General features: G+C 49.3%; 2 protein-coding genes, 1 long non-coding RNA gene and 1 pseudogene across 7 annotated transcripts in view; 1 reads left to right on the top strand and 3 right to left on the bottom strand.

Moving 5' to 3' along the window:
• LOC138768028 (uncharacterized) overlaps window positions 1-6,516 on the bottom strand; it is a 31,744-nt gene extending 25,228 nt beyond the window's left edge. The window contains exon 1 of the long non-coding RNA XR_011358917.1: window positions 6,417-6,516. This is a non-coding gene — a long non-coding RNA (uncharacterized lncRNA). The remainder of the gene's footprint in view (window positions 1-6,416) is intronic.
• A 38,960-nt stretch (window positions 6,517-45,476) lies between these two features.
• Window positions 45,477-46,900, bottom strand: LOC138767452 (uncharacterized; annotated as a pseudogene).
• Window positions 46,901-63,884: 16,984 nt separating this feature from the next.
• On the top strand, window positions 63,885-100,741 carry PKNOX1 (PBX/knotted 1 homeobox 1). Of its 3 annotated transcripts, none has more exons than XM_069945313.1 (11): window positions 63,885-63,964; window positions 72,710-72,808; window positions 73,990-74,105; window positions 75,868-76,039; window positions 78,424-78,588; window positions 82,914-82,977; window positions 83,095-83,192; window positions 96,236-96,364; window positions 97,346-97,422; window positions 98,894-99,063; window positions 100,039-100,741. In XM_069945313.1, exons 2-11 carry the CDS (start codon window positions 72,758-72,760, stop codon window positions 100,248-100,250), a joined length of 1,254 nt encoding a protein of 417 aa, XP_069801414.1. In that variant the 5' UTR covers window positions 63,885-63,964; window positions 72,710-72,757; the 3' UTR covers window positions 100,251-100,741. The 3 variants fall into 3 exon arrangements, with proteins under 3 accessions (XP_069801414.1, XP_069801413.1, XP_069801412.1); XM_069945312.1 differs by having other exon boundaries at window positions 82,914-83,004; XM_069945311.1 differs by having other exon boundaries at window positions 82,914-83,004; window positions 83,092-83,192.
• A 32,239-nt stretch (window positions 100,742-132,980) lies between these two features.
• The window catches only part of NDUFV3 (NADH:ubiquinone oxidoreductase subunit V3), a 42,053-nt gene continuing 30,854 nt past the window's right edge, over window positions 132,981-144,179 (bottom strand). For all 3 annotated transcript variants that reach the window (XM_069944458.1, XM_069944459.1, XM_069944460.1), the window contains one exon: window positions 132,981-133,519. In XM_069944458.1, the coding sequence (XP_069800559.1) occupies window positions 133,350-133,519 (170 nt within the window). In that variant the 3' untranslated portion in view covers window positions 132,981-133,349. The remainder of the gene's footprint in view (window positions 133,520-144,179) is intronic.

The raw sequence follows: 144,179 nt of genomic DNA, 5'->3' as shown, positions 1-144,179 counted from the left end.
CAGATGATGATAGGAGGAGAAGGTCATCCGCATACAGAAGGAATTTCACCTCGGTGTCATGGAGGGTGAGACCTGGTGTTGGGGAGGACTCCAGGGCTACTGCTAGCTCATTGATATAAATGTTGAAGAGTGTTGGGCTGAGGCAGCAGCCCTGCCTGACTCCTCGGCTCTGCTGGAAATAAGCCGTTCTCTTCCCATTTACCTTCACGCAGCATTGGTTCCCAGTGTAGGAACTTTTGATAACATCATAGGTCTTTCCCCCTATTCCACTCTCCAGCAATTTTAGAAGCAATCCTGGGTGCCACACCGAATCGAAAGCCTTTTTGAAGTCCACAAAACAGGCGTATATTTTTCCTTTCTTTGTGTTGTGGACGTGGCTCTGGATGAGGCGGTGCAGGGTATAGACATGGTCCGTGGTGCGGTGGTTCGGCATGAACCCTGCTTGGCTTTTGCTGAGGATATTGTGCTGGGTGAGGAAGCTGAGGATTCTCTGGTTCAGGATGTTGTTGAAGAGTTTCCCCAGGTTGCTGCTGACACATACCCCCCGATAGTTGGCCGGGTCATACCTGTCCCCGCTCTTGTGTATTGGGGTTATGACACCTTGGTTCCAGGCACGAGGGAAGTAGCCAGAGCTCAGCACAATGTTGTACAGTTTTGCTATGGCCGCCTGTATTGCTGGTGGGCTGTACTTGATCATTTCGGGGGGGATGCCGTCAGTACCGCTGGCTTTCTTACACCTTATAGTTGATAGTCTCTCAGAAATCTCCTGCGGTGTTATAGGTAAATCCAGAGGGTTTTGGAAGTCCTTCAGTATCTCCTCCATGGTCTTCAGTTTTGATATAATTTGTTCTTGGTCCGGGTTCCGTTCCTCTTTCGGGATGTCTCCATAGAGGTTTTTGAAATATTGGAGCCAGATGTTGCCGCTCTGAATGTGGAGGGTGTTTTTCTTTCCCTTTGTGCCCAGGTGGTTCCATAGTTCCCAGAAGGAGTTTTCTTGGAGGGCGTCTTGGAGCTGGGTGAGCTTGGTTAAGGTGTACTCCTGTTTTTTCCTTCTGAGAAGGGTTTTGTATTGCCTTTGTATTGTGTCATAGGCCTCCCGCAGTTTAGTGTTGTTGGGGTCCCTGTGCTTTTTATTTGAGGCCGATCTTAGGGTCTTCCGTACACCTTTGCACTCCTTATCAAACCAAGCGCTAGGATTTTTTTCTTTTGTCTTCTTGTGGCTACTCTTTTGCAGGTCAGCCATTTCTGCCATGGTGTAGAATATATTATTAAGATCCCTTACCGCTTGGTCCACTCCTTCTGGGTTACTCTGGTACACCTTGTTGTTAAAGTTGTTGAGCATCCCTTGGATTTTTGGTCCAGTGTGTATCTCTTTATACTTGAGAGACGACATCTTGGACCACTTGTAGGATGGATGTAATGGGAAAAGTCCGGCCTGATGGGGTTTTTGTCCCGGTGGTTTGTTTGTGGACTTAATATAAAGGACTATCTGGTTATGGTCCGACAGGTGTGATTGTGGATTGACTATGAAGGCCCCAATGTCTGAATGGCCCATATCTGTGATGGCGTAGTCCACTACACTGCTGCCCACATGGGAGTTTAAGGTAGTCCTTCCTAGGGAGTCTCCCTTGGTGCGACCATTGAGGATGTGAAGCCCCAAACTTCGGCAGAGATTCAACAATTTTTTGCCGCTCTTGTTCACTGTGCTGTCATAGCTGTTCCTCTCCATGTGTACTGAGCTATCACATTCAGTCTCTGCCCCATATATATAGATGTTTCCGTCTGCGGTCAGGTAGTCTCTTTCCCTACCTGTTCTGGCATTGAGATCTCCAGTTATGAGGACTTTTCCGCGGGTTTGATAGTGGGCGGCTTCCCTTTGCAGGATTTCGAAGGTTTCAGGGTTGTGGTAAGGGGACTCTGGCGGTGGTATGTAGGCAGCGCATAGGTAGATGTCAGATTGGGCGGTGAGGATGGAGCGGTCTATTCTAATCCAGATGTGGCTGTCTCCTCGCTTCACCGGTCTGATCTGCTGATGGAACTCCGCTTTGTACCACACTAGTATTCCTCCTGAACAGCGGCCTAGTTTGGTGGTTTTGTTTTTCAGGGCCGGGACAAAGATTTCCCTGTATCCAGTGGGCACCAGGGACTCACTCTCTGCTTTAGTCCAGGTTTCTAGGAGGATTTGGATGTCACTATTTTCCAGACTCTGGGTGAAGTCCGGATCGTTTACTTTACATCCAAAGGCTGAAGCGTTCAGACCTTGGATGTTCCAACTGCTGATAATAAAGGATGTCATAGGGGGTCTGTATACCTTGTAATGAGCTGGATGTGTAGGACGGTCTGGGGGTCTGACTGGTTCTGGCATGGTAGACAAGGCTTGTGTTGTCCAGTCACATGAGTATCCTACTAAGGGTTCTGAGCAGGGTCTTTATCTCGTCTAGGTCTCTGCTCTTTATTTCTCGGTGTGAGGCAGGTGGTTTTCTCCATGGTTTTTGCCTTTGGTGGTCTGATTTGGGGTATGGGGCCATGTTTTCAGTTTGTGGTGTGGCACATGATGCTTGAGGTGTTTGGGTTGTTGGTGGCGTTTCCCTGTTGTCTCTGGTTTGGCCTGTGTGGGGTCTAGGACGGGGGGTTCTGTTTAGTACAATGTCCTTTATTTCTTTGGCCAGGAGGCTGACCCCTTGCTTGTTGAGGTGTTTGCTGTCGTATAGGTGGCGGTGGTTGATGTTGGGGTGTTGTGCCAGGGTGATGTTTGGCACTGAGCTGATCTTAGCTGCTAGGTCGTTGTTAATGGTCTGGATGGTATCGCTGGCCACATCCTTTCTAGGCAGCAGGGTGGACACTATTATTTTACTGGTCGGGAACTTCTTTTGTGCAGTTTTTGCCAGCTGGGTCAGCTGTTCAGCAATTTGTTGCTGCTGGTCTTGGAGATTGTTTGTACCTGTATGTATGACTAGATTGGTTGGGTTGGTAAAGTGTGGTTCATTGATAACTGCTGTGACTTGTTCAATGGTTGCACAATTAATTTTCTTAACCCTAATTTTGGGGAAAAGTCGCCTCATGTTAAGGTATTTCCCATTAGAGTCTATGATTAGTACGGTATCAGTGTCCCCGCGTTGGGGCTTACGGGCTGCTTGCTGTATGGTTTCCTGGGTGCCACTTGGTTGTGTTGCTGGGTCTTTGTGCTGGTCTGTGCTAGCGGCTCTGATAGTTGTTGGCTCTCTCTCCATCTGGATCAGTCCGCCGTTGGTTGGTATGGTCACATTTATTTCTGGTGTTGTTGGTCTGTTCCGGATCTCTGATATAAAGTCCTGGATGCTGGCTGCCATTGTGCCTGTGCTCCCCCCTGGGCCCCCGTCCTGGTTCTGGATTTGTCTCTTTAGATCTGTTATCTCATGTTGTAGCTTGATGTTTTCTTGTTGGAGGGCTTGTACTTTACATTGCATTTCTCCTAGAGCTGCTGTGAATTCACATTTCAGTTTGTTTATTTCATTAAGTGCTTTGTCGTTTGCATTTTTGTCACTTTGGTTTCTTTGAAGTTCCTCCTTGAACTGTACAAAGTCTCTCTCCAATTGAGATAAGCAGTCTCTGAGAATGTTGGGTGTTGGGTGGGAAGCATCCTCACCTACAGACACAGGGGGGTCCTTGGGGACTGTCTCTGGTTTTTGCTCTTGCTTGTGTTTTTGAGCTTCGTTTTTAATATCAGGAAATGTTCTTTCAAACTGAGTGAGGTTATCCTCAGTTCCTTGTACCATGATGGTGCCAGTGTTATAGATGTTTATGGTGAGTACTGTGTCCTCCTCATCCCCAGTTTCCTTTACCCTGATCTGCCGGCCCCGGTTGATGCCGCCCTTTGAGATGTTTTCATAATAGTTGCAGAAGGCTTTGTTCCAGGCATTGGGCTGCTCGGTGAAGAAGACCACATCCGTTTTCCTCCTAATTGGCTCTTTATAAGTAAAGTCGGCATAGAGGGTCTCTGGATTCTGTCTGATGGTGGCATCTTTTATGGCTTTCCTTGCCTGAATGCTCCGCAGCCCTTCTGAGTATGTTATCTCCAGGATGTCTGACCCCCTGCTGGCTGAGGCTGCCTGGCTCCTCTGCTCATCTATGTTGCTGGACTTTACGTGGTCTAAATTGTGATTTTGCATGTTTTAAATATTATCCTTATTTCTATGGAGTTTGGTCTCTAGCAGTTTCTGGTGAGGGTGTAGGGGTTGGTGTTGGAGCAGGAGCTCTTACCTGTGGCTGCTGAGGATCTTTGGACTCTTGAGGTTGATGGTCCTTGTAGCCTTGTGGTCTGTCTTGATGATTGTTGGCTGTCCTCAAAGCAAGATTCTTGTTTTGTCCTTTAAATCCAAAAAAAGTTTTTCCTTTTTATGAAGAGCTTTAGTGCTGCTCGCTTCTGTATCCCATGGAGTTTGTATTTCCCAGGTTTCGTCTTAGAATTTGCTCATTACAAGGTATAAAGTGATGAAAACTCAGGAGCTCATGTTCAGTGCTGCTTACTCCTGGACTGCTGGGCGGGATCTATCTATCTATCTCCTATCTATCTCCTATCTATCTATCTCCTACCTATCTCCTATCTATCTATCTATCTATCTATCTATCTATCTATCTATCTATCTATCCATCTATCCATCCATCTATCTATCTATCTCCTATCTATCTCCTATCTATCTATCTATCTATCTATCTATCTATCTATCTATCTATCTCCTATCTATCTATCTCCTATCTATCTATCTCCTATCTATCTATCTATCTATCTCCTATCTATCTATCTCCTATCTATCTATCTCCTATCTATCTATCTCCTATCTATCTATCTCCTATCTATCATCTATCTATCTATCTCCTATCTATCTATCTATCTATCTATCTATCTATCTATCTATCTATCTATCTATCTATCTCCTATCTATCTATCTATCTATCTATCTATCTATTATCTATCTATCTCCTATCTATCTATCTATCTCCTATCTATCTATCTATCTCCTATCTATCTCCTATCTATCTCCTATCTATCTCCTATCTATCTCCTATCTATCTATCTCCTATCTATCTCCTATCTATCTATCTCCTATCTATCTCCTATCTATCTATCTATCTCCTATCTATCTCCTATCTATCTATCTCCTATCTCCTATCTATCTATCTCCTATCTCCTATCTATCTATCTATCTATGTCCTATCTATCTCCTATATATCTCCTATCTATCTATCTATCTATCTATCTATCTCCTATCTATCTATCTATCTATCTATCTATCTCCTATCTATCTATCTATCTATCTATCTCCTATCTCCTATCTATCTATCTCCTATCTATCTCCTATCTATCTATCTCCTATCTATCTCCTATCTATCTCCTATCTATCTATCTATCTATCTATCTATCTATCTATCTATCTATCCATCTATCTATCCATCTATCTCCTATCTATCTCCTATCTATCTATCCATCTATCTATCTTAGCTGGCTGTGTAAGTGGGATTGGTTTGTATTTAGCTATGTGCATGGGAATAGGTAGATGTATTGTTATGCCAGCTGTTCGGCCATAAACCTCCCCAGTAGTGTCACCATTGGAGGACACAGTTGTTGTTATTGCCCAAATGCATGTAGCTGTAATTGTACAACCACATTGTGCTTGATAAACATGTACAAGGCCTGGGAAACTTCCATTCATGGTCATCAGTGGTCTACATAGACATAGAAGCCCATCACCCCCCACCCAAACTTACTATAAAGGTCGGGGGTATGTAGCTTCTAGTCAGCCTCAGCTGGGACCATGGATGGAAGGTGCCCAGCACCCTGGTGGTCATCGAGCGAGATGGGTGTATATTAGTCCATAATATACAAAGGGGCTCCCCATTTCATTGTGGAAGGAACAACCATGCATCTGTCCCATCTGTAACTGCAGCTAAGTATAATTCTATGTAATAAATCTCTTATTTTTCTATAAATCTGTGTGGTTATGGCCTTCTCAGACTATTATCAAAAGCAACCGGTTACAGTGAAAAACACCTATTTGGCCATTTGGAGGGTGAAACCGGAAGCTGGGGGATTTGAACGCATATCAAATATTTATCGAATATTCGGGGGATATTCGTACGAATATTGAATATTCGAATATCTCACTATTTGATCGAATGTCTATTCGATTGAACAGTATTCGCTCATCACTATTGGTTAGGGTTGCAGTCTGCTCAGAAGAAATACTCCGAGTTCCTTAAGAAAAAGGTACAACCTAAACAATTCTTCCAGGGTCAGAGGGGGTTAGTTGAAGGAGGCAAACCGAATAGAATACTAGCTAATATTCTCTAAGACCAAAGAAATAGGCAAGATATAACTAGTATAAGGGGGAGGTAACGGGTAAGGTAGAGATAGAAAAGGAGTTTTTGAATTTCTTTACCTCATTATATAGATGGGGCAGTTCGGCCGGAGAGAGATTAATGAGTTCTCTGGATCTTCCAGCTCTCCGGGACTCTCGTGATGTGTTAGTGACTCTCGTGATGTGTTAGGGACTCTCGTGAGGTGTTAGTGACTCTCGTGATGTGTTAGTGACTCTCGTGATGTGTTAGTGACTCTCGTGATGTGTTAGTGACTCTCGTGATGTGTTAGTGACTCTCGTGATGTGTTAGTGACTCTCGTGATGTGTTAGTGACTCTCGTGATATGTTAGTGACTCTCGTGATGTGTTAGTGACTCTCGTGATGTGTTAGTGACTCTCGTGATGTGTTAGTGACTCTCGTGAGGTGTTAGTGACTCTCGTGATGTGTTAGTGACTCTCGTGATGTGTTAGTGACTCTCGTGAGGTGTTAGATCGTGACATCTCTTCTAAGGAGCTATTTCTGGTAATTCCTCCCCGGCACTGATGGTCTTCCTTTCCAGATTTACAGACATTTTTCTAGCTCTCTCCTTCCCATGCTGCTTGAGGTTTTTAATGAATCCTGTAAGAGAGGGAAACGTCCGGGATCCATGAGGGAAGCACAGATAAAAAAAGGAAAAGATCTGAAATGGGGTCATATCGTCCCATTTCTCTACACAGATGTTAAATTATTTGCCAAAATTATAGCCAGGATATTGACTGGTGTGATTGGAACCTTAATTGGCCCTGAGCAAGGGGGTTTTATTCCAGGTCGCACTGTACATGACAATGAGTATTCGCCAATATCCAACATGGGGTCCCGGGTTCCCGCTCCATCCTGTCCTTAGATGCCACTAAGGCGTTTGACAGGGTGGAGCGACTTTAGATAAGATGGGGCTAGGCCCTCGGTTGGTGGGTTGGATTCGTACCCTATATGATTCCCCCCTTGCGAGATTGTCTATTAATGGTCGCATGTCCGAATCTTTTCCTTTGAGCAGAGGTACCCGTCAGGGGTGTCCCCTCTCTCCTTTATGATTTGCTATTTATATTGAACCTCTGGCAGCATGGGTCCGGCAGCGCTCTGAATTTAGAGGCTTTGGGATGGAAGGAGCGGAAAGTAAAATCCTTTTATATGCGGATGATCTGTTATTGTTTGTAGTGGATCCTGTTAATACTATTCCCGGTATAATTACTTCACTGGAAGGATTTGGAGCCTTTTCAGGATTTGAGGTGAATTGGAGTAAATCATGTCTTTTACCTATAGATGAGGACAGTGGCGGATTAAATGTACCCTGGGCCCCGGGCTGTCCACCCAACCTGGGCCCCCCCCCGGTCAATCTGCCCACATTATAATCCGCTACTGCCCCCCCCCACCACTGTCCCCAATAAACACTGCCTGCCTCCCCTCCCTGCTGGCCCCAATAAACATAATGTTTGGTCCCTTGCTGCTACCCCCAGTAAGCATTGCCCACCCCACCTCCACTGCCCCCAATAAACATATTGCCACCTCACCTGGTCCCCTGATGTTGCCCCCCCAAGGTCACAGCAGCACAGAGGATGTCAGGAGAGGAGGGTGCTGATCTTATAGGAGAGGTCACAGCAGCACAGAGGATGTCAGGAGAGGAGGGTGCTGATCTTATAGGAGAGGTCACAGCAGCACAGAGGATGTCAGGAGAGGAGGGGGCTGATCTTATAGGGGAGGACACAGCAGCACAGAGGATGTCAGGAGAGGAGGGTGCTGATCTTATAGGAGAGGTCCGAGCAGCACAGAGGATGTCAGGAGAAGAGGGTGCTGATCTTATAGGAGAGGTCCGAGCAGCACAGAGGATGTCAGGAGAGGAGGGTGCTAATCCTATAGGAGATAGTCCCCCTTTATAGATGGTCCCCCTCTTTCACCCCTTATAGATGGTCCCCCTCTTTCCCCCTTATAGATGGTCCCCCTCTTTCCCCCTCTATAGATGGTCCCTCTCTTTCCCCCCTTATAGATGGTCCCTCTCTTTCCCCCCTTATAGATGGTCCCTCTCTTTTCCCCCTCTATAGATGGTCCCCCTCTCCCCCCTCCCTTATAGATGATCCCCCTCTCCCCCCTCCCTTATAGATGGTCTCCCTCTTTCCCCCTCTATAGATGGTCCCCCTCTTTCCCCCCTTTATAGATGGTCCCCCTCTTCCCCCCTCTATAGATGGTCCCCCTCTTTCCCCCTCTATACATGGTCCCCCTCTTTCCCCCTCTATAGATGGTCCCCCTCTTTCCCCCTCTATAGATGGTCCCCCCTCTTCTCCCCTTTACAGATGGTCCCCCTCTTTCCCCCTTTATAGATGGTCCCCCTCTTTCCCCCTCTATAGATGGTCCCCCTCTTTCCCCCTTTATAGATTGTCCCCCTCTTTCACCCCTTATAGATGGTCCCCCTCTCCCCTCTCCCTTATAGATGGCCCCCCTCTCCACCCTCCCTTATAGATTGTCCCCCTCTTTCACCCCTTATAGATGGTCCCCCTCTTTCCCCCCTTATAGATGGTCCCCCTCTTTCCCCTTTATAGATGGTCCCCCTCTTCCCCCCTCTATACATGGTCCCCCTCTTCCCCCCTCTATAGATGGTCCCCCTCTTTCCCCCCTTTATAGATGGTCCCCCTCTTCCCCCCTCTATACATGGTCCCCCTCTTCCCCCCTCTATACATGGTCCCCCTCTTCCCCCCTCTATAGATGGTCCCCCTCTTCCCCCCTCTATAGATGGTCCCCCTCTTCCCCCCCTTATAGATGGTCCCCCTCTTTCCCCCTCTATACATGGTCCCCCTCTTCCCCCCTCTATAGATGGTCCCCCTCTTCCCCCCCTTATAGATGGTCCCCCTCTTTCCCCCTCTATACATGGTCCCCCTCTTCCCCCCTCTATAGATGGTCCCCCTCTTTCCCCCTTTATAGCTGGTCCCCCTCTTTCCCCCCTTATAGATGGTCCCCCTCTTCCCCCCTCTATAGATGGTCCCCCTCTTCCCCCCCTTATAGATGGTCCCCCTCTTCCCCCCTCTATAGATGGTCCCCCTCTTCCCCCCCTTATAGATGGTCCCCCTCTTTCCCCCTCTATACATGGTCCCCCTCTTCCCCCCTCTATAGATGGTCCCCCTCTTCCCCCCTCTATAGATGGTCCCCCCTCTTTCCCCCCTTATAGATGGTCCCCCTCTTCCCCCCTCTATAGATGGTCCCCCTCTTCCCCCCTCTATAGATGGTCCCCCTCTTTCCCCCTTTATAGATGGTCCCCCTCTTCCCCCCTCTATAGATGGTCCCCCCTCTTTCCCCCTTTATAGATGGTCCCCCTCTTCCCCCCTCTATAGATGGTCCCCCTCTTCCCTCTCCCCCCTTATAGCTGGTCCCCCTCTTTCCCCCCTTATAGATGGCCCCCCTCTTTCCCCCCTTATAGATGGTCCCCCTCTTCCCCCCTCTATAGATGGTCCCCCTCTTCCCCCCTCTATAGATGGTCCCCCTCTTTCCCCCTTTATAGCTGGTCCCCCTCTTTCCCCCCTTATAGATGGCCCCCCTCTTCCCCCCTCTATAGATGGTCCCCCTCTTCCCCCTCTATAGATGGTCCCCCTCTTTCCCCCTCTATAGATGGTCCCCCTCTTTCCCCCTCTATAGATGGTCCCCCTCTTTCCCCCTCTATAGATGGTCCCCCCTCTTCTCCCCTTTACAGATGGTCCCCCCTCTTCCCCCCTCTATAGATGGTCCCCCTCTTTCCCCCTCTATAGATGGTCCCCCCTCTTCTTCCCTTTACAGATGGTCCCCCTCTTTCCCCCTTTATAGATGGTCCCCCTCTTTCCCCCTCTATAGATGGTCCCCCTCTTTCCCCCTCTATAGATGGTCCCCCTCTTTCCCCCTCTATAGATGGTCCCCCTCTTCCCCCCTCTATAGATGGTCCCCCCCTCTCCCCCCCCCCCCTTATAGATGGTCCCCCTCTTTCCCCTTTATAGATTGTCCCCCTCTTTCCCCCCTTATAGATGGTCCCCCTCTTCCCCCCTTATAGATGGTCCCCCTCTTTCACCCCTTATAGATGGTGCCTCTCTTTCCCCCTTTACAGATGGTCCCCTCTCCCCCTCCCTTATAGATGGTCCCCCTCTCCCCCCTCCCTTATAGATGGTCCCCCTCTTCACCCTCCCTTATAGATGGTCCCCCCTCTTTCCCCCCTTATTGATGGTCCCCCTCTGCCCCCCCATATAGATGGTCCCCCTCTCCCTTATAGATGGTCCCTCTCTCCCCCTCCCTTTATAGATGGTCCCCCTCTTTCCCCCCTTTATAGATGGTCCCCCTCTTTCCCCCCTTTATAGATGGTCCCCCCTCTTTCCCCCCTTATTGATGGTCCCCCTCTTTCCCCCTCTATAGATGGTCCCCCTCTTTCCCCCCTTATAGATGGTCCCCCCTCTTTCCCCCTTATTGATGGTCCCCCTCTTTCCCCCTCTTTCCCCCTCTATAGATGGTCCCCCTCTCCCTTATAGATGCTCCCCCTCTTTCCCCTTTATAGATGGTCCCCCTCTTTCCCCCTTATTGATGGTCCCCCTCTGCCCCCCCATATAGATGGTCCCCCTCTTTCCCCCCTTTATAGATGGTCCCTCTTTCCCCCTCTCCCTTATAGATGGTCCCTCTCTCCCCCTCCCTTTATAGATGGTCCCCCTCTTTCCCCCTTTATAGATGGTCCCCCTCTTTCCCCCCTTTATAGATGGTCCCCCTCTTCTCCCCTTTATAGATGCCCCCCCCCAGTCAGTAAATAACACAAAAATAACAAAATACAATTCACCTACCCTGCGTTCCCCCGTTGATCCTCTCTCCTTCTGCAGTCTCCGGCTGATGCGCGGCTGCCGGGGGTGTCCGGTCCTCTCCCCGGCAGCGCGCGCATCACACAGCTCTGAGTGCCGCCTGGGCCCTGACTTCCGGTACGTGCGCTCCCAGTACCGGAAGTCAGGGCCCCAGGCGGCACTAGGAGCTGTGTGATGCGCGCGCTGCCGGGGAGAGGACGGGACACCCCCGGCAGCTGTGCATTAGCCGGAAACTCTTGTGACCGCAAGCGAAACAATGCTTGCGGTCACAGGAGTGCAGTGGCGAGGGGAAGGGGGCCTCCCGGGCGGCATTATAATGTGGGCGGCGTGGCATGGGCCCCCCCGGAGCCTCGGGCGGCCGCCCAAACCGCCCACATTATAATCCGCCACTGGATGAGGAGATTGGCGCCCCTATAGGAGAATTGCGTATTTTAAAAATGTCAGACCCCCTTGAGTACTTGAGTATCAAGCTTACCTCTAAAGGAGGCTCCTATATGACCGCCAATCTGATTCCTTTTATGAATGCATTGAATAATCGAATTGACATTTGGAAAAAGCTTCCATTGACCATGGCTGACTGGATTGCCATAATATGAATGGTTGTCCTCCCTCAGCTCTTATTTTATTTTGGCTCTTCTCCCATCTGGATTGGCGATAGGTGGATTAAAAAAATAGAAATATTGCTTGGTGGTCTTATTTGGGGAAGGAAACGGGTTCGCCTGAAATATTCGGTATTTAGCACTCACAAAGAGGAAGGAGGTTATTCTCTGCCCGATATTAGGAGGTACTTTTTGTCTTGTCACTTAGCACGGATCACACGGGGTGGAGAGGACACCTTTTTTCAATATTGGGTTAGACACTTTTAATTTGACGATCTTTTTGGATTATTGGAGTCAGGTAATCTGGGCTCAGTTCGAACTGACCTGACATTATGTCACTTGGCAAATAGGGTATGGGAGGAGACTAGAAGATTAGCACTAGATAAGGGGTATTTGAGTTGCACCCCAATCTGGGGGAATGTAAACCTCCCAGAATTTGGGAAAATTCACAACAATCAATTTTGGATTAATAGAAAACTTTTGTATTTGTCGCAGCTATTTTTGAATGGGGAAATTCGTCATTTTGATGATCTTAGGAAGGATTTCGCACTGGATGGGAAGCACAAGTTTTTTTATGTTCAGCTCTCTCACGCGGCTGGCTGGAATTTTTTAGGCCCACTAAGAGTAAGGTACTATTAGGGTTGCAAGGTATGGGATCCAATACCAAGAAAAGTTTATCTTTTATTTATAGGTAAATAACACTAAATTCACAATCTGAACATGGGCACAGATTTGCTTACTGATCCAGATGGGAAAAGGAGCTAGGCCGTCTGAGCGAGGACACCTGGAGCAATATAATGAGTAATGTACAAAAGGTTTCACTCTCAGAGGGTCACAGGTTGGTTCAATTTAGGATTTTGCATGCATCATACTATTCCCCATTACTGCTTTCTCGTATGGGAGGAAGAAATGATTCCTCTTGTCCGAGATGCCAGGAGGAACGTGCGGGCCGGGGTCATATGTTTTGGGGGTGCCGCGCTCTAGGCAAATACTGGGAGGGGATTTTTCATTTCTTGGAGACGAAGTTTAACTGTACTATATCTTTCGTTCCCCAGAGATAGCAGTATTAGGAGATTCACCTAATGATGATATTATAAGAGGGCTGATTATTAAATGTTTGTTTTACACTAGACTAGTTATTCTAAGGCACTGGAGAGCCCCAGGGCCCCAACGTCTACTGAATGGGAAAACCTGAGAAACCAACTTTATCAATATGAAAGGATTTGGTATTCTGGAAAGGGACCTAGAGGGAGGGGGGGGATCCAACGTCTTTGGAAAAATGGCAAGTGACACCTGATATATAAACATTGTTTAATTATTTTGAAGAAAAATAAAATGATGGGAAGGAGAATTTGTTTATTTTTTTCTCTCTCTCCTCTCGGAAGGGCAGCCACGCCTGGGGATGGGGGTAGGGGTGGGGAGGACGGGGTTGGGGATAAGAGAAGGTATACAATGTGTCCATTTTTTCTGTGAAAATGATTAGGGCGATTGCCCTTTAAGTTATAAATAGAGTATTTGTTTTTGCTATATAACTATGCTTGTGCCAAGGGATCTGGATACTGATACTGTTGTGGGTTTGATAAATTTTTGGGCCATAACAGTTATTGGTACTTGTATTTGGAATGTTCACGCTGTTCGAGTGTCAGGGCAGGTGGGCACAAACAGACAAGACAGTGGGCCCTGGATCTGAATCCCGCCCACTGACCCTACCTATTTGCCTCAGTCGACCCTAGGCGGTCGCGGACAACCACAAAGGCGTTCCCTTCACTATGTATGTGAACACACAGAACAATACAGACAGACAAAACACAATAAGAATAGTGGAACAAGCCAGGTCAAATCACACGGGCAACGCGGTACAAAATCAGTGAGACAAAGGATAGTCAAAAGGTCAGACAGAGGTCAGGAAAACGAGTAAGTCAGGCAGGAAGGAGTTAGGACGGTGTTCGCAGGAGTAGACAAGGGGGAGCTGGGACCAGAAGAGAACCTAGTAACCAGCACTGGAAGGTGATACTGACCAACGGCTGATTGGTCCGGCCTCCTCAATCCAAATACACTGCAGCTGGTGCACTGCAGGCTGAGCGGCAGGGAGATCTGTCACTCAGCTGCTTGGCCGGGTGGATCTGACTGACGCGAGACCCGCGGCTCCCTTGGTTGCTAGGGACGCCGTCGGTTCTCCGTGACGTCACCCGGCCTCGGCGAGGAGGGTGGCACTGCGCTCCGGCTGGGACAGACGCCGCTGGATCGCAGTCAGGTAAGTTGCTGACATAGAGTTTGTATTTGTACTTGAATTTCTTTTGTAAAATATTTTTGTTTCTTTTTTATAAAATTGTAAAAATAAAGATTTGAATTAAAAAAAAAAAAAAGCCCTCCCCCTTAACCTTCCAAGATATCGCAACTCCAAGCTAATTTTAAATAGAGATGGTCGCTCCCAACCCTTAAATATCTGGCCATTAAACTAACTCCCTCATATGACACCTTATATGCTGCCAATTTTCCCCATTTGTTTAAGGAAGTTAGAACCCTCCTGGGAAAATGGACTTCCCAATATATCTCTCTCCTGGGTCGCATTGCATCAGTGAAAATGACTATTCTCCCAAAACTCCTTTATTACTTTGAGACTCTCCCAGTCCGAGTATCCCTGAGTGAATTGCGAGCTCTCCAAGGTGCAATTTTCTGCTTCATATGAACTAAGAAGCGCCATAGGATCCCGAAATCGGTGATGATGTGCAGTAAGGCCCAGGGGGGGCCTATCGACCCCTAACATCCTCCACTATTACTAGGCTCAGTGGCGTAGCTACCATAGAGGCAGGGAAGGCGGTTGCTATGGGGCCCTGGAGGGAGGAGGCCCAGGGAAGATAAGAGCCTCCTTTTGCTTAACCCCCTATGTACTGCAGTGTGTAAGTGACCCAGTGTTCTCTTACATGCTGCAACACAAAGAAGGGTTAATATAAGCTCAAGACAATTAGCTCTCTGATAACCTCTGACCTCTGAGCTCCTGCAGAAGTCACGGGTTATCAGTGCAGGAGTAGCAGGAGAGAGCTAATTGTCTTCTGCATTAACCCTTTTTTGTGTTACAGCATGTAAGAGAAAATTGCGTCACATACACACTGCAGCAAATAAAGGGTTAAGCCAAAGGTAGTCTGCACCTATGTATATAACCATAAGGCTCCTAATAGGCTGTTATAGTTAAATACAGTGGATGGACAGAACAATCAGACATTTGCTTTCTCCTCTGCCAGTCACTGTTGTGGCTGCACGCGGGATTCTGCCTCTGGCCAGAAGAGGATTATTTTTTGCCACATCACCAAGTATGTATATATATATATATATATATATATATATATGGGAGGGGGGCCCCATACAGTTTTTTGCTACGGGGCCCCATGAATCCTAGCTACGCCCCTGACTGGGCTACCCACCTACACCAAATCTCGGGCTGGGCCACATCCTCTACATTTAAGCAGTGGGCGCTGATAGAAAAATTGTGGCTAGCTCCTATTCACCCGAACTCCTTTCTGTGGACCGCTACGCCTTTCCCTGCCCCTCCTCCCCCATGCTTGGACCGATCCTTTTTACTAGGCACATTTGGTCCATGTGCGCGTAAAAATTTAGTCTCCACTCCCGTGACTCTCCCCTAGTGTGCTTTGTACTAACGCCCTCTCTTACAATAGGCATGTCCCCTTTGATGGTGAGGCACTGGATTGGTAGGAAGCTATTCCAATTTGCTGATATAGTTGACCCTCTCACGTGGACCCTTTTGCTCTTTGAGAGATTAAGGGACAATTATGATCTACCTGGGTCGGAATACCTTTCTTATCTAGGTATCAGACATTTCATGCAGCCATCCTTTGGTTCCCTTACAGTTTCGAAACCAACGTCTTTTGAGCAGCTGATCCGGGCGGGTGGATCCACTAGAGGCCTAATTTCAGCTATCTATCAAATTCTGAACTCGCCTGTGGGGGACTCACTGGTTTGGCATAAATACATGGACAGATGGGAGGCCTCTCTGGGCAGGGAGATCCCTTCTGAGTTGTGGCAGGCGATATGGAGCAGGGCGGCTACTTCTTCTATTGTACAAATTACAAAGAGTCTCACTACAAGTTCATGATGTGTTGATCTCACACTCCCGAACTACTCCATAAACTAAATAGCTCTATCCCACAAGCTCTGTGGGCACCCTGTTCCATATTTTCTGGGAATGCCCCCTTATTACGGGTTATTGGTCGCGGGTGGCCACGTTATTCACTACTGTCCTGGATGTTCCGGTCCCTGTGGAGCCCCTGACCTTGCTGTTTAACCTTACACCTAAACGGTTAGGGGAGAAGTCCACCAAATTAATTAAGTCGCTCATTCCTCGAAACTGGAAGCGAACCTCCCCTCCGTCCTTCGAGGACTTGCTGGCTAGGGTGAAAGATGTTAGAGGACCAGAGTGACTTACTGCCTCACTAAACAATTGACTGGATCTGGGCCCCCCGGGAGGCGCTCTGGTCTACCTGTTTGACCGTCTAATCGTTGATCTGTTCTATCTATCCCTTTCCCCACTCTACCCTTTTGTTCCTTTCGTCCTGTGTGTCCTTGTGTTTTGTCTTTCTTTATGTTCTGCAACACTCATCCCTTCACATTTGTTGATATAAGCTGTTGGCAGTGTATATTTTGGTGATATCATACATTTGATTGCACTAATACTCTTGCCGCCGACTGACCTTGCTACGTAATGGTGCTTTATCTTTGCTCTTTTCATGAAGCTCTTTACCCCTTGTCTGTATTGTTTATACACAAAACTGTTAATAAAAATTACATTGATAAAAAAAAAAAAATTGGAATGCTTTTACTGATCCTTGCAATTCCAAGATTGTATTTTTGTGACATATTCTACTTTATGTTAGGGGTAAATTTGGGTCGATACCTTTAGCATTTTTTTGTGAAAAATTCCAAAATGTTGGGAAAAATGAAAATAAATTGCATTTCTCTATATTTGAAAGCATCTGCTCATAGGGAAGCAAGTTGTACCACATAAATTATGAATTTATTCGTATATAACATGTTTATTTATGTTCTCAGCATTTGGTGAACATGCTTTTACTTTTTTAGGATGTTAGAGGCTGTAAATGGTTAGTAGCAATTGTCAAAACTTTTGTGAAAATTTCAAACTCAGAATTTTTTAGTGACCAGTTAATTTTTGGAGAATATTTTAGAGGCCTTTATACTAAAAACCCTCAATTCACCCCATTTTGAAATCTTCACCCTTTCAAGTGTTCAAATTCACATTCATACAGTTTTTTAACCCTTTAGGCACTTCAGAGAAATAACTGCAAAGTAAGTGTAAAAATTAAAGTTTTCTATTTTTTTGCTGAGATTTCAATTCAGTCCTACTTCTTTCATACCACTCAGCTATAAACCATAAGATGCAAAAAACCCAATGTATTCCCGATTCTGCATTTTATACAAATACCTCATTGGTGCACATAAAGTGTTGTGCGGGTGCACAACAGGGCTCAGAAGAGAAGGGGCACCTCTTGGCTTTTGGAGAGTGAATTTAGCTGCAATGAATAATGGAGGCCATGCTGCAATTACATAGTCCCCCTAGTGCCTAGATAGTGGAAACCCCACAAGAGACCCCATTTTGAATACTACACCCCTTAAGGAATGTAACAAAGGGTACAGTGAGCATTTGGACCACACAGGTTTTTTACAGTGTTTGGCAAAAATGGGGCATAACAATGAAAAATTTAATTTTTCACACTTATGCATTGTTGAACCCCAACATTTTTTTATTTAAAATAGCTTTAAAGGGGTAGTGCGGCGCTAAACAATTATTCACTAAATAACACACATTACAAAGTTATACAACTTTGTAATGTATGTTATGTTAGTGAATGGCCCCCTTTCCCGTGTTTCCCCCCACCCACACCAGACCCGGAAGTGTAGTGCTCTATACATACCTGCCTCTTGTCGACCCCCGTCCGCCATCTTGTGCCAATGATGTCATCTTTGGACGGCCGAACCGCTCTGACCTTCCCTAGTGCCGGCCGCACTCTGCCGTGTCATCAGCTGCTCAGACGCGATTGGCTGAGCATAACTGTGCTCAGCCAATCGCGGCTGAGCAGCTGATGACACGGCAGAGTGCGGCCGGCACTAGGGACGGTCAGAGCGGTTCGGCCGTCCGAAGATGACATCATGGCACAAGATGGCGGACGGGGGTCGGCTAGAGGCAGGTATGTATAGAGCACTACACTTCGGGGTCTAGCGTGGGTGGGGGGAAACACGGGAAAGGGGGCCATTCACTAACATAACATACATTACAAAGTTGTATAACTTTGTAATGTGTGTTATTTAGTGAATAATTGTTTAGCGCCGCACTACCCCTTTAAGGCGAAAAGGCCCCCCAATATTTTTAATGCAATTTCTCCTGAATCCAGAAATAACCTATATGTGGACATAAAGGGCCACATGTATCATCCGGCGGACGGATGATTTTTGGCGGAAAGTGCCGATTTGCGTATTATTTTATACGCAAATGGCCGATTTGCGAATAAAATAATCGCAAATCGGCACTTTCCGCCGAGTACGCCAGGGGGCGGAAAGGGGGCGGAAAGTAGGCGGGAAGTGGGCGGAACGGAGGGCGCGGACTCAGAGTCCGCGCGATTTATCATCCGTTCCGCCCAATTCTACGCCGAAAACCTACTCCAGTACTCAGCTGGCGTAGGTTTTCGGCGGTGCGCACCGGCGCGCACAGGATTTATGTACAGGCAGTCCGCCTCTACATAAATCTCCGTACCGCCGGAGCTGCGGGGGCATTTTTAAGTCCGGCGTAAAAAACGCCGGACTTAATAAATGCCTCCCAAAGTGTTGTGCAGGCGCACAACAGGGCTCAAAAGAGAAGGAGCATTTGGTAATGTATTATGTATTCATCTAGGGATATAATGAGATTTTTAGTTTTGTTTCAGAGTTATTTTTTAAATGTCCAATTTTAAATAGGGATAAAAGCCCAGAATGATTAAGGGATGAGTGTGAGGCCACACTGTGGATGGATGTGGGCTCGCTGGGGGGGGTTCTAATCCAGGGATGTATGAAAGATGCGAAAGCACTGAGCCCAGGTTTAGATGGGCACGTGTCGCATTGGTATATGGTATCCCTGCGGATACCCTTTTTGAAGCAGACACAGCACCTTTTTTGTTCCCTGTGAAAGTGCTGCCCAGGAATTATTTGGCCATATGTTCCATGGTAGCCAGCCTTCCTGTAGAGTACAAAGGAATTATACAGTGCCATCTGGACAAGGTTCCCGGACAATTTCTTGTACCAGATTCTGCTCTGATGCATGGCACTATATGGTTTCTAAATTTGATTATTCAGATCAACCCCACCCCTAATTTAATTGTATGCCGATATGCATACAGGGGTCATCTTGGCTGAGGTGAAGCCAGGTCTGGGGACAGGGGTGCTGGCATCGTGAATAGATGTGAGCATGCACACATCTTTCTTCTCCCTGTATTTGAGACACAAGACCCCATCATGAAGCAATGCCCTGCTCGCTCCAATTGTCAGGTGTTGGTTGATGAGGGTCTTTGGGAGATGCTTTTGATTTTTTAGCACTTTCCTACATGCCACTGTTTTTTGTTTTTTTTCTAAGAGACATTTGAACAGGGGTACACTTGTGTATCAATTGTCTAAATACAAGTGGTACCCCTGATCAAACAATGGATGCAGGAGGTTCCAGCCAATCTTCCCACTGGTGGAAATAAAGAAAGGACAGCCAGGGGGTTTAATGTGACTGTCCTTCCCCCTCATACACCCGAAAAGCGTACACATAGGCGGTATTGGACTCACATAGCTTGTACAGCTTGAGTCCGTACCGAATACGCTTATTGGGCAAGTATTGGCCCAACTTTACCCTGCCCTTAAAGCTCACCAACGACCAATCTCCTTTTTTGGGGTGTATAAACTGGAGAAATTCAGGGCCAAAATATTAATGACCCGCCTGATTTTTTTTAGCCAATCAAATCTGGGGTCTTCCTGGGGGGGAATAGGAGTTGTCCGAAAAATGTAAAAATTACTGAAGGGCCTCAAATCTGGGTCTGGTCATATTGTTTCGATATAATAGACAGTGATATAAAACATCTGTCGACCAGTATGATCTCACTTCTGTTTTTTTGTTGAGACCCATAATGAGGACCAACCCCCAGTATTTTAGAAATTCGGCACAATTGGTGGGGTGTCATCTGTTGAGCTGGGCCAGGAAGGAATTATGGTGGGCCGCAATAAATTGTTTGGCGTATAAATTTGTTTGCTCCACCATTAACTGGAGCAAATCTGCCGAAAAAATAATTGGAAAAAATCTAATTCAGACCCTCTGTCTGAGCGTGCACTCCTGCTGTAGCAGTAAATGCAGGGATTTGGGGGTGTAGTTTGTGGGGGTGACCAGTCTGTAATTGGTTTAAGGTGAGGATCCCGGGCCACAAGTCTCCTTCGTTGGCGAGGAGGTTCCTCATTGTCACTAAGAGAGGAGGAGGAGGAGAGAAGATAATCCAAATCTTCTTAGCGTTTCTGAATCAGACGCGATCATGGCATACGCCTCCTCAGCACTATAAACTCTCACTGCCATAGCTGTATGTACAGGTGTCTCAAACCACAAAAAAAGAAGTACATTTTTTTTTTTTTTAACTTTTTTAACAGAACAAGTTCTGACGCACAGACACTAAAAGCGTGAGGCTGACACTGATACACTAACGGACGCTGAGTGACACTAACGGACGCTGAGTGAAACTTACTAGCTGACACTGCCGCTCACTAGTGGACACTGACACCACAGATTGATAGAAAGCCGTCACTGAGAGATAACAAGGGAGATGGTATTTAGGATTAGATTTTGTGTAAAATGTGTTTTTTCACTTTTTTTTGCCTCAAATTCACAAAAAAAAATTTGCACTAAAACACACAAAAGTGTTAGACTGACGTTAACACTGATACACTAAAACTGATATACCGGACGCTGACTACTGCTTACTAACGGACGCTAGAAAGACAGAGAGCACCGGCGTTATACTGTATTGAAACTGTATAATAAAAAGGCACATAAGATGCCGTTCACCTATGGCGGACGAGCTCCGAGCCCGACACCGCCTTGCGCAGATTAGTAGAAGCCGTCTGCAGCCCGTTCTGGAGCTCCGGATAACCGGTAGAAGAATGCAGATTGGAGATTGCTGCCGGAGGTCCCGACAAGCAGAGTGACCAGGAATATCAGGACGCTGACTTACGCTTACTAACGGACGCTGACTGACGCTTACTAACGGACACTGACTGACGCTTACTAACGGACACTGACTGACGCTTACTAACGGACACTGACTGACGCTTACTAACGGACACTGACTGACGCTTACTAACGGACACTGAATGACGCTTACTAACAGACGCTGAGCAACACTAAAGGAAGCTGACTGAAACTTACTAGCTGACACTGACGCTCACTAATGGACGCTAACAACACCGCAGATTGACAGAAAGCTATCTAAGATCTCCCTTATCACTGAGAGATCACAAGGGAGAGGATATTTAGGATGAGATTTTGTGCAAAATGTGGGGTGGGGGTGTCACAAATTAACACAAATTTTACACTAAAACACACAATTGACTGTTACAGATTTACAACCGACACAAAGAGACGCTAAAAGCGTTAGACTGACGCTAACACTGATACACTAAAACTGACACTGACTGACACTTGGTAACAGAACCTGAATGACACTAACGGATGCTCACTGGCGCTTACTAACGGACGCTGATTGATGCTTATAACGGACGCTGACTCTTATCAATGGACACTGACTGACTCTTAGTAACAGAAGCTGACTGACAGTTTGGGACGCAGATTAACTAAAGGACACTGACACTTAGTCAGCGTCCATTACTAAGTGTCAGTCAGCGTCCATTACTAAGTGTCAGTCAGCGTCCATTACTAAGTGTCAGTCAGCGTCCATTACTAAGTGTCAGTCAGCGTCCGTTACTAAGTGTCAGTCAGCGTCCGTTACTAAGTGTCAGTCAGCGTCCGTTACTAAGTGTCAGTCAGCGTCCGTTACTAAGTGTCAGTCAGCGTCCGTTACTAAGTGTCAGTCAGCGTCCCTTACTAAGTGTCAGTCAGCGTCCGTTACTAAGTGTCAGTCAGCGTCCGTTACTAAGTGTCAGTCAGCGTCCGTTACTAAGTGTCAGTCAGCGTCCATTACTAAGTGTCAGTCAGCGTCCATTACTAAGTGTCAGTCAGCGTCCGTTACTAAGTGTCAGTCAGCGTCCATTACTAAGTGTCAGTCAGCGTCCGTTACTAAGTGTCAGTCAGCGTCCGTTACTAAGTGTCAGTCAGCGTCCGTTACTAAGTGTCAGTCAGCGTCCGTTACTAAGTGTCAGTCAGCGTCCGTTACTAAGTGTCAGTCAGCGTCCATTACTAAGTGTCAGTCAGCGTCCGTTACTAAGTGTCAGTCAGCGTCCGTTACTAAGTGTCAGTCAGCGTCCGTTACTAAGTGTCAGTCAGAATCCGTTACTAAGTGTCAGTCAGCGTCCGTTACTAAGTGTCAGTCAGCGTCCGTTACTAAGTGTCAGTCAGCGTCCGTTACGAAGTGTCAGTCAGCGTCCGTTACGAAGTGTCAGTCAGCGTCCGTTACTAAGTGTCAGTCAGCGTCCGTTACTAAGTGTCAGTCAGCGTCCGTTACTAAGTGTCAGTCAGCGTCCGTTACTAAGTGTCAGTCAGAATCCGTTACTAAGTGTCAGTCAGCGTCCATTACTAAGTGTCAGTCAGCGTCCGTTACTAAGTGTCAGTCAGCGTCCGTTACGAAGTGTAAGTCAGCGTCCGTTACTAAGTGTCAGTCAGCGTCCGTTACTAAGTGTCAGTCAGCGTCCGTTACTAAGTGTCAGTCAGCGTCCATTACTAAGTGTCAGTCAGCGTCCGTTACTAAGTGTCAGTCAGCGTCCGTTACTAAGTGTCAGTCAGCGTCCGTTACGAAGTGTAAGTCAGCGTCCGTTACTAAGTGTCAGTCAGCGTCCGTTACTAAGTGTCAGTCAGCGTCCGTTACTAAGTGTCAGTCAGCGTCCGTTACTAAGTGTCAGTCAGCGTCCATTACTAAGTGTCAGTCAGCGTCCGTTACTAAGTGTCAGTCAGCGTCCGTTACTAAGTGTCAGTCAGAATCCGTTACTAAGTGTCAGTCAGCGTCCATTACTAAGTGTCAGTCAGCGTCCGTTACTAAGTGTCAGTCAGCGTCCGTTACTAAGTGTCAGTCAGAATCCGTTACTAAGTGTCAGTCAGCGTCCGTTACTAAGTGTCAGTCAGAATCCGTTACTAAGTGTCAGTCAGCGTCCATTACTAAGTGTCAGTCAGCGTCCGTTACTAAGTGTCAGTCAGCGTCCGTTACTAAGTGTCAGTCAGAATCCGTTACTAAGTGTCAGTCAGCGTCCGTTACAAAGTGTCAGCGTCCGTTACTAAGTGTCAGTCAGCGTCCGTTAGCGTCAGTCAGCATCATTTACTGACACTTAGTAACGGACGCTGACTAAAAGGACGGATTCACAGAAAGCTAACTTAGATCTCTCTTATCACTGGGAGATCACAGGGGAGGGGGTAACTTAGATCTCTCTTATCACTGGGAGATCACAGGGGAGGGGGTAACTTAGATCTCCCTTATCACTGGGAGATCACAGGGGAGGGGGTAACTTAGATCTCCCTTATCACTGGGAGATCACAGGGGAGGGGGTAACTTAGATCTCCCTTATCACTGGGAGATCACTGGGGAGGGGGTATTTGGGAATATAGTGAGTGTTTTTTATTTTACTTTTTATACTACAGGATGCAGGCTCTAATCTAATCACAAAGATTTTACCTACTGCATCCAGGCATTTGCCCTCCCCCTGTTACCATGAGACACTGTGATTGGCAGCTCTGATCACAGAGCTGCCAATCACAGTGCAGATAAGCATGGACCAGCGTCATTGGACAGACACTGGTCACATGCTGATAATGGAGGGGACCATCTCCAGATCCCAGAGCTCACAGTGAGGACCGGGACCGGGGGTGTTGTGCAGCACTGAACACATGCTGGCAGCAGTGGATCTGTATAGTTCCACAGTTGCCAGCTGTCTAACACTGCTGCAGGAGGGCTTGGGGAGGGGCAGAGTTCTCTGTGTCACCTGCCCTCAAAGTGAGTACCGGGAACGGGGATCTGGAAAACCATTTATACAGGCTGGCAGCGGTGGATCGGCAGGATGGCAGGGGAGGGACCTCTGACCCGTCATCCCCCTGTATCCCGGAAGGCAGCGGATACTGGGACCGGGGGTTTACAATGGTATCTGTGGATCGTTACCGATCCACAGATGTCGGAAATCACGGTGCTGGACCCCTAAAGGGCGTCAAGCACCAGTTACACTAAACTGTCAGCTATCAGCTGACAGTTTAGCGGCGGCTCCCGGTCACTGTTTGTAACCTCCTGCCAGGACATACAATAACTGCTTGGTGCGGCTAGGGGTTAATTAAACATAAATAAAAACAATGTGTTCTTCAACCTAAAGGAATAAGGAAAGAAAATTAGCACTCCCAACTCGGAGCAGCAGTGCCAAAAAATAAGATTAGAATGGAGTTTAAGGCCCTTGAGGTGAGCCCTCCAAAAATCGATTTTAATTTTTTTAAAATTTTGATTTGATTTAAAATTTTATTTGAATTTGATTTAACTTGAAATTGAAGATTAAAAAAACAGCCAATAGAGAGGCCTCCAACGGCTTCTGCCTTCTGGAACAGCTACAAAATACAACAAAGGCAGAAGACACAAATCAAGTGTGTATCCAGAAATAAAATGAGATGGACAACACAAGGATCCTCCTAATATAGCAAGATTCTGATTCAAAGGTGAAATGCCAAGTTTTTGCCCCACACTTTGATGCAGTTGTGCATGATCACACTTTTTGTTAAATTAATGTGTATTTAATTTTTTAGTAAACACATATAGGGTACAGACACTGGGAACAACCCTGCTGATTTTCTCAACTTTGAGCATCCTCTCATGTTCCTCTGCCGTCAGTGATTTCATCTGGTAGAGGAAATCCATTTCGGCCACCCACTCGGAAACAGAGGGAGGGGTCACCGACTTCCAGTGTCTATGAATCACGACGCGTGCAGCTGTTAAGAAATAGCACAGCAGGGGGGCATGCCCGGAAGCGGATGAGAGCGGTCGCATAGGCACAGAGCTCAGCTAAGCGGTTTACACGCTACATAACGGCAACCCAATTACCCAGAATGCGCACTAGGGGACCCTTGAAGGCTATGGAGGAGCACTCAGCCCCTAACACCCGTCCACCGGGCACTCTGGACTCTTTTCTTGCATCTGCACCACAGGCTGCCACATCCAAGATGGCACTGACCCCCGGGAGGAGAGCGCGGAGAGCCTCTGATCCTGGCTCCCCGCTCCTGCTGCAGCATGCGACACCTGCAGTGAAGAAGAGACAGATGACTGGATCTCTGCATCACCAGGTACAGGTCACATGACCCAGGACCTGCCACTGGGCCCCCACACAGACCAGCAGGCCCCTACTCATACTATGCCCCAGGGAGTAGCACAGACACCACCTACCGCCCCTAAACCACAGTGGCAGCCTCAGAAGGCCACATTCCCTGCAACTACCGCGCCAGGGTCCATCCAGGCCCCTCCAGCACAGAATGATTAAGGGTCAGATTTCCACATGACCTAGTCGCCCCAACGCGACAATATGGACTGGTGGTCCTCACAATCCTCTGTATCAGACAGAGATGAACATGTGGGCCCTTCAGATATGAACTGGTCCCGCTTCCTACAGAACATTCCGACTAAGAAGGACTTTTGCTCACTAATCACAGAGGTCAGGGAGGCCTATTAGTCTGAAATAGCTATGGTAAGAGAAGACCTCCACTCCATGACACAGCGCATAGAGACTTACAGTCCATTTTCAGTGCACAACATCAGGCCCTGTGTGAATGCCAACGACACCTAGAGGATCTCGACAATAGAGGGCATAGGCATAACATTAGAGTCCATGATCTGCGTGAACAGTATTGTGATTCAGACCTGAAGTTGATCTTAGAGACACTCTAACAAAATCCTGAGGGCACCTTGTGACCATAAAGTTCAGCTGGACCAGACCCATAGGGCCCTGAGAACGAAAGACGCTTTTCCCCTCCCACGAGACGTGATCTGCTGTGTAACATAGTAAATAAGGTTGAAAGACGACAAGAGTCCATCAGGTTCAACCTAGGGAAACCCTACTGTGTTGATCCAGGGAAGGCAAAAACCCCTATGAGGCAGACGACAATTGCCCCACCACAGGGAGAAAACTCCCCCCCCACCCCGACTCCAATGGCGACCAGAATAATCCCTGGATCAACGTATCACCGGAAATCTTGTTCAAGAAAAGCATCCGGGCCTCCCTTGAACTTATTTACTGAATCAGCCATGACAACATCATGTGGCAGAGAGTTCCACAGTCTTACCGCTCGTACAGTAAAGAACCCGCGTCGATGCTGATGATAAAATCTTCTTTCCTCTAGACGTAGAGGACGCCCCCTTGTCATGGTTACAGACCTAGGAGTAAGGAGACCCCTACAAAGATCTCTGTACTGTCCAGTCATATATTTGTACATAGTGATCAGATCGCCCCTAAGACGTCTTTTTTCTAGCGTAAATAACCCCAAGCGTGACAACCTGTCCTGGTACTGTAACCCACCCATTCCCTTAATGACCTTTGTTGCCCTCCTCTGCACCCGCTCCAGGTCAGCTGTGTCCTTCTTATATACCGGTGCCCAGTGCTGTATACAGTATTCCATGTGTGGTCTGACCAGTGGTTTATATAGAGGTGACACTATGTTCTCATCTTTAGCATCTATACCTCTTTTGATGCACCCCATTATTTTATTAGCCTTGGCAGCTGCTGCCTGGCACTGATCACTAAAGTTGAGTTTACTGTCCACCAATACCCCCAGGTCCTTTTCGGAAGTAGTTTTACCCAGTGTTTTACTATTTAGCACATAACTGTACTTATTATTTCTATGGCCCAAGTGCATAACCTTACATTTATCCACATTAAACTTCATTTGCCATTTCACTGCCCAAGCCTCCAGCTTCTCCAAATCCCTCTGTAATATAATATTATCCTCCTCTGTACTGATTACTTTACCCAGTTTAGTATCATCTGCAAAAATGGAGATTCTGCTCTGTAGCCCCTCTACAAGATCATTAATAAAAATATTAAAAAGAAGTGGACCCAACACTGACCCCTGTGGTACCCCACTAGTAACTAAAACCCAATCTGAATATGTTCCATCAATGACCACCGTCTGTTTTCTATCACACAACCAGTTACTTACCCATTTGCATACGTTTTCCCCGAGTCCCAGCATCCTCATTTTGTAGACCGACATTTCATGCGGCACAGTATCAAATGCCTTTGAAAAGTCCAGATACACAACGTCCACAGCCTCCCCCAGATACACAACGTCCACAGCCTCCCCCAGGTCTAGTCTATAACTTACCTCTTCATAGAAGCCGAGCAGATTAGTCTGACAGGATCGATCCCTCATAAATCCATGCTGGTGCTGCGTCATAAGATTATTTTCATTAAGATACCCCAGTATAGCATCTCATATATATATACTCCAGTATAGCATCTCTTACAAACCCCTCAAATACTTTACATACTATAGATGTTAGACTTACAGGCCTGTAGTTTCCAGGATCACTCTTTGACCCCTTCTTAAATATTGGTACCACATTAGCTATGCGCCAGTCCTGTGGAACAATCCCTGTCGTAATAGAATCTTTAAATATTAGGAATATCTGTCTGTCTAACACAGTACATAATTCCTGCACTACTCTAGGATGGATACCTTCTGGGCCCGGTGACTTATGGATTTTAATGTTTTTAAGGCGTTTCCCCACTTCTTGTTGCGTTAGGCAGGTGAGATTTATGGGAGGACTTACATTATCCCTAGTCATGTCCTCTGTTATGGGATTCTCCTCTGTGAATACAGTAGAGAAGAATGTATTTAGTAGATTGGCCTTTTCCTCTTCCCCCTCCACCATTACACCCAGATTATTTTTGAGGGGACCAACATTTTCAGTTTTAAGTCTTTTGTTATTTATATAGGTGAAGAACATTTTGGGAATCGTTTTACTTTCTGTGGCTATCCTTCTTTCTGTTGCTATTTTTGCTTCTTTTATTTGCTTTTTACACATCCTATTCTTCTGTCTATAATTGCTCAATGCTTCCCCACCACCTTCTTGTTTTAGTTGTCTGAATGCTTGTTTGTTATCACTTATTGCACCCCTTACAGCTAAAGTTACCACATTGGATTTCTCTTATTTCTACTACTTTTATTCCCATATGGTACAGTATGTGTCCTTCACACCATTTACCCAGGATGCTCTTAAATATGTCCCATTTCTCTTGAGTACTTTTATTTCTGAAGGCAGTGTCCCAGTCTATGTTCCCAAGGTCCTCTCTTAGTTTTTGGAAATTAGCCTTCCTGAAATTTAATGTTTTTTTGTAGCCCCTCTACTAATCAGTTTATTGAAGGATAATTGAAAACTTACTATGTTATGGTCACTATTACCTAGGTGACCCCCCACCTCTATTTTTGATATTCTGTCTGGTCTATTGGTTAAGATCAGGTCCAGGAGTGCCCCCCCTCTTGTTGGTTCCTGTACTAGTTGGGAAAGGTAATTATCTTTTACTATTTCCAGTATCCGCTTCCCTTCCTGGAGCTGCAGGTTTCTGCTTTCCAGTATATTATGGGGGACTTTAACTACCCAAATATAATTATGCAAAAAAGGGGTCCGTGGAGCCTCAGTTACGAGTCTCAAAACACGGGAATAGCCAGATATCCCTCTCTCCAGAGAAGGAAGTCCATTGCCCCAGTAGCCAGAATCCTGCTCCACACTGATGAGGGGCAAATACCCCGAAACTGCAGTCTGTGGATGGATGCCTAGCCTTGGTAATCCTTGTCTTATGTCGTTATACTCGCCACAGAGTTAGACGTTGACTTACAGGGGCCACTCTGGGGTTTCCCTATTTAGGTCCCAAAGCTCGCAACAGAGTGAGGACCTGAGGGACTACGTATCAGGGTGGTTTGGTGCTCTCCCCACTAGGAGGCACCCCTTGGCAGTGGGCTTCCTTCTCTGGAGAGAGGGAGATCTGGCTATTCCCGTGTTTTGAGACTCGTAACTGAGGCTCCACGGACCCCTTTTTTGCATATTTAAATTTTGTATGGGACAATCAATGGAGACTCGTAAATGAGCACTCCATTGGAATTTTTCACTGTTCTCCCTGAGTTCAGTGATTGTTGTGTTTTGTTACCCAAATATAATGACTTCCCCCTGCTTCGCTGCCGTATCTATTTGTCTTATAAGAAGATTTTCTGACTCTTCCACTATACTTGGAGGTTTATAACTCACTCCTTTAAGAATTTTATTATTCTTCGTCCCTCCCCTTATTTCTACCCAAAGAGATTCCACATTATCATCACTTATATCCTCCCGCAGAATGGGCTTAAGGCAGGATATAACATATAGACAGACCCCTCCACCTTTCTTATTTTTACGGTCATTTCTGAATAGACTATAACCCTGGATATTAACCGCCCAGTCATAGGTCTCGTCCAGCCAGGTCTCGCTTATCCCCACTATATCATATTTCTCTTCAACCATTATGAGTTCTAATTCCTCAGCTTTATTAGTGAGGCTTCGAGCATTAGTATACATACATTTAATATGTTTGTCCATATTCCCTTTCCTCTTGTCACTAGTGACTGTTCTAACCCCTCCCGCCGCTCCACCCCCAGTTCCATAATCTAGGCCCAGCTCTCCGTCTACTCTGTTCTCACTTACTATATTGTAGTTGCCCTCCCCCCTGGTCCCTAGTTTAAACACTCCTCCAACCTCTTAGCCATCTTCTCCCCCAGCACGGCTGCCCCCTCCCTATTGAGATGCAGCCCGTCCCTACCGTAGAGCCTGTAACCGACCGAGAAGTCGGCCCAGTTCTCCACGAACCCAAACCCCTCTATCCTACACCAGCTCTTGAGCCACTTATTTACCTCCCTAATCTCCCGCTGTCTCTCAGGTGTGGCTCGTGGTACAGGTAATATTTCGGAGGATATCACCTTGGAGGTCCTAGTTTTAAGCTTCCTGCCCAAGTCCCTGAAATCGTTTTTAAGGACCCGCCCCCTGCCTCTAACTTTATCATTGGTGCCAATGTGCACCATGACTGCTGGGTCATCGCCAGCCCCTCCCAGTAATCTGTCAGCCCGATCCATGATGTGACGAACTCGAGCGCCAGGAAGGCAACACACCGATCGACGATCCCGTTCTTTGTGACAGATTGCCCTGTCTGTCCCCCTAATAATTGAGTCCCCCACTACCAGTACCTGCCTGGCCTGCCCTGAACTCCTGTTTCCCACCTTACTGGAGCAGACACCCCCCTGGCTGTCAGTGTCCTGCTGCAGCAATGCCCCCCTGAATCAACATCCCCCTCATCTGCCAATTTGGCAAACTTGTTGGGGTATGCCAGATCAGGACTGGCCTCCCTCACACTCTTCCCTCAACCCTGTTTTCTAACTGTGACCCAACTAGCTGCCTCTTCCTCCTGTACCTCCATACTATCACCCCTCCCCCATCTACTCCTTGGAGCGCTTGCTCAGTGAGCACCAGACCCCTTTCCAGTTTGCCAATGTATCTCAATTGTCGCAGCTGCTCATTTAGATCCAGGATCTGGGCTTCAAACCTGCAGCATGCACACATCTCCCACAATGGTATATACCCTCCCCCCCCCCCATACATCTCCCACAATGGTATATACCCTCCCCCCCCCCCATACATCTCCCACAATGGTATATACCCTCCCCCCCCCCCCATACATCTCCCACAATGGTATGCACCCTCGATCGGTTGATCAAGGATTGCATACATCGCACAAGATGTACATTGGGCCGCATTGTCAAACATGGCGCTCATTTTTATGAGGATATTATGTATAACTAAACAAAACAAAAACAACAAAAGCAAACAATGTGTTCAAAAGCAAGTAAACAATGTTTTCCTCTAAAACTCCCCGAATCTAAAGTCCCAGAATATTAAAGTCCCACACTTGAGACAAAAACACACTTCAGATCTAAAACTCACACGCTCCAAAACTCGCTCACAAATACAATATAAAAGCACTTAGCTGGGGGCGTGGCGAGCCGCTGAGGAGAATGGACGTGCAGTGAGGGAGCTCCTCAGCCACACAGCTGCAATACAGGGACCCAGACCCGCTATACCCGACCCAGCACCCCCAGCATATGTGGAGGGGCAAGAGGGGGACCCCCAGACATCGGCCGCCTCCAGCGGGACTGGATTCCGGGGCTCCGTCGGCGTCCCCGTACCTTACACGGGGCGCCGCTGCTAACACGCCGCGACCGCGGCCATCTTTTCCCGCCGCTCCGGAGGCCCGAGAATCACCTGGGAACCGGGGGCCTGGAGATCCGCTCCCATCCGCCGGCCTCTCCGCTGAGCTGCAGCCGCAGGTCGTTGTCTGCCCGGATCCTGGAGCCGAGCTGCCCTGCAGAGTCCTCTGTGCAGCCTGAGGAGGCCGCAGCGCCATCTTGTTTTCCGGAGCGCGCCTCTGGCCTCGTGGGTGAGTTAACCCCTTCCCTGGAGCCTGCCAGCAGCCAGAGGTTATCCCTGCCTCATCCCATCCCTGGCACTCTCCATCCCAGTGCCTTAGACCCCCATCATCCTCCATCTCCTCCCAGTGACCTTACAGCCAAATCTCACGGGCTCTTAAAGGGCCAGCAGCACATTTCTGCTTACATGATGGCGACCTCAAAACCGCCAAAAAAAGACAAAACTAAGGCTAGCAATAATAACCAAGAGGCCACCCTGCCCAGAACCTCTCAATCTGTTGCCCGATCTGGGGTCCCGCGTAATCCGGGGGGACGGCACTCTGACTCGGACTCTGAAGCTTCCCTACTGGGGCCTGCGTCCCCCAGGATGTTCGGGATATGCTTTCACAATTGCCTACGAAGAGTGACCTGCTCACCCTAATCACTGAAGTGAAAGATGCGTTCAGGGTTGAGATCGCTGCTGTCCGGAAGGACATTCAACACATTGCACTAAGGGTTGAAACCTTGGAGGATGACCACGACTCTACTCGGGCATACATTTCTAGCCTACACTCCACTGCCTCCTCACAAGCCTCTGCTTTGGATGATATGCAGCGCCACATTGAAGATCTCGACAACAGAGGCAGACGCAATAACATCAGGGTCAGGGGTCTCCCAGAGGCGACACAGGACAATGACCTCGAATCTACCCTGGAAGGCCTCTTCAATATGCTTCTGGGCGAGCCATCTACCCACAAAATTAAGTTCGATAGAGCTCACCGGGCCCTACGACCCAGGAACTCTTCCGGTCCACCCAGAGATGTCATCTGCTGCTTGCATGATTATACCTTGAAGGAAAGCATCATGGCCAAGGCCCGTTCCCTCCGTGAGCTGGATTTCTATGGTGCCCAAATACAGCTCTTTCCGGATCTCTCCTGGATTACCCTCCAAAAGCGACGACTTCTGCGGCCTCTGCTGATTACCCTCAAGGACCATGACGCTTCCTACAGATGGAACTTTCCGTTTGGCCTTACGGCAAGACGGGATGGACGCTCTGCTGTTCTCCGAAGTCTGGCTGATTTGCCTGTGTTTTGCGACACCTTGGACCTTCCAGTCCCCAAAATCTCTGACTGGACGGTGGCTCCCCCACCCCCTCCCCCACCATCCATCTGGCACTCGGCTAGCCAGAAGAGGCGACGTCCCAGATCTGAGAGCTCCCGCTCCCCACCTGGTCCTACTGGTTGAGGGAGACCCCCCCCCCCTCCCTCCCTCCCCTCCATGATCTGTTATAGTGATTTACATTATTGCTGATATTCTGGGTCCCTTTTTTCCGTTACTCATGTGTTATATGTAGCTGTGTGGTCACATTTGGCCCTCCTCTTCGGAGTATTCTCGCGTTCTTTGTTCCCCTCAGGTGGCGCCCTCTTCCCCCGTGGGGCTGCCAGTTGACAGCCATGGTGCTGTTTTGGCATTTTTTCCTGCCTCGTTGCAGGCCGCTTAGGCTTGTTTTTTGGGCCATGCGCCCTTCCTTTTCTTGGTTTCTCGTTTCTGTTTTTTGTTGTGTCTATGTGTTTATGTGTTTTCCCTCTTGTTCCCTCCCCCCCTTTTTTCTCCCTTACCCCCTAGGATTCCATGTTGGCCGATGCTGCTCTGGAAACTGCTCCCTTCCACCCACTGGGACAGAGTGAGTATCCCCATCTTCGTTAGTATTCTCTTATCCCTTCCTAATGGCTAAGTGTATATCTCTCAATGTCAAGGGCCTAAACTCTAACACCAAAAGACGCCTTCTCCTGAGGGAACTCCGCAACCTGCATGCAGATGTTGCCTTCCTTCAGGAGACGCACTTTGATCTGGAGGCAACTTTTAGGTTCGCACGCCATTCTTATCCCACTGTTGCTTCGGCCTCTAGAGGCAATAAGACGGCGGGAGTGGCTATCCTATTCTCTCCCAGGTGCCCCATACAGATCTCCTCCTCATATTCGGACCCAGGGGGGAGATACGTTATTGTAGACGGCACCCTACAGGGCCGCCAATTTATTTTCTGCAACGTTTATGCCCCTAACCGCTCCCAGATACCCTTCCTCCGTAGGGTCCTCAACCGATTGGCGAAATATCCTCCGGCTCCACGGATCCTTGGGGGAGATTTCAATTTACCGTTCTCTCAGATCATGGATAGGCACTCAGTAGACGGCCGGCCTGCCCCTACGGAGCAGGCCAAACTATCTACAGAATTCCGCAAGCTCATACGTGCTCATAAGCTCTATGACCTTTGGCGACTTGACCACCCTACGGAGCGGGGGTATACTTTCTTTTCCCATCCCCACAAACTCCACTCTCGCATTGACTACCTCTTTGGCAACATTCCTACTGTTCGACTGCTCCAGAGTGCGACCATTGACCCCATTTCATGGTCTGATCATGGCCCCGTGACAGTTCACCTCAAGGCCATTCTCTCCCCTACACGACACTGTCACTGGCGTATGAATGACACCCTTTTAAAAAATCAGATCACCAGAGACTCTATCAAGACTAGTATCTCTAATTACTTCTCGGAAAACGAGGGGTCTGTTACCTCTGAAGGGGTTCTATGGGAGGCCCACAAAGCAGTTGTACGGGGTCATTGCATAGCACTAGGTTCCCGACAGAAAAAAGACTCCATGATAGCCATTCAGAATGCTAAATCCGCCATAGCTTCCCTGGAGCAGCGTCTGGCCCGTCGCCCCTCCTTGGGGGTCCTGCGGAGGCTTGTGGCGGCTCGTGAAAAACTCAAAGACCTTTTGCTGCTAAAAGTGGAGAAGCTTCTCCTTTACTCTAGGCAACGCTTCTATGAAAAGGGCAATAAAGCTCATACCCTCCTGGCAAGGATGCTCAACGACCGGGCCGCTGCACGGTCTCCGCAGGCCCTCAGGGATGAAACGGGGACTCTACATTATCATCCTAAAGACATCTCCTCCATTTTCCATCAATTCTATTCTAAACTGTATTCCCTCCCCTCAACCTTACCATCGGACCCGGAGGCCCGAACCCGATGCCTTTCTGATTTCCTTAGCGAATGTAATCTGCCTTCCCTGACCGCTAGTGCGCTCGAGGAACTGAATGCGCCGATTACCGTGGAGGAACTTGCTGAGGTTATTAAGGCCCTTCCATCGGGGCGGGCACCCGGGCCGGATGGCTTTTCCTACCTCTACTACAAAACCTTTTCTTCTGAACTGTCCCCTAAACTACTTTCTCTCTACAACTCCTTCCTCCAGGGTTCTCCTATCCCTACTTCTATGTCTCACTCTTTCATCACTCTTATCCCCAAACCTGGCAAGGACCCTCTGGATTGCTCCAACTACCGGCCGATTGCCCTCCTAAACTCGGACTTCAAAATATTCACCAAATTGCTGGCTACTCGATTGGGGTATTGGCTCCCTTCCCTTGTCAATGCAGACCAGGTGGGGTTTGTGCCGGGGAGACAGGGTGGGGACAACACGAGGAGGGCTATTGACCTCATTGATGTTGTTAATCAACAAGAAGAGAGTGCCCTTGTGCTGAGTTTGGATGCTGAAAAGGCCTTTGACCGCCTTGGGTGGCCTTTTATGTTTGAGGCATTGCAATGCTATGGCTTCTCTGGGCCTTTCCTAACAGCGGTCAGGGCCTTATACTCCAATCCCACAGCGGCCCTTAAATTTCCTCATATGTTGTCTGGGACTTTTTCCCTTTCGAATGGCACCCGCCAGGGCTGCCCTTTGTCACCCTTGCTTTTTGTTCTCTGCATTGAGCCCCTGGCGGCGGCGATTCGAAACTGCCCAGACATCAGAGGTGTGTCGGTTAGAGGTAAGGAGTTTAAAATCATGTTATTCGCAGATGATGTCCTCCTCACCCTGTCAGACCCGCTCGTCTCCCTCCCGAACCTACATTCCCTCTTGGGTACGTATGGTCGTCTATCAGGGTACAAAGTCAATACCTCTAAATCTGAAGCTATGCCCCTAAATCTCCCGGCCTCCTTGATTGCCCAGCTTAGCTCAAATTTTAAATTTAAATGGACCTCTGCCTTCATTAAATATTTGGGTATCCGTCTTACTCCCTCCTATCCGTCCCTATACTCAGCTAACTACCCAGCCCTCTTCCGAGATATACGGAACCTCCTGACTAAATGGTCCCCCCACTACATCTCGCTCCTAGGCCGTGTGGCGGCGGTAAAAATGACCATTTTGCCTAAACTTCTATACTACTTTGAGACGCTCCCAGTTCGTATCCCCCTTTCAGAGCTGCGAAGTGTTCAAAGAGCAGCATTCAAGTTTATCTGGGCGTCCAAGGGGCACCGCATCCCCAACTCGGTTATGATGAGTAGCAGATCTCGAGGAGGGCTGGGGGTCCCTAACTTTCTCCACTACTACTGGGCGGCGCACCTCCGCCAAATTACGGCGTGGTCCAAATATCTGGCGTACAAGAAGTGGGCGGAGATTGAAAAAATATGGCTAGCTCCCTTCCATCCTAACTCCTTCCTGTGGCACTCTTCACCGCCTAGCTTCTCACATCTCTCACTCCTGGGACCTATCCGTTTTACCTTCCACATATGGTCCTCGTGCTCTGCCAGGTTTGGGCTCACCTCTTCTGCCTCCCCCCTGAACTCTTTCCTGCTCTTCCCAAATTTCCCTCCTGGTCTTCAGTCCCATACTGTCAAGCTCTGGGGATCTAAGGCACTCTTTCAGTTTGCAGACATTGTTGACCCCATATCTCGTACACTCCTTCCATATGATAAATTGACTGACAAATATGCTCTCCCTCCCTCGGCGCACTTTATGTACCTCCAACTCCGACATTTTATGATGTCGCGCCTGGGAGCCCTCACAGTCTCTAAGCCTTCAGCTTTCGAGCAACTAGTCAGGATGGGGACCTCCACTTCGGGCCTTATCTCTGACATTTATCGCATCCTTGGCTCCCCTGCTGAGGGAACCCAGGTGCAGCACGCCTATATGATTAAATGGGAAACGCTATTAGGGAGGACTCTGCCTCCGGAGTGCTGGGCCACTATATGGGACAGGGCTGCCACCTCCTCCATATGTACTACCTATAAGGAATCCCATTATAAAGTCCTGATGTTCTGGTACCGCACTCCGGAGGTGCTACATAAGTTCAATGCCTCAATATCCCCTCTATGTTGGAGATGTACTAGGGAATTAGGCTCCCAGTTCCATATCTTCTGGGAATGTGAGCTTATTCGACCCTTCTGGAGGGAGGTGTGCGAGATATCCTCAGCTATCCTCAGTGTCACAATCCATAGGGACCCAGGCCTCTGCCTCCTCAACCTTTTCCCTAAAACTATCAGGAAAAAACAAGCCAAACTGTTATTGGTCCTCCTAACTGCAGCCAAGTCCCTAATTGCCAAATGTTGGAGGCAATCGTCCTCCCCTTCCATCCCGCATTTTAAGGCCAGAATCAGGGAGTTACGCTCCCTCGAGCGCCTTACGGCATCCCTGAACAACCGGCTGGAGGCATTTGACTCTATCTGGGCTCCTTGGGACTTGTATTCCTCCCCGGCAGCACTTGCCTCTGGTCCATCCTAGGTTCCCCTCCTTGTCCGTCTCTTACCGTCGTCGTCTTCCCCTGTCCTTGTCTTCCCCCCCCCCCCCCCCCCCCCCATCATTTCTTGCTCCCTTCTTGTTCCACGTCTCTGTCTTGTCCTGTGTTGTTTTGTTACTGGCTTAGTATGGTCTCCGGACCCCACCCATACAGACGTTGTTCTCTCTCAACCCTGACCGGGACCTGGTAACTGCTGTTCTGTTACGGTATATTATTTTGAATTTCCTGCCTGCTCCTGTTGAGGGGTTAATAACAATGTTCTGCTGCCTTTACATATACCTCACCCAGTTTGTACAATTTTTTGTCTTTCTTTTTTTGAAAAATAATAAAAATTACAATTGGAAAAAAAAAAAAAAGCACTTAGCTTGCAGAGATTGCTGTTACTGACTCCAGTGTTGGAAGAGACTGGCAGGCTTCACACAGATGTAATTTATCAACTCTTAATTATCAATCAACCCCCCTGACCATCCACCTGTGTTACATCCAGAAAGCTTGTGTGTATACAGGCTATAGTAATGTGTCCCAAGTAAACCAGATACAATGTTACTATCTATCTATGTGCTGTCGCAATGCACACCACACAATTGCACAAAAACAACAGTATATCAGTCACTCCAAACCCACTGAATCACCGGCAACTCCTCTTTAAACTCCACTTAAATCAACCACTTGTCAGCAACCACAGCAGTGAGCAAGCGTGTGTGACGGACTACACATTGAAAGAGACCATAATGAATAAGGCTAGACATCTATGGGATATTGACTTTGAAGGTTCACCTATCCAACTCCTTCCTGATCTCTCCTGGGTGACGCTTCAAAAAAGGAAACGGCTTTGCCCCCTACTACAAACACTTTGTGATTCTAACAAACCCTATACAGTCATTGTAAAAATTTATATTTGTATCATATTGTAAATTTTGACCAAGTCTACTGCTTCAGTTTTTAAAATGGCACCTTGCATCCTCTCCAGAATGTTATACAGAGGGATCAGCTTATCAGCAATTACTTACACAGTCAATATTTGCCAAGAAAATGAACTTTATCCCCCAAAACACATTTCACCATCATTGCAGCCCGGCCTTACAAGGAGCAGCTAACATTGTTTCAGTGATCGCTCCATTATCACAGGTGTGGGTGTTGGTGAGGACAGGGCTGGAGTAAGAATGACACCACTGGACACTTTAAAAGGAGGCTGGTGCTTGGCATCATTGTTTCTCTTCTGTTACCATGGTTATCTCTAAAGAAACACGTTCAGCCATCATTGCACTGCACAAAAATGGCCGAACAGGGAAGAGTATCGCAGCTAGAAAGGTTGCACCTCAGTCAACAATCTATCACATCATCAAGAATTTCAAGGAGAGAGCTTCCATTGTTGCCAAAAAGGCTCCAGGGCCCCCAAGAAAGACCAGCAAGCGCCAGGACCGTCTCTTAAAAGTGTTTCAGCTGCAGGATGGGGCTACCAGCAGTGCAGAGCTTGGTCAGGAATGGCAGCAGGCAGGTGTGAGGGCATCTGCACTGTGCACTGTGAGACTGCGGAGACTCTTGGAGCAAGGCCTGGTCTCAAGGAAGGCAGCAAAGAAGCCACTTCTCTCCAGAAAAACATCAGGGACAGACGGATATTCTGCAAAAGGTCCAGGGAGTGGGCTGCTGAGGACTGGGGGAAAGGTCCAGGGAGTGGACTGCTGAGGACTGGGGGAAAGGTCCAGGGAGTGGACTGCTGAGAACTGGGGGAAAGGTGCAGGGAGTGGACTGCTGGGGACTGGGGGAAAGGTGCAGGGAGTGGACTGCTGAGGACTGGGGGAAAGGTCCAGGGAGTGGACTGCTGAGGACTGGGGGAAAGGTCCAGGGAGGGGACTGCTGAGAACTGGGGGAAAGGTGCAGGGAGTGGACTGCTGGGGACTGGGGGAAAGGTGCAGGGAGTGGACTGCTGAGGACTGGGGGAAAGGTGCAGGGAGAGGACTGCTGAGGACTGGGGGAAAGGTCCAGGGAGAGGACTGGGGGAAAGGTCCAGGGAGGGGACTGCTGAGAACTGGGGGAAAGGTGCAGGGAGTGGACTGCTGGGGACTGGGGGAAAGGTGCAGGGAGTGGACTGCTGAGGACTGGGGGGAAGGTCCAGGGAGAGGACTGGGGGAAAGGTCCAGGGAGCGGACTGCTGAGGACTGGGGGAAAGGTGCAGGGAGTGGACTGCTGAGGACTGGGGGAAAGGTCCAGGGAGCGGACTGCTGAGGACTGGGGGAAAGGTCCAGGGAGAGGACTGGGGGAAAGGTCCAGGGAGCGGACTGCTGAGGACTGGGGGAAAGGTGCAGGGAGTGGACTGCTGAGGACTGGGGGAAAGGTCCAGGGAGCGGACTGCTGAGGACTGGGGGAAAGGTGCAGGGAGTGGACTGCTGAGGACTGGGGGAAAGTCATTGTCTCTGATGAATCCCCTTTCCGATTGTTTGGGACATCTGGAAAACAGCCTATTGGGAAAAGACGAGGTGAGCGCTACCACCAGTCTTGTCTCATGCCGACTGTAACCGGCATCCTGAAACCATTCATGTGTGGGGTTGCTTCTCAGCCAAGGGAATCGGCCTTCTCACAGTCTTGTCTAAAAACATGGCCATGAATAAAGAATGGGACCAGAATGTCCTACGAGAGTAACTTCTCCCAACCGTCCAAGAGCAGTTTGGCCATCAACAATGGCTTTTCCAGCACGATGGAGCAAAACATAGAGATCTTGGGTCCATGGCCTGGAAACTCCCCAGATCTTAATCCCATTGAGATCTTGTGGACAATCAAGAGACGGGTGGACAAACAAAAAACAACAAATTCTGACAAAATGCAAGCATTGATTGTGCAAGAATGGACGTCTATCAGTCAGGATTTGGTCCAGAAGGTGATTGAGAGCAGCCGTGGAGAATTGCAGAGGTCCTGAAGAAGAAGCCGCAACACTGCAAATATTGACTTGCTGCAGTAACCCATTTTGTCAGTATAATCCTCTGTTACTCAGAATATGATTGGTGTGCTTGCGTGATGACGTGACTGACGCTGTCACGCTGAGCTGAGCTAGCTCCATGTGAGAGGCATGCTGTTACCAGGAGCCTGCCGGGGAAGCCCTGAGGACGTGACTGCTAGGACGGAGTTGTGAGCAGCTGCTGAGTGTGACAGCCTGGAGAGCGGACAGAGGGATCACAACGCTGCAGGGCAAGATAAGGAAGAGAGCCTGAGGTCAGCGTGAGGGCAGGAGACTGGGAGCTGGAGTGTGCAGTGGGCTGGAGGCACACGTGCTGTGAAGGAGTGATGTGGACGTCTTCTCTCTGGGTGAGACCTGTCTAATGTGAACTGGTGCCAATAGGGCTGAGTTGTCTTGTGCACCTGAGCGCCCCTGAATGCATATGGAAACTTGCATAATGGACAGATATCTGTAGAGAGCACGCTGTTCCTTTGCAGGATACTTAAGGAAGTTTTACTGCCTCATATGCACTGTGTTCACTAAACTGACTACTGTGATGCACTTAAAGGAGCCTGCTCAGATCTGTCCCTACAAGTAACAGACATACTGCTGCTGAGTGCACTTACTGGCCCTGCTGTTTAAAGAGACTGGGATAAAGCAGATATACTAGCAGCTGGTTAATACTGTTAGAAATACATACTCTTGTTTGAGTGATAGTGGGCTACGTTCTAAAATGGACTCTTAGGGAGTTACCTTTTATACCAGGGAGTTGCAGTGGTAAGGTAGTGCGAGTGATGAATTAAGGGACTCATATTGATGTTAAAAGTATAGACACTGCACAACCGTTATTATAAAAGTTATTGTGAAAGTATAGCTGCTGATAATAAAATCCATCCCTGGACTATAACCATTGTTTATAAATTCTACTACTGAGGTATAGCCGCTGATTATAGAGTCTACGACTGAAATATACTCGCTGTTTGTATACCTTGGGTAGAAGCGTAGCCGCTGTCTGTAAAACCTATTACTGAGGTATAGCCGCTGTCTGTAAAACCTATTACTGAGGTATAGCCGCTGTCTGTAAAACCTATTACTGAGGTATAGCCGCTGTCTGTAAAACCTATTACTGAGGTATAGCCGCTATCTGTAAAACCTATTACTGAGGTATAGCCGCTGTCTGTAAAACCTATTACTGAGGTATAGCCGCTGTCTGTAAAACCTATTACTGAGGTATAGCCGCTATCTGTAAAACCTATTACTGAGGTATAGCCGCTATCTGTAAAACCTATTACTGAGGTATAGCCGCTGTCTGTAAAACCTATTACTGAGGTATAGCCGCTGTCTGTAAAATCTATTACTGAGGTATAGCCGCTATCTGTAAAACCCACTACTGAGGTATAGCCGCTGTCTGTAAAACCTACTACTGAGGTATAGCCGCTGTCTGTAAAACCTATTACTGAGGTATAGCCGCTGTCTGTAAAACCTATTTGTCACGATCCTCGTGACTTAGGTTCTGGCTAGTAGGCAACCGGGCTCACCTCGGACCGTCTTGGATCAGCTACCAACCAGAACCTAACACCCAGGTACACGTTTTCTGCTGCCACCACACGTCACAATAAGGCTGACGTGACACCTTACCCTTATGCACACCTAAGGCAACTACAAATTACTACAACTACAAATCTATCACAATCTTATGGTAATCACTTACCCCTGGTAATGTTTTACTTCAGAGACATAGGGGTGACAGGGACTATGCTAATGAGCTAATGGTCCATCTTTTATGACCGGAGACGCTTGCCTGAAGATTTTCAAATCCTCATAACTTGGCAGGCGCGTTTCTGATCAGCATTCCAGGGGCATCAAACTACGGGGCATCACCTGCCGGTCACGGGCATACCAACCATGGGTCTGGTGTGCACCCGATTAGGGGAGTTACAGGTTTCCCTGGGTTCCCCTAGAGCCACTTTCTTGCTTTTACAATGGTGGGTCCCTCTCCCTACCCTGCTGACCTGTAGCGAATCTCACCTCTGGAATATGACAGCTTGTCATCTTTCTGAAGGGGTCAAATTTCTCCATAGACGTCTACAGTGACCTCTGTTTGTCTCCTGCGTGAACTCTGGATGCATATTGCAGCCAGACCCCTTGTCATAAAGCCATTACGCCATGAGGACGTTTTATTGCGCCCCCAGTCTGGTAAGAGATAAGCGAACCTGTTAATATCCAGGACTCTCACTATATGGCCCCAATCCATCTAGCCATGACATCTAGTGCCCAAAGGAAAACAGGACACTAGCTTCAAAAAGAAACAAAAAAGGTGTGTGTGTGTGTGTGGGGGGGGGGGGGGTGAGGAGCTTTGCCAAATATGAGTGATCAGGGATATTTTATTCAAGATCGTGAATATATATTGATCATCCTCACACCTCCCCCTTTGAGATATGGCACGGGACTATTGATCCATCCATCAATATCCCACGCCATCCTCAACCACTTCGCCCTGCCGGGACAATCCATCGGCATTACCATGATTACTTCCCTTCTTGTGTTGGATGGTGAACTCATACTGCTGCAGCGCCAAACTCCACCTCAGCAACTTCCCGTTGTCACCAGCTACCCGGTGTAACCAACTCAGAGGGTTGTGATCAGTAATGACCGTAAATCGGCGCCCATACAGGTACGACTGCAACTTCTGCAGGGCCCACACGATGGCTAAGCACTCTTTCTCCACCGTGGCGTATGCTACTTCCCTAGATAGCAGTTTCCTACTCAGGTAAAGTATGGGATGTTCTTCCTCTGCTGCATTGACCTGACTGAGCACAGCGCCTAGGCCATATGCGCTGGCATCAGTCTGGACGATGAATTGGCGGTTAAAGTCGGGGCTTTGCAAGACTGGTGCGCTTGTCAGGGCCTGCTTTAGCGCCGTTAGAGCTTGCTCACAATCTGGGGTCCAACTAATCACTTGTGGCAATCTCTTTTTTGTGAGGTCCGTTAAGGGTTTTGCAAGAGTGCTATAGTTGGGAATGAACTTCCTATAGTACCCTGCAGTCCCTAGAAAGGACATCACCTGCTTTTTGGTCTTGGGGGTGGGCCAGGCTACAACAGCCTCCACCTTACCTTGTTCGGGTCTCAAGGTCCCTCCCCCTACTCTGTGTCCAAGGTACTGGACCTCTGTCATGGCCATCTGACACTTTCCAGGCTTGATTGTCAGCCCGGCTGTTTGGATCCGCTGTAGCACCTGTGACAGGTGGGACAGGTGATCCTCCCAGGTCTGACTAAACACAGCGATGTCATCCAGGTAAGCTACTGCAAACCCTTCAAACTCCTCGAGCAGCTGGTTAACCAAGCGCTGAAATGTGGCAGGGGCATTCTTCATGCCAAAGGGCATGACGACATACTCGTACAGCCCAAATGGCGTGATGAAGGCTGACCTCTCCTGGGCTTCTTTGGACATGGGAATCTGCCAGTATCCCCTACTTAAGTCCATAATCGTGATGTATTGGGCACCGGCGAGCTGATTCAGTAACTCTTCAATGTGGGGCATCGGATACGCATCGAACACCGTGATGGCATTCAGTTTCCGATAGTCCCCACAAAAACGAGTTGTCCGGTCTTTCTTAGGGATAAGAACAACCGGTGAGGCCCATGAGCTATGGGATCTCTGGATCACGCCCATGCCCAACATCTCCTCTATCTCCCTCTTCATGTCCGCCCGCACCTCTAAGGAGACCCGGTAGGCTGACTGTCGGATAGGGAGGTGCGCACCCGTGTCTACATGGTGCACCGCAAGGCTAGTCCTCCCTGGTTTCCCCGTGAACGTGGACAGGAAAGGGTTCAGCACCGCCCACAGCTGGGACTTCTGGGTCTCTGTTAGCTGTGGGTTCAGCTGGGCCTCGGCTAGGGTCCCCTCGGTCTTTGCATCAGCTACGACGTCAACTAGACTGTCACTCTCCCCTTCCTCTGGCAGACTGCACACTGGCATGACGCACGTGTCACGCTCCACATGGGCCTTGATCATGTTAACATGAAACACTTTGTGCTTCTTGCGAATATGATCAATAGTGACAACATAGTTCACATCATTCACCCGCTGGTGAATGGTGTAAGGACCTTCCCATGCGGCCTGCAGCTTGTTTTGAGGCATGGGTACTAGTACCCACACCTTTTGTCCGACGGCGTAAATGCGCTCTCGGGCATTTCGGTCGTACCACCTTTTCTGACTATCCTGCGCCTGGGCCATGTTCTCCTGAACCAGGTCGGTCAGGGTTTCCATCCTCTCCCTGAATCTTAGTACATAGTCTACGACCGAGACGTCAGGGTGACCCACTTCTCCCTCCCAGGATTCCTTGATGAGATCTAGGGGACCCCGTACTCGTCTTCCATAGAGGAGCTCAAACGGAGAGAACCCAGTGGATGCCTGAGGTACTTCTCTGTAAGCAAATAGCAGGTGCGGGAGGTACCGCTCCCAGTCCCGTCCGTGGGACTCCACAAGCATCTTGAGCATCTGCTTGAGGACGCCATTGAACCGCTCACACAGACCATTAGTCTGTGGGTGATAGGCACTGGCGACCAGATGCTGCACCTGTATTTTCTTGCAGAGGCACTCCATCAAGTTAGACATAAACTGTGTTCCCTGATCCGTCAGCATCTCCTTAGGAAATCCTACTCGGGAAAAGATGGTGAGAAGTGCATCCGCAACTTTATCGGCCCTGATGGAGGATAGGGCAACTGCTTCTGGGTACCTAGTAGCATAATCTACCACGGTCAGAATGTAGCTTTTGCCAGAACTACTGGGTACTGCTAACGGTCCTACAATATCTACGGCCACCCGCTGGAACGGCGATCTATGATCGGTAAAGGGATGAGGGGAGCCTTGGGAACATGCCCAGGCTTTCCCATCCTTTGACAGACCAGACATGACCGGCAGAAGTTAGCCACTTCTTTTCCCATACCCGGCCAATAGAAACGCTGTTTCAACCGGTCCTGGGTCTTGCGGATACCCAAGTGGCCTGCGAGGGGTATCTCATGGGCCACTTGCAGTAGTCGCTCCCGGAATGGACGAGGCACTACCAGCTGCCTACTCTGCACCCATTCCGGTTGATCCTCGGTGGGAATCATCTGCTTATAGAGACGGCCCTGATCCCAGGTTATCCGCTCGGTATCCGATTCAGCCGGGGTGCTATCAGCCAGCTCTCTCAGTTTCTGTAACGTCCCATCAGTCAGCAAAGCTGCCTGAAATTGGGCCCAGTCACTTTGAGAGTTGCCAGACATCACCTCGTCTGCTCTGATGCCTTGATTCAGCTGTGAGCTGTCAGCTGACCCATTCAAAATAATAAAAATCTTGGTGCCTAATCGCACTGTGTGTGAACAGTCCTGTACCCAGTCGCCAACCTGGGTCTAAACAGCATGAGGTTAATAAAAAGCCAGGACAAAAGATTCTTTTAGAAAAATTCTTGTTTGTAAATATTTTCCTTTTGCAATATAACTTTGTTACACATGAATAAACAAAAAATATCACCACAGTGCTCAAAGGTTGGAGGATCCGGTGTTCACGCCATTGCGCTGGTTGACTCCATTCCTTTACTGAAGACTCTCACTCTCCACAGGACACGAGATGACGACAGCACGTCTTGCTACGTTTCGGGGGTCCGCCCCCTTTCTCAAGCATGCTTGAGAAAGGGGGCGGACCCCCGAAACGTAGCAAGACGTGCTGTCGTCATCTCGTGTCCTGTCCTGGTTATATACATCAGATTCATTACCTATGTAATTGGCATCAGGATTAGTACTCATGTTTATCACATTTAAAGGGTTAGTACAAACAGTGAGGTCATCTTTATAGACCTCCGCACTAGCACCAACCAATGAGGGGGATTCACACGAAATGCCAGGAACCTGTGAATCCTCCCTGACATCAGCAGGTACATAGTGGGAGACTAAGGAACCAAGATCAGTGGCTAATAAGACATCCGTGGGAATATGATCCGTCACTCCCACCTCCCTTATTCCACTCCCAGCCCCCCAGTCAAGTAATACCCTCGCCATGGGCAAAGCAGGGCTCACTCCTCCAATCCCAGTCACAGTTCGTGTTTTCCCAGGGATTAAGTCCTCTTCGTTCACCAGTTCAGGGCGAACAAGGGTGATCTCCGCCCCAGTGTCCCTCAAGCCCATCGTGATTTTGTTACCCACGGTAACGGCCTGCATGTTATCACTGAGCTTCCCTCCCCGTCCACCCACAAACAAAACAGTAGATGGGGAAACTGGTGATTTGGGCACAGGGGTTGGTTTCTTTCTCTCGGGACAGTCTCGACTAATATGTCCCCCTTTGCGACACATAAAACAGATGCGGGTATCAGCAACAGGTTTGGTGGGGACCACAGGGGTAGAACCCCCAGAGGGTCGAGTAGCAGGGACAGAGTTGGTAGAAGTCTGCTTACCCCCTTTCCAGCTGGTCACTGCCGGCTTCCAGCTGGTCACTGCGGGGCCCGATTGGCGGTGTACGTGTCGGCCAGCTTGGCTGCTTGCGCTGCGTCTCTGGGTTCTCGGTCCAAGATGAACTGACGAACTTCTGCGGGACACAGGTGCAAAAACTGATCCTTGACCATCAGGTCTTTGAGATCCTCAAAGGTGTGGATAGACAGTCCTTCGATCCACTGGTGAAAGTTGGTGTTCAATCTATCAACGACATCTGAGTAACTGTCATGAGGTCCACGCTGCATAGCCCGGAATCGTTTCCGATACATCTCTGGCGAGAGATTGTATTTCTGGATGAGGGCTTGCTTAATGGCCTCATAGTCACCGTCCTTGTCTCTGGGCAAGGAGACAAAAACCTCCAGGGCTTTACCTCTCAGTCCTGGGGTCAAGTACCGCGCCCACTGCTCACAAGGCAACTGGTACTGTCTGCAAATTTTCTCAAAGCCTCTGAGAAACGTGTCCAGGTCCCCATCCTTCTCCATCACCGGGAAGTGATCTAAACGGGGTTTAAGGTGTCCCGTCTCACTGGACTCACGGTTGGGTTGGAAATTACTGGACCTCTGGGCACGTGCTAGCTCCAGCTGATGCTGCCTCTCGGCCTCTGCCTGTCGTGCGGTGAATTCTCGTTCAGCTTGGCGTTCGCGTGCTGCGAATTCTCGATCAGCCTCCTGCTGTTGTGCTGCTGCTGCTGCAAATTCCCGTATAAGCTCCAACCGCAAAGCTTGGTCGCAGTCGGTCATCTGTTGGAGAATCAAAGGTAAAGGAGAGTCCGTACCATTCTGCGGACTGGCGCTACCAGTACGTTGGTGCCCCATTGATTCCAGAACCGGACCCTCTGCTGCCTCCGATGATGGTGTGGAGACCACAGGCTGCTCTGGCCGGGCATCATCTTCCATCAATGCTTGGATCAGCTGGTCTTTACTGCGATTCCCTCCTTCCAGACCTCTTTGCTCACAAAGGCTGCGTAGCCCATCTCTCGTGTAATTTCGATATGCCTCCGCCATTTTAGCAGGGATTTGCCAAATAAAAGATAGGATAGAAGAACAGAGAACGGGAGGGGAAAAACTGTTTCACATATATATATATATATGTCTGTTATAACCAAGTGTATGCACTGAGAGCCTTCCTGTAGACTGAGAAAGTCTGCTACAGATAACTCAGCCCTTAAGTGTACGGAGCAATTTATTACTCCACAGACTTAATGTTCTAAGATATCCCACCGCTGCCACCAATTTGTCACGATCCTCGTGACTTAGGTTCTGGCTAGTAGGCAACCGGGCTCACCTCGGACCGTCTTGGATCAGCTACCAACCAGAACCTAACACCAAGCTACACTTTTTCTGCTGCCACCACACGTCACAATAAGGCTGACGTGACACCTTACCCTTATGCACACCTAAGGCAACTACAAATTACATCTATCACAATCTTATGGTAATCACTTACCCCTGGTAACGTTTTACTTCAGAGACATAGGGCCTTTTTAGAACACAGGAAAGCTCTTATTAAAGTGAAATTTAATATCAAATAAAAAAGGACAGTGCATACAGTACAGGTCACAATAAAAAAAGAGATGGTACAAAATATACAGACACATACACACACAGTAAAAACAGTTCTTAAAATAAAAAGGAGAAAACCAGAACCTACTTTGCTATCGGGCTGTTTGGAACTGGAACGCTATGGGGATTAGCAGGAACGGCGGGCCAACACACTCATAACAAGTTCCCCAAGTGTTGAACACTCTCCCATCATCCTCCCTGCCTTATCAAGCATGGTGAGAGCAGTTGTCTCCCTCCCTCCTCTGACCTCACAGGGGGGGTGACAGGGACTATGCTAATGAGCTAATGGTCCATCTTTTATGACCGGAGACGCTTGCCTGAAGATTTTCAAATCCTCATAACTTGGCAGGCGCGTTTCCGATCAGCATTCCAGGGGCATCAAACTACGGGGCATCACCTGCCGGTCACGGGCATACCAACCATGGGTCTGGTGTGTACCCGATTAGGGGAGTTACAGGTTTCCCTGGGTTCCCCTAGAGCAGGCATGTCCAAACTTTTTTCGAAGAGTGCCAAATTTGATGAAGTGAACATGTGCGAGGGCCGACCATTTTACATGCTACATGTTATATGCTTTATAACACAGGCAGATAATAGCAAGCTGGATACCTGGGGGGCCGTAAAAGTTCGGAACACGGGCCGCAAATGGCCCTCCGGCCGGACTTTGGACATGCCTGCCCTAGAGCCACTTTCTTGCTTTTACAATGGTGGGTCCCTCTCCCTACCCTGCTGACCTGTAGCGAATCTCACCTCTGGAATATGACAGCTTGTCATCTTTCTGAAGGGGTCAAATTTCTCCATAGACGTCTACAGTGACCTCTGTTTGTCTCCTGCGTGAACTCTGGATGCATATTGCAGCCAGACCCCTTGTCATAAAGCCATTACGCCATGAAGACGTTTTATTGCGCCCCCAGTCTGGTAAGAGATAAGCGAACCTGTTAATATCCAGGACTCTCACTATATGGCCCCAATCCATCTAGCCATGACATCTAGTGCCCAAAGGAAAACAGGACACCAGCTTCAAAAAGAAACAAAAAAGGTGTGTGTGTGTGTGTGTGGGGGGGGGGGGTGAGGAGCTTTGCCAAATATGAGTGATCAGGGATATTTTATTCAAGATCGTGAATATATATTCATCATCCTCACACTATTACTGAGGTATAGCCGCTGTCTGTAAAACCTACTACTGAGGTATAGCCGCTGTCTGTAAAACCTACTACTGAGGTATAGCCGCTGTCTGTAAAACCTATTACTGAGGTATAGCCGCTGTCTGTAAAACCTACTGTGGAAGTATAGCTGCTGATGATAGAACTTAGTGTGGAAGCACAGTCGCTGATTATAAAATCTACTGTGGAAGTATAGCGGGCAGAGAAGATAATAGTGTATAACTATAGGGGATAATGTCCCGTACTGGAGGAAAGAAGAAGAACGATAAATTGGATCGCTTTTTAAGTCCAACAATGCAGGCAAAAAAGGCAGCCCCACGACTGAGCGAAGGAGTTAAAGACAAAATGGGTCTTTCATATAATAGTGAAGATGGTTTGGTAGATCTGGGAGGAGCTCAGGAGGCAGGTGCCTCGCCCCAAGAGCCCTCGTTAACTGAAATATTGGCAGCAATTAACAAATCTAATGAGACCTAAATGGGATTACTGCACAGATTGGGGAAATGAAGCTTGACATATCAATTATTCGTAATGACATGAATACAATGCGAGATAGGATCTCTGTAAGTGAACAAAGAATCGGAGCAATGGAGAAGCAAGTGGCTCATCTAACGTCTGAGTTGAAGGAAGTTAAACATGTTAATAAGGATTTGCAGACCAAGGTTGTCAGCTTGGAGGATAGAAGTAGACGTTTAAACTTGCGGATTGTAGGGGTTCCGGAAGGAGTAGAGGGAAAGGAATGTACTAAATATGTCCAAGACTTAGTGGTGGATACAGTAGGGAGCAGTGAGCTCTCAGAGCATTTTTGTGTTGAAAGGGCACATAGGGTCTCATATAAACAAAGATCTCCGGGGACACCCCAAGACCGATATTAGCAAAAATACATTGTGCTAAGGATAAAGATCGTATTTTAAGGAAAGTTAGGGAATTACCCCAGACAGTGATAAATGGGTCAAACATTTATTTTTATTCAGATTATTCTGCAGCAACCCAAAAATCTAGAGAAAAATTTTATGAGGTTAAACGTAGACTCAGGGCTAATAATCTTAAGTATGCAGTTCTTTTTCCAGCCAGACTCCGGCTGATATATTTGCAAAACACACATTTTTTTGAGGACCCAGTGGAAGTCTCAAACTGGTTAGATAATCATGGTATGCAGTAGGAAGAGAAGGAATGGAGGGGGAATTCCTCCTCTCCTTACTTGTGTTTGTTTTTGTTTTGTTTTTTCTTCAAAGAGGACGCGGTGCGGTGTGGCAGCTCAGGGGCACAGAGTTAAGCGGCATCTGAACTAGATTGGCTTGGATGCCGGTGTGGGGGTTGGGGATTGGGGGAAGGGGCGGGCACCAGTGGCGGGAAGTGTTCTTTTTTTTTTTTTTTTTTTTGAATGGTGAAAATTATAGCTTGGAACGCTAGGGGAATAAATGAGAAATTAAAGAGGTATGCTGTTCTTAGAGAACTAGCCAGACACCTACCTGCTATTATTTGTATTTTAGAGACGCATTTGGAAAAAGAGAGAGTTAATGTGTTACAGCGGCGTTGGTGTTCTGAGCAATATCATTCTGTATTTACATCTCATTCCAGAGGAGTTAGTGTGCTAATCCATCATAGTATTAAGTTTACCCCTAAAAAGGTTGAAATTGATGAGGAAGGAAGGTATGTTTTTATGGCGGGGGAAGTGGATGGTAGTCTGATTGTAATGGCATTTGTTTATATACCACCCCCTTTCTCGATGGAAGTAGTGTTAAAATTTTTTGGGTTCTCAGCAAAATTCGATGACTATCCAATCCTTATGATAGGCGACTTCAATTGTGTGATTGATGAGGCAAGGGATAGAAAGAGAGAGGAGCATAGGGTACAGTCGCAGGGTAAAACTCCCTTGGCGAAGGTATTAGAAGAAACAGGTTGGATAGATGTGTGGCGACATCTGAATCCTGAACTCTCCGAATTTACCTGTTATAATGCAACACATAAGGTCTTTTCAAGATTGGATTTGGTCATAGCTAACGATAAAGCATTGTTGAGAATCAGAGAAATTAAACACGAACCTCGTAGCCTTTCAGACCATGTCCCAATAAAAATAGAGATTGATATAGGGAAGGATGAGAAGTTAGTGAGAAAGGGCTTTAGATGTAACCCTCATTGGTTAGGGCTAATTGAAACTAAGCAGAATATGGTGAAAGAAATGGAAGTATTTTTTGAAGAAAACAAGGGGTCAGCTGAAGGTAGATATATATGGGATGCCTCAAAGGCATACCTTAGAGGTTTATTAACAAGGGATGTGGCTAGAGCAAGAAGGAAGTTTCAAGAGCAAGAGGAAGCCTTGAGAAGTGAGGTGAGGGGGACAGAGAAGAGATACCTGGAGTTACAAACAACAGAGAGAAAGAAAGAATGGAGCACAGCAGTGGAGGCCCTTAAGGAATACAGTCAGATTAAGGTATTGAACCAGAGTAGGTTTAGAGGGGCACAGTGGTACTCTCAGGGGGGAAGACCAGGTAGACTGTTGGCTAATTTAGTTAAAGGGAAAGGCCCACGTAGGGTAATATCTGAGATCAGGGCAGAAAATGGAGAGGTGGTTAGAGAGACAAAAAAAATATTGGAGGTGTTTGCTAGCTTTTATGAGAATCTATATGATACTAAATTAGATCGGGAGAAATGTGATTCTGAAAAATACTTGCAGAACTTGGAGCTCCCCAGACTGCTGGATACACAAAGGGAGTGGTTAGATCGCCCAATAGAGAGAGAGGAGTTGTTGAATACTCTTAACCCCTTAACGACATCGGGCGTAAACTTACGCCCTCGCGCCCTGGTACTTGGCGCATCAGGGCGTAAATTTACGCCCGATGTTTCCCCGATCGCTGCGTGTTCACACACAGCGGTCGGGGAAGATGGCCTGCTATAAATCATAGCAGGCCATCTTAGCTTCACGGCACGGGGGGTGGTTAACACCCCCCGTGCTTACGATCGCCGCTATAGGCTGATCAATTCAGATCAGCCAATAGCGGCGATCGGAACCTTTCCGGGTCATCGGCGACCCGATGACCCGGAAAAAAATGGCGGTCGGTGCTGTCCGAGGACGGCACCGACCGCCATTACTGTAAAAAGTAATGGTGATCGCCGTGCCACCGGCCCGATCGCCGTGAACGGCCGGCCGGTACCGGCCGGCCATTCACGGCGATCGGGCCGGTGGCACGGCGATCAGAGTCCCACAATATAGTAAATACCTGCCCTGGACCCCTCAGCTAGGCAGCCGAGGGGTCCAGAGCAGGTATTTGTACATTACTCACCTGTCCCGGGCTCCTGATCGGCGTCTTCCGGGTTCGCGGCATCCTCGTCTTCGTTCGGGTCTTCGGCTTCTTCCGTGACGTCACGTTCGGCTTCTCTCGGCTATTTTCGGCTCCAGCGTCGGCTCTTTCCGTATTTTGCGCTCTGCTGCCCTCTAGCGGCTGATATGTGTAATACACTTATCAGCAGCTACAGGGATGTTCAGAATTTTTTTTTTTTTTTTTTTCAAATTTTTTTTTTTCTATTTTCCGCACCCTATCGCCGCTGAGTGTTGATCAGCATCGCACGAAAGTGCGCTGCTAATCAGCAACTCCTCCTTTTTGGCGTAGGGTGTTTTTTTTCTATATTCTACTGCCACGGTCTGCTTATAAGTGCCGCACATAAGTGCGGCATTTATCAGCAACTCCTTTGTTGGCGTAGGTTTTTTTTTTTATACTTACTGTAAAAAAACACGTAAAAAACACTACATTACACCACACCACACTACATTGAATAAAGTTTGACACTACACCACTACATACCCCATATACTAGTCCCCGTATAAAGATGGCCCCCTGGGTGTTTTCGGCGTCAGAGGGATACGTTATTATTACCTCCGACACCGAAACAGCCAGTGAGGATGAATGGGGGGTCCTTCGTTCCTCCATTCATCCTCATCATCCTCATCCTCCAGTGACGTGTCTGGGGGTAGTGTAGCGTACGCTGCCCCCCAGACACATCTTTTCCGCCAGTACCGTCCCAATAAGAGATGACGGTATGGAGTGAAATTCTACAAACTCTGTGAGCGTGCCTTAGGGTACACTTACAGATTTCGGGTACGTGCACACTGCGGAATGGCGAAGGATAACCCTTTGTGCATTCCGCAGCTGGCACCCGCCGGCGGACTGATGCGGGCGCGTGTCTCCGCCCGTGTCATAGAATCCATTCTATGCACGGGCGGATTCCATCGTCCATCCAAAGAATGAACACGTTGGACGGAGAGCGGAATCTGCCCGTGCATAGAATGGAGTCTATGACACGTGTGGAGACGCGCGCCTGCATCAGTCCGCCGGTGGGTGCCAGCTGTGGAATGCACGAAGGGTTATCTGTCGCGATTCCGCAGTGTGCACGTACCCTTAGAGTGTATGTAGGAAGGGACACCCGAATCCAGCCCCCAGATGCCCCCCCATCCTCGGAGTTAGTGGGAAGATCGTCCGGGAACTGATCTTCCCACTGCTGGATAAAGGTCACCATCTGTACGGGGATAACTTTTATACCAGCGCCCCCTCCTCTGGTCTCTCGCTGCCCTGTAGCTTGCGGCACGATCTGAACATATCAGAAGTAGTAATAGCGCCCTAATATTTAGCAGCCATGGAGCGGACCCAGCGCTTCTGGATATGAAGGACCCCGTATCGCACCAGGGCAACATTTTCCAGGTGACGTCCCCCACACTGGAGAAAGGGAGACCCCAGAAGAAGTGCAGAGTGTGGTGTAACAGGGGGATCAGGAAGGACAATATTTTCCAGTGTGACGCCTGTCCTGATCACCCCGGCCTCTGCATACTGGATCGCTCCAAGGCGCACCACACGTCACTGGGGTTCTACATTATCTAAATTCTGTCCCTTATTCCTATTTCAGGGGTCACGTTGATCCAGGGATTATTCTGATTGCCATTATGGAGTCGGGAAGGAATTTTTCCCCTGTGATGAGGCTACTGTCGTCTGCCTTACGAGGGTTTTTTTTTGCCTTCCTCTGGATCAACACAGGTTGAATTTGATGGACACCTGTCATTTCCAACCTTATAAACTAATAATTGGCCTAATACCCCCAAATAAATTAGAATTGTCCCTTTTCCCCAGCTAAGTAGGTATGGCCAGCATTCCCATTAGAGGATGCCATGATGCAATTACAAAGCCTCTGTGCGGCCAGGACAGTAGAAACCCCCCACAAGTGACCCCATTCTGGAAACTACACCCCATAAGGAATCTAAGAAGGGGGGCAGCGGGGATATGGCCCCCTGGTGACGGCCACATTTGGGACGTGAAAATGAAAAAAATTGTATTTTTTATTTTCTCGGCACCTGTTCTACGTAAGTGCCCGTCACCAGTGGGGTCCATATGCTCACTGCACCCCTTGTTGGATTCCTTATGGGGTGTAGTTTCCAGAATGGGGTCACTTGTCGGGGGTTTCTACTGTCCTGGCAGCACAGGAGCTTTGTAATTGCGACATGGCCTCCATCCTCCATTCCAGCCTCTAAATGGCGCTCTGTCCCTTTGGTGACTTGCCCTGTGCCCATATGGCACATTATGTCCACATGTGGGGTATTTTCATACTCAGGGGAAATTACCCTACACGTTTTGTGTTCATTTTCTTTTTAACCCCTTGTGGAAATGGAAAAAAATCAAGGCTAGACCAACATTTAGTGTAATTTTTGTAAAATTTTTACTCTAAATCATTAATCTTGTCATGTTTTTTCATTTTCACAAGGGGTTAAAAGATAAAAAAAACATTTAATGTGTAGAGCAATTTCCCCTGAGTACGGAAATACCCCACATGTGGACATAAAGCGCCATGCGGGTGCAGGGTAAGCCTCCGAAGGGAAGAAGCGCCATTTGGTTTTTGAAGGCTGGATTTGGATGGAATGGATTTCGAGGGGCCATGTTGCATTCAAAAGTCCCCTGTGTTGCCAAGACAGTTGAAACCCCCCACAAGTGACCCCATTATGGAAACTGCACCCCTCAAGGAATGTAACAAGGGGTGTAGTGAGCATATGGACCCCACGGGTGACGGACACAAATGTGGAACAATGTGGCGTGAAAATGAAGTATTACATTTTTTACACTATAATGTTGGTTTAGCCTTGAATATATCATTTTCACAAGGGGTTAAAAGAGGAGAAAAAAAACTAAATGTGTAGCGCAATTTCCCCCGAGTCCGTAAATACCCCACATGTGGACATAAAGCGCCATGCGGGTGCAGGGTAAGCCTCCGAAGGGAAGAAGCGCCATTTGGTTTTTGAAGGCTGGATTTGGATGGAATGGATTTCGAGGGGCCATGTTGCATTCAAAAGTCCCCTGTGTTGCCAAGACAGTTGAAACCCCCCACAAGTGACCCCATTATGGAAACTGCACCCCTCAAGGAATGTAACAAGGGGTGTAGTGAGCATATGGACCCCACGGGTGACGGACACAAATGTGGAACAATGTGGCGTGAAAATGAAGTATTACATTTTTTACACTATAATGTTGGTTTAGCCTTGAATATATCATTTTCACAAGGGGTTAAAAGAGGAGAAAAAAAACTAAATGTGTAGCGCAATTTCCCCCGAGTCCGTAAATACCCCACATGTGGACATAAAGCGCCATGCGGGTGCAGGGCAAGCCTCCGAAGGGAACGAGCACCATTTCGTTTTTGAAGGCTGGATTTGGATGGAATGGATTTTGAGGGGCCATGTTGCATTCAAAAGGCCTCTGTGTTGCCAAGACAGTTGAAACCCCCCACAAGTGACCCCATTATGGAAACTACACCCCTCAGGGAATGTAACAAGGGGTGTAGTGAGCATATTGACCCCACTGGTGACGGGCACAAATGTGGAACAATGTGGCGTGAAAATGAAATATTACATTTTTTACACTATAATGTTGGTTTAGCCTTGAATTTATCATTTTCACAAGGGGTTAAAAGAGAAAAAAACACACAATATGTGTAGAGCAATTTCCCCCGAGTCCGTAAATACCCCACATGTGGACATAAAGCGCCATGTGGGCGCAGAGCAAGCCTCCGAAGGGAAGGAGCGCCATTTGGATTTTGGAGGTTGGATTTGGCTAGAATGGATGATGAACGCCATGTCACATTTACAGAGCCCTCCTGCTGCCAAAACACTGGAAACCCCCCACAAGTGACCCCATTCTGGAAACTGCACCCCTCAAGGAATCTAACAAGGGGTGCAGTGAGGATATGGACCCCTTGATGACGGGCACATTTGTGCCATGAAAGTGAAAAAATGAAATTTTTCCCTTTCACGTCACATTGTTCCACATTTGTGCCCGTCACCAGTGGGGTCCATATGCTCACTGCACCCCTTGTTAGATTCCTTGAGGGGTGTAGTTTCCAGAATGGGGTCACTTGTGGGGGGTTTCCAGTGTTTTGGCAGCACGAGGGCTCTGTAAATGCGACATGGCCCTTGAAATCCTTTTCAGTGAAATTCAGCTTCCAAAAGCCAATTGGCGCTCCTTCCCTTTGGAGGCTCGTCCTGCGCCCCCTTGGCACTCTATCGCCACATGTGGGGTATTTCTGTACTCGGGAGAAACTGCGCTACACATTTTTTGTCTTTTTTTGCCTCTTATCCCTTTAAGAAAATGAAAAATTGAAGGCTAGAACAACGTTTTAGTGTAAAAAATAAATTTTTCTTTTTTCACGCCATATTGTTCGGAAAATCTGTGAAGCACCTGTGGGGTCCAGATGCTCACCGCACCCCTTGTTACATTCCTTGAGGGGTGTAGTTTTCTAAATGGTGTCCCTTTAGGGGTGTTTTTTAGGTTTTGACACCCCAGAGCCTCTGCCAACCTGAAGTGGTACAGTCAAAAATGACCAAATATAACGGAGGCGTTGAAATTCACTAGGCGCTCCCTTATATCTGAGGCTTGTGGTTGCGTCAAATAGCGCAATAGGGCCACATATGGGGTATTTCTATAAACTGCAGAAACGGGGCAATAATTATTGGGTTGCATTTCTCTGGTAATAGGTTTATAATTATGAAAAATATTGGATTACAATAAAATCTCTGCACAGAAAATTAAAATTTTCAAATTCCTTACACACTTGGCTTTTATTTCTGTGACTCCCCTAAAGGGTTTAAACACTTTCTGGATGTGCTTTTGCAGAGTTTGGGGGGTGCAGTTTCTGAAATGGGGTGCTTTGTGGGGCTTTCTAACATACAGGCCCCTCAAATACACTTTAAACCTGAACAGGTCCCTAAAAATATCTGATTTTGAAATTTTACTGAAAATTTGGAAATTTGCTGCTAATGTTTTAAGCTTCCTATCGTCTAAAAAAAATGAAAGATAGTTTAATAAATGCCGCCAACATAAAGTAGACATGTTGCTAATGCTATTTAATATATAATTTATGTGGTATAACCACTTTCTGTATACGCAAAGAAGTTTCAAAGTTGGAAAAATGCATTTTTTCACATTTTTTCACCTTATTTGGGTTTTTTTCATAAAGATTTGTTATGAGTATCGACTCCAATTTACCAGAAATGTAAAGTACAATATGTCACGAGAAAACAATCTCAGAATCAGCCGGATAGGTAAAAGCATCCCGAAGTTATTAATGACTAAAGTGACACTGGTCATATTCATAAAATTTGTCTCTGTCATTAAGGCCATTTCAGGCTCTGTCCTTAAGGGGTTAAAGGTATGCCTAAGGAGAAGACACCAGGGCCAGACGGTCTGCCATCAGAAGTATATAACATGTTAGGCCAGGTGTTGGTGGGACAGCTTCAAGAAGTATTGATAGATTCACATATAAAGGGATATTTGCCAGACTCAATGTATGAAGCAGAAATTGTGTTGATTCCTAAGGAAGGGAAAGACCTGAGGGACCCAGAATCATTTAGACCTATTTCTTTGATTAATTTAGATATGAAATTGTTGTCCAAAGTGCTAGCAATAGGTTGGCTAAAGTGATGCAGACTTTGATTGGTAAAGATCAATGTGGGTTTATTTCGGGTCGATCAACCCATGATAATGTAAGACGAGTACAGGCTAACATTCTGATAGGTAAAGAGGATGGGGGCCATTCCATACTGTCATTAGACGCAGCAAAAGCATTTGACAGTGTGGAGTGGCCCTATCTATGGAGTGTGCTCAGGAATTTTGGTTTTGGGGAGGTTTTTTTAAGGTGGATGGAACTGATCTATTTGAGGCCGAGGGCTAAAGTGTCAATTAATGGTGCCTCCCCCGAGTACTTTGGGTTAAGGAGGGGCACTAGACAAGGTTGTCCTCTCTCCCCCCTGCTCTTTGCCCTGGCTATTGAGCCACTTGCTAGAGCTTTAAATAAGAACAAGAAGATCGAGGGCTTTGGAGCCGGGGGGACAGAGGACAAGGTGGCATTGTATGCCGATGATTTGCTCCTGTTTCTGGGAAATACCGGGGTGGGTCTAGAGGAAGCAATGAGGGAGGTCAGCAGGTTTGGGGAATACTCTGGGTTGGGTATTAATTGGAACAAATCAGTGCTGCTGCTGTTGGATCCAGAGATTGAGGTTGAGCCAGGCCTTGAGTTACAGGTACTAAAACCGGAGGGCTCCTTCAAATACCTGGGAATTATGATTACTGCAGACATACGGAGATTTGAAGAACTGAATATTTCCCCTAGATTAACCCTTTAAGGACATGGCCCATTTTCGTTTTTACGTTTTCGGTTTTTCCTCCTTGTGTTTAAAAGGTCATAGCACTTGCATTTTTCCACCTAGAAACCCCCATGACCCCTTATTTCTTGCGTCACTAATTGTACTTTGCAATTACAGGCTGAATTTTTGCATAAAGTACACTGCGAAACCAGAAAAAAATTCAAAGTGTGGTGAAATTGAAAACAAAAAAGGCATTTCTTTTATTTGGGGGAAATGTGTTTTTACGCCATTCACCCTGGGGTAAAACTGACTTGTTATGCATGTTCCTCAAGTCGTTACGATTAAAACGATATATAACATGTATAACTTATATTGTATCTGATGGCCTGTAAAAAATTCAAACCGTTGTTAACCAATATACGTTCCTTAAAATCGCTCCATTCCCAGGCTTATAGCGCTTTTATCCTTTGGTCTATGGGGCTGTGCGAGGTGTCATTTTTGCGCCATGATTTGATCTTTCTATCGGTACCTTGATTGCCCATATACGTCTTTTTGATCGCTTTTTATTACATTTTTTCTGGATTTGATGCGACCAAAAATGCGCAATTTTGCACTTTGGGATTTTTTTGCACTGACGCCGTTTACCGTGTGAGATCAGGAATGTGATTAATTAATAGTTCAGGCGATTACGCACGCGGCGATAGCAAACATGTTTATTTATTTATTTATTTGTTTACTTTTATTTAAAACCTGGGAAAAGGGGGGTGATTCAGACTTTTATTAGGGGAGGGGGATTTTTACTATTAACAACACTTTTTTTTTTTTTTTTACACATATACTAGAAGCCCCCCTAGGGGACTTCTAGTATATACACTGTGATCTCTCATTGAGATCTCTGCAGCATAGATATGCTGCAGAGATCCATGAGATCGGCACTCGTTTGCTTTCGGCTGCTGCAGCCGGAAGTAAACGAGTGCCGAGCCGAGGACGGCGCCATCTTGGACGCGTCCCCGGCCGGCATCAGTAACGGAGATCGCTCCTCCGGGACAAGGTCCCGGAGGAGCGATCTCCCCCACTAGACACCAGGGAAACGTTGCCTCCGGTAATCGGAGGCAGCTGTCAACTTTGACAGCTGCCTCCGATTAGCTAATTAGCGGGCACGGCGATCAGACCGTGCCCGCTAATAGCGGCGGTCCCGGGCTACACGCGGCACCCGGGATCGCGGCACTTCAAAGCGGGGCCGCCGCGCGGCCCCGCTTTGAAGTGCAAGTGAGGACATAGGACGTACCGGTACGTCCTATGTCCTTAAGAGGTTAAATAAAATGAAACAACAAGCCCAGATATGGAATAAATTACCCTTATCGAGCGCGGACAGAATGGGGTTAATTAGAATGATATGGTTACCCCAGTTGCTGTATGTATTGGCAGGAGCACCAGTATGGCTGGGTAAACGGGTGTTTCGGAGGATAGAAGCGGTATTTAACATGCTTATTTGGAGAGGTAGAAGAACGCGTATTAGAATGAAATACTTAACTCAACCTGAAGAAAAGGGAGGGCTAGCTATGCCTGATGTGTTTAGATATTATGTACCAATGGTATTGACATGGCTGACTAAATGGAAAGAGGTGCAGGTACTGGCAAATTGGGTGGAAGAACAGAAGGGAGCAGCTGGTAACATATTTGAGGTGCTGGAAATGAAAAGTCAATCAGGGTACCCTAAATACTCCATACAGAGGATGCTGTTAAGCGCATGGTATCTTGTGAAAAAAGGGGAGGGGGTTGTGGGGGCTCTTAATTTTACACCTTTGTTTCGAAACAATCACTATCCAGAATTGGAGGGGTTAGCAGACCCAGAATATTGGTTACAAAGTGGTTTGAGGTACGTGGAACAGTTTTTTACAGATGGAGTCTTGAATAAATATGAAGACCTATGCAAGTCCTCTGATAAGAAGCTGTGTAAATTAAGATACCTCCAGTTATATATGTCAGTAAGAACAGTAACAGATGTAAATAAATGGCGGGTGATGAGCTCCAAAGTGTTTACACAAGTCATCCAGATAGACGGTAAGGCTAGAGGGGGAGTCACAAAATTGTATAAAATATTGGGCACACTAGAAGATGGGAAACTTACAATGAAATCACAAGAAAAATGGGAAAAAACACTAGGGGTTAAAGAGCTGGAATTTTGGGAGGAAGTGTATAAATCTGCAAGGGATCATATCACAAATAGTTCAAATAAGGTGACACAGTTTTTTGTAAATCATAGATTATATTATTCAATAAAAGATATGGTGAAGTGGAAAAGAAATAAAAGTCAAAAGTGTATAAGATGTGAAGACATGAACACAGATTTAGATCACCACTGGTGGTTTTGTCGAAAGGTGGTAACTTATTGGCACGATATTTTTTTAGTTATGACAAAGATTTTTGCGGTATAGTTAATATAGAATTGTGTACACCATACTATACCTGATAATAAGTAAAAGATTCATGTCTAGGGCTAGGAAAGGAGTAAATGTTATTGAACTAAGATAATGGATGATTATATGTTATATTTGTAACCGGAGAAGGAAGAACCAGGGTGGCTTGTTAACCTTATGTTGATAATGGGTGAAAGGATGGGTTGTAGGTGGGGCCGTGGATCTGGACACAATCGGGAGAGAGGTAAAGGTAAACGACTGATTATAAGATTTGAGCGATTGCCTCGGTTGTTTTTAAGGCCAGCTCTGCTCTTCTTTAAGTCTCAGTAGTTAAATTATAAATATTTATTTAATTAATTCTTATTTATTATATATTTTTTATTCATTTAGTTTTTTTTTTTCTTTCTCAGTATTCTTTACGATTATTATTATTATTTAAGTTTTAATTTTTTATTTGATTTCACTTATTTATTTATTTTTATAACACCTGAGGTGTGGAGGGATGATTTGGAATGGAAGCTGACGGGGGGGACCATAATTTATCATGATAAATGGTGGATGAGGCCCTTCCGGGAGTTTAGTTGAGTGTATGGAGCACTGGTGGTCTACCTGAGTGGGCTTTCCTGTGCTCCAGGAAGGAAAGGTTGGTGGGAAGGGCTCTGCTGGGCAGAACGGCTCCGGAGATGGGGCGGTTCGGCCAGAGAAGGTACCCTGAATGGATGGAATTACCAGGTGGATAAAGAACAGAAGTATATCTCTGTATTTTAGTAGTCTCATTTATTTTTAGTTTAATTATTTATTTATTTATTTTGCTGTCTGTTTTCTTTTCCTTCTGTGTTTATTTTATTTATTTATTTTTTCCCCTTTTTCTTTCCTCTTCTTTGGGGGGTGAAATGTAGGCAAGGGGAGCGGAGCTCTGTTGAGGGACAACCGAGTCTGTTGGCTAAGTGTTGACTTTATAATTTTTCAATTAAGTTAGTTTGTTGTGCTCTCCCGACAGTGTCTGGATTCTGCGGTTAGTATAGTGGTAAGATACAATGGTGGTGTTAGTAAACTGGGATATATTGTTGGTAAGGGGAAGATTTTAGATAGTTCCTGGTAAAGGGATGGATTGAGCCCCCTGGTGAAATCCCCTCTGGATTATATTGCTGTTTGGTTATGGTTTATCATGGATGGTAATGAACTAGACCGGGTATATTTTGCGGATGGAGATAATATGGGGTAGGATGTGGATTATTGAGGTTTTAACATGATTTTGTACCATGAAAATTTAATAAAGTTTATAAAAAAAAAAAATCATAATATGATTGCAATTATATTTCTGTATGTGATAAAAAAATCTGACAAACACACCATAAAAACAGACATAAAAACCAGAGGGCAGAGGATCATGGGAAAATATAAGATTTGTGTCATTCTCAAAACTTTTGGCCATGACCGTAGATGGGGCTTCCCGTTCAGCCTGAATGCCCGGAGAGATGGTAAATCGGCTATTCTTGATGAACTAGAGAAGTTCTGCGAAACCTTGGACATTCAGCCTCCTCACCTGCACGACTGGTAGTTACTACCTCCACCTCCTGCTGTGTGGACGCCGATGCAGAACAGGAAGAAATGACCTGCCCTGAATTCTTCACCCAAACGATCAGGAACGGGGGTCTCTTCCCGTCCTATATGAAGCACCTCCTGAGCTTAGGGACTTCCTCTTCAGACCCTGTGTGTGACTTCTTAGTATGCTGTTACATGACCTTGGTTGCTGTATATCTGTTGTCATCATACCGCATACTCTATTTTTCCTATTGTCGAACTAAGCAGTTGCCGAATGGTGACAGAAAGATGTTCTCATCACGTTTGTTGCCCTTCTTCTTTTTCTACCTCCAAGCCTTTCTCTTTTTCTCCCCTTCTTTCCACATTTCTCATCTTCTTCTGACCCGACCCCCCTGTCAACTGCTGAGCGAGTTACCGTTCACCCCTATGGCTCAGCTGTGTGGGTGAGAAGGCTCCTACACCATTCCACTATGATTATATATCTCACACACTATACACATATATATATCATACACTATAGATTATATATTTCATACACTATATATATCATACACTATAGATTATATGTCATACCCTATACATTATATATGTCATACCCTATACATTATATATTTTATACCCTATACATTATATATATGATACACTATAGATTATATGTCATACCCTATACATTATATATTTTATACCCTATACATTATATATTTTATACCCTATACATTATATATCATACACTATATATATCTATCATACACTATAGATTATATGTCATACCCTATACATTATATATTTTATACCCTATACATTATATATATGATACACTATAGATTATATGTCATACCCTATACATTATATATTTTATACCCTATACATTATATATTTTATACCCTATACATTATATATATATCATACACTATAGATTATATTTTTCATACTCTATATCTATACACTACAGAGTATATATTTATGGTGGCCTAAAGACTACAAATTACAGAGCTCTCTCCATATCGTAACCATGACAACACCAGTCAGCTCCACAGGGTCGCTGACACTGCGCATGCGCACTCACACGGCCCTGTAAAGTCTGGGGGCTGGAACCTTCAACACTATAGATCAGCTCGTGCACACAGCCAATAAGCAAACAGACGTGAAAAAGACCAGGATCATGGGACCGCCCCTACGTGGTGACGTAATTCTGAGGGCGGTCTCATGCTAATGTGCGGCGTGCAGCGTGATGACGTAGGCGCCCCTGCGGGTCCCGATTGCTGCAGCCGCTTGTCAGTGTGACGAAGATTGGCACCGGGTAAGCTGTCACTCACAGCGCCCGCCCGCCGGCCCGCACCGCTTCCCCGGTCTTCCCGCAGCGCCCACGCCCCGCCACCCACACACATATGCCGCCACAGGGGCCCCGGTCCACACGTCCCCATTCTGCGCGCCCCCGGCCTCCCACGGCGCTGTCCATGCGCGTTCCCGGGTCCTCCCCCTCCCCGAGCGCGGCTCTGGCCCCGCCCACCGCCGGTGTGGACGCACCTCCCACTCGTGAGCGCGCCTTCTCTATCTGTCCAATAGCAGCGGCGCATGCGGCACTCCCAGCCAATCACAGCGGGCGCGCGGCTGTTGCCGAGGCTGTAGGGCTTGTGCCCTAAGGGAGGGGCGGGTCAGCTGGGCGGAGCTTAGTGGGTGGGGTCTGACTAGAATGCAAAAACCGTGTTGTGTGTCTGAACGGGCACAGGAAGCGGCAGTGTGCGCCGTGTAAATGCCTCCCCCTTATGTGTCACTATGTGCACCCTCACAATGCTTCCCCCTAGTGTGTCCCTGTATATGGTGTCCCCTATGTGCACCCTCACAATGCTTCCCCCTAGTGTCCCTGTATATGGTGTCCCCTATGTGCACTCTCACAATGCTTCCCCCTAGTGTCACTGTATATGGTGTCCCCTATGTGCACCCTCACAATGCTTCCCCCTAGTGTGTCCCTGTATATGGTGTCCCCTATGTGCACCCTCACAATGCTTCCCCCTAGTGTCACTGTATATGGTGTCCCCTATGTGCACCCTCACAATGCTTCCCCCTAGTGTCACTGTATATGGTGTCCCCTATGTGCACCCTCACAATGCTTCCCCCTAGTGTGTCACTGTATATGGTGTCCCCTATGTGCACCCTCACAATACTTCCCCCTAGTGTCACTGTATATGGTGTCCCCTATGTGCACCCTCACAATGCTTCCCCCTAGTGTCACTGTATATGGTGTCCCCTATGTGCACCCTCACAATACTTCCCCCTAGTGTCACTGTATATGGTGTCCCCTATGTGCACCCTCACAATACTTCCCCCTAGTGTCACTGTATATGGTGTCCCCTATGTGCACCCTCACAATACTTCCCCCTAGTGTCACTGTATATGGTGTCCCCTATGTGCACCCTCACAATGCTTCCCCCTAGTGTGTCACTGTATATGGTGTCCCCTATGTGCACCCTCACAATGCTTCCCCCTAGTGTGTCCCTGTATATGGTGTCCCCTATGTGCACCCTCACAATGCTTCCCCCTAGTGTGTCACTGTATATGGTGTCCCCTATGTGCACCCTCACAATGCTTCCCCCTAGTGTCACTGTATATGGTGTCCCCTATGTGCACCCTCACAATGCTTCCCCCTAGTGTCACTGTATATGGTGTCCCCTATGTGCACCCTCACAATGCTTCCCCCTAGTGTGTCCCTGTATATGGTGTCCCCTATGTGCACCCTCACAATACTTCCCCCTAGTGTGTCCCTGTATATGGTGTCCCCTATGTGCACCCTCACAATGCTTCCCCCTAGTGTCACTGTATATGGTGTCCCCTATGTGCACCCTCACAATACTTCCCCCTAGTGTGTCACTGTATATGGTGTCCCCTATGTGCACCCTCACAATGCTTCCCCCTAGTGTCACTGTATATGGTGTCCCCTATGTGCACCCTCACAATGCTTCCCCCTAGTGTGTCCCTGTATATGGTGTCCCCTATGTGCACCCTCACAATGCTTCCCCCTAGTGTGTCACTGTATATGGTGTCCCCTATGTGCACCCTCACAATACTTCCCCCTAGTGTCACTGTATATGGTGTCCCCTATGTGCACCCTCACAATGCTTCCCCCTAGTGTGTCCCTGTATATGGTGTCCCCTATGTGCACCCTCACAATGCTTCCCCCTAGTGTGTCCCTGTATATGGTGTCCCCTATGTGCACCCTCACAATACTTCCCCCTAGTGTGTCCCTGTATATGGTGTCCCCTATGTGCACCCTCACAATGCTTCCCCCTAGTGTCACTGTATATGGTGTCCCCTATGTGCACCCTCACAATACTTCCCCTAGTGTGTCACTGTATATGGTGTCCCCTATGTGCACCCTCACAATGCTTCCCCCTAGTGTCACTGTATATGGTGTCCCCTATGTGCACCCTCACAATGCTTCCCCCTAGTGTCACTGTATATGGTGTCCCCTATGTGCACCCTCACAATGCTTCCCCCTAGTGTCACTGTATATGGTGTCCCCTATGTGCACCCTCACAATGCTTCCCCCTAGTGTCACTGTATATGGTGTCCCCTATGTGCACCCTCACAATGCTTCCCCCTAGTGTGTCACTGTATATGGTGTCCCCTATGTGCACCCTCACAATACTTCCCCCTAGTGTCACTGTATATGGTGTCCCCTATGTGCACCCTCACAATGCTTCCCCCTAGTGTGTCCCTGTATATGGTGTCCCCTATGTGCACCCTCACAATGCTTCCCCCTAGTGTGTCCCTGTATATGGTGTCCCCTATGTGCACCCTCACAATACTTCCCCCTAGTGTGTCCCTGTATATGGTGTCCCCTATGTGCACCCTCACAATGCTTCCCCCTAGTGTCACTGTATATGGTGTCCCCTATGTGCACCCTCACAATACTTCCCCCTAGTGTGTCACTGTATATGGTGTCCCCTATGTGCACCCTCACAATGCTTCCCCCTAGTGTCACTGTATATGGTGTCCCCTATGTGCACCCTCACAATGCTTCCCCCTAGTGTCACTGTATATGGTGTCCCCTATGTGCACCCTCACAATACTTCCCCTAGTGTGTCCTGTATATGGTGTCCCCTATGTGCACCCTCACAATGCTTCCCCCTAGTGTCACTGTATATGGTGTCCCCTATGTGCACCCTCACAATGCTTCCCCCCTAGTGTCACTGTATATGGTGTCCCCTATGTGCACCCTCACAATGCTTCCCCCCTAGTGTCACTATATATGGTGTCCCCTATGTGCACCCTCACAATACTTCCCCCTAGTGTGTCCCTGTATATGGTGTCCCCTATGTGCACCCTCACAATGCTTCCCCCTAGTGTGTCCCTGTATATGGTGTCCCCTATGTGCACCCTCACAATGCTTCCCCCTAGTGTGTCCCTGTATATGGTGTCCCCTATGTGCACCCTCACAATGCTTCCCCCTAGTGTGTCCCTGTATATGGTGTCCCCTATGTGCACCCTCACAATGCTTCCCCCTAGTGTGTCCCTGTATATGGTGTCCCCTATGTGCACCCTCACAATACTTCCCCCTAGTGTGTCCCTGTATATGGTGTCCCCTATGTGCACCCTCACAATGCTTCCCCCTAGTGTCACTGTATATGGTGTCCCCTATGTGCACCCTCACAATACTTCCCCCTAGTGTGTCACTGTATATGGTGTCCCCTATGTGCACCCTCACAATACTTCCCCCTAGTGTGTCCCTGTATATGGTGTCCCCTATGTGCACCCTCACAATGCTTCCCCCTAGTGTCACTGTATATGGTGTCCCCTATGTGCACCCTCACAATGCTTCCCCCTAGTGTGTCACTATATATGGTGTCCCCTATGTGCACCCTCACAATGCTTCCCCCTAGTGTGTCACTATATATGGTGTCCCCTATGTGCACCCTCACAATGCTTCCCCCTAGTGTCACTGTATATGGTGTCCCCTATGTGCACCCTCACAATGCTTCCCCCTAGTGTGTCCCTGTATATGGTGTCCCCTATGTGCACCCTCACAATACTTCCCCCTAGTGTCACTGTATATGGTGTCCCCTATGTGCACCCTCACAATGCTTCCCCCTAGTGTCACTGTATATGGTGTCCCCTATGTGCACCCTCACAATGCTTCCCCCTAGTGTCACTGTATATGGTGTCCCCTATGTGCACCCTCACAATGCTTCCCCCTAGTGTGTCACTGTATATGGTGTCCCCTATGTGCACCCTCACAATACTTCCCCCTAGTGTCACTGTATATGGTGTCCCCTATGTGCACCCTCACAATACTTCCCCCTAGTGTCACTGTATATGGTGTCCCCTATGTGCACCCTCACAATGCTTCCCCCTAGTGTCACTGTATATGGTGTCCCCTATGTGCACCCTCACAATGCTTCCCCCTAGTGTCACTGTATATGGTGTCCCCTATGTGCACCCTCACAATGCTTCCCCCTAGTGTCACTGTATATGGTGTCCCCTATGTGCACCCTCACAATGCTTCCCCCCTAGTGTCACTGTATATGGTGTCCCCTATGTGCACCCTCACAATGCTTCCCCCTAGTGTGTCCCTGTATATGGTGTCCCCTATGTGCACCCTCACAATGCTTCCCCCTAGTGTGTCCCTGTATATGGTGTCCCCTATGTGCACCCTCACAATGCTTCCCCCTAGTGTCCCTGTATATGGTGTCCCCTATGTGCACCCTCACAATGCTTCCCCCTAGTGTCACTGTATATGGTGTCCCCTATGTGCACTCTCACAATGCTTCCCCCTAGTGTCACTGTATATGGTGTCCCCTATGTGCACCCTTACAATACTTCCCCCTAGTGTGTCCCTGTATATGGTGTCCCCTATGTGCACCCTCACAATGCTTCCCCCTAGTGTGTCCCTGTATATGGTGTCCCCTATGTGCACCCTCACAATGCTTCTCCCCCCATACCCCACAGTACAGGGCGCCCTCCCCCCATACCCCACAGTACAGGGTGCCCTCCCCCCATACCCCACAGTACAGGGTGTCCTCCCCCCATACCCCACAGTACAGGGCATCCTCCCCCCATACCCCACAGTACAGGGTGCCCTCCCCCCATACCCCACAGTACAGGGTGCCCTACCCTCATACCCCACAGTACAGGGCGTCCTCCCCCCCATACCCCACAGTACAGGGTGTCCTCCCCCCATATCCCACAGTACAGGGCGTCCTCCCCCCATACCCCACAGTACAGGGTGTCCTCCCCCCATATCCCACAGTACAGGGTGTCCTCCCCCCATATCCCACAGTACAGGGTGCCCTCCCCCCATACCCCACAGTACAGGGCGCCCTCCCCCCATACCCCACAGTACAGGGTGTCCTCCCCCCATATCCCACAGTACAGGGTGCCCTCTCTCTATACCCCACAGTACAGGGTGTCCTCCCCCCATACCCCACAGTACAGGGCGCCCTCCCCCCATACCCCACAGTACAGGGTGTCCTCCCCCCATACCCCACAGTACAGGGCATCCTCCCCCCATATCCCACAGTACAGGGTGCCCTCTCTCTATACCCCACAGTACAGGGTGTCCTCCCCCCATACCCCACAGTACAGGGCGCCCTCCCCCCATACCCCACAGTACAGGGTGTCCTCCCCCCATACCCCAGAGTACAGGGTGTCCTCCCCCATACCCCACAGTACAGGGCGCCCTCCCCCCATACCCCACAGTACAGGGTGTCCTTCCCCCCATACCCCACAGTACAGGGTGTCCTCCCCCCATATCCCACAGTACAGGGTGCCCTCTCTCTATAACCCACAGTACAGGGTGCCCTCCCCCCATACCCCACAGTACAGGGCGTCCTCCCCCCATACCCCACAGTACAGGGTGTCCTCCCCCCATACCCCACAGTACAGGGTGCCCTCTCTCTATACCTCACAGTACAGGGCGCCCTCCCCCCATACCCCACAGTACAGGGTGTCCTCCCCCCATACCCCACAGTACAGGGTGCCCTCCCCCCATACCCCACAGTACAGGGCGCCCTCCCCCCATACCCCACAGTACAGGGTGTCCTCCCCCCATACCCCACAGTACATGGTGCCCTCCCCCCATACCCCACAGTACAGGGTGTCCTCCCCCCATACCCCACAGTACATGGTGCCCTCCCCCCATATCCCACAATACAGGGTGCCCTCTCTCTATACCCCACAGTACAGGGTGCCCTCCCCCCATACCCCACAGTACAGGGCGTCTTCCCCCCATATCCCACAGTACAGGGCGTCTTCCCCCCATACCCCACAGTACAGGGCGTCCTCCCCCCATACCCCACAGTACAGGGCTTCCTCCCCCCATACCCCACAGTACAGGGCGTCCTCTCCCCATACCCCACAGTACAGGGTGCCCTCCCCCCATACCCCACAGTACAGGGCGTCCTCCCCCCATACCCCACAGTACATGGTGCCCTCCCCCCATACCCCACATTACAGGTTGCCCTCTCTCTATACCCAACAGTACAGGGCACCCTCCCCCCATACCCCACAGTACAGGGCGCCCTCCCCCCATACCCCACAGAACATGGTGCCCTCCCCTCATACCCCACAGTACAGGGTGCCCTCTCTCTATACCCCACAGTACAGGGTGCCCTACCCCCATACCCCACAGTACAGGGTGCCCTCCCCCCATACCCCACAGTACAGGGTGTCCTCTCTCTATATCCCACAGTACAGGGCACCCTCGCCCCATACCCCACAGTACAGGGCGTCCTCCCCCCATACCCCACATTACAGGTTAACCTCTCTCTATACCCCACAGTACAGGGTGCCCTACCCCCATACCCTACAGTACATGGTGCCCTCCCCCCATATCCCACAGTACAGGGTGCCCTCTCTCTATACCCCACAGTACAGGGTGCCCTCTCTCTATACCCCACAGTACAGGGTGCCCTCCCCCCATACCCCACAGTACAGGGCGTCTTCCCCCCATACCCCACAGTACAGGGCGTCCTCCCCCCATACCCCACAGTACAGGGCTTCCTCCCCCCATACCCCACAGTACAGGGCGTCCTCTCCCCATACCCTACAGTACATGGTGCCCTCTCTACATACCCCACAGTACAGGGCATCCTCCCCCATACCCCACAGTACAGGGCGTCCTCCCCCCATACCCCACAGTACAGGGTGCCCTCTCTCTATACCCCACAGTACAGAGTGGCCTCCCCCCATACCCCACAGTACAGGGCATCCTCTCCCCATACCCCACAGTACAGGATGCCCTCCCCCCATACCCCACAGTACAGGGTGCCCTCTCTATACCCCACAGTACAGTGTGCCCTACCCCCATACCCCACAGTACATGGTGCCCTCCCCCCATACCCCACATTACAGGTTGCCCTCTCTCTATACCCCACAGTACAGGGCACCCTCCCCCCATACCCCACAGTACAGGGTGTCCTCCCCCCATACCCCACAGTACATGGTGCCCTCCCCTCATACCCCACAGTACAGGGTGCCCTCTCTCTATACCCCACAGTACAGGGTGCCCTACCCCCATACCCCACAGTACATGGTGCCCTCCCCCCATACCCCACAGTACAGGGTGCATTCTCTTTATATCCCACAGTACAGGGCGCCCTCCCCCCATACCCCACAGTACAGGGCGTCCTCCCCCCATACCCCACATTACAGGTTAACCTCTCTCTATACCCCACAGTACAGGGTGCCCTACCCCCATACCCCACACTACATGGTGCCCTCCCCCCATACCCCACAGTACAGGGTGCCCTCCCCCCATACCCCACAGTACAGGGCGTCCTTCCCCCATACCCCACAGTACAGGGTGCCCTTTCTCTATACCCCACAGTACAGGGTGTCCTCCCCCCATACCCCACAGTACAGGGCGCCCTACCCCCATACCCCACAGTACAGGGTGCCCTCTCTCTATACCCCACAGTACAGGGTGTCCTCCCCCCATACCCCACAGTAGTACAGGGTGCCCTCCCCCCATATCCCACAGTACAGGGCGCCCTCCCCCCATACCCCACAGTACAGGGCGTCCTCCCCCCATACCCCACAGTACAGGGCGCCCTCCCCCCATACCCCACAGTACAGGGCGCCCTCCCCCCATAACCCACAGTACAGGGTGCCCTCTCTCCATACCCCACAGTACAGGGCGCCCTCCCCCCATACCCCACAGTACAGGGTGCCCTCTCTCCATACCCCACAGTACAGGGCGCCCTCCCCCCATACCCCACAGTACAGGGCGCCCTCCCCCCATACCCCACAGTACAGGGTGTCCTCCCCCCATATCCCACAGTACAGGGTGCCCTCCCCCCATACCCCACAGTACAGGGCGTTCTCCCCCCATACCCCACAGTACAGGGCGTCCTCCCCCCATACCCCACAGTACATGGTGCCCTCTCTCCATACCCCACAGTACAGGGCGTCCTCCCCCCATACCCCACAGTACAGGGCATCCTCCCCCCATACCCCACAGTACAGGGTGCCCTCTCTCTATACCCCAGAGTACAGGGTGCCCTCTCTCTATACCCCACAGTAGAGGGTGCTTTCTCTCTATACCCCACAGTACAGGGTGTCCTCCCCCCATACCCCACAGTACAGGGCATCCTCCCCCCATACCCCACAGTACAGGGTGTCCTCCCCCCATACCCCACAGTACAGGTTGCCCTCTCTCTATATCCCACAGTACAGGGCGCCCTCCCCCCATACCCCACAGTACAAGGTGTCCTCCCCCCATACCCCACAGTACAGGTTGCCCTCTCTCTATACCCCACAGTACAGGGTGTCCTCCCCCCATACCCCACAGTACAGGGCATCCTCCCCCCATACCCCACAGTACAGGGAGTCCTCCCCCCATACCCCACAGTACAGGTTGCCCTCTCTCTATATCCCACAGTACAGGGCGCCCTCCCCCCATACCCCACAGTACAGGGTGTCCTCCCCCCATACCCCACAGTACAGGTTGCCCTCTCTCTATATCCCACAGTACAGGGAGTCCTCCCCCCATACCCTACAGTACCCATCTCTGATACCCCGCAGTGAATGTTTCTATCTGCCCCTATAGGTGCTCAGGGATTTGGAGCTGTGAGATGAAGTCTTTTGTTGGTGCAGTATGATGTCCACAGAGCAAATGGGCATGGAGGACTACCCGGAGGAGCCGCAGGTAACAGGGCTGGAGGGACTATGTCATGTGTCAGCCATTCATCCTGGCAGACAGCTGTAATCCCTGTGCGATCAGTAATGCACCATCAGGATTCTCTGCAGGCCTCTGGGGGGGGGGGGGGGGGGATTCTCTGCAGGCCTCAGGGGGGGGATGCTCTGCATGCCTCAGGGGGTGGGGGGGGAATGCTCTGCATGCCTCAGGGGGGGTGGGGGGATTCTCTGGGGGGGTGGGGGGATTCTCTGCAGGCCTCCGGGGGGGTGGGGGGGATTGGGGGGGATTCTCTGCAGGCCTCCGGGGGGGGGGGGGGGGGGGATTGGGGGGGATTCTCTGCAGGCCTCCGGGGGGGGGGGGATTGGGGGGGATTCTCTGCAGGCCTCTGGGGGGGTGGGGGGGATTCTCTGCAGGCCTCTGGGGGGGTGGGTGGGGGATTCTCTGCAGGCCTCAGGGGGGGGATGCTCTGCATGCCTCAGGGGGTGGGGGGGGGAATGCTCTGCATGCCTCAGGGGGGGGGGATTCTCTGCAGGCCTCCGGGGGGGTGGGGGGGATTCTCTGCAGGCCTCTGGGGGGGTGGGGGATTCTCTGCAGGCCTCGGGGGGGTGGGGGGGGGGGATTCTCTGCATGCCTGGGGGGGGTGGGGGGGATTCTCTGCATGCCTCGGGGGGGGGGGGGGATTCTCTACAGGCCTCGGGGGGGGGAATGCTCTGCATGCCTCAAGGGGGGGGGATTCTCTGCATGCCTCGGGGGGGGATTCTCTACAGGCCTCGGGGGGGGGGGGGAATGCTCTGCATGCCTCAGGGGGGGGGGGGATTCTCTGCAGGCCTCTGGGGGGGATGCTCTGCATGCCTCGGGGGGGGGGGGGGATTCTCTACAGGCCTCTGGGGGGGGGGATTCTCTGCATGCCTCGGGGGGGGGGGGGATTCTCTACAGGCCTCGGGGGGGGGGGGAATGCTCTGCATGCCTCAGGGGGGGGGGGGGATTCTCTGCAGGCCGCGGGGGGGGATGCTCTGCATGCCTCGGGGGGGGGGGGGGATTCTCTACAGGCCTCTGGGGGGGGGATTCTCTACAGGCCTCGGGTGGGGGGGGATGCTCTGCATGCCTCTGGGGGAGATGCTCTGTTGGGGTGGTGTAACCCTTTAGGTCCCCCCTTCTCACTGCCCCCTTCCGCTTCTCCTCGGATACAGGTTGTCACTCAGTTCAAGACGGAGCAGGATGCGGTGAGCGGGGAGGTGTCCACCCAGAGCCCGGCAGCAGCAGCAGCGGACAGCCCCATGGAAACAGACAAACAGGCCATATATAGGTACTGAGGGGGCGGGGTAAGGGAGGGAGGGGTCACCTATAGACAGGGCAGGATGCAGTGGGGGCGGGGCACTGTATATGTATCATGTGTAGGGGAGGAGTCACCTATAGACAGGGCAGGATGCAGTGGGGGCGGGGCACTGTATATATAATGTGTAGGGGAGGGGTCACCTATAGACAGGGCAGGATGCAGTGGGGGCGGGGCGCTGTATATTTATCATGGGTAGGGGCGGGGTCACCTATAGACAGGGCAGGTTGCAGTGGGGGCGGGGCACTGTATATGTATCATGTGTAGGGGAGGAGTCACCTATAGACAGGGCAGGATGCAGTTGGGGCGGGGCACTGTATATATAATGTGTAGGGGAGGGGTCACCTATAGACAGGGCAGGATGCAGTGGGGGCGGGGCACTGTATATATAATGTGTAGGGGAGGGGTCACCTATAGACAGGGCAGGATGCAGTGGGGGCGGGGCACTGTATATGTATCATGTGTAGGGGAGGGGTCACCTATAGACAGGGCAGGATGCAGTGGGGGCGGGGCACTGTATATGTATCATGTGTAGGGGAGGGGTCACCTATAGACAGGGCAGGATGCAGTGGGGGCGGGGCACTGTATATGTATCATGTGTAGGGGAGGGGTCACCTATAGACAGGGCAGGATGCAGTGGGGGCGGGGCACTGTATATGTATCATGTGTAGGGGAGGGGTCACCTATAGACAGGGCAGGATGCAGTGGGGGCGGGGCACTGTATATGTATCATGTGTAGGGGAGGGGTCACCTATAGACAGGGCAGGATGCAGTGGGGGCGGGGCACTGTATATGTATCATGTGTAGGGGAGGGGTCACCTATAGACAGGGCAGGGATGCAGTGGGGGCGGGGCACTGTATATGTATCATGTGTAGGGGAGGGGTCACCTATAGACAGGGCAGGATGCAGTGGGGGCGGGGCACTGTATATGTATCATGTGTAGGGGAGGGGTCACCTATAGACAGGGCAGGATGCAGTGGGGGCGGGGCACTGTATATGTATCATGTGTAGGGGAGGGGTCACCTATAGACAGGGCAGGATGCAGTGGGGGCGGGGCACTGTATATGTATCATGTGTAGGGGAGGGGGTCACCTATAGACAGGGCAGGATGCAGTGGGGGCGGGGCACTGTATATGTATCATGTGTAGGGGAGGGGTCACCTATAGACAGGGCAGGATGCAGTGGGGGCGGGGCACTGTATATGTATCATGTGTAGGGGAGGGGTCACCTATAGACAGGGCAGGATGCAGTGGGGGCGGGGCACTGTATATGTATCATGTGTAGGGGAGGGGTCACCTATAGACAGGGCAGGATGCAGTGGGGGCGGGGCACTGTATATGTATCATGTGTAGGGGAGGGGTCACCTATAGACAGGGCAGGATGCAGTGGGGGCGGGGCACTGTATATGTATCATGTGTAGGGGAGGGGTCACCTATAGACAGGGCAGGATGCAGTGGGGGCGGGGCACTGTATATGTATCATGTGTAGGGGAGGGGTCACCTATAGACAGGGCAGGATGCAGTGGGGGCGGGGCACTGTATATGTATCATGTGTAGGGGAGGGGTCACCTATAGACAGGGCAGGATGCAGTGGGGGCGGGGCACTGTATATGTATCATGTGTAGGGGAGGGGTCACCTATAGACAGGGCAGGATGCAGTGGGGGCGGGGCACTGTATACGTATCATGTGTAGGGGAGGGGTCACCTATAGACGCCCTCTCTTCCTTCCCCCCAGACACCCCCTCTTCCCTCTCCTCGCCCTGCTCTTTGAGAAGTGTGAGGGCTGCACCCAGGGCTCGGAGACCACCACCTCCGCCAGCTTTGACCTGGACATCGAGACCTTTGTGAGGCGACAGCACAAGGAGGGCAAAGACTTCTTCTCAGAGGACCCCGAGACGGACAGCTTGGTGAGTACCCATGTCCTACCACAACAGTGCCCCCTGCTGGTCAGCCAATAGGCACGGAGCACTTACTAGTCACATAGAAGAGGTGTCACCCCGCCACCTAGAAACATAGAGACCACCTGCTCCACCTACTCCGCCCTTCTATCTATCCTGAGCTACTTAGGAAGGAAATCATATAGGTGACCTTCACTTCTTATAGATTTACCAACCACCCCTGCTGGAAGTTTCCTCCAAGCATCTACTACTCTTTCAGTGAAGTAACATTTTATCACGTTGCTTCTGATCTTTCCCCCAGTAACTTCTCTCTGTGTCCTGTATTCCTGGGCTCCTGACATATATAAAGGTTTCCACTATATCCCCCTTTCCCTTCTTCCCTCCTGTAACATATATATATATAAAGGTTTCCATCATGTCCCCCTTTCCCTTCTTCCTCCTGTAACATATATAAAGGTTTCCACTATATCCCCCTTTCCCTTCTTCCTCCTGTAACATATATAAAGGTTTCCATCATGTTCCCTCCTTTCCCTTCTTCCTCCTGTAACATATATAAAGGTTTCCATCATGTTCCCACCTTTCCCTTCTTCCTCCTGTAACATATATAAAGGTTTCCATCATGTTTCCTTTCCCTTCTTCCTCCTGTAACATATATAAAGGTTTCCATCATGTCCTCCCTTTCCCTTCTTCCTCCTGTAACATATATAAAGGTTTCCATCATGTCCTCCCTTTCCCTTCTTCCTCCTGTAACATATATAAAGGTTTCCATCATGTCCTCCCTTTCCCTTCTTCCTCCTGTAACATATATAAAGGTTTCCATCATGTCTCTCCTTTCCCTTCTTCCTCCTGTAACATATATAAAGGTTTCCATCATGTCCTCCCTTTCCCTTCTTCCTCCTATAACATATATAAAGGTTTCCATCATGTCCTCCCTTTCCCTTCTTCCTCCTGTAACATATATAGAGGTTTCCATCATGTCCTCCCTTTCCCTTCTTCCTCCTGTAACATATATAAAGGTTTCCATCATGTCCCCCTTTCCCTTCTTCCTCCTGTAACATATATAAAGGTTTCCATCATGTCCCCCTTTCCCTTCTTCCTCCTGTAACATATATAAAGGTTTCCATCATGTTCCCACCTTTCCCTTCTTCCTCCTGTAACATATATAAAGGTTTCCATCATGTCCCCCCTTTCCCTTCTTCCTCCTGTAACATATATAAAGGTTTCCATCATGTCCCCCCCCCCTTCCCTTCTTTCACCTGTAACATATATAAAGGTTTCCATCATGTCCCCCCTTTCCCTTCTTCCTCCTGTAACATATATAAAGGTTTCCATCATGTCCCCCCCTTCCCTTCTTCCTCCTGTAACATATATAAAGGTTTCCATCATGTCCTCCCTTTCCCTTCTTCCCCCTGTAACATATATAAAGGTTTCCATCATGTCCTCCCTTTCCCTTCTTCCTCCTGTAACATATATAAAGGTTTCCATCATGTCCCCTCCTTTCCCTTCTTCCCCCTGTAACATATATAAAGGTTTCCATCATGTCCCCTCCTTTCCCTTCTTCCTCCTGTAACATATATAAAGGTTTCCATCATGTCCCCCCTTTCCCTTCTTCCTCCTGTAACATATATAAAGGTTTCCATCATGTCCTCCCTTTCCCTTCTTCCTCCTGTAATATATATAAAGGTTTCCATCATGTCCTCCCTTTCCCTTCTTCCCCCTGTAACATATATAAAGGTTTCCATCATGTCCTCCCTTTCCCTTCTTCCTCCTGTAACATATATAAAGGTTTCCATCATGTCCCCTCCTTTCCCTTCTTCCCCCTGTAACATATATAAAGGTTTCCATCATGTCCCCTCCTTCCCTTCTTCCTCCTGTAACATATATAAAGGTTTCCATCATGTCCCCCCTTTCCCTTCTTCCTCCTGTAACATATATAAAGGTTTCCATCATGTCCTCCCTTTCCCTTCTTCCTCCTGTAACATATATAAAGGTTTCCATCATGTCCCCTCCTTTCCCTTCTTCCTCCTGTAATATATATAAAGGTTTCCATCATGTCCTCCTTTCCCTTCTTCCTCCTGTAACATATATAAAGGTTTCCATCATGTCCTCCCTTTCCCTTCTTCCTCCTGTAATATATATAAAGGTTTCCATCATGTCCCCCCTTTCCCTTCTTCCTCCTGTAACATATATAAAGGTTTCCATCATGTCCTCCCTTTCCCTTCTTCCTCCTGTAATATATATAAAGGTTTCCATCATGTCCTCCTTTCCCTTCTTCCTCCTGTAATATATATAAAGGTTTCCATCATGTCCTCCTTTCCCTTCTTCCTCCTGTAATATATCTCCATGCATTACACTGTTGGATATAACCTAGGGTCTCATTGTCCTTTGTGTAGATGGTGAAGGCCATTCAGGTGCTGAGGATCCACCTGCTGGAGCTGGAGAAGGTGAATGAGCTGTGTAAGGACTTCTGCAGCCGCTACATCTCCTGCCTGAAGACCAAGATGAACAGTGAGACCTTGCTGAGCGGGGACCCGGGGGGTCCCTACTCCCCCATACAGGTAAGACGGTGTATAACCCCCCCCCCCTCCCCCGTACAGGTAAGACTGTGTATAACCCCCCCTCCCCCGTACAGGTAAGACTGTGTATAACCCCCCCCCCCTCCCCCGTACAGGTAAGACTGTGTATAACCCACCCCCCCCCCCCCCGTACAGGTATGACTGTGTATAACCCCCCCCCTCCCCCGTACAGGTAAGACTGTGTATAACCCCTACTCCCCCCCGTACAGGTAAGACTGTGTATAACCCCTACTCCCCCGTACAGGTAAGACTGTGTATAACCCCTACTCCCCCATACAGGTAAGACGGTGTATAACCCCCCCCCCCCTCCCCCGTACAGGTAAGACTGTGTATAACCCCCCCTCCCCCGTACAGGTAAGACTGTGTATAACCCCCCCCTCCCCCGTACAGGTAAGACTGTGTATAACCCCCCCCCTCCCCCGTACAGGTAAGACTGTGTATAACCCCCTACTCCCCCCCGTACAGGTATGACTGTGTATAACCCCCTACTCCCCCCCCGTACAGGTATGACTGTGTATAACCCCCTACTCCCCCCCGTACAGGTATGACTGTGTATAACCCCTACTCCCCCGTACAGGTAAGACTGTGTATAACCCCCTACTCCCCCGTACAGGTAAGACTGTGTATAACCCCCTACTCCCCCATACAGGTAAGACGGTGTATAACCCCCCCCCCCTCCCCCGTACAGGTAAGACTGTGTATAACCCCCCCTCCCCCGTACAGGTAAGACTGTGTATAACCCCCCCCCCTCCCCCGTACAGGTAAGACTGTGTATAACCCCCCCCTCCCCCGTACAGGTAAGACTGTGTATAACCCCCCCCCCCCCCCCTCCGTACAGGTATGACTGTATATAACCCCTACTCCCCCCCGTACAGGTATGACTGTGTATAACCCCTACTCCCCCCCGTACAGGTATGACTGTATATAACCCCCCCCCTCCCCCGTACAGGTATGACTGTGTATAACCCCCTACTCCCCCCCGTACAGGTATGACTGTGTATAACCCCCTACTCCCCCCCGTACAGGTATGACTGTGTATAACCCCTACTCCCCCCTGTACAGGTAAGACTGTGTATAACCCCCCCCCCTCCCCCGTACAGGTAAGACGGTGTATAACCCCCCCCCTCCCCCGTACAGGTAAGACTGTGTATAACCCCTACTCCCCCTGTACAGGTAAGACTGTGTATAACCCCTACTCCCCCCGTACAGGTAAGAGTGTGTATAACCCCTACTCCCCCTGTACAGGTAAGACTGTGTATAACCCCTACTCCCCCCCGTACAGGTAAGACTGTGTATAACCCCTACTCCCCCCGTACAGGTAAGACTGTGTATAACCCCTACTCCCCCCCGTACAGGTTTGACTGTGTATAACCCCTACTCCCCCCGTACAGGTATGACTGTGTATAACCCCTACTCCCCCGTACAGGTATGACTGTGTATAACCCCTACTCCCCCCCGTACAGGTATGACTGTATATAACCCCCTACTCCCCCCCGTACAGGTATGACTGTATATAACCCCCCCCCCCTCCCCCGTACAGGTATGACTGTGTATAACCCCTACTCCCCCGTACAGGTAAGACTGTGTATAACCCCCCCCTCCCCCGTACAGGTATGACTGTGTATAACCCCTACTCCCCCCCGTACAGGTAAGACTGTGTATAACCCCTACTCCCCCCCGTACAGGTATGACTGTGTATAACCCCTACTCCCCCCCGTACAGGTATGACTGTGTATAACCCCCTACTCCCCCCCGTACAGGTATGACTGTGTATAACCCCTACTCCCCCCTGTACAGGTATGACTGTGTATAACCCCTACTCCCCCCCGTACAGGTATGACTGTGTATAACCCCCCCCCCTCCCCCGTACAGGTATGACTGTGTATAACCCCTACTCCCCCCCGTACAGGTATGACTGTGTATAACCCCTACTCCCCCTGTACAGGTATGACTGCGTATAACCCCTACTCCCCCCCCGTACAGGTATGACTGTGTATAACCCCCTACTCCCCCCTGTACAGGTATGACTGTGTATAACCCCCTACTCCCCCCTGTACAGGTATGACTGTGTATAACCCCCTACTCCCCCCCGTACAGGTATGACTGTGTATATAACCCCCTACTCCCCCCCCGTACAGGTATGACTGTGTATAACCCCTAATCCCCCCGTACAGGTATGACTGTGTATAACCCCTAATCCCCCCGTACAGGTATGACTGTGTATAACCTCTACTCCCCCCCGTACAGGTATGACTGTGTTTAACCCCCCCCCCCCCCCCCCCGTACAGGTATGACTGTGTATAACCCCTAATCCCCCCGTACAGGTATGACTGTGTATAACCCCTACTCCCCCCCGTACAGGTAAGACTGTATATAACCCCCCCCCCTCCCCCTACAGGTATGACTGTGTATAACCCCTACTCCCCCCGTACAGGTATGACTGTATATAACCCCTACTCCCCCCCGTACAGGTATGACTGTGTATAACCCCTACTCCCCCCCGTACAGGTATGACTGTGTATAACCCCTACTCCCCCCGTACAGGTATGACTGTGTATAACCCCTACTCCCCCCCGTACAGGTATGACTGTGTATAACCCCTACTCCCCCCGTACAGGTATGACTGTGTATAACCCCCTACTCCCCCCCGTACAGGTATGACTGTGTATAACCCCTACTCCCCCCCGTACAGGTATGACTGTGTATAACCCCTACTCCCCCCGTACAGGTAAGACTGTGTATAACCCCTACTCCCCCGTACAGGTATGACTGTGTATAACCCCTACTCCCCCCCGTACAGGTATGACTGTATATAACCCCTACTCCCCCCCGTACAGGTATGACTGTATATAACCCCTACTCCCCCCCGTACAGGTATGACTGTGTATAACCCCTACTCCCCCCCGTACAGGTTTGACTGTGTATAACCCCTACTCCCCCCCGTACAGGTATGACTGTGTATAACCCCTACTCCCCCCCGTACAGGTATGACTGTGTATAACCCCTACTCCCCCCCGTACAGGTAAGACTGTATATAACCCCCCCCCCCCTCCCCCGTACAGGTATGACTGTGTATAACCCCCTACTCCCCCCCGTACAGGTATGACTGTATATAACCCCTACTCCCCCCCGTACAGGTATGACTGTGTATAACCCCTACTCCCCCCCGTACAGGTATGACTGTGTATAACCCCTACTCCCCCCCGTACAGGTATGACTGTGTATAACCCCTACTCCCCCCGTACAGGTAAGACTGTGTATAACCCCTACTCCCCCGTACAGGTATGACTGTATATAACCCCTACTCCCCCCCGTACAGGTATGACTGTGTATAACCCCTACTCCCCCCGTACAGGTAAGACTGTGTATAACCCCTACTCCCCCGTACAGGTATGACTGTATATAACCCCTACTCCCCCCCGTACAGGTATGACTGTATATAACCCCTACTCCCCCCCGTACAGGTATGACTGTATATAACCCCTACTCCCCCCCGTACAGGTATGACTGTGTATAACCCCTACTCCCCCCCTTACAGGTATGACTGTGTATAACCCCTACTCCCCCCCGTACAGGTATGACTGTGTATAACCCCTACTCCCCCCCGTACAGGTATGACTGTGTATAACCCCTACTCCCCCCCGTACAGGTAAGACTGTATATAACCCCCCCCCCCTCCCCCGTACAGGTATGACTGTGTATAACCCCCTACTCCCCCCCGTACAGGTATGACTGTGTATAACCCCTACTCCCCCCGTACAGGTATGACTGTGTATAACCCCCTACTCCCCCGTACAGGTATGACTGTGTATAACCCCCTACTCCCCCTGTACAGGTATGACTGTGTATAACCCCCTACTCCCCCCCGTACAGGTATGACTGTGTATAACCCCTACTCCCCCCCGTACAGGTATGACTGTGTATAACCCCTACTCCCCCCGTACAGGTATGACTGTATATAACCCCTACTCCCCCCCGTACAGGTATGACTGTATATAACCCCTACTCCCCCCCGTACAGGTATAACTGTGTATAACCCCTACTCCCCCCCGTACAGGTATGACTGTGTATAACCCCTACTCCCCCCGTACAGGTATGACTGTATATAACCCCCCCCCCCCCCCCCGTACAGGTATGACTGTGTATAACCCCTACTCCCCCCCGTACAGGTATGACTGTATATAACCCCCCCCCCCTCCCCCGTACAGGTATGACTGTGTATAACCCCTACTCCCCCCGTACAGGTATGACTGTATATAACCCCCTACTCACCAGCCTCACTGCCCCCTATGTGTTGGTTATTACAGAGCGGGATCAGCGGCGCCCTCAGCCCTCAGGGAATCGTAGTTCCGGCCTCGGCTCTCCAGCAGGGTAATGTAGCAGTGGCCACTGTGTCAGGTACCGCGTACAGATCCCTCTCATCTCCACCTCGCGTTCTGTTACTCCCTGTTATTTTCTTACCATGTCATTAATGTGTCTCTCCAGCAGGTGGCACTGTCTACCAGCCTGTGACTGTAGTCACCCCGCAGGGTCAGGTTGTAGCTCAAGCCCTGTCTCCTGGTACCATCCGAATCCAGAACTCACAGGTGGGGTAAAAATCAGACACACAGACCACCTGTTATCTGCCCCACCCCCATTATCCCCCATACCTCTGATATCTGCCCCTTTGCTATCTGCTTTCTAGATTATAAACCTAATCTTGCCTATAGCAGCTGCATTTTGTCCAATCATTGCAGAATAGGATGACCAGAGAGTCACAGAGAAACTCCCAAACACTACACTCCCTACACCTACCCCTTACTACCCTTCTTTCCCTGTCCCTCATACTCTCTGACCTAACTGACATGGACACTAAGCTGCCCCTGTACACTCCCTACACCTACCCCTTACTACCCTTCCCTCGCTGTCCCTCATACTCTCTGACCTAACTGACATGGACACTAAGCTGCCCCTGTACTCTCCCTACACCTACCCCTTACTACCCTTCCCTCCCTGTCCCTCATACTCTCTGACCTAACTGACATGGAGACTAAGCTGCCCCTGTACACTCCCTACACCTACCCCTAACTTCCCTTCCCTCCCTGTCCCTCATACTCTCTGACCTAACTGACATGGACACTAAGCTGCCCCTGTACACTCCCTACACCTACCCCTTACTACCCTTCCCTCCCTGTCCCTCATACTCTCTGACCTAACTGACATGGACACTAAGCTGCCCCTGTACTCTCCCTACACCTACCCCTTACTACCCTTCCCTCCCTGTCCCTCATACTCTCTGACCTAACTGACATGGAGACTAAGCTGCCCCTGTACACTCCCTACACCTACCCCTAACTTCCCTTCCCTCCCTGTCCCTCATACTCTCTGACCTAACTGACATGGACACTAAGCTGCCCCTGTACACTCCCTACACCTACCCCTTACTACCCTTCCCTCCCTGTCCCTCATACTCTCTGACCTAACTGACATGGACACTAAGCTGCCCCTGTACTCTCCCTACACCTACCCCTTACTACCCTTCCCTCCCTGTCCCTCATACTCTCTGACCTAACTGACATGGACACTAAGCTGCCCCTGTACACTCCCTACACCTTACCCCCTTACTTCACTTAAATCCCTGTCCCTCATACTCTCTGACCTAACTGACATGGACACTAAGCTGCCCCTGTACTCTCCCTACACCTACCCCTTACTACCCTTCCCTCCCTGTCCCTCATACTCTCTGACCTAACTGACATGGACACTAAGCTGCCCCTGTACTCTCCCTACACCTACCCCTTACTACCCTTCCCTCCCTGTCCCTCATACTCTCTGACCTAACTGACACAGACACTAGGCTGCCCCTGTACTCTCCCTACACCTACCCCTTACTACCCTTCCCTGCCTGTCCCTCATACTCTCTGACCTAACTGACATAGACACTAAGCTGCCCCTGTACTCTCCCTACACCTACCCCTTTCTACCCTTCCCTCCCTGTCCCTCATACTCTCTGACCTAACTGACATGGACACTAAGCTGCCCCTGTACTCTCCCTACACCTACCCCTTACTACCCTTCCCTCCCTGTCCCTCATACTCTCTGACCTAACTGACATGGACACTAAGCTGCCCCTGTACTCTCCCTACACCTACCCCTTACTACCCTTCCCTCCCTGTCCCTCATACTCTCTGACATGGACACTAAGCTGCCCCTGTACACTCCCTACACCTACCCCTTTCTACCCTTCCCTCCCTGTCCCTCATACTCTCTGACCTAACTGACATGGACACTAAGCTGCCCCTGTACTCTCCCTACACCTACCCCTTACTACCCTTCCCTCCCTGTCCCTCATACTCTCTGACCTAACTGACATGGACACTAGGCTGCCCCTGTACTCTCCCTACTCCTACCCCTTACTACCCATCCCTCCCTGTCCCTCATACTCTCTGACCTAACTGACATGGACACTAAGCTGCCCCTGTACTCTCCCTACACCTACCCCTTACTACCCTTCCCTCCCTGTCCCTCATACTCTCTGACCTAACTGACATGGACACTAAGCTGCCCCTGTACTCTCCCTACACCTACCCCTTACTACCCTTCCCTCCCTGTCCCTCATACTCTCTGACCTAACTGACATGGACACTAAGCTGCCCCTGTACTCTCCCTACACCTACCCCTTACTACCCTTCTCTCCCTGTCCCTCATACTCTCTGAGCTAACTGACATGGACACTAAGCTGCCCCTGTTCTCTCCCTACACCTACCCCTTACTACCCTTCCCTCCCTGTCCCTCATACTCTCTGACCTAACTGACATGGACACTAAGCTGCCCCTGTACTCTCCCTACACCTACCCCTTACTACCCTTCCCTCCCTGTCCCTCATACTCTCTGACCTAACTGACATGGACACTAAGCTGCCCCTGTACTCTCCCTACACCTACCCCTTACTACCCTTCTCTCCCTGTCCCTCATACTCTCTGACCTAACTGACATGGACACTAAGCTGCCCCTGTTCTCTCCCTACACCTACCCCTTACTACCCTTCCCTCCCTGTCCCTCATACTCTCTGACCTAACTGACATGGACACTAAGCTGCCCCTGTTCTCTCCCTACACCTACCCCTTACTACCCTTCTCTCCCTGTCCCTCATACTCTCTGACCTAACTGACATGGACACTAAGCTGCCCCTGTACTCTCCCTACACCTACCCCTTACTACCCTTCTTTCCCTGTCCCTCATACTCTCTGACCTAACTGACATGGACACTAAGCTGCCCCTGTACTCTCCCTACACCTACCCCTAACTTCCCTTCCCTTACTGTCTCTCATACTCTCTGACCTTACTGACATGGACACTAAGCTGCCCCTGTACTCTCCCTACACCTACCCCTTACTACCCTTCACTCCCTGTCCCTCATACTCTCTGACCTAACTGACATGGACACTAAGCTGCCCCTGTTCTCTCCCTACACCTACCCCTTACTACCCTTCCCTCCCTGTCCCTCATACTCTCTGACCTAACTGACATGGACACTAAGCTGCCCCTGTACTCTTCCCTACACCTACCCCTTACTACCCTTCCCTCCCTGTCCCTCATACTCTCTGACCTAACTGACATGGACACTAAGCTGCCCCTGTACTCTCCCTACACCTACCCCTTACTTACCCTTCCCTCCCTGTCCTCATACTCTCTGACCTAACTGACATGGACACTAAGCTGCCCCTGTACTCTCCCTACACCTACCCCTTACTACCCTTCCCTCCCTGTCCCTCATACTCTCTGACCTAACTGACATGGACACTAAGCTGCCCCTGTACTCTCCCTACACCTACCCCTTACTACCCTTCTCTCCCTGTCCCTCATACTCTCTGACCTAACTGACATGGACACTAAGCTGCCCTGTACTCTCCCTACACCTACCCCTTACTACCCTTCTCCTCCCTGTCCCTCATACTCTCTGACCTACTGACAGGACACTAAGCTGCCCCTGTACTCTCCCTACACCTACCCCTTACTACCCTTCCCTCCCTGTCCCTCATACTCTCTGACCTAACTGACATGGACACTAAGCTGCCCCTGTACTCTCCCTACACCTACCCCTTACTACCCTTCCCTCCCTGTCCCTCATACTCTCTGACCTAACTGACATGGACACTAAGCTGCCCCTGTCCTCTCCTACACCGACCACTAACTTCCCTTCCCTCCCTGTCCCTCATACTCTCTGACCTAACTGACATGGACACTAAGCTGCCCCTTTTCTCTCCCTACACCTACCCCTTACTACCCTTCCCTCCCTGTCCCTCATACTCTCTGACCTAACTGACATGGACACTAAGCTGCCCCTGTACTCTCCCTACACCTACCCCTTACTACCCTTCCCTCCCTGTCCCTCATACTCTCTGACCTAACTGACATGGACACTAAGCTGCCCCTGTACTCTCCCTACACCTACCCCTTACTACCCTTCCCTCCCTGTCCCTCATACTCTCTGACCTAACTGACACAGACACTAGGCTGCCCCTGTACTCTCCCTACACCTACCCCTTACTACCCTTCCCTCCCTGTCCCTCATACTCTCCTGACCTAATGACATGGACACTAAGCTGCCCCTGTACTCTCCCTACACCTACCCCTTACTTCCCTTCCCTCCCTGTCCCTCATACTCTCTGACCTAACTGACATGGACACTAAGCTGCCCCTGTACTCTCCCTACACCTACCCCTTACTACCCTTCCCTCCCTGTCCCTCATACTCTCTGACCTAACTGACATAGACACTAAGCTGCCCCTGTACTCTCCCTACACCTAGCCCTTACTACCCTTCTTTCCCTGTCCCTCATACTCTCTGACCTAACTGACACGGACACTAAGCTGCCCCTGTACTCTCCCTACACCTACCCCTAACTTCCCTTCCCTCCCTGTCTCTCATACTCTCTGACCTTACTGACATGGACACTAAGCTGCCCCTGTACTCTCCCTACACCTACCCCTTACTACCCTTCCCTCCCTGTCCCTCATACTCTCTGACCTAACTGACATGGACACTAAGCTGCCCCTGTACTCTCCCTACACCTACCCCTTACTACCCTTCCCTCCCTGTCCCTCATACTCTCTGACCTAACTGACATGGACACTAAGCTGCCCCTGTACTCTCCCTACACCTACCCCTAACTTCCCTTCCCTCACTGTCTCTCATACTCTCTGACCTAATTGACATGGACACTAAGCTGCCCCTGTACTCTCCCTACACCTACCCCTTACTACCCTTCCTTCCCTCCCTGTCCCTCATACTCTCTGACCTAACTGACATGGACACTAAGCTGCCCCTGTACTCTCCCTACACCTACCCCTTACTACACTTCTCTCCCTGTCCCTCATACTCTGTGACCTAACTGACATGGACACTAAGCTGCCCCTGTACTCTCCCTACACCTACCCCTAACTTCCCTTCCCTCACTGTCTCTCATACTTTCTGACCTAACTGACATGGACACTAAGCTGCCCCTGTACTCTCCCTACACCTACCCCTTACTACCCTTCTCTTCCTGTCCCTCATACTCTCTGACCTAACTGACATGGACACTAAGCTGCCCCTGAACTCTCCCTACACCTACCCCTTACTACCCTTCTCTCCCGGTCCCTCATACTCTCTGACCTAACTGACACAGACACTAGGCTGCCCCTGTACTCTCCCTACACCTACCCCTTACTACCCTTCCCTCCCTGTCCCTCATACTCTCTGACCTAACTGACATGGACACTAAGCTGCCCCTGTTCTCTCCCTACACCTACCCCTTACTACCCTTCCCTCCCTGTCCCTCATACTCTCTGACATGGACACTAAGCTGCCCCTGTACTCTCCCTACACCTACCTCTTACTACCCTTCTCTCCCTGTCCCTCATACTCTCTGACATGGACACTAAGCTGCCCCTGTACGTTCCCTACACCTACCCCTTACTACCCTTCCCTTCCTGTCCCTCATACTCACTGACCTAACTGACATGGACACTAGGCTGCCCCTGTACTCTCCCTACACCTACCCCTTACTACCCTTCCCTCCCTGTCCCTCATACTCTCTGACATGGACACTAAGCTGCCCCTGTACTCTCCCTACACCTACCCCTTACTACCCTTCCCTCCCTGTCCCTCATACTCACTGACCTAACTGACATGGACACTAAGCTGCCCCTGTACTCTCCCTACACCTACCCCTTACTACCCTTCTCTCCCTGTCCCTCATACTCTCTGACCTAACTGACATGGACACTAAGCTGCCCCTGTACTCTCCCTACACCTACCCCTTACTACCCTTCCCTCCCTGTCCCTCATACTCTCTGACCTAACTGACATGGATACTAAGCTGCCCCTGTACTCTCCCCACACCTACCCCTAACTTCCCTTCCCTCACTGTCTCTCATACTTTCTGACCTAACTGACATGGACACTAAGCTGCCCCTGTACTCTCCCTACACCTACCCCTTACTACTCTTCCCTCCCTGTCCCTCATACTCTCTGACCTAACTGACATAGACACTAAGCTGCCCCTGTACTCTCCCTACACCTACCCCTAACTTCCCTTCCCTCCCTGTCCCTCATACTCTCTGACCTAACTGACATGGACACTAAGCTGCCCCTGTACTCTCCCTACACCTACCCCTTACTACCCTTCCCTCCCTGTCCCTCATACTCTCTGACCTAACTGACATGGACACTAAGCTGCCCCTGTTCTCTCCCTACACCTACCCCTTACTACCCTCCCCTCCCTGTCCCTCATACTCTCTGACCTAACTGACATGGACACTAAGCTGCCCCTGTACTCTCCCTACACCTACCCCTTACTACCCTTCCCTCCCTGTCCCTCATACTCTCTGACCTAACTGACGTGGACACTAAGCTGCCCCTGTACTCTCCCTACACCTACCCCTTACTACCCTTCTCTCCCTGTCCCTCATACTCTCTGACCTAACTGACACGGACACTAAGCTGCCCCTGTACTCTCCCTACACCTACCCCTAACTTCCCTTCCCTCCCTGTCCCTCATACTCTCTGACCTAACTGACATGGACACTAAGCTGCCCCTGTACTCTCCCTACACCTACCCCTAACTTCCCTTCCCTCACTGTCTCTCATACTTTCTGACCTAACTGACATGGACACTAAGCTGTCTCTGTACTCTCCCTACACCTACCCCTTACTACCCTTCTCTCCCTGTCCCTCATACTCTCTGACATGGACACTAAGCTGCCCCTGTACTCTCCCTACACCTACCCCTTACTACCCTTCCCTCCCTGTCCTCATACTCTCTGACATGGACACTAGGCTGCCCCTGTACTCTCCCTACACCTACCCCTTACTACCCTTCCCTCCCTGTCCCTCATACTCTCTGACCTAACTGACATGGACACTAAGCTGCCCCTGTACTCTCCCTACACCTACCCCTTACTACCCTTCCCTCCCTGTCCCTCATACTCTCTGACCTAACTGACATGGACACTAAGCTGCCCCTGTACTCTCCCTACACCTACCCCTTACTACCCTTCTCTCCCTGTCCCTCATACTCTCTGACCTAACTGACACAGACACTAGGCTGCCCCTGTACTCTCCCTACACCTACCCCTTACTACCCTTCCCTCCCTGTCCCTCATACTCTCTGACCTAACTGACATGGACACTAAGCTGCCCCTGTTCTCTCCCTACACCTACCCCTTACTACCCTTCCCTCCCTGTCCCTCATACTCTCTGACATGGACACTAAGCTGCCCCTGTACTCTCCCTACACCTACCTCTTACTACCCTTCCCTCCCTGTCCCTCATACTCTCTGACATGGACACTAAGCTGCCCCTGTACGTTCCCTACACCTACCCCTTACTACCCTTCCCTTCCTGTCCCTCATACTCACTGACCTAACTGACATGGACACTAGGCTGCCCCTGTACTCTCCCTACACCTACCCCTTACTACCCTTCTCTCCCTGTCCCTCATACTCTCTGACCTAACTGACACGGACACTAAGCTGCCCCTGTACTCTCCCTACACCTACCCCTAACTTCCCTTCCCTCCCTGTCCCTCATACTCTCTGACCTAACTGACATGGACACTAAGCTGCCCCTGTACTCTCCCTACACCTACCCCTAACTTCCCTTCCCTCACTGTCTCTCATACTTTCTGACCTAACTGACATGGACACTAAGCTGTCTCTGTACTCTCCCTACACCTACCCCTTACTACTCTTCCCTCCCTGTCCCTCATACTCTCTGACCTAACTGACATGGACACTAAGCTGCCCCTGTACTCTCCCTACACCTACCCCTAACTTCCCTTCCCTCCCTGTCCCTCATACTCTCTGACCTAACTGACATGGACACTAAGCTGCCCCTGTACTCTCCCTACACCTACCCCTTACTACCCTTCCCTCCCTGTCCCTCATACTCTCTGACCTAACTGACATGGACACTAAGCTGCCCCTGTTCTCTCCCTACACCTACCCCTTACTACCCTCTCCTCCCTGTCCCTCATACTCTCTGACCTAACTGACATGGACACTAAGCTGCCCCTGTACTCTCCCTACACCCACCCCTTACTACCCTTCCCTCCCTGTCCCTCATACTCTCTGACATGGACACTAAGCTGCCCCTGTACACTCCCTACACCTACCCCTTTCTACCCTTCCCTCCCTGTCCCTCATACTCTCTGACCTAACTGACATGGACACTAAGCTGCCCCTGTACTCTCCCTACACCTACTTCTTACTACCCTTCCCTCCCTGTCCCTCATACTCTCTGACCTAACTGACATGGACACTAGGCTGCCCCTGTACTCTCCCTACACGTACCCCTTACTCCCCTTACTACCCTTCCCTCCCTGTCCCTCATACTCTCTGACCTAACTGACATGGACACTAAGCTGCCCCTGTACTCTCCCTACACCTACCCCTTACTACCCTTCCCTCCCTGTCCCTCATACTCTCTGACCTAACTGACATGGACACTAAGCTGCCCCTGTACTCTCCCTACACCTACCCCTTACTACCCTTCTCTCCCTGTCCCTCATACTCTCTGACCTAACTGACATGGACACTAAGCTGCCCCTGTTCTCTCCCTACACCTACCCCTTACTACCCTTCCCTCCCTGTCCCTCATACTCTCTGACCTAACTGACATGGACACTAAGCTGCCCCTGTACTCTCCCTACACCTACCCCTTACTACCCTTCCCTCCCTGTCCCTCATACTCTCTGACCTAACTGACATGGACACTAAGCTGCCCCTGTACTCTCCCTACACCTACCCCTTACTACCCTTCCCTCCCTGTCCCTCATACTCTCTGACCTAACTGACACAGACACTAGGCTGCCCCTGTACTCTCCCTACACCTACCCCTTACTACCCTTCCCTCCCTGTCCCTCATACTCTCTGACCTAACTGACATGGACACTAAGCTGCCCCTGTACTCTCCCTACACCTACCCCTTACTACCCTTCTCTCCCTGTCCCTCATACTCTCTGACCTAACTGACATGGACACTAAGCTGCCCCTGTACTCTCCCTACACCTACCCCTTACTACCCTTGTCTCCCTGTCCCTCATACTCTCTGACCTAACTGACATGGACACTAAGCTGCCCCTGTACTCTCCCTACACCTACCCCTTACTACCCTTCTTTCCCTGTCCCTCATACTCTCTGACCTAACTGACATGGACACTAAGCTGCCCCTGTACTCTCCCTACACCTACCCCTAACTTCCCTCACTGTCTCTCATACTCTCTGACCTAACTGACATGGACACTAAGCTGCCCCTGTACTCTCCCTACACCTACCCCTTACTACCCTTCTTTCCCTGTCCCTCATACTCTCTGACCTAACTGACACGGACACTAAGCTGCCCCTGTTCTCTCCCTACACCTACCCCTAACTTCCCTTCCCTCCCTGTCTCTCATACTCTCTGACCTTACTGACATGGACACTAAGCTGCCCCTGTACTCTCCCTACACCTACCCCTTACTACCCTTCCCTCCCTGTCCCTCATACTCTCTGACCTAACTGACATGGACACTAAGCTGCCCCTGTACTCTCCCTACACCTACCCCTTACTACCCTTCTCTCCCTGTCCCTCATACTCTCTGACCTAACTGACATGGACACTAAGCTGCCCCTGTACTCTCCCTACACCTACCCCTTACTACCCTTCTCTCCCTGTCCCTTATACTCTCTGACCTAACTGACATGGACACTAAGCTGCCCCTGTACTCTCCCTACACCTACCCCTAACTTCCCTTCCCTCACTGTCTCTCATACTCTCTGACCTAACTGACATGGACACTAAGCTGCCCCTGTACTCTCCCTACACCTACCCCTTACTACCCTTCCCTCCCTGTCCCTCATACTCTCTGACCTGACATGGACACTAAGCTGCCCCTGTACTCTCCCTACACCTACCCCTTACTACCCTTCTCTCCCTGTCCCTCATACTCTCTGACCTAACTGACATGGACACTAAGCTGCCCCTGTACTCTCCCTACACCTACCCCTAACTTCCCTTCCCTCACTGTCTCTCATACTTTCTGACCTAACTGACATGGACACTAAGCTGCCCCTGTACTCTCCCTACACCTACCCCTTACTACCCTTCTCTCCCTGTCCCTCATACTCTCTGACCTAACTGACATGGACACTAAGCTGCCCCTGTACTCTCCCTACACCTACCCCTTACTACCCTTCTCTCCCTGTCCCTCATACTCTCTGACCTAACTGACACAGACACTAGGCTGCCCCTGTACTCTCCCTACACCTACCCCTTACTACCCTTCTCTTCCTGTCCCTCATACTCTCTGACATGGACACTAAGCTGCCCCTGTACTCTCCCTACACCTACCCCTTACTACCCTTCCCTCCCTGTCCCTCATACTCACTGACCTAACTGACATGGACACTCGGCTGCCCCTGTACTCTCCCTACACCTACCCCTTACTACCCTTCCCTCCCTGTCCCTCATACTCTCTGACATGGACACTAAGCTGCCCCTGTACTCTCCCTACACCTACCCCTTACTACCCTTCCCTCCCTGTCCCTCATACTCTCTGACCTAACTGACATGGACACTAAGCTGCCCCTGTACTCTCCCTACACCTGCCCCTTACTACCCTTCCCTCACTGTCTCTCATACTCTCTGACCTAACTGACATGGACACTAAGCTGCCCCTGTACTCTCCCTACACCTACCCCTAACTTCCCTTCCCTCACTGTCTCTCATACTCTCTGACCTAACTGACATGGACACTAAGCTGCCCCTGTACTCTCCCTACACCTACCCCTTACTACCCTTCCCTCCCTGTCCCTCATACTCTCTGACCTAACTGACACAGACACTAGGCTGCCCCTGTACTCTCCCTACACCTACCCCTTACTACCCTTCCCTCCCTGTCCCTCATACTCTCTGACCTAACTGACATGGACACTAAGCTGCCCCTGTTCTCTCCCTACACCTACCCCTTACTACCCTTCTCTCCCTGTCCCTCATACTCTCTGACCTAACTGACATGGACACTAAGCTGCCCCTGTTCTCTCCCTACACCTACCCCTTACTACCCTTCTCTCCCTGTCCCTCATACTTTCTGACCTAACTGACATGGACACTAAGCTGCCCCTGTACTCTCCCTACACCTACCCCTTACTACTCTTCCCTCCCTGTCCCTCATACTCTCTGACCTAACTGACATGGATACTAAGCTGCCCCGGCTGTAAATTCTGGAGGACGTCAAACCAAGTAATAGATGGTGTAAACTTTGCACCAAAAAAAGTGTAAGAGATTTATCAAAAAGCCTGATTGTGTTAGTAAATGTGGGCGGTTGTGTTCTACAGCCATGTGAAGGAGGCCTTACAGCGGCCCAGGCTTCGCTGACTCTGAGGCAGGGTCTAAGACTTCAGGAAAGGGGAAGGGCGGGCCGCCTGGTGTGTATGCGGCTCATACACTGACGCCTATAGTCCGCACTGACCCATAGATCCGGGATCCCTCCACCAAACATCCAAACCTGAGCAGTCACTTCTATTACTCTACAGACACTCTCCACCCTACCCTGGTTATCCCCCTCCTCCACTATCTGCCCCCACATGTGGTTGCTCTTAAAAGTGATATTGTCACCCCCGTTACTCAATGTGTGGTTCTCTGCACTATCCACAAGCTTAGGTGCTGCACATGTGATATATACCTGTATAACACTTGTCTGTGCCTTCTTTCTGCTCTAAAATCGCTTCATTTTATTAGTGGATAGTGTCATCTAGGCGGGGCTTCGCAGCAGGTGGGCCCCCTTTTCTATATGGACAGTGTCACCTAGGCGGGGCTTTATGGCATTTAGGCCCCCTCTCCTATATGGACAGTGTCACCTAGGCGGGGCTTCATGGCATTTAGGCCCCCTCTTCTATATGGACAGTGTCACCTAGGCTGGACTTCATGGCATTTAGGCCCCCTCTTCTATATGGACAGTGTCACCTAGGCGGGGCTTCATGGCATTTAGGCCCCCTCTTCTATATGGACAGTGTCACCTAGGCGGGACTTCATGGCATTTAGGCCCCCTCTTCTATATGGACAGTGTCACCTAGGCGGGGCTTCATGGCATTTAGGCCCCCTCTTCTATATGGACAGTGTCACCTAGGCGGGGCTTCATGGCATTTAGGCCCCCTCTTCTATATGGACAGTGTCACCTAGGCGGGGCTTCATGGCATTTAGGCCCCCTCTTCTATATGGACAGTGTCACCTAGGCGGGGCTTCATGGCATTTAGGCCCCCTCTTCTATATGGACAGTGTCACCTAGGCGGGGCTTCATGGCATTTAGGCCCCCTCTTCTATATGGACAGTGTCACCTAGGCGGGACTTCATGGCATTTAGGCCCCCTCTTCTATATGGACAGTGTCACCTAGGCGGGGCTTCATGGCATTTAGGCCCCCTCTTCTATATGGACAGTGTCACCTTGGCGGGGCGTCATGGCATTTAGGCCCCCTCTTCTATATGGACAGTGTCACCTAGGCGGGACTTCATGGCATTTAGGCCCCCTCTTCTATATGGACAGTGTCACCTAGGCGGGGCTTCATGGCATTTAGGCCCCCTCTTCTATATGGACAGTGTCACCTAGGCGGGGCTTCATGGCATTTAGGCCCCCTCTCCTATATGGACAGTGTCACCTAGGCGGGACTTCATGGCATTTAGGCCCCCTCTCCTATATGGACAGTGTCACCTTGGCGGGGCGTCATGGCATTTAGGCCCCCTCTCCTATATGGACAGTGTCACCTAGGCGGGGCTTTACGGCAGTTGAGCACTCTACCCACCTAGGAGATAGAGCCCAACTGCCGTGAAGCCCCGCCTAGGTGACACTGTCCATATAGGAGAGGGGGCCTAAATGCCATGAAGCCCCGCCTAGGTGACACTGTCCATATAGGAGAGGGGGCCTAAATGCCATGACGCCCCGCCTAGGTGACACTGTCCACCCAATAAATGAAGATTTTGGAGGAGAAAGAAGAAAAGGGTGAGTGTTCTACAGGTATCTATAGAATGTGACAATGTGCAGCGTCTAAGCTTGTGGATGGTGCGGAGAACTGCACAGAGTAGGGGGAGGGGGTGTGATGGTATCACCTTAAACCCTTATCTTCCTCTCCAGCTCCAACTGCAGCTTAGTCAGGATCTCGGCCTCTTACACACGGACGATGGGTCTGGAAAGAACAAGCGTGGTGTCCTCCCCAAACAGGCCACCAACGTCATGAGGTCCTGGCTCTTCCAGCACATCGGGGTGAGTGTCCATCTGTCATGTCACACTGAGCTCACTACGCCATAGGGTGACATCAGACCCGACTGTCAGACATGTGCCCGGGGGCTTAGTGGTGGGCACAGACCCGACCGTCAGACATGTGCCCGGGGGCTTAGTGGTGGGCACAGACCCGACCACCAGACATGTGCCCGGGGGCTTAGTGGTGGGCACAGACCCGACCGTCAGACATGTGCCCGGGGGCTTAGTGGTGGGCACAGACCCGACCGTCAGACATGTGCCCGGGGGCTTAGTGGTGGGCACAGACCCGACCGTCAGACATGTGCCCGGGGGCTTAGTGGTGGGCACAGACCCGACCGTCAGACATGTGCCGGGGGGCTTAGTGGTGGGCACAGACCCGACCGTCAGACATGTGCCCGGGGGCTTAGTGGTGGGCACAGACCCGACGGTCAGACATGTGCCCGGGGGCTTAGTGGTGGGCACAGACCCGACCGTCAGACATGTGCCCGGGGGCTTAGTAGTGGGCACAGACCCGACCATCAGACATGTGCCCGGGGGCTTAGTAGTGGGCACAGACCCGACCATCAGACATGTGCCCGGGGGCTTAGTGGTGGGCACAGACCCCACGGTCAGACATGTGCCCGGGGGCTTAGTGGTGGGCACAGACCCGACGGTCAGACATGTGCCCGGGGGCTTAGTGGTGGGCACAGACCTGACGGTCAGACATGTGCCCGGGGGCTTAGTGGTGGGCACAGACCTTTCCGTTAGGTACATGACATACCCCTTGTGACCTCCCCTTCTCTCTGTGATGTTGCTGTAGCTCTGTACACTATGGAGGTAACATGTTTTGGCTCCAGAAGACACGGATCCTCCTTCCTGTAATTGGTATTTGTCAGGTAGGGCGGTCAGTGTGACCCACAGAAGCCCCCTGTACCCTGTCCCTGAACCTGACAGAAGCCCCCTGTACCTCACAGTGTGTGATCGCACCTCTCACCTCTCCTGCAGCATCCGTACCCAACCGAGGACGAGAAGAAACAGATCGCAGCCCAGACCAACCTCACCCTCCTGCAGGTCAACAACTGGTGAGTGCCCCCCGGACCCCCGCCTTATCCTCAGTGTCATATACAGAGCAAAGCTCTGCGGGGGCTAGGCTGCTCATCTGGAGAGAAGAGGTCTCCCTCCTTCCATAGGATCAGAGACAATTGTCTGATGGGTGGGGCCTACCGCTAGGACCCCTAGTGATCACAGGGTCAGGGGTCAGCGTGCATGGCCACCCCATTCCCTGGGACTCCTGCAGATAGGTCTATAGACCAGAGACTGAGCGAGAACGCAGCTGCCCCCTGCACCCGGGAATATTGGCCTCTATTTTCGGGATCGGTAAGGCCATCTCCAGCCTCTAGACAAGTGTTTTTTACCCGGGGCTTTCCAGCTGTTGCAGAACTACAGCTCCCATCATGCCCTACTCACCATTGTGTAAACTTCCATTTGATCTTGTTTGATCCATGTGTCTTCTCCAAACCTCTGTGTGGGCATGCTGGGAGTTTAGTGGGAAAGCCACAGGTTAGGGACCAATGCTGTGTGTGTTTAGAGGCACACTCCTCTATGTTCTGCTTCCTGGCTTAAAGGGGTACTCCCGCGCTGATAAAAAAAACAATCAATCATAAACATAGTTTTCCCACTTACCATCCCTCCGGAGTCTGTCTCCATTTGAATTTCCCGCTATTTGCAGGTCCCTGAAGCTCCAGTTGGTGTCTTGATTTTCTCTTTACTTCCTGGTTTGGGCTTTCCCATGATGCACTTCGTCTCCTGTGATGTTTAACTGACTCTGTAGAACTGTTAGATGACTTACAGCTTGTTCAGCCAATCAGAGCTGAGCAACCTGAGTCATCTGGCAAAGGGAGGCTGGCCTAACAGTGATGAGACCCGCCTCCCTCTTGATGTCATTGTCACAAAATGGCTGCCACAGAAAAGCCTGGGGTCACCAGTCATTAGGTAAGAATGAGTTTACTTCCCTTCCTGGTGGAGGGTTGAGGGGGAAAAGATAGGGGAGGGGGGAGATAGGTGATTGAAGTATGTTACAAAATTATATAACCTTGTAATGTGTTTCAATTACTGGGAAAAAGCTTTTTGCTGGAGTACCCCTTTAAGGACCTGCAGATGAAGGGTCACATGACCTTATCTGTGCAGGTCCATTAACAGTTAAGATGGAATAGGAATGTTCCTATTTACAGACAGCAACAAGAATCTGTTATGTAGGTGGAGCCACAAAGACTCCTCAGCTCCTGCCCCATGGTGTGTCCTTCCCTCTAGGCTCAGGCATCTCCAGGGGTCAGACCCTGCCCCATGGTGTGTCCAGCCCTCTAGGCTCAGGCATCTCCAGGGGTCAGACCCTGCCCCATGGTGTGTCCTTCCCTCTAGGCTCAGGCATCTCCAGGGGTCAGACCCTGCCCCATGGTGTTTCCTGCCCTCTAGGCTCAGGCATCTCCAGGGGTCAGACCCTGCCCCATGGTGTGTCCAGCCCCCTCTTCTCATACATTTTCTATGTTTTTGTAGGTTTATCAATGCCAGACGCAGAATCCTTCAGCCAATGTTGGATTCAAGCACAACTGATACCCCGAAAGCCAAGAAGAAGAGCGGGCAGAGCCGTCCTGTGCAGAGGTTCTGGCCTGACTCTATTGCCGGGGGCACACCACAGCAGGGAGGAGACATGGCCGTATCTGATGGTGAGACCACCTCTCTTCTCTTTCCTTGATACATGCCCTCTCCCCTCCTCCACCCTTCATACATGGCCTCTCTTTCCTCCTCCACCCTTCATACATGGCCTCTCTTTCCTCCTCCACCCTTCATACATGGCCTCTCTTTCCTCCTCCACCCTTCATACATGGCCTCTCTTTCCTCCTCCACCCTTCATACATGGCCTCTCTCCCCTCCTCCACCCTTCATACATGGCGTCTCTTCCTTCCTCCACCCTTCATACGTTGCCTCTCCCCTCCTCCACCCTTCATACGTGGCCTCTCTCCTCCTCCACCCTTCATACGTGGCCTCTCTCCTCCTCCCTTCATACGTGGCCTCTCTCCTCCTCCGCCCTTCATACGTGGCCTCTCTCCTCCCCCGCCCTTCATACGTGGCCTCTCTCCTCCTCCGCCCTTCATACGTGGCCTCTCTTCTCCTCCGCCCTTCATACGTGGCCTCTCTTCTCCTCCGCCCTTCATACGTGGCCTCTCTCCTCCTCCGCCCTTCATACGTGGCCTCTCCCCTCCTCCACCCTTCATAGCCTCTCCCCTCCTCCACCCTTCATACGTGGCCTCTTTTCTCCTCCACCCTCTCCCCTCCTCCACCCTTCATACGTGGCCTCTCTCCTCCTCCACCCTTCATACGTGGCCTCTCTCCTCCTCCACCCTTCATACGTGGCCTCTCTCCTCCTCCGCCCTTCATACGTGGCCTCTCTCCTCCTCCGCCCTTCATACGTGGCCCCTCTCCTCTTCCGCCCTTCATACGTGGCCTCTTTTCTCCTCCACCCTTCATACGTGGCCTCTCTCCTCCTCCGCCCTTCATACGTGGCTCATATTGTGTGTGATGGTAATGTGGTGCTGTATATGAGGTTTCATAGATTGTGTGATAATGTGATTTTGTATAAATAATATAAAGCCCATCTTTCTTCCTCTCACCTGATCTATCCCTCTTGGATCTACCATTAGGTGATGTTGTGACCCTTTCAGCTCCGGGTGGCCTAGGAGCAGACAGCCTGCAGTCGTTGACATCAGATGGAGCCACTTTGGCTGTGCAGCAAGTTATGCTGGGAGGACAGAGCGATGATGATTCTCTGGACACAGACCAGGAGGACTCAGAGACAGGACTGAGTGCGGGGGAGCTGAGGGGTCTAGTATTGAGCGGTGGAGGACTCCAATGAGAAGGACACAATAGTCGCACACCCGTTGTATTGTCAGTGCCATGCACACAGTGCGGTGACCATGACGCACAGGGCAAGTTTCACCCAAATAATTTTATCTTCACTTGCGACAAAATATTTGCACCTTAAAAAAGAAAACCTGTCGCTTCCAAGGATTTCACTGCCGAACGACTCCGTCCCCTGTGCCAAATGGCCTTCTGGCTACCAGGATGTGGAACAGAGTGGTCATGACTGGTATTTATAGACTGTGGACAGTCCAGTGGGATTGGAACAATAAGGGTTGTGCAGCATGTAGCGTGTAACACTCCTGGTACTGACATTTCACACTCCCAGCTGGAGGATTTGTGAGATGGATGGCGGCATCTTCCTCGCTAGGGAGAGGCGTCTCCTCAACCTCCTGACTGAGAGCAAGTTCATGAAATGACGATTTTACTCCCTAAATAGAACTGTATTTTTGTAGAGTTGTGAAAGAATAAACCTTGGAAAACTCTCTGGTGACTAAGTCTTCTCTGATGATGGGGGTTTCCTTGCCCAGCGTGTTCCGTTTGTTGCCACTGATCCAAGCAGCATGCTTCCTTTGGTGCTGTCCTCCTCCGTCTCCTGACGTGTCTTTGGGTCAGAGGAAGACTCATAATTAGAGGCCCTATCGGACTGAAAGGGTAAATCTTTACCTCAAGTGCTTTCAGAGGAGACAGAACAGATCTCCTCATAGAGGAAAGCAAAACCAAAGAGGTGGCCCCTTCAGAGGACAAAACTGAAAAAGGAAGGAAGTCGGACGTCAACCCTTCTGTAGGAGGGCTCTCTCCCTATTCTTACCTTCTTGGGAGAGGAAAGAACTTGTGGCGCCACAACATTATGAACAGTGGATACTGCTTAGCCCTCAGTCCTCTACCTCCAGAAAGATTTCTCACATAATCTCTTCTTCTTTCAGACAAACCGTGTACAATGAAAGGTCAATTCTTGAGCTGATCGAGTTGCCCTTTCTGGAACCGGTTCCTATAGCAGAACAAAAGTCTGGCATATACTCTCAACTCATATTCCTCAAAACCCCCGGCAACAGGAGGCAGATAACAGCCCCTCGATTCTCAATCGTTACATATGGAGACTATGAAATTAATAAGCATGATCCTAGGAAGAGGAGATCTTATGGCATCCTTTGATGCCTATTTCCACATCTCAATCTTTAACCCTTTAAGGACGGGGTCAATTTTCGTTTTTGCGTTTTCGTTTTTTCCTCCTTGTGTATAAAAGGCCATAGCACTTGCATTTTTCCACCTAGAAACCCACATGAGCCCTTATCCTTATTTTGTTGCGTCACTAATTGTACTTTGCAATGACAGACTGAATTTTTGCATAAAGTACACTGCAAATCCTGGAAAAAATTCAATGTGTGGTGAAATTGAAAAAACGCATTTTGTTTATTTGGGGGATATTTGTTATTACGCCATTCGCCCTGGGGTAAAACTGACTTGTTATATATGTTCCTCAAGTCGTTACGATTAAAACGATATATAACATGTATAACTTTTATTGTATCTGATGGCCGGTAAAAAATTCAAACCGTTGTTACCAAATATACGTTCCTTACAATCACTCCATTCCCGGCTTATAGCACTTTTATCCTTTGCTCTATTCCCCGGCTTATAGCGCTTTTATCCTTTGGTCTATGGGGCTGTGTCAGGTGTCAGTTTTTGCGCCATGATATGTTCTTTCTATCGGTACCTTGATTGCGCATATGCGACTTTTTGATCGCTTTTTATTACAATTTTTCGGGATTTGATGCGACTAAAAATGAGCAAATTTGCACTTTTTTTGCGCTGACGCCGTTTACCGTGCGAGATCAGGAATGTGATTAATTAATAGTTCGGGCGATTACGCACGCGGTGATAACAAACATGTTTATTTATTTATAACCTGGGAAAAGGGGGGTGATTCAGACTTTTATTAGGAGAGGGGGCTTTTTGCAGCCGAAAACAAACGAGTGCCAAGTCGGGGGTCAGCGCCATCTTGGCGATGACCCCGGTCGGATGCAGCTGCATCTGATTACCTGATTAGCGAACAAAGAAACAGAACTCAGGGAGACCAGCCGAAAGACAACACCTCCGTCCGCTAGTGAAAGCGCTCAATGCAGTGACATCCTAGGTGCATTGCCCCCTGGGAAACGTGAATATGCAAAAGAAGAGCTGTGGAGCCTCATCAAAGAGTCTCAAAACACAGGACTAGCCAGATTATATTATAGATTACAATCTGACAGCATGGAGTTTGACCAGTTCCTAAAGAAGGCCATGACTTTTCTGACAGGTTGTTGGTTACACTTTCTTACACCAGGAGTGAGGCGACCAACAGGTCATATGATAGTCAGGAGAGTGCTCCAGGCTTAGTGCACCCCCTAGACAAAAAGACCCTAATGATCCTTTAGTGCTGCAGACATTTGAGTTTCTCCAGGATGGATTAACAAGGGATTGACACCCTGCACCCTAATGGTAAAACTAGCTGCCATGTCTGTTTTCCTACACAGATGACTACTTCAGATACAGAATATAAAAGTTTCATAAGAACTGTCACCCATCTTAGACCTCGGGTTTGCAGACTGGATAACACCTGGGACTTCTCCTTAGTACTCAAAGTTTTGAGCAACACTTCGTTTGAATCCTTGGTGGAAATTTCTTCAAAAATGGCGACTATAAAGGCTGCCTTCTTATTAGCTATCACATCTGCTAAAAGAATAGGAGAGCTTTAAGCTTTTTCCACCACAGAACCTTATCTTACCTTTATGCTAGATAAGGTTTTGCTGAGATTTATGCCAGCTTTCTCTCCCAGCAGACTTAAACCAAATGTTATCAATCCCCAGTGTCTTTCCAGAACCTCTCTCAGAAGATTCTCAGATGAAGAAGTATATAGTAATTATGCTCTCTATAGCTGAATAGAACATAGACACGGCACTGTACTGCAGAGATGGCTGTAATTCTGCTAAAAAGACAGCGAGAGTTTCACTCTCCCAATGTTATAATCAACTGTGCTAGATCAATAATGTGTATCTCTAGCGCTACATCTTACTATGGAGACAATACAATTCCAGCTAAAAGATGTTCTGCATTACTATAATAAGCTGAGGGGAAGCTGATAATGATATGACATATAGTGTGGTGAATGGCCGATGTTTCCATCAGTTGATACTAATAAGCATCGCAGCATCAGATGGAAATGGACAAAGGTCTCAGAGTGAAGTGAAGTGTTTCTGTTTGGAAACTATAAATTTCTTTACCTTAGCTGAAGGGGAGGTCCTCAGAATTGTGCAAATGGGATACAGATCTGGTCCTATTTGGCCACTATATGGCTGCAGGAAATCCGATGTGGGGTTGGCGGCGGGCCATGGTCGGTAGCTCCGCTACTGCCAACACCTGGAGAGTGGAATAGTTCCAAGAAGTCGGCAGAGTTTCAGTGACGTCACTGTTGTGACAAGAGAAGCTGCTGTGGGTCAAACATCTAACACGTTTCATCGGTCTGGGCCCTGATCTATCACTGCGTGGGGAATCCACTGACAGGTGATCCTTAGATTGCTGGATTTAAATAACAAAACAGCCATTCTGAGAGCTTACAGAAAAAGAACACAACCCCTGGAGGTTAGGGGGGGGGGGGGGAATGTGCCTGCTGGTTTTCAAGGATCTTTCCACGGAAGTAATCGAATACCACAGAGCTTTCAGCAATATCTGTTCGGCACTGTACAAAAGCGGAAGTCTCAGCTCTAGTACCCCACGATCCTGTGGGTGTTCCATAATGATGGCTCCGTTTCTATATATTCTTCCCCAAGGAAGGCAGAGGGATTCCTATAGTCTCACTGTGCATCCTCTCCGCAGGCACCAAGGACGCCACGGAGCTCACAGTTGCCCTCACAAATGGATGATCCTGAGGTTCCCTCCTCACATTGGCAGCACAGGTCTTTGATGGCTTCTTCTACACTGCTCTTTAGACAGTCTCAGAAGATTAAGCGCCACTCCAGATCACCATCGCCGGGCTGAAGTACTAGCTTCACACCATCACGATCACACTGGACTCTCACAAGTAACCGGGGTTACCCAGGCCAGGGCCCTCTGCCCTTTTGCTTAATGTTTTATGGCTCTGTTGGACTTTAAAGTCTTGTTCTCACTTCACACAATACCTAAAAGTATTACATGTTAGTTCTAAATCTTCCCCCCCCCCCCCCCAATCGATGGCACTGGAGTAGTGATCATTCTTAGTTATGTTTAGGGTGCTGCCCAGGAAGTTGGTTATATGTCTCCCACTCGGACAAAGGGGACTTGATCTCAAAATCCCAAGAGAATTTAATTTATGTTCTGTTTGTGTTTTTACATGTTATTAGCAAAATGTCTTCGTCTGGTTACTTTTCTTGCCAACTAATATCTTAATGACAATTTATGGAAATGAAAAATCCTGGTGATTTGGGGGTCTGAGCACCATGCTAACCTTTACCTCTGTAAATTCTTCAGCCATGTGGTTATTAATGAGGATCTGAAAGTCAGGGGAACGGGTAGCTTCAATGCCTTCATCTTGCAGGAACTGCTGACACTGACAATCGGTAATCCAGCACTTGAAGCAGAGAAATTCTTTTTATTTATCCAAATGCCAAATGTACAAACAGCACCTAAGTGCAGTGACCCCACAGGACGCGTTTTAAGCGCATGCGCGCTCTTGATCACCTAAGTTTCCCTTGTGAACTACTTCCTTAAATCATCACCACTACAGGTGTAACATAAACAGGTGCACAAGTTAACTCTTAAAACAGACAATACTAATTCTGCAGCAACATATTGACTCAAAATAAAATAAAACACATACAAAAAATGTTATAAAGGCAAAGAGGGCTCACATAATTCATCTAATTAACACTATACCATGTACATTTATGTAATTATAAATATAAATACAAAGCAATGAATAATCATTATAGATATAAATATACAGTAAATTTCATATGGTGCGCAAAAATGCAAGCCAAATGCTTACAATGTGTTGTTTGTTTATTTATTTGTTTGTTTGTTTGCGCTTATGGGGAAACCAATGAATTATATTAGATGGAAACAAGTGGTACATGACAAACTATCCTAGTATAATAATGTTAATATTTATGTAACTGGATAAGTCACTAATAGTTGCTGTGATATGGAGACTCAAGCAATGCAATGAAAAATAATGCGGTAATGGGTAATGGTAACTACATGTGAATGACCGCTAACGAAAAAAAACGCATGTGTAACCAAAAGAGATGTTGTGTCTTGGACAAAAAAGGCTCAGGTAATACTAAAATGATGAAGCCACTAAAACCACAAACATGATCTAGTATGGCACAAGAAAAAAATTAAGATATAAACATAAGAATAAAAATTAATAAAAAATCAAAATTTAAACTTAGGAAAGGTGAATGAAAAAAATGTAATATAAATAGTAATGATACATGAGCTCTCGGCGTAAATTCATGCCGACCGGGGCTCTTGTACCAAGTACAAACTGCCAATAGGCTTCACGATTTTTTAAGAATTTTTCTATGTCACCTCCTCTGGCTTTAACACTTATTTTTTCTATGCCATAGATCATGAAATTGTCACTTCTCTTATCATGTTGATTAATAAAATGCGCTGAAGCGCCTGACTTGTGTCGGAATGGGTTGCCAGTAATGTCATTTAAAGGGCTATGCCAACCACCACATTATGAGGGCCAAACACATTGTTTCTAAAAAAAGTCGAGATATTCTCATTAAACCTAAACAGAAAAATATCCCTAACCAAACTAAGACCAAACCGGTATTATCTATGGTTTATACTCCATTGTTTAATCAGATAAAATATATTATCAAAAAACATGTACACATTCTAATGGAGGATGACAAACAGTCAGAAATTCTGGCACAAGGTTTTGCCATTGTTCCCAAGCGAGCAAAAACCTTGGGAGACATACTCTCCCCAAGTTTAATTACCACAGATAAAAGGACTCCCACATGGTTACAAAGACATGGCTTCTTTAACCCTTTGCCTCCGCAGCCTGTTTTGGCCTTAATGACCAAGCTCATTTTTCAAAATCTGACCTGTCTCACTTTATGCTCTTATAGCTCAGTGATGCTTTAACGTATGCTAGCGATTCTGAGATTGTTTTTTTGTCACATATGGCACTTTATATTAGTGGCAAAATTTGGTCACTACTTTGTGTGTTTTTTGTGAAAAACATCAAAATATCATGAAAAATTTGAAAATTTTGCATTTTATGAACTTCTGAAATTCTCTGCTTCTAAAAAAGGAAGTCATAGCACATAAATTAGTTACTAAATCACATTACCGATATGTCCTCTTTATTCTGGCATAATTTGGGAAACATATTTTACTTTTTTAGGCTGTTACGGGGCTTAGAAATTTATTAGCAAATTATCACATTTTGTGAAAGTTTCCAAAACTGATTTTTTTTTAGGGACCAGTTCTTTTTTTAAGTTGATTTAGGAGGCTTGTATCCTGGAAACCCCCATAAGTGACCCCATTTTGGAAACTAGACACCTTAAAGAATTAATCTAGGGGTATAATGAGCATTTTAACCCTACAGGGGCTGGAGGAAAGTATTCACAATTAGGCCTTAAAGAAATCGAAAATTTAAATTTTCCAATAATATATATGTTTAGATTAAAGTTTCTCCTTTCCAAAAGGAACATGAGAGAATCTGCACCCCACAATTTGTAACACAGGTTCTCTTGAGTACAACGGTACCCCATATGTGGGCGTAAACCACTGTATGGGCACACAGCCGGGCTCAGAAGGGAAGGAGCGCCAATTAGCATTTTCATTGCAGATTTTTCTGAAGAAGTTTCTGAGCGCCAGGTGCGTTTGCTGAGCCCCTGTAGTGCCCGTAGAAGAGAACCCCCCCAAAAGTCACCCCATTTTGGAAAGTACACCCCTCAAAGAATTCATCTTGGGGTGTGGTGACCATTTTGACCCCACAGGTATTAGAGGAAAGTATTCAAAATTAGACAGTAAAATTGAAAAACTTGAATTTTTCCAATAATATGTTTGTTTAGTTTGAAATTTCTCAATTTCACGAGGAACAGAAGAGAAGCTGCATGCCCAAATCTGTAACGCAGGTTCCCCTGAGTAGAACGGTACCCCATATGTGGGCATAAACCACTGTATGGGCACACAGCCGGGCTCAGAAGGGAAGGAGCGCCAATTAGCATTTTCAGTGCAGATTTTTCCGAAGAAGTTTCTGAGCGCCAGGTGCGTTTGCAGAGCCCCTGTAGTGTCAGCAGAAGAGAACCCCCCCAAAAGTCACCCCATTTAGGAAAGTACACCGTTCAAAGAATTCATCTTGGGGTGCAGTGAGCGGTTTGACCCCACAGGTATTAGAGGAAAGTATTCAAAATAAGACAGTAAAAATGAAAAACTCGAATTTTTCCAATATATGTTCGTTTAGTTTAAAATTTCTCAATTTCACGAGGAATGGGAGAAAAAATGTACCCCAAAATCTGTAACGCAGGTTCTCCTGAGTACAACGGTACCCCATATGTGGGCATAAACCACTGTATGGGCACACAGCGGGGCTCAGAAGGAAGGGAGCGCCAATTTGCTGGAGCAAAACCGCAGCTAGTAAAAGTTATTAGAATAGCGCAGTTACTAAAATACAAAAAAAAATGAGATTACAGGTAATGTGGGGTGGTTACGGGCAACCTGGGGTGGTTATGGGCAACCTGAGGTGGTTACAGGTAATCTGGGGTGGTTACGGACAACATGGGGTGGTCACGGGCAACGTGGGGTGGTTACGGATAAACTGAAGTGCTTATAGGTAATCTGGGATGGGAACCTGTAACGTGCGATGGTCGGGGGCAACGTGCGGTGGTCGGGGGCAACGTGCGGTGGTCGGGGGCAACGTGCGGTGGTCGGGGGCAACGTGCGGTGGTCGGGGGCAACGTGCGGTGGTCGGAGGCAACGTGCGGTGGTCGAGGGCTACGTGCGGTGGTCGGGGGCAACGTGCGGTGGTCGGGGGCAACGTGCGGTGGTCGGGGGCAACGTGCGGTGGTCGGGGGCAACGTGCGGTGGTCAGAGGCAACGTGCGGTGGTCAGAGGCAATCCGGGGGGAATTACATGTGATTAGGGGCAACCTGGGGGGGTTACAGACAATCTGCGGTGGTTACGGGCAACATGGGGTGGTTACAGACAATCTGCGGTGGTTACGGGCAACATGGGGTGGTTACAGACAATCTGGGGTGGTTACAGATAAACGGAAGTGCTTATAGGTAATCAGGGGTGGGTACATGTAATTTTGGGTGGTTACGGCAATCTGGAGGGGGTCACTGGCAACGTGTGTGAGTTAGAGGCAACGTGCAGTGGTTAGAGGCAATATGCGGGGTTACGGGCAATCGGGGCTGATTAAGGACCATCTGGAGGGGCTCACTGGCAATTTGGGGTGGTTACAGGCAACGTGCGGTGGTTATAGGCAACGTGCGGTGGTTACGGGCAACATGCGGTGGTTACAGGCAATGTCCGGTGGTTATAGGCAACGTGCGGTGGTTATAGGCAACGTGCGGTGGTTAGTGGCAACGTGCGGTGGTTAGTGGCAACGTGCGGTGGTTAGTGGCAACGTGCGGTGGTTATGGGCAACGTGCGGTGGTTAGTGGCAACGTGCGGTGGTTAGTGGCAACGTGCGGTGGTTAGTGGCAACGTGCGGTGGTTAGTGGCAACGTGCGGTGGTTATGGGCAACGTGCGGTGGTTAGTGGCAACGTGCGGTGGTTAGTGGCAACGTGCGGTGGTTATGGGCAACGTGCGGTGGTTATGGGCAACGTGCGGTGGTTATGGGCAACGTGCGGTGGTTAGTGGCAACGTGCGGTGGTTATGGGCAACGTGCGGTGGTTATGGGCAACGTGCGGTGGTTAGTGGCAACGTGCGGTGGTTAGTGGCAACGTGCGGTGGTTATGGGCAACGTGCGGTGGTTATGGGCAACGTGCGGTGGTTAGTGGCAACGTGCGGTGGTTAGTGGCAACGTGCGGTGGTTAGTGGCAACGTGCGGTGGCTAGTGGCAACGTGCGGTGGTTAGTGGCAACGTGCGGTGGTTATGGGCAACGTGCGGTGGTTAGTGGCAACGTGCGGTGGTTAGTGGCAACGTGCGGTGGTTATGGGCAACGTGCGGTGGTTAGTGGCAACGTGCGGTGGTTAGTGGCAACGTGCGGTGGTTATGGGCAACGTGCGGTGGTTATGGGCAACGTGCGGTGGTTATGGGCAATGTGCGGTGGTTATGGGCAACGTGCGGTGGTTATAGGCAACGTGCGGTGATTACAGGGGCAACGTGCGGTGGTCGGGGGCAACGTGCGGTGGTCGGGGGCAACGTGCGGTGGTCGGAGGCAACGTGCGGTGGTCGAGGGCTACGTGCGGTGGTCGGGGGCAACGTGCGGTGGTCGGGGGCAACGTGCGGTGGTCGGGGGCAACGTGCGGTGGTCGGGGGCAACGTGCGGTGGTCGGGGGCAACGTGCGGTGGTCGGGGGCAACGTGCGGTGGTCAGAGGCAATCTGGGGGGAATTACATGTGATTAGGGGCAACCTGGGGGGGTTACAGACAATCTGCGGTGGTTACGGGCAACATGGGGTGGTTACAGACAATCTGCGGTGGTTACGGGCAACATGGGGTGGTTACAGACAATCTGCGGTGGTTACGGGCAACATGGGGTGGTTACAGACAATCTGCGGTGGTTACGGGCAACATGGGGTGGTTACAGACAATCTGGGGTGGTTACAGATAAACGGAAGTGCTTATAGGTAATCAGGGGTGGGTACATGTAATTTTGGGTGGTTACGGCAATCTGGAGGGGGTCACTGGCAACGTGTGTGAGTTAGAGGCAACGTGCAGTGGTTAGAGGCAATATGCGGGGTTACGGGCAATCGGGGCTGATTACGGACCATCTGGAGGGGCTCACTGGCAATTTGGGGTGGTTACAGGCAACGTGCGGTGGTTAGTGGCAACGTGCGGTGGTTAGTGGCAACGTGCGGTGGTTACGGGCAACATGCGGTGGTTATAGGCAATGTCCGGTGGTTATAGGCAACGTGCGGTGGTTAGTGGCAACGTGCGGTGGTTAGTGGCAACGTGCGGTGGTTAGTGGCAACGTGCGGTGGTTAGTGGCAACGTGCGGTGGTTAGTGGCAACGTGCGGTGGTTAGTGGCAACATGCGGTGGTTATGGGCAACGTGCGGTGGTTAGTGGCAACGTGCGGTGGTTATGGGCAACGTGCGGTGGTTAGTGGCAACGTGCGGTGGTTATGGGCAACGTGCGGTGGTTATGGGCAACGTGCGGTGGTTATGGGCAACGTGCGGTGGTTATGGGCAACGTGCGGTGGTTAATGGCAACGTGCGGTGGTTAGTGGCAACGTGCGGTGGTTAGTGGCAACGTGCGGTGGTTAGTGGCAACGTGCGGTGGTTATGGGCAACGTGCGGTGGTTAGTGGCAACGTGCGGTGGTTATGGGCAACGTGCGGTGGTTAGTGGCAACGTGCGGTGGTTATGGGCAACGTGCGGTGGTTATGGGCAACGTGCGGTGGTTAATGGCAACGTGCGGTGGTTAGTGGCAACGTGCGGTGGTTATGGGCAACGTGCGGTGGTTATGGGCAACGTGCGGTGGTTAGTGGCAATGTGCGGTGGTTAGTGGCAACGTGCGGTGGTTAGTGGCAACGTGCGGTGGCTAGTGGCAACGTGCGGTGGTTATGGGCAACGTGCGGTGGTTAGTGGCAACGTGCGGTGGTTATGGGCAACGTGCGGTGGTTAGTGGCAACGTGCGGTGGTTATGGGCAACGTGCGGTGGTTAGTGGCAACGTGCGGTGGTTAGTGGCAACGTGCGGTGGTTATGGGCAACGTGCGGTGGTTAGTGGCAACGTGCGGTGGTTAGTGGCAACGTGCGGTGGTTATGGGCAACGTGCGGTGGTTATGGGCAACGTGCGGTGGTTATGGGCAACGTGCGGTGGTTATGGGCAATGTGCGGTGGTTATGGGCAACGTGCGGTGGTTATAGGCAACGTGCGGTGATTACGGGGGCAACGTGCGGTGGTCGGGGGCAACGTGCGGTGGTCGGGGGCAACGTGCGGTGGTCGGAGGCAACGTGCGGTGGTCGAGGGCTACGTGCGGTGGTCGGGGGCAACGTGCGGTGGTCGGGGGCAACGTGCGGTGGTCGGCGGCAACGTGCGGTGGTCGGGGGCAACGTGCGGTGGTCAGAGGCAACGTGCGGTGGTCAGAGGCAATCTGGGGGGAATTACATGTGATTAGGGGCAACCTGGGGGGGTTACAGACAATCTGCGGTGGTTACGGGCAACATGGGGTGGTTACAGACAATCTGCGGTGGTTACGGGCAACATGGGGTGGTTACAGACAATCTGGGGTGGTTACAGATAAACGGAAGTGCTTATAGGTAATCAGGGGTGGGTACATGTAATTTTGGGTGGTTACGGCAATCTGGAGGGGGTCACTGGCAACGTGTGTGAGTTAGAGGCAACGTGCAGTGGTTAGAGGCAATATGCGGCGTTACGGGCAATCGGGGCTGATTACGGACCATCTGGAGGGGCTCACTGGCAATTTGGGGTGGTTACAGGCAACGTGCGGTGGTTATAGGCAACGTGCGGTGGTTACGGGCAACGTGCGGTGGTTATAGGCAATGTCCGGTGGTTATAGGCAACGTGCGGTGGTTAGTGGCAACGTGCGGTGGTTAGTGGCAACGTGCGGTGGTTATGGGCAACGTGCGGTGGTTAGTGGCAACGTGCGGTGGTTATGGGCAACGTGCGGTGGTTAGTGGCAACGTGCGGTGGTTAGTGGCAACGTGCGGTGGTTATGGGCAACGTGCGGTGGTTAGTGGCACCGTGCGGTGGTTATGGGCAACGTGCGGTGGTTATGGGCAACGTGCGGTGGTTAGTGGCAATGTGCGGTGGTTAGTGGCAACGTGCGGTGGTTAGTGGCAACGTGCGGTGGTTAGTGGCAACGTGCGGTGGTTATGGGCAACGTGCGGTGGTTAGTGGCAACGTGCGGTGGTTAGTGGCAACGTGCGGTGGTTATGGGCAACGTGCGGTGGTTAGTGGCAACGTGCGGTGGTTATGGGCAACGTGCGGTGGTTATGGGCAACGTGCGGTGGTTATGGGCAATGTGCGGTGGTTATGGGCAACGTGCGGTGGTTATAGGCAACGTGCGGTGATTACGGGCAATCTGGGGTGGATACGGGCAATCTGGGGCGGATATGGGCAACCTGCGGTGGTTACGGGTAATCTGGGGAGGGGTTAGGGGTAATCTGGGAGTAAACTGCAATTATTACTATAATAAAAAGTGTGTGTTTTATTTTTTTGTATGTTTGTCACTTTTTGTACTTTATACATTAATTTTCACTGTATTACTATGATTACTGTGATATTTTCTATCTCAGTAATCATAGTTCAGTGACAGAGACCAAATTGGTCTCTGTCACTTTAAATTTTCAGAGCTAACTGCTTCTGGAGCGCATGCGCACTTCAGAATCAGCCTGGACGTCGAGGAGGACGGAGCTCCGTGGATCAGGTAACGTATGTGGGGAAGGGGGGGTGACTGGGGGACGGGGGTGACTGGGGGGGGGGCACGGTGACACTTTTTATCCCCTGTCACCAATGATTTATGGTGACAGGGGATAAAAAGTGCCGGCAGCACTGGGAACAGGCGATCGGAGGTATATAGTATATACCGCCGATCGCCTGCTCCGGGACCACACGGGGGGGTCTCCGATCACTGCCCCATGCTCTCCGCTACCTCCGGTGGCGGAGAGCATGGGGCTTTGATCACTTATTCATTTCCATCCCTGCGAACAAACATCGTTTGTTCGCAGGGATGGGGGCGGCCATCTTGGATCTGATGGCCGCCCGGGTAGGGTGATCGGGGGGCTGATCTGGGGTCTGAGGGGACATTTTTCATCTCCCCCCCACCGTGGATTCACGGTGGGGGGAGATGAAAGCTATCGGCGGCGCCGGTAATGCCCGGTACCGGCGGATCGCCGCTAAAGAGGTAGTAGCGGCGATCCGCCGGTATCGGAGGACGAGGGGAGGGGGCCGGGGGACACACTGTTAGTGGCGGTGGGGGGAGGCAGCGTTCTGCAGCCTCCCCCCGCCGCCCGATCGGCGGGGGACACTGAATCTCCCCATAGACGCTGCGGTCGCATTGACCGCGGCGTTTATGGGGTTAACTGCCCGGGGGGGAGCGCGGCTCCCCTCCGGGCAGTGGCAGCAGGAGGAGGCTGTGTGACACAGCCTCCTCCTGCTGCCCGATCTCACCCAGGGACAGAGGGGGGAGGCAGGGAAAGCATGACGTCCAGGGACGTCATGATGCATTCTGCCACTGCTTTTCATGACGTCCCTGGATGTCATATTGGGGGAAGGGGTTAAATGTGGTGGTTATCCTATGTAAATTTGCTAAACCTTGTACTACATTTTCCAATAATTCTAATACCACTCACTATAATAGTAAACAAAGGATAGATTGCAATTCCACCAATGTGGTATATGTCATTGAGTGTTCTCAGTGCAATATTAAATACGTAGGTTGCACGACCAGAAAAATTAAAATACGTGCACTGGAACACTTAAATGACATTACTGGCAACCCATTCCGACACAAGTCAGGCGCTTCAGCGTATTTTATTAATCAACATGATAAGAGAAGTGACAATTTCATGATCTATGGCATAGAAAAAATAAGTGTTAAAGCCAGAGGAGGTGACATAGAAAAATTCTTAAAAAATCGTGAAGCCTATTGGCAGTTTGTACTTGGTACAAGAGCCCCGGTCGGCATGAATTTACGCCGAGAGCTCATGTATCATTACTATTTATATTACATTTTTTCATTCACCTTTCCTAAGTTTAAATTTTGATTTTTTTATTATTTTTATTTTTATGTTTATATCTTAATTTTTTCTTGTGCCATACTAGATCATGTTTGTGGTTTTAGTGGCTTCATCATTTTAGTATTTCCTGAGCCTTTTTTGTCCAAGACACAACATCTCTTTACACATGCGTTTTTTTCGTTAGCGGTCATTCACATGTAGTTACCATTACCCATTACCGCATTATTTTTCATTGCATTGCTTGAGTCTCCATATCACAGCAACTATTAGTGACTTATCCAGTTACATAAATATTAACATTATTATACTAGGATAGTTTGTCATGTACCACTTGTTTCCATCTAATATAATTCATTGGTTTCCCCATAAGCGCAAACAAACAAACAAATAAATAAACAAACAACACATTGTAAGCATTTGGCTTGCATTTTTGCGCACCATATGAAATTTACTGTATATTTATATCTATAATGATTATTCATTGCTTTGTATTTATATTTATAATTACATAAATGTACATGGTATAGTGTTAATTAGATGAATTATGTGAGCCCTCTTTGCCTTTATAACATTTTTTGTATGTGTTTTATTTTATTTTGAGTCAATATGTTGCCGCAGAATTAGTATTGTCTGTTTTAAGAGTTAACTTGTGCACCTGTTTATGTTACACCTGTAGTGGTGATGATTTAAGGAAGTAGTTCACAAGGGAAACTTAGGTGATCAAGAGCGCGCATGCGCTTGAAACGCGTCCTGTGGGGTCACTGCACTTAGGTGCTGTTTGTACATTTGGCATTTGGATAAATAAAAAGAATTTCTCTGCTTCAAGTGCTGGATTACCGACTTCTTTTCCTGAACTGTAGTACCAAGCATTTGCCAGATGCGAATCCGGGGCACCAGAGAATTCTTGGTCGGTGAGCTGACAATTACATATTTTTGTTTGCATAGCATAGTCCTGCATTAAGAGCAACCAAGGGCCACCTCTGGCAGCACATGGAGGGCTTTGCGGCCCCCCCTTAAAAAAATGCCCCCACACCTAGAACTGCCGCAGATCGCTCTCCACTGCTTCTCCAGATTCACGTCTGTCACATGTGCTCAGTGTGAACCTGCTCTTATCTGTGAGGAACACAGGGGGCGCCAATGATGAATCTGCCAATCCTGGGGTTCTCTGGCAAATGGCAAGCGTCCTGCCCGGTGTTGGGCTGTGAGCACATCCCCCATCTGTGGACGTCGAGCCCTCATACAGTTCTCATGGAGTCGGTATCTAACCGTTGGTGCAGACACATGTATATTTGTGGCTGCTGGGGGTGATTGTGCAGGGCTCTGGCAGTGCTCCTCCTGGTCCTCCTTACACAGAGGTGGAGGTAGCCGTCCTGCTGCTGGGTCGCTGCCCTCCTACGGCCACCTCCACGTCTCCTGGTAGCGCTTCCAGTGGACAGCCTGATGTCACAGAAGTCTCATTTACTTGGAGTTATATGGTGTTCTTTTTATTTATTTGAGCAGTGTAGTAATTTTTTTTTTTAATTCTTTATTTGTGAAGTTCACATGAGTTAGATACAGCCAACAAAGCACATCTCACCACCACTTCATAAATGCATAATAAGTAAACAACATTCCGAACATGTAAGTTACAAACCCATAACACATAAAACCAGTATAAACCGGAATGATATCCGTTGTGGGTGGTGACAAAGAATAGCCCCCCCCTAGCCACATCCAACCCACCTTTTATATAAGAGAAGGGCGCTAAGAGAACTCATAGGTGTCAGGAGAAGAAAGAGTGAAAGTATGAGCAAGAAAAAGAATTAAAAAAAAAGGGACAAACACAGGGAAAAAAGAATGGGGGGGGGGAGAGAGAGAGAGAGACGTGCTGCCGGAGAGCGCGACATACCACATCAGTGTGCAGGAAATTCCAGGCGAAAGGAGGGTAAGGCCTCAAGCCATTGAGAAACTACATAGTTAGGTTTATGAGGAACGAAGGAGATCTTTGTATACCTCAGTTTCCTGAAATTACAACCAAGTCAGCCAAGTGCTGGTGAAACGAGAGTTCTTGTCTTGTAGACTTGAGGTAAGATCTTCCATGTGCATGAGGTTGTTAATCTTAGTGATCCACAAAGAGATTGGAGGTGGTTCCTTTCGTTTCCAGTAAAGGGGGACACAAGCCCTAGCAGCCATGACCAGGAACCTCAGAAGAGAACGTTTATAATGTTTAGTCGACATGTCACAGTGATGGAGCAGGAAAAGGGCCGGACCCATAGGGATCGTCAGGTCAGTGACCAGGCGGATCACCTTGGTCCAAAAAGGAGTAAGACGTGGGCAGTCCCAAAATGTGTGGAGGAACGTTCCTTCAGCAGAGCCACATCTCCAACATGTAGGGTCTACCTCCGGAATCAGAGCATGTAGACGGGAGGGGACTCTGTACCATCTAGACAGGATTTTGTACCCAGCCTCTTAAAAGCGAGAGCAGATGGAAGACTTATGCGTCAGCGTATATATACGCGTCCGTTGTTCAGGGGTAAGTGTCAAGGAAAGTTCCTCCTCACATTTTACCATAAAATCTGGAGCTGGTTCCTCCGGCGGGGTCAATAACAGCTGATATGAGAGAGAGGTTGTGCCTCAGAGAACCATTCTGAGTACAAAGCGTTTCAAAATCCGTCAAGTTGGATAAGAGTGTGTTCGGTTTTGGTCTAGATGTCAGGAAGTGTCGGAGCTGAGCTGCCCTCCAAGGCCCCAGCGGTCGAGGCTCAGACAAAGCGGAAAGGTCAGCGGCAGTAAGCCAGTCCCTGTTAGCAATAAAGTTTCAAGCGCGAAACTTGTCTCCATTTATCCATTCTGCAAAGACACGGTCATTAAAGCTAGGGACAAAATCTGGATTACCCAACATAGGAGTTAGGGTAGAATATAGAGGGATGACGTTCTGTCGCATCACCCTCTCCGAGCACGCACAGACCACCGGGCCAATTGTGGGGTGCGATTCTAGGGACGTAAGGGAAGTGTCAGGGAGACAGGGTATGCCTCGCAGAGGAATATCAGTAAATGATTGCTCAATTGAGATCCATTGTTTTTTAGAGAAATTGCGGCACCAGTCCAAGACATGGGAGAGTTTGGCTGCCAGGTAATATTTCCGTATATTTGGAAGGCCTACCCCCCCCTTTCCTTCGGGCGATGTAAAAGTTCCCGTCAGACTCTGGCCGGTTTGTTGCCCCAAATGAACTTAGTCTGCAAGGACGTCAGAGATTGTAGGAAGGCTGCAGGTAGGCGGATAGGGAGGCATTGGAAATAATAAAGCAACCGTGGGAGGATATTCATTTTATATATCGCACATCTGCCGAACCAAGTAAACAGACCGGTCGTCCATCGCGTAAAGTTCGCTTGAATAGCAGCCAGTAACGGTATATAGTTACATTGATAAAGTTTACTAAGATCGGCAGTCAAGGCTATGCCCAAATATTTAATAGATTCGGAGGCCCATTTAAAGCTAAAAGCTAACTGTAGACCTCTAACTGCTGACTTTGCAAGGGAAATATTCAGGGCTTCCGATTTAGCAAAATTGATTTTAAAGTTGGACACTTTGGCATACTCCTCAAATTCTTTTATTAGATTGGGAAGAGAGACCTGTGGGGAGGTGATAAAAAACAATAAATCATCGGCATAGGCCGCTATTTTATAATGAGCTCTGCCCACCTGCAGCCCCGCCACATCTCGATTCCCCCGCACCCGACATAGAAAGGGTTCTAACGTCAGTATGAAAATGAGGGGCGACAAGGGGCATCCCTGCCGCGTACCATTGTAGATAGGAAAAGAAGAAGAAAGAATGCCATTCACCTGAACACAGGCCGAGGGGGAAGCGTATAGTGACAAGACCCAGCTCAGGAAGTGAGGGCCCAGCCCCAGAAACCTAAGTGTCTCCTCCATGAAGGACCAGTTAACTCGGTCGAAAGTTTTCTCTGCGTCAGTCGAGAGTAGCATCATCGGGAGTTTATGCAACAGTGCTCTATGGACCAAATTAACCGCCTTCACCGTGTTATCCCGGGCCTCACGGCCTGGCATAAAGCCTGCCTGGTCCGGGTGAATGACATGAGAAAGTAACGAGACCACACGAGAGGCTAAGATCTTTGAGAATAACTTCAGATCCACGTTGAGAAGTGAAATGGGTCTGAATTTAGCACGAAGAGAGCTGTCTTTGCCTGGCTTTGGAATGACAGTAATATGAGCTCTGGTAGCATCGTGCGGCAGGGATGACCCCCTCGACTAAGCAATTGAATGCCTTCAAAAAATGTGGAGAGAGGATGTCCTGAAAAAGTTTATAGTATATCAGACTAAACCCGTCGGGACCTGGGGCTTTACCAGACTGAGTAGATTTTATAGCTCTCTCAAGCTCTACCTCCGAGATGGGGGCCTCTAATTCATCAACATCCTCCTGTGACAGTGTGCGCATACCCGAGTTGGAAATGTAATCCCTAATCTTGTCTCTAAAAGAAGAGTCCAACGAGGCTGAATTGCATTTATCAGAGGAATATAGGTCTGAATAAAAGTCCTTGAACACCTCGGCAATCCCTTTCGGGGTATGTACCCGGGAATGGGTGGCCGAGTTAATGTGGGGAACATAGGATTGCAATCTTTGGGCCCTCAGTGCCCTCGCTAGGGACCTCCCACACTTATTACTGTGCTCGTAGTAATGTCGTCGACACTTAGCTAGGGATGCTTTGGCCTTAGATTGCAGCTCATTTTTTAGCAGATCATGTGTCTGAAGCAGGGTCACCCTGACGTCTTCTGTGGGGTTGGTTTTGTGGGAACATTCCAGGGCTTGAATTTGGTCAAGTAAACGGAGAATTTTAGCTGACCTTTCCTTCTTAAATTTGCTGCCCCATTTAATCAAGACACCCCTTTCCATATTACACCTGGAGCCATATCTGGGGTGACATTGGTCGCAAAGTATTCCAGCAGAGTATTTTTAAGATCAGCTTGGACCACCACGTCCTTAACTAGGGATGTGTTTAGCTTCCACTGAAATTGAGTGGGGAAAGGATTGATAAGGGATAGAGTGACCGTGACCAGTGCGTGATCGGAGAAGGAAATGCAGTCTATGCGAGCATCATGGGCATAGTGGAGATCTCTGTGTTTGAGAAAAAAGTAATCTAATCGAGAGTACATATCCTGTGCTGTAGAATAGAAGGAGTAATCATGTTCTCCAGGGTGAAGCGTTCTCCAAACGTCCACTAACTGGTGCTCTCGGAGGGCAGCTCCAAAATGCCGCACTGGCGAGGCCGGGAGGTGAGATACCCCTGTGGACGTGTCTGTTCTAGGGTCGAGGGCGACATTGAAATCTCCCCCCAGAATCAGGGAACCCTCCGCAAACTCCTCTAATTGCTCAAGGAAGTTATTTAGTGATTTGTCCTGTCCAGAGTTAGGTAGGTATAGGGAAGCTAAGGTGTAGGTTACCGAGGCTATCTTCCCCTTTACCATCAGTAGTCGGCCTTCTCCATCACTGCGACTGTCGAGAAGTTCTCAGGGAAGAGAACGGGAGATGAGAATGCTCACTCCCCTGGCCTTCGAATCCGAAGACAGACTATGGTAAATATGTGGGAACCATCTATTGGATAGCCTAAAAGATGAGTCAGAGGTGAGGTGAGTTTTCTACAAAAAGGCTACCTGGATGTGTCTCCCCTTTAGGTGGTTGGACATGATAGAACGCTTACCAGCATCATGCAGTCCCTTAACGTTGAGGGTACCCAAGAGCAGGCCTCGTTGCGTAGTGAACGACATCTCTTGCACACGGGAGAGCTACACGTCTAGGAAACAAATAAAATTGGAGAGAGTGAGAGAGGGTATTTAGCAGCCTATCCCACACCCACCCGGCAACACGTTGGGGAAGCAGAAAAGGGAAGGGGAGAACAAAAGTGTATGCGGGGGAAAAAAAAAGGGGGGGGCGGAGAGGGGGGAAAGAGAAAGGAAAAGAAAGAGAAGAAGAGAAAAGGGAGAGATAGGTAAGAAAAGAAGCAAGAATAGAGCACTATGTGCAAGTGGGTCAAAAGTCCCACAGAAAGGAAGAGAGGTAGTAGGCAACCATGGGGGAGGGAGCCCGCTACAGCACAGCCTATATAAGGAATAACAATAAACCCTGCATAAGTGACAACATAACAATAAGAAAACAACAATGTCTCAGAACCGGAAAGAGAGGAGAGAAACTTAGGCAAACGGAATTCTTCAGTAAGAATACGGCCTCGCACTAAGCAAGACACAGGCACTCAGAGAAAGGAAGGAAAGTGGTGGTGGGGGGGGGGGAGGCAGGTGCAGAGGGATGAGTAGAGAGATGTGAAAAGATGCAAAGGACAATAAGTAGATCAGACAACAGGGGATACAGTCTTACACCTCCCCATCCCTCCCACCACCCCCTCCCTGAGCTAGAATGGAACTTAGAGGCGGCAACACCTAGAACTGCCATGGGACATAAGTCGCATGTTATAGTCTTAGACCCTGAGAAAGAAAGATTAACATAAGCAAGTGGCGACCAGGTAGATGACGCCACCAACAGTCCTCGTTGGCGCGAAAATACAGAACAGAAAGTTAGTGGGCCAATTCACATAACTGGCAACAGCAATCAGGCTTCATCTGGCATGGCTTGAGATAAATCATCTGCCCCCACTCGCTGCGACGTCTCATCTCGGAGTCTGGCACGCTCCGGCCCAGCGCGTCGCCTCCGTGAGACAGTGTTTTGTGTCTTTTGTCGCCCCAATAGCAACCAGTTAGGTAGGGGAAATGCAGGAATATCCAGAAACTGGAAAAGGGCCTCTGTGTCATCAGGATGTCGGAGATGGAACGTAGCAGAATCTTTACGGATCACAACATGATACGGATGACCCCATCTGTATGAAAGTCCTAGTTCACGTAGTTTAGAAAGGAGAGGTTGCAATAGGCGCCTCATGTACAGTGTGCGAGGAGAAATATCCGGGTAGATTTGGAGCACTACTCCTTCATAGTCTATTTGACCATAGTCTCTTACAGCACGAATGATAGAGTATTTGTCAGTGAAGTAGTGTAAGCGGCAAAGAACATCACGAGGAGAGGCTTGGTCAGCAGAAAAAGCTCTGGATACTCTATGCACTCTGTCCACTACAAATGTAGCATCTGGAGGCCTGCCAGTGAGCATGTTAAAGAGAGTCGTGATTCTAGGGAGTAAGTTATCTGCATTGGGTTGTTCAGAGAGGCCTTTGATGCGTAGATTATTACGCCTACCACGATTTTCCTGATTGTCTAGTTGCAGGGCAAGGTTCTGCACATGGTGACGGGAAAGGTCTGCTTCCATTTCTAAAGCAGTAATCCTGGAGTCCAGGGCAGAACTTGTGTTTTCAGTTTCCTTAACTCTGAGTGATAAGTGAGTGACATCCTCTCTCACAGCTGCTATAGCTTGTTGTTGAGCCTGCTCTTTTCTCTGCACTACCGTGCTAAGATCTTGTTTAGTAGGAAGAGCCTGGATAAGGTTCCTTAGGAGCTGCAGTTCAATGCGGAGGGAAGATGGCTCCAACTGTTGTGTAGCTGGGGGTGGAGCGTACTGAGAAGATGGCGCCCTCTGAGGTGAGACTTGTGAGGGGGGACGTTGGGGCAGAGAGGTACCTTGTGTGGAGGGGAGCATATCCCAGTCGTCTTGCCCGAGTGCCGAGGGCTGAGTGGAGCAGCTTGAGGCGGCATCTGCCGGCGGGTCCCGCAGCCATGTTAGCTGGGATGGTTCTGGCGCGTCCGCCTGCTGTGTCCCGGGCGCCAACTTGGATGTTGCGGCGGCGGGGATGGGGAAGCGGATAAATCGCTCCAAACTCGGGCAAAGGGATGTGGAGCGGGTTGCAGGGTGCCGGGGCTTGTTAGCGGTTCTCCTCCGGCGCCCGTACATCCCCAGGAGGCGGCTGGTAAGCAGGGGAATCTCTTTGCAGGCTGTGCTGTAAGCGGAGCTCCGGACACACACGTCCTTACAGCTCCATGATCAGACCACGCCCCACAGTGTAGTAAATCTATCATGTTCACCTATAGCCTATGATGTCCACAAATATAAAACTTGTAAGGGGGGCGTGGCTCGACTATGGCGGAGTGAGGACACGTTTCTTCAGAGCTCCGTGCCTGAACCCACCAGACCGCAATTATAGAGGACTCGCAGCTGCACAGTATGCTCTCCAAGCACCTGGGGAACCCACCCGACACCCCGAGCAGACCAGTGACCCGATCAGCAGCTTCCACGCATGGCATAGACCGGTTCTTCCTCCCACAGACTCTGGCCCCGCAGACGGCGCAGCATAACAAAATGGCGCCGACGGCCCGCGGTCAGGAAAGGACCGCACACCAGGACCTGGCCCCGAAAGCAGGGGTAAGTGACCGAACCCTGGTCTCACCTTTAAAAGACTTTCCGCCAATCTTGTGGGGCCCAGGACAGGCGACTCCCGTTACAGCGACACAGGGAGACCCGACACTCTCCGCAATGCCAATGCTAGATTCACTGGCGGCTCTGGTGCAAAATGAGCTGCAGCTTCTGAGGGGACTTATCCAGGCCCTACCATCAAAATAGGACCTGGATGTAGTGGTACAGAGAATCGAAGCAGCATAGCAGCAGGCGTTAGAAGCAGTGAGGGAGGATGTGACTGCCCTCGACGTACGTACTACTGCCACTGAGGACGCCATTACTGCCCTTACATTAAGGGTGACGAGCCTGGAAACAGAATCTGCTAAATCTAGGCAGCATATGCAGACCATGTCATTACTCCTTGATGATCAGGAGAATCGGGGCTGTCGGAATAACATACGCCTGAAGGGCGTACCTGAGAGAGGGGCCCATGATGACTTACTGCACAGGGTTACCACCATCTCTAACCTGGTCACACACAGGCCTGCCGATGCTACCTTCATGATCGACCGGGTTCACCGGGTTTCCAGGGCGCTGACAACGCAGACAGGGGTCCTAGAGATGTGTTATGCACGCTTCACCTGTTTTCTGACAAGGAGCACATATTGCGGGAGGCATGGGACTATGGCTCTGTTACTTTTGAGAATGCTGACGTAAAGTTATTTCCCAACATCTCAGCGCGCACCCTGTACATGAAAAGGCTGATACAACCCCTATTGATCCTGATCCGTGAGTGTGGGGCTGGTTACAGATGGGGCCATCCATTTCAAGTAATCGTCAGGAAAGAGGAGAGCTCGTTCCATCTTAAGACTCCGCAGGACTTACCCAACTTGTTCGCTTTCCTGGATACCGAGCCGATCCAGATCCCAAACTGGCTTGCAGTGGACCGCGTCCCTATGCCACCTATCAGATCACGTCGCAACTACACAGCAGGTCGGAGGAGATCGGTCTCATCTTCGCCAAGAAGGGCCGCCGTTCTCTCACCGACAATGCCCGAGGAATGATCTGGCCTGATATTTGAGACTTCACAATTTCTGGATGCAAGGGTTAAGGGTTTTCCCATGATGCACATGTCATTCTAGTTTATATGATGGTTGTTTATATAGTCCGAACAAAGTATACTACCCTGGAGGGTGCTAGCGGTTTCGCCCCCGACCTTGTGAGGGCGTCCGTAGGTGCTCTCTGGAGCTTCGTTTATGGTCTGGTGGGGGCTGGTTATGGGCCTCTTCCTTGGTCTTCCACACCTCTTCTACGTTTCAGTCTCCCTTGGGCAGTTCTTGTGGACTTCACCGGGTGAGATTCTTCTGGGCTTTGCCCTTCTACTTATACTTTCTTCCTAACTTACGTAACCTTTCTGGTTCTATATTCTTTTTTTTCTATTGTTTCTGGTGCTATACACCTTTCTTCTCAGTGCCTCTTACTGTTCCCGTACTTTCCTTCCTGATCCCTCCTTAGTCTTCCCCCCCCACCTTCGTCCCCTCACCTTTCCCTGACTCCCCTTGTCTGTTTTGTGCAGTGTGTCAGATATGTCGGCTCAACAGGAGGACCTGCGCATCGGGTCGCTCAATGTTAAGGGTCTCCACGACCCCGGGAAAAGGTCAATTCTCCGTAATTTCCTAAAAAAACTAAAATTGCATATAGTTTTTCTTCAGGAGACTCACCTGTTGGAGTCTAATTTGATTATGTTAGCTAATGCTGTTTTCCCTTCTGTTTATCACAGTTTTTCCTCTAATCCCAAATCCAGCGGTTCCTGCATTATGATATCTAAGGACCTACCATGGGAACATATTGAGACACGCACGGATGGGGAAGGTAGGATGGTCCTTCTGAAGGCCGCATTGCCACACATCTGGTCACACTTGCATCATTCTACCTACCGACCACGGGTCAAGGTCAATCTCTATCAGTTCTCCTTGAAACTTTACACGAGTTCGCTGAGGGCACCCTGGTGGTGGGCTGCGACTTTAATCTGGCGCTGAACCCCTCTCTAGACTGCTCTACGGGTACGTCTCATCTTAGTGGGTTAGAATAGGTCAGACGTTGAATGAATATAGACTGGTTGATGTCTGGCGTGTGTTGCACGGGGGAGAAAGGGATTATACGTTCTACTCCCAGGCCCACAATATGTACTCAAGGCTGGATTACTTTTTTTTACAACAGCGTGACTTGCCCCTCGTCAAAACGGCGCGGGTGGATATCACCACCTTCTCAGATCACGCCCTGATAGTAATCAGCATGACAATGCCTTCCCCTTCAGCGTTCACAATTCCAATGGCGTTTGAACGCATCTCTTTTGCAGGACGTGGTTGTGAAGAAGGGGATAGAGTCTACCATACGTAATTTTTTTCAGACGAATGTTACCCCGGATGTTTTCCCGCTCTCTGTGTGGGAGGCACATAAGTGCGTGGTGAGGGGGGAGCTGGTTAAACATGCAGCACGCATGAAAAGGGATCGGCTTCTGAAGACGACACGGTTGCTAGACCAACTTAGAGACAGCACATAAAAGGTCCCCAACAAAAGAGGGAAGAACTGAGGACACATCTCTTGCATAATGCTAAAGCCACCCTGACAAAATGCAGGAGATATTATTATGAGCACGGCAATAAGCCGGGGAGGGCCCTAGCCAGAGCGCTTCGGGCTCAGCAACTGCGCTCTTATATACCGACAGTCAAGACAATACAGGGCAGATCCGTACAACACACTCCTGCTGCCATTGCCGAGGCTTTCAAAGATTTTTATGCGGGACTTTATTCCATTGATGCCTCCAATCCCCACACAGCGGACACTAGTTTCAGGACACGTTTCCAGCTTTATTTGGAGAGATAGGGTATGCCTAAGTTGTAGGACCTGGAGCGGCCCCTGTCTGAAGTGGAGCTAGCCACGGCGATAAAAACCTCCCGGACGGGGAGGGCCCCTGGACCGGACGGGTTTTCACTGGCCTATTACAAAACTTACCTCACTTTGCTAGGTCCCCATTTTCTAACGGCATTAAATTGTGTCTCAAATTCGGGTACTCTACCGATAGACTCCACACGGTCTCATATCACGGTCATTCCAAAGGAGGGTAAGGACAGCGCGCAGTGTGGCAGCTACCGTCCCATTTCTTTGTTAAATGTGGACCTGAAACTGTTTACTAAAATCTTGGCCACACGTCTGGCACCATTGTTGGGAGAGACCATTCGCCCTGACCAAGCGGGTTTTATGCAGGGACGCGAAGCAAGAGACAATACTATCCGCACCATTAACTTGCTTCACAAGGCCAAGGTATCGGACGTACCTCTGCTCCTTCTCTCTACCGACGCTGAGAAGGCGTTCGATAGGGTGAATTGGGCCTTCCTTTCTGAGACACTCCGATATATTGGGTTAGGACCCAGCTTCCTGAACTGGGTTTCTGCTTTGTACCGTACACCGACTACGAGGGTGAGGGTGAATGGTCTCTTATCTGATGAATTTCACATATCAAATGGTACCAGACAGGGCTGCCCACTGTCCCCGCTGATCTTTGTCCTCACTCTGGAACCCCTGTTATGTAAAGTGAGATCGAACATTGACATCGCGGGGCTTCAAGTGCGGGGCGTTGGCCATAGGGTAGCAGCCTACGCCGATGATCTGCTCTTTTTTATATCAAACCCACGGATATCACTTCCTTCTTTGCTGAAGGAATTGGAGGAGTACTCTCACCTTTCCAATTTTAAAATAAATTTTCTTAAATCAGAAGAACTTGGCGTGGGCCTGCCGGATGGCCTGACATCGGCACTCCGATCTTCTTTTCGGTTTAAATGGGCAACTACAGCAATTAAATACCTTGGTATCTTTCTGCCGGCAGACTTGAGAAAACTATATATTCTGAATTTTTTTTTTTACTGGCCAAAATTCAAGCACAGTGTTAGACCTGGTCCAGGGGCTACTTCTCCTGGTTTGGGAGATGCTCTATATTTAAGATGACGATCCTTCCCAAACTGCTGTACGCCTTTCAGTGCATTCCGACCAAGATCCCTCCATCATTTTTTTAAAACAGTCTCGACTCTCCAAATAAAGTTTATCTGGAACAACAAGCCTGCCCGTCTTCGCAGAACTTTGCTCACCCACCCGAAGAGCTGCGGCGGGGTGGGTCTACCTGATATGCGCCTGTACCATGTGGCGGCCCTTCTAACCAGAGTGGTAGATTGGTGCCGGCATGAGAAGAGCAAAATGTGGGTAGGGATAGAGCAATCTGTGTCCTCAGTTCCCCTCGCTTGTTTACCGTGGTTACACCCATCTAATGTACCGACATTGCGAAACCACCCAACCATAGGCCCCACGTTGACCGCGTGCGCCAGTTCTACCATCCGGGCATACATCCTACCTCATAGGTCCGCTTGTTATCCTGTCCTGGGAAACCCAGCGTTCCCTGCCAGCTTGCAGGACCCAATATTTAGAGCCTGGTTTGAGGCAAAAAAATTCAGAGTGGATACGTTCCGCACGGGCACATCCTGGCTTACGTCTGCATCACTGGGGGCCCTGTCGGAACCCTCATTGCTGGGCATGTGGAGAGTGGCCCAACTTCGCCACTATTTGAATTCTCTACCCTCCCCTTCTTCGTACAGCACTAAACGCACCTACTTTGAGGCCTTGTGCCTGGATGAGGGCCCACTGCGTCATTCTTTGTCTTTGACGTATGTGGCATTGCAGTCGCCGCCCGACCAACCACCGCCGGAATATCTGCTCAAATGGGAGTCTGACCTCAGTCTTGCATTGTCTTCCCAACAAAGAGAGAAAATACTCACCTTGGCACACAAATCCTCAATATGCTCGTCCTTTCAGGAGACTGGATATAAGATCTTGACCCGTTGGTACAGAGTTCCTTCTAAGCTGCATATTATGTGGCCTGATGTGGACCCGGTGTGTTGGCGATGTGGCGTGGCAGAAGGTACGCATCTTCACATATTTTGGTCCTGCTCGGTGCTTGCCTCCTTTTGGGATGCGGTACAGCGGACTATCAAACAAGTGACCAATACCAATAGGGCCCTTACCCCTGCCCTACTTCTCCTGCAGCACTGTGGGATGACTTTGAAAGCTTATAAGAAGTCTCTTCTCCATTTTCTAATTATGGCTGCTCGGGCCTGTATTCCATTGTTTTGGAAAAAGACTGCTCCCCCGCCGACTTCCCTGTGGGTGTCCATCATGCGGATGGAGAACTTGACCTCCTCGCTGCATAACACGAATACCAAATTTAGGAACACTTGGATGGTTTGCTTGGATGTCCTTCCAAGATACCCCGGAGTACCGCTCTCTGCTGCGTACTGAGGCAGGGGAATAGAAGGTGTCTGACTGTTCGCCCTTGGCTCGCAGGGATCATCGGCGCTGGGGACTAGTGGAGCCTGGCTCAGACCTGATGCGGGGTGGTTGATCCTGCCTGGACTTCCTGACGCGCTGCACTCCCTCCGTTCCTCCCCCCCCCTCCCTCTTGACCTTTCCTTTTTCTCGCTTCTGATCTTTTAGTTCTGATTTTTCTTTTCTATTGCTGTACTGTTTCTTTGACATCTCTTTGAGGTCGCTAGTGGCACCTATGAGTGCGACCTCGTTCCTTTCTGTTATATTAAAATCTCGGATAACGGTGAGGGGGTCGAGGACCCCGGAGATCCCTTTCATAGTACTAGGGTGCATTGTTTTCAGCTGTGTCATGCTCAACAGATTTGTTGCTTCTATTCTGTATATATGTTATATCAAAATTTTGTCTTGTGTTCTCTTTGCACCTATACTTTCTGTTAATGTGAATTGTATGTGAGAGGATTGGTAGGTGTGTTGTCGCACCACCTCCCCGTTGTTCCTAAAATAAAGAATTTTAAAAAAATAAAATAAAAATAACTTGTAAGGGGATTAAGATCCTTAAAGAAACACACACACAAACACTGTGTTTTCTATAACGGTTTCATCCGGAATGTAAAAGGAAGTGGTGTGTTCTCTCCAGTCTGACACAGTGCTCTCTGCTGCCACCTCTGTCCATGGCAGGAACTGTCCAGAGCAGGAGAGGTTTTCTATTGGGATTTGCTGCTGCTCTAGACAGTTCCGGACAAGGACAGAGGCGGCAGCAGAGAGCACTGTGTCAGACTGGAGAGAATATACCACTTCCTGCAGGACATACAGCAGCTGATAAGTACTGGAAGACTGGATATTATTAAATAGAAGTAAATCAGAAATCTATATAACTTTCTAAAAAGATTTTCATTGGATTACCTCTTTAAAAACCAACAGGGAACTATACATACCCATCCAATGCAAATAAATCAAATTCTGGGTGATTATTTTAGATCCTTGTCCACTTTTCTACAGGACCTTCACTTGCCATCCTTATCCGAGAAGCATCAGGAGACTGAGGCAGAGGTGCTGCAAGTGATCAAAATGGCCCACAAAGGCTCCCGAGCCTTGAATTTCCCTTACATCAGGGGCTATAACAAGGAGTGCTTACTCCGCCACATAATGGATTGGATCCACGATTCCTCTTAACATTCCAACATGGTTTTAGAAAAAGCGTTTTCCTCACCGCCCTTATTTTTTCCTCATTATCAGGTATGCCCATTTATATAAAAGGTTCTATCCTCATGAGGGACACTATTATGGCATGGAGGAAGATGCGTATGCGTATGAAGATCGCCTACTGCTCTTCCTGTCAAGGCGCATGCTGCTGTTTGGTAATCCAAAAACTCTGTGGGAGAGCCACCCCTCCTGGGGGGTAATATGAGCGGGAAAGGACAGACTTACTGGGGGCTCGGATTTATTACGATACTAAAAAGTGCAGATTCCTTCTGAAAAAATTGCCAAGTTTTCTTTTCTTTCAGCACATTTTCTTTTTGCTGGCCAGGCCTACTCCTTTTGTTCAGCGAGGCCTTGAAAAATAGACGCAGAGGCACCATCTGACACGTTAGATGGCATCATGGGGAACGGAGCCTGTCAGAAAAACATCTCAGCTCTTTACATACTTTATCTGCTAACAGGTGTGGACCCACTATGCTACTGAACCAGCTTGGCTTTAGACACACAGAAGTCTAGGTCTTTACACTTTATCCAGCTCCATGAAGCTGGACTACAAGGAAGGTGCCAGGTTGGTTAGCAAGTGCAGCCTCCTAAGAGCGTTCTCTGAAATGCGGCCAAAGTAATCAGATTATTCAGGGTGATTATAAACCAGGGTGGCTGGATGATCATATCCTGCTAACGTAATAGTTAAAAAGCCTTCCCAAGCCTCGTCATTCCAGGCTAGCCCTGCAGACAATATGTGGAATTGGGTAGCGTATTGTCGCACAGCTTCAGAGCCTTGTGATAAGTGCAGTAGAGCAAAGGATTACAGCCAGGTTCCTCAAAGACCATTTGTCCACACTGTTGACTGTCACATTCCCGCTGACCCAGTCTAGGGCATCTCTGGATAGCAGCGACACCATGAACCCCAGTCTAGACGAGGGAACTTGTACCCATGCAGCTTAGTGGATCAGGCATTAGTTTAGAAAGAGCTGGCAGGAATGGTGTTGGCAATTGTAAGTTGCTCATGTAATGGCAATGTGTGTGGTCTGCTGAGCTAGCAAACAGAAAATACACAGCAGAACAGGAAGTGCCCGCAACCTCGACAAAGATACTGTCAGCCTTGTGCCTACAATAACGGCAAAAATACCCCTCCCCCAAAAGAAAAAGACGCACTGCGGACCCTAAGAATTAACTTTTATTAATAGTGACAGGTTAATAACAAACAATCACCCTACCATCACCAGTGTACACAACCACTGCTTACCCTATGTACAATACTAGTAGTGGAATAGGGAACAAAAAGCTATAAAAATCTAGACGGGGTACAGGAAGGACACAGTGCACTCTATCCACTCCTGACTAACAGATCTCACCCTGCCTTTTGGGGATGCCCACCTCCTTAATAGGGTGGCCCCAACCACCGTGACATTCATCACTCTTTCCTAGGTGCAAGACAAAATGACAAACATAAAACCAAAATCAAACACAAAAGGACACCAGATAACGGACAAGAATCCTGCACGTTTCACCTGGAGGATAGTCCAGGCTCATCAGGGAATCAATGGTGTCAAAAAGGATACTATAGATACACCAATGTAGATTCCCACCACATAGACTACAAAAAGTGATGGTGAAACTGGAGCCGGTCTGTGGGTAATGGAAATATGGTGTTGTAGTATAGCGTAAGCCAAAAGATGGACAAGCACAGGCAGTGACGGGAAACAAAACCACAACAGGCCACTAATGTACAACAGTGTGTATCAGGGAGGCACTAATCTAGATCACACAAACTTAAGAATCCACAACAATAATCGGTATTCAGATAATGGAATCCGTTCATCACAATAACCAATGGAGTGACTACTGATCTATAGTGTGCGCAAAAAGGATCACAGATCACATGACGGTAGGTTCCTAGAAGATACTACTGATCCTGTATACTGCAAATGGAGCCAGATAAACTCACTCAGGCCACAGTATATAGCAATAGGGTCCTGTTACCAACACCTAGCTAATCCGGATGACACATCATGTACAGATCATTAAGATATGTTCTGTACACCGACACGTCAGGACTGACCATTGTCCTATTACACGGGACGATTATCGTGAAAAAAAAAATCGTATGTCGTTGATTTAGATCTGAACCTAAAATTATCGTTAATCGTTTGCTGTCATTCCACATTTGTTTGCTCAAGTTCCACATTTTTTCACTAATCGTTCCGTGTAATTGCACATTGCCCATTGTTTTGTTGGGCAGAAGGAGTAAATGATCATAGTAAAGATTATCGTTCTGTGTAATATGGCGATTTCAGGTTAACGACAGTTTGTGATTGTTTACCATTAGTTATTAATCGTTAAAAATCGCTCTGTGTAATAGGACCCTAATAGTGGAAGCAGAAGCATAAATAGTCCGATCTACTCTTCTGGTCCTCTGTACTTGCAGGCCATGCATCCCCAATCAGTTGTGCCGTCTCCTGCAGGAAAAGGCGCCATGTTGCCGAGCTTTATTTCTTTTTGTTCCCTACTCCACTACAAGTATTGTACATAGGACAAGTAGTGGTTGTGTCCACAGGTGATGGTAGGGTGATTGTTTTTCGCTGTTATTAACCTGTGGCTATCAATGGAGTTTTAGGGCCCATAGTGCGTCTTTTTCTTTTGGTGGACTAGTATTTGTGAAGCTACCAAACCAATAATCTTCTTCACGTGTTGGATTCATGGTTTTGGAGGCTTTATTTACCTTCTTCACCTACAGCCTGGTGAAGTGGCTTCTTCCTTTGTGCAGTTGACCTTTATTCATAGTACTTTCTTAAAACCTTTGGCCAGTTTTGTCTGTGACCATAGCAGCAGTATAAGAGATTACCTCTGTCTTGTGAGCGTCTATGGCCTTGATTTTACTCCCCGCCAGCTATCCAAGAATATTACTCTGCAACCCCTATGTCTGTCTTGGGACCCCTGACTGGAGTTAAAGCAAATATGCCATCAGTACATCCGTACAATTTTACACATGGATAGAGAATCAATGGAGCCGCATCATAGAGGGGCGTGGGGTTTCCTCCTACTGGGGGCAAGCCGGCCCATCTCCAGTGCTTCACCCCGACCAGTGCCAGGGAATAGAGTGGCGCTGTATGTGGCAAGTCAACAGCTTCCCAGCGCCATTCTAGTCATGGGTAAAACTTAAAGCTAATGTACTGATGGTGCGTTCGCTTTAAAAATGATTTTCTTCTCACTTTTCCATCTTTGGGGTAGGTTCGCCTACCGATCTTTCCTTCCTCCCTAATTTAGTTTTAGCGTCGGCTGATTGCTGTCTTTCAACATGTTGAATCCAAACAATCACGACATCGATGGTCTACTCCTTGTCGCTCCGGGCTGCTGGCTGTGCACGTTATTGCACAGGCAGCGAGCAGAGAACTAGGAGGAAACGAACACTGATCTGACAGGCGCTCGTTTCCTTCTCTAGATCGTGCTGCGTACTATCTTGGACTAATTAATCTTGGACTGGTGCAAACATAATTTCCTTCAACTGGCTCAGTAGAGTAAAGCGGGTTTATTGATCCTAATATTTGTGTTTCCGGACCCATTCTTCATCCATGGGGTCTTTCTGGTTGCTTTTTAAGACTGCAGATCTATCTCAGCTTCTCCTCTCAACCCTGCAGGCATCTTCAAGACTTTGAGTAGCTGACTGACCACCACTTCTCAGCGAGGGTTAATCCAGCTACTGTCATCGATTTCCCCCACACATCACTCTCCCAGGAAAGCTGAAGGTTGGATGGAGCTATTAATGTCATCCTTAGGTGGTGCCATTTATCTGGTGGATACTGCTTGCCACACCTTCATACTGGCTGAATCCCACACACCACACGTGTCAGTTCCATGAAAATCTATGGCTGCCAGTCTAGGAGAGCCCTGTAGGGCGGGCAAAGGGTTTAGGAATATTATCATTGGTAAGTCATGTATAAAAGCTCTTGTCCTTAGTAATGAGGTGCAGTTAGCCAAGATAGTATATACTGTATACAGGATTTATTACAGAATGTGGTCTTAGCGATGAGATGATAGACTTAATTACAATGGTTGAAGTCAATGATACCTCACCACCTCCGTATCCAGACTGTCCTTTGTAAGAAGGTGCAGAAAGACACAGATGAGGGAGTGAACATACTACATACAGGGTTCATTACACAGAAGGGGGGTTTAATGACTGGTATCCAGATGATGGCTGCAGCAGTCCCAGGCTCAGTGACGGGGTGATGGGTGTCCTGATGATGGCTGCAGCAGACCCAGGCTCAGTGACAAGTGTCCTGATGATGGCTGCAGCAGACCCAGGCTCAGTGACAAGTGTCCTGATGATGGCTGCAGCAGTTCCAGGCTCAGTGACGGGGTGATGGGCGTCCTGATGTTGGCTGTGGCAGTCGATACTTAGCCAACTCCACATCCATATCTACAAATGTAAAGGGCGTGTAGGTAAAATGCTCTAGGTTCTGGTACTTGGTGTTATCAAATGGTTCCTGAGGGGCAGGACGAGGCTCCATGGGAGAATCTGAAAGAGAAGATGAAGTGATTGGAGACAAGAAACCAACAGAACACACAGACAAAGAAAAGTAGGAAAAAAACACAGTAACCTGCACTTCACTACCTGTCTAGCTACTGTAACCAGAGGTCTAGCCATTCCCTATGTGAACACCTTCCTCCCAGTGGATGGCACACAAGGTACCACGAGTGCTAGGGAATGGACCATGATCCATTATGATGCTGAGTGCTTGGGAACTGTTAAACTCTTCATGGCACTGTACTGACAGTACTGCCCCTTCCATATTTTATATCAACCAATTATTGCTTGTGATTTCCCCTGCAGAAGCCCTAATTCACACTATGTGTTAAGCAGAAGACCTGAGCCGTCAGAACCTTCATGAATAACACGTAGAAGGAGGACACCCGCTCACCTGACAATCCTCTGTGCAGGACACCCTGCTTTTCTATGGCTGAATAAATCATAAGGTGGCTGCAATAGAGGGGCCCACAAGACCCCCTGCCTGCCCCTGCTAATGCTGGAGGTTAAAGGTCAGTGGTTTCATTTTTCCGAAGATGTAAATTTCATATGACTTTACTCACTCCACCGGTCTTAGTGATGAAAAAGATAGAGATATCTGCCAAATTTCAAGAAGATTGGATTTAGAGGTTCCACACGTAATTAGCGGGCTGTGCAATTAGCGGATGGTGCAATTAGCGGGCGGTGCAATTAGCGGATGGTGCAATTAGCGGGCGGTGCAATTAGCGGGCGGTGCAATTAGCGGATGGTGCAATTAGCGAGCGGTGCAATTAGCGGATGGTGCAATTAGCGGGCGGTGCAATTAGCGGATGGTGCAATTAGCGGGCGGTGCAATTAGCGGGCGGTGCAATTAGCGGGTGGTGCAATTAGCGGACGGTGCAATTAGCGGACGGTGCAATTAGCGGACGGTGCAATTAGCGGACGGTGCAATTAGCGGACGGTGCAATTAGCGGGCTGTGCAATTAGCAGGTGGTGCAATTAGCAGACAGTGCAATAAGCGGGCGGTGCAATTAGCGGGTGGTGCAATTAGCGGATGGTGCAATTAGCGGATGGTGCAATTAGCAGGCTGTGTAGTTAGCGGATGGTGTGACAGGTAAGACATGTTATATGAATCAGCTTTGTACAATGCATTGCCTTCTGTTGTTCGCTTCCGGACGACCCTCAACAGGAATTGTTTTGTTGTTCATCCCTGACTGATTTGTTCCTCTTTCTACGGTGTCACTGACCACCTGCACAGCGGTCACACAGCTTCTTAGGGAATCACTCCCGTATTCCGCCACCTCGTGGATTCCAAACTATTCAAAGAACGTCTTTGGTTTATTAACTACAAAACGGCTCAGGTCTTTTCCTTCAAAAACTTGTTTTTTGTCCTTTAATCGTTTCATTTCCTTTTTCTAAATTATTAAATCATATTTTCCTAACAGAAAGAGTGATACAATGCACAAGACGGAGTAATACAGAGCACCAGAGCGAGTAATACAAAGCACCAGAGCGAGTAATACCCGAGTAATACAAAGCACCAGAGCGAGTAATATCTGCGTAATACAAAGCACCAGACCAAGTAATACCTGAGTAATACAAAGCACCAGATCGAGTAATACCTGAGTAACACAAAGCACCAGATCGAGTAATACCTGAGTAATACAAAGCACCAGAGCGAGTAATACCTGAGTAATACAAAGCACCAGATCGAGTAATACCTGAGTAACACAAAGCACCAGATCGAGTAATACCTGAGTAACACAAAGCACCAGATCGAGTAATACCTGAGTAATACAAAGCACCAGAGCGAGTAATACCCGAGTAATACAAAGCACCAGAGCGAGTAATACCCGAGTAATACAAAGCACCAGAGCGAGTAATACCCGAGTAATACAAAGCACCAGAGCGAGTAATACCCGAGTAATACAAAGCACCAGAGCGAGTAATACCTGAGTAATACAAAGCACCAGAGCGAGTAATACCTGAGTAATATAAAGCACCAGAGCGAGTAATACCTGCGTAATACAAAGCACCAGAGCGAGCAATACCTGAGTAATACAAAGCACCAGACCAAGTAATACCTGAGTAATACAAAGCACCAGAGCGAGTAATACCTGAGTAATATAAAGCACCAGAGCGAGTAATACCTGCGTAATACAAAGCACCAGAGCGAGCAATACCTGAGTAATACAAAGCACCAGACCAAGTAATACCTGAGTAATACAAAGCACCAGAGCGAGTAATACCTGAGTAATACAAAGCACCAGAGCGAGCAATACCTGAGTAATACAAAGCACCAGAGCGAGTAATACCTGAGTAATACAAAGCACCAGATCGAGTAATACCTGAGTAATACAAAGCACCAGAGCGAGTAATACCTGAGTAATATAAAGCACCAGAGCGAGTAATACCTGCGTAATACAAAGCACCAGAGCGAGCAATACCTGAGTAATACAAAGCACCAGAGCGAGTAATACAAAGCACCAGAGCGAGTAATACCTGAGTAATACAAAGCATCAGAGCGAGTAATACAAAGCACCAGATCGAGTAATACCTGAGTAATACAAAGCACCAGAGCGAGTAATACAAAGCACCAGAGCGAGTAATACAGAGCACCAGAGCGAGTAATACCTGAGTAATACAAAGCATCAGAGCGAGTAATACAAAGCACCAGATCGAGTAATACCTGAGTAATACAAAGCACCAGAGCAAGTAATACCTGAGTAATACAAAGCACCAGAGCGAGTAATACAAAGCACCAGATCGAGTAATACCTGAGTAATACAAAGCACCAGAGCGAGTAATACCTGAGTAATACAAAGCACCAGAGCGAGTAATACCTGAGTAATACAAAGCACCAGAGCGAGTAATACCTGAGTAATACAAAGCACCAGAGCGAGTAATACCTGAGTAATACAAAGCACCAGAGCGAGTAATACAAAGCACCAGAGCGAGTAATACCTGAGTAATACAAAGCATCAGAGCGAGTAATACCTGAGTAATACAAAGCACCAGAGCGAGTAATACCTGAGTAATACAAAGCACCAGAGCGAGTAATACAAAGCACCAGAGCGAGTAATACCTGAGTAATACAAAGCACCAGAGCGAGTAATACCTGAGTAATACAAAGCACCAGAGCGAGTAATACCTGAGTAATACAAAGCACCAGAGCGAGTAATACCTGAGTAATACAAAGCACCAGAGCGAGTAATACAAAGCACCAGAGCAAGTAATACCTGAGTAATACAAAGCATCAGAGCGAGTAATACCTGAGTAATACAAAGCACCAGAGCGAGTAATACCTGAGTAATACAAAGCACCAGAGCGAGTAATACAAAGCACCAGAGCGAGTAATACCTGAGTAATACAAAGCACCAGAGCGAGTAATACCTGAGTAATACAAAGCACCAGAGCGAGTAATACCTGAGTAATACAAAGCACCAGAGCGAGTAATACCTGAGTAATACAAAGCACCAGAGCGAGTAATACCTGAGTAATACAAAGCACCAGCCCGTGTAATACCTGAGTAATACAAAGCACCAGAGCGAGTAATACCTGAGTAATATAAAGCACCAGAGCGAGTAATACCTGAGTAATATAAAGCACCAGAGCGAGTAATACCTGAGTAATACAAAGCATCAGAGCGAGTAATACCTGAGTAATACAAAGCACCAGAGCGAGTAATACCCGAGTAATACAAAGCACCAGACCGAGTAATACAAAGCACCAGCCCGTGTAATACCTGAGTAATACAAAGCACCAGAGCGAGTAATACCTTTGTAATACAAAGCACCAGAGCGAGTAATACCTGAGTAATACAAAGCACCAGAGCGAGTAATACCTGCGTAATACAAAGCACCAGAGCAAGTAATACCTGAGTAATACAAAGCACCAGAGCAAGTAATACCTGAGTAATACAAAGCATCAGAGCGAGTAATACCTGCGTAATACAAAGCACCAGAGAGAGTAATACATAGCACCAGAGCGAGTAATACCTGAGTAACACAAAGCACCAGAGCGAGTAATACCTGCGTAATACAAAGCACCAGAGCGAGTAATACCTGAGTAATACAAAGCACCAGAGCGAGTAATACCCGAGTAATACAAAGCACCAGAGCGAGTAATACCTGCGTAATACAACGCACCAGAGAGAGTAATACCCGAGTAATACAAAGCACCAGAGAGAGTAATACCCGAGTAATACAAAGCACCAGAGCGAGTAATACCTGCGTAATACAACGCACCAGAGCGAGTAATACCTGCGTAATACAAAGCACCAGATCGAGTAATACCTGAGTAACACAAAGCACCAGAGCGAGTAATACCTGCGTAATACAAAGCACCAGAGCGAGTAATACCTGAGTAATACAAAGCACCAGAGCGAGTAATACCTGCGTAATACAAAGCACCAGATCGAGTAATACCTGAGTAACACAAAGCACCAGAGCGAGTAATACCTGCGTAATACAAAGCACCAGAGCGAGTAATACCTGCGTAATACAAAGCACCAGAGCGAGCAATACCTGAGTAATACAAAGCACCAGAGCGAGTAATACAAAGCACCAGAGCGAGTACTATCCGAGTAATACAAAGCACCAGACCGAGCAATACAAAGCACCAGCCCGTGTAATACCTGAGTAATACAAAGCACCAGACAGAGTAATACGGAGAGCACATGCGCGCGGGGTTCATGGCGGACGTGTCCTGCTGAGCTCCGCAGTCCCGTCAGCCTCGGCAGCGCTAATCAGTGATTATACGCTCCGGTCCGGCTCCTCTTCTCCCCGAACGGCTTGGTGACGATCCAGGGCACAGGATGGCGACCAAAGCGGGCAAAAAAGGCAAGATTTCCGGCCACACGGCAGCCCCTCATTCCGCTGCGCAGCGGCGGCCCTCCCCGCAGCAGACCCGGAGAGGCGCCATCTTGCCTCAGCGTGCTCCCCCTCAAACTTCCCCCAGGAGCGTTGCGGGACCCTGAGTTGATGCTCCGTGAAACACCTATTCAGATCTATGCTGACCTGGCTCCCAGCACGATCCAAAAGCGACGCACGCTGAAACAGCTGTTGCAAATTTTACAGAGGAAGGAGATTCGTTACAGATGGGCATTCCCCTTCCGTTTGGTCTTTACTTACAAGAATCGGCCTCACAGCTTCACGTCCTTGCAAGAGGGAGAGTCGACCTTCATTTCTTTGGGGCTGCTGACAAGAGAGCCTGAGGGCTCTCCGTCAAGATCTCCGTCGGATGGTGATTGGAGGAGGAGACCGCCTCTCTCCCCACTGTGGAAAGGGAGCTCAAGATCACCGCGGAAGTGATGGCCTACTTACCGTTTGCATGTTCTGTCCTTGTACTCTGGTGTGAGATATGCACTAGACTGTTACCGTCACCACAGTACTCTTGCTAATTGATTTTTGTTTGTTGCTTGTTGATTTTTTGGTTTGTTTTATATTTTTGGTTTCATATTGGGAGCCTGACCTTTAATCGGCTGCCGTGGACTGACCGGGTTTTGCCCTTGTGCTCTCCTTGACCCTCGGAGCTCGCTTCCCTAATTATGGGGTGGTGACCTCTTAAAGTCCTATTTTGGGGACCCTGGTCCCTTGTAGGTTCTTTTCTTACTTCTTCTACTCTTCTGTCCCCTTCCTGTTCTCTTCCCTATTACTTGTCCCTCTGTCCCTCGCTCCCCCTGTGCTTGTTTCTCAGAGTGATGAGGTCCATGCATGATGGCGTCCCATAGATCTGACCTCAAGGTGGTAACGCATAATGTCCAGGGCTTGAATAGTCCCACTAAAAGGAAGAAAGCTTTTCAGTTGTATCATTTAATGAAGGCTGATGTTTTTTTGCAGGAACTTCATTTTTCTAAGCATTCTGCACCAAAATTTATGCATAACCATTATCCTGTGTTCTTTCTAGCTTTAGCGGAAGAAAAGAAGAGAGGAGTGGGCATCTTTTTCTCCAGATCGGTTGTCCAATTCCCCTGGGGGACTTCTAGTATAAGTGCTTTGATCTCTCATTGAGATCTCTGCAGCATAGACATGCTGCAGAGATCCATGAGATCGGCACTCGTTTGCTTTCGGCTGCTGCAGCCGGAAACAAACGAGTGCCGAGCCGAGGACGGCGCCATCTTGGACGCGTCCCCGGCCGGCTTCAGTTACGGAGATCGCTCCTCCGGGATAACATCTCGGAGGAGCGATCTCCTCCACTAGACCCCAGGGAACGGCTGAATCCGGTAATCGGATGCAGCTGTCATGTTTGACAGCTGCATCTGATTACTGTATTAGCGGGCACGGCGATCAGACCGTGCCCGCTAATACCTACGGTCCCGGGCTACTCGCGGCACCCGGGACCGGCGCGGTTCAGAGCTCTGAACTTCCTTACCGGCATCAGGGCGTAAATTTACGCCCGATGTCGTTAAGGGGTTAATGTTGACGTTAAAATTCTCACTAAAATTATGGCCTCGCGCCTTAACTCCTTTATAGAACAATATATCCACGTAGATCAAGTGGGCTTTGTTCCTAATAGGCAGGCAGCGGATCAAACAAGGAGGGTGCTAGATCTTATATCCCTGGTGCATTCACAATGGGCTCCGACCTCCTCCAAACAAGCTTTATGTTTGTCGTTAGACTTGCGTAAGGCTTTCGATTCCCTAGATTGGGATTATTTGTTCTATATCCTGGACAAATGGGTCTTTAGCCCTAATTTTTTAACTCTCTTGGGAGGTTTGTATTCCCACCCAACAGCTCGAGTAAACATTAAGGGCCATCTTTCCCCTGCCATAGTGGTAGAACGCGGAACTAGACAAGGGTGCCCTTTGTCTCCGGTTTTGTTAATTCTTGCAATAGAACCCTTGGCGCGCCTGATTAGGGCGCATGGGCGCGTGGGAGGAACGGGGAACAACATAAATGTGCGCTTTATGCTGACGATATTCTGTTATTATTGACTTCCCCCTTGACCTCTCTTCCAAATGTCTACAGTTTGCTAGATAAGTTTTCTAAAGTATCGGGTTTGGGGATAAATCATAGTAAGTCAGAAATTTTGAATATAAATATTCCCCACGCTGCCGCTAAATTGATCCAGTTAAATTTTGAGATGCGTTGGAGAGAAGATAAATTGAATTATCTTGGAATTGCTCTTACCCCCTCTCTTCCTTTCCTCTTTTCATCTAACTTTGTCCCTCTACGGAGGAAACGGAATAATGACTTGAAACTTTGGTCCACTCTTAATCTCTCATGGTTAGGCCGCATTGCGGCCGTAAAGATGACCCTGCTCCCCAAATTACTATACTTATTCCGTACAGTCCCCGTTGATGTCCCTCTTTCCTTTCTCCGGGGTCTACAAAAGGAGATTTTGGCTTTTATATGGGGTCCCCGCCATTGTCGTGTGCCTCAACGCACACAGTACTCTAGCCGGACTAATGGAGGCCTAGGTCTGCCTAACATAACTAAATACTACTACGCTGCCCGCCTGGCCCCAATCGTTTCTTTACATCGTACCTCTGCCTGTCCCGGTTGGGTTCCCATAGAACAATTTGCTTGCCCGGCCTTTCCACTGGATTTATTGACTTGGCTTTCTATGAAGAAACGCCCACCGATTTTGTGCCCACTCCTCTCTTCTATGCTGGCCCTGTGGGATCGGCTTAATCGCTCTTTGCTTTGGGATCGGATCACACTCCGGCCGCTCCACTTTTTGCCAACCCTGAATTTGCCCCAGGCTCACGCTCCTCTGTCTTTAAATGGTGGTCTGATAAAGGCCTATACAGGATTGGCAACTTTTTTTATAGGCTGGGCATTCGCCCTAGAGATTTCTTTGTAACGATTCACAAATTGCCTGAAGCTGAATATTTTAGATATAATCAGATTGTTCACTTTCTAAATGCCTGGAAACATAGATGTACGGATGTAACTGTGACTACGTTTTTTGAAGGTTTATGCATTAATTCCCCGTTGGGGAAACGTGTGCTGTCACTGTTGTATGCCCATTTCACCACACCTCCAGATAAATTAAGTTACATAGTGCAGTGGGAAAGGGATTTGGCTCTTTCCTATATAGCATCCAATACTGCTAAAGTCTCCATTAATGTGGCTCTGGTGGAGGCCAATTATAAAGTCCTGCTCTGTTGGTACTTGGTCCCGGCTCGTATTGCTAAAATGGTTCCTAACTACTCTTCGCTCTGTTTTAGACAGTGTGGTGGTACAGGGACCATGAGCCTTATTTGGTGGGATTGTCCAAAGGTTAAAAGGTTTGGGAGGAGAATCTTCAATTTATTATTCTCATTGACGCAGTGTAATGCGCTCATGTCTCCCTCTTATGCCCTGCTAAATGTAAAGATTCCGGGGGCCTCCAAGGCTGTACAACAGTTTGCCTCGTTCCTGTTTCTAGCGGCTAAGATAGCGATTGCCACCTCCTGGAAAAAAGGGGCTGTACCCCTGGAGTTGGTAAAAGTTAAACTTAACTGGATTATGGTCAATGATCGGCTGCATGCTCTTCTCCACGATAGGGAAGAAAAATTTCAAAGGGTTTGGCAGCCCTGGATTTCTTATGTATCATCCTCTATGTAGAGTTGTCGGCCTTGGACGCCCCTGCTGCTGTACGGGCCTGAGGAGGAGATGCGGCCACTCCATCTGGCTGCACTGTGAGGTGGGGGCAAAAGGACTGTGAGGAGGAGCGGCCGGGGCCCTCAGATAACTCCCGGGCAGACATCAGTGGGGAATGACCAGGAGGTCGGCCGTGCTCTGACGGGGGAGGGGGCTGTAACCTGCAGATTACCCTGCCGCCCAAATCCTGGTCACCATGCCCTGAAAGAAGAAAAAGTGCAACTACAACCCTCATCATCCCAATAGCTGAAGTGTGTGTGTGTTACATGACTACAGCCCCCACCATCCCCCTGGTAGCTGAAGTGTGTGTGTTACATGACTACAGCCCCCACCATCCCCCTGGTAGCTGATGTGTCTGTGTTACATGACTACAGCCCCCACCATCCCCCTGGTAGCTGAAGTGTGTGTTACATGACTACAGCCCCCACCATCCTCCTGGTAGCTGAAGTGTGTGTGTTACATGACTACAGCCCCCACCATCCCCCTGGTAGCTGAAGTGTGTGTTACATGACTACAGCCCCCACCATCCTCCTGGTAGCTGAAGTGTCTGTGTTACATGACTACAGCCCCCACCATCCTCCTGGTAGCTGAAGTGTCTGTGTTACATGACTACAGCCCCCACCATCCTCCTGGTAGCTGAAGTGTGTGTTACATGACTACAGCCCCCACCATCCTCCTGGTAGCTGAAGTGTGTGTTACATGACTACAGCCCCCACCATCCCCCTGGTAGCTGAAGTGTGTGTTACATGACTACAGCCCCCACCATCCCCCTGGTAGCTGAAGTGTGTGTTACATGACTACAGCCCCCACCATCCCCCTGGTAGCTGAAGTGTGTGTTACATGACTACAGCCCCCACCATCCTCCTGGTAGCTGAAGTGTGTGTTACATGACTACAGCCCCCACCATCCCCCTGGTAGCTGAAGTGTCTGTGCTACATGACTACACCCCCCATCATCCCCCTGGTAGCTGAAGTATGTGTGTTACATGACTACAGCCCCCACCATCCTCCTGGTAGCTGAAGTGTGTTACATGACTACAGCCCCCACCATCCCCCTGGTAGCTGAAGTGTGTGTGTTACATGACTACAGCCCCCACCATCCTCCTGGTAGCTGAAGTGTCTGTGCTACATGACTACAGCCCCCACCATCCTCCTGGTAGCTGTTGTGTCTGTGTTACATGACTACAGCCCCTACCATCCTCCTGGTAGCTGAAGTGTGTGTGCTACATGACTACAGCCCCCACCATCCCCCTGGTAGCTGAAGTGTGTGTTACATGACTACAGCCCCCACCATCCTCCTGGTAGCTGAAGTGTGTGCTACATGACTACAGCCCCCACCATCCTCCTGGTAGCTGTTGTGTCTGTGTTACATGACTACAGCCCCCACCATCCTCCTGGTAGCTGAAGTGTGTGTGTTACATGACTACAGCCCCCACCATCCCCCTGATAGCTGAAGTGTGTGTGTTACATGACTACAGCCCCCACCATCCCCCTGGTAGCTGAAGTTTGTGTGTTACATGACTACAGCCCCCAACATCCCCCTGGTAGCTGAAGTGTGTGTGTGTGTTACATGACTACAGCCCCCACCATCCTCCTGGTAGCTGAAGTGTGTGTTACATGACTACAGCCCCCACCATCCCCCTGGTAGCTGAAGTGTGTGTGTGTTACATGACTACAGCCCCCACCATCCTCCTGGTAGCTGAAGTGTGTGTGTTACATGACTACAGCCCCCACCATCCCCCTGGTAGCTGAAGTGTGTGCTACATGACTACAGCCCCACCATCCTCCTGGTAGCTGAAGTGTGTGTGTTACATGACTACAGCCCCCACCATCCTCCTGGTAGCTGAAGTGTGTGTTACATGACTACAGCCCCCACCATCCTCCTGGTAGCTGAAGTGTGTGTGTTACATGACTACAGCCCCCACCATCCTCCTGGTAGCTGAAGTGTGTGTTACATGACTACAGCCCCCACCATCCCCCTGGTAGCTGAAGTGTGTGCTACATGACTACAGCCCCCACCATCCTCCTGGTAGCTGAAGTGTGTGTTACATGACTACACCCCCCACCATCCTCCTGGTAGCTGAA

This window comes from Dendropsophus ebraccatus, chromosome 11, assembly GCF_027789765.1.
Source record: "Dendropsophus ebraccatus isolate aDenEbr1 chromosome 11, aDenEbr1.pat, whole genome shotgun sequence".
NCBI classification, from domain to species: Eukaryota; Metazoa; Chordata; class Amphibia; order Anura; family Hylidae; genus Dendropsophus; species Dendropsophus ebraccatus.
This window is presented reverse-complemented; position numbering and strand designations above follow the sequence as displayed.

Coding starts and splice junctions, on each gene's coding strand:
- PKNOX1 (XM_069945311.1), top strand. CDS start 72,758: ATGATGTCCACAGAGCAAATGGGCATGGAGGACTACCCGGAGGAGCCG. Junction 96,365..97,345: donor GGCTCTTCCAGCACATCGGG/GTGAGTGTCCAT, acceptor CCTCTCCTGCAG/CATCCGTACCCAACCGAGGA. Junction 99,064..100,038: donor AGACATGGCCGTATCTGATG/GTGAGACCACCT, acceptor ATCTACCATTAG/GTGATGTTGTGACCCTTTCA.